General features: G+C 38.0%; 3 protein-coding genes and 4 long non-coding RNA genes across 9 annotated transcripts; 3 read left to right on the top strand and 4 right to left on the bottom strand.

Annotated features, from left to right (window-relative positions):
* Positions 1 to 10,360: 10,360 nt before the first annotated feature.
* LOC114153739 (uncharacterized) lies at positions 10,361 to 44,514 on the top strand. Of its 3 annotated transcripts, none has more exons than XR_003597392.1 (5): positions 10,361 to 10,495; positions 10,594 to 10,660; positions 15,146 to 15,745; positions 16,546 to 16,650; positions 44,084 to 44,514. XR_003597392.1 is itself a non-coding variant. In XM_028032479.1 (5 exons), exons 3-5 carry the CDS (start codon positions 15,212 to 15,214, stop codon positions 35,119 to 35,121), a joined length of 17,286 nt encoding a protein of 5,761 aa, XP_027888280.1. In that variant the 5' UTR covers positions 10,380 to 10,495; positions 10,594 to 10,660; positions 15,146 to 15,211; the 3' UTR covers positions 35,122 to 35,251. The 3 variants fall into 3 exon arrangements, 2 of the variants coding, with proteins under 2 accessions (XP_027888280.1, XP_027888279.1); XM_028032479.1 differs by lacking the exon at positions 44,084 to 44,514 and adding an exon at positions 34,021 to 35,251 and having other exon boundaries at positions 10,380 to 10,495; positions 16,546 to 32,196; XM_028032478.1 differs by lacking the exon at positions 44,084 to 44,514 and having other exon boundaries at positions 10,380 to 10,495; positions 16,546 to 35,251.
* LOC114153759 (uncharacterized) lies at positions 12,518 to 14,579 on the bottom strand. The gene is made up of 2 exons (XR_003597395.1): positions 14,277 to 14,579; positions 12,518 to 13,943 (listed from the first exon to the last, which is right to left on the bottom strand). It is a non-coding gene; the product is annotated as an uncharacterized LOC114153759 (long non-coding RNA).
* Positions 44,515 to 51,012: 6,498 nt separating the features above from the next.
* On the top strand, positions 51,013 to 51,500 carry LOC114153760 (uncharacterized). The gene is made up of 2 exons (XR_003597396.1): positions 51,013 to 51,042; positions 51,121 to 51,500. It is a non-coding gene; the product is annotated as an uncharacterized LOC114153760 (long non-coding RNA).
* A 377-nt stretch (positions 51,501 to 51,877) lies between these two features.
* LOC114153752 (vasodilator-stimulated phosphoprotein-like) lies at positions 51,878 to 65,750 on the bottom strand. Its single transcript, XM_028032508.1, has 13 exons — positions 65,577 to 65,750; positions 61,011 to 61,182; positions 59,722 to 59,902; positions 59,559 to 59,607; positions 59,205 to 59,469; positions 58,430 to 58,539; positions 54,171 to 54,219; positions 54,032 to 54,074; positions 53,823 to 53,865; positions 53,637 to 53,699; positions 52,417 to 52,483; positions 52,202 to 52,259; positions 51,878 to 52,027 (listed from the first exon to the last, which is right to left on the bottom strand). The coding sequence occupies exons 1-13, from the start codon at positions 65,579 to 65,581 to the stop codon at positions 52,002 to 52,004; spliced, it is 1,131 nt and encodes a 376-aa protein (XP_027888309.1). The 5' UTR covers positions 65,582 to 65,750; the 3' UTR covers positions 51,878 to 52,001.
* Positions 65,751 to 73,299: 7,549 nt separating this feature from the next.
* On the top strand, positions 73,300 to 76,352 carry LOC114152722 (uncharacterized). Its single transcript, XR_003597214.1, has 4 exons — positions 73,300 to 73,345; positions 74,732 to 74,837; positions 75,723 to 75,781; positions 76,190 to 76,352. It is a non-coding gene; the product is annotated as an uncharacterized LOC114152722 (long non-coding RNA).
* A 2,818-nt stretch (positions 76,353 to 79,170) lies between these two features.
* LOC114153436 (uncharacterized) lies at positions 79,171 to 79,662 on the bottom strand. The gene is made up of 3 exons (XR_003597327.1): positions 79,527 to 79,662; positions 79,335 to 79,450; positions 79,171 to 79,262 (listed from the first exon to the last, which is right to left on the bottom strand). It is a non-coding gene; the product is annotated as an uncharacterized LOC114153436 (long non-coding RNA).
* Positions 79,663 to 82,909: 3,247 nt separating this feature from the next.
* Positions 82,910 to 93,196, bottom strand: LOC114152633 (putative transcription factor ovo-like protein 3). The gene is made up of 4 exons (XM_028030567.1): positions 92,819 to 93,196; positions 92,496 to 92,716; positions 90,055 to 90,244; positions 82,910 to 83,728 (listed from the first exon to the last, which is right to left on the bottom strand). The coding sequence occupies exons 1-4, from the start codon at positions 92,916 to 92,918 to the stop codon at positions 83,406 to 83,408; spliced, it is 834 nt and encodes a 277-aa protein (XP_027886368.1). The 5' UTR covers positions 92,919 to 93,196; the 3' UTR covers positions 82,910 to 83,405.
* Between the last annotated feature and the right edge of the window lie 12,412 nt (positions 93,197 to 105,608).

Raw genomic sequence — 105,608 nt, forward strand, 5'->3', positions numbered from 1 at the left:
ATGCAAAATATGTTTAAAGGTTATTTTCAAAAGATATATTTTATCCAACAAATAAAACTCATAGGCACACATATTGTAATTAATTGAATATCAATGTATTATTGTTGTATGGAATTGTTTACGTTTTTCAGAAATTTCTTACAAATGTGAAATTTCTCTAACTTCTTGAGCTATTCTGGTGTATTAACCAGAAACATGTTTTATCTTTGTTGACGTTTTCAGCAGAAGTATACCTGATAGAGTTCTGGAGAATTGGGGATTTCCTGTGGGTCTCTGATAGTAGTCTGTCTTCAGTCAGCGTAGAGCTCATACCCCTCTACCACTAGTAAACACCCAATCAACATTCAGTATACAAATGAGCCGACAAGTAGCCTTGAAATGCGACGTCATGTGAGCAAGAGCCCGCTCCCCAGCTCACTGCTAGAGGGCAAAAAAACCCTGCTCACCATCTATGACTACCACTGGTTTTAGAGGTCAAATTGTCTAATCTTAATTACACGCTTCATATATAAAAGAAAAAGGAACGCTGTGTTTTGCTAACTATGACCATGAGAAAACAAGGTCTGTGATTATCACATTTCAATAATCAGTAAGGTTTTAATATAAAAAAATAGGGAAGGAAACAAAGTAGCTGATTAGTTAATCTAGCTTGACTGTGAGAACCTTAACATGTAGATGTTCTGTGCAGTTTTGGTTCAGTTATAAAAAGGCGACCCACACACCCAACTTTGACAGATCATCATTAGAGCAGGTGCCACAGCTGTGTTCAGGCTATCACCTAGTGATCACAAAATAACCATCATGCCTGAAAACATAAAACTGTAAAGGATTGAAGGTTTTGTTCTTTGTGTGGGAAATGTTTGCATGTTTTTGGTGTTGAATCCTGATACTTGAACGTAATCTCTGCTGTCAGGTAGTGGATTTATTGTCATTCTGTTATTATGGCAAAGGATCTGTGTGTAGCTTAAAGCAGACACATCAAAAGAAGAAATGGAGAGGTTTTCAGTTCTTAATCGGTTTTCCTACTTTACTTTCTATTTGCTGTGGCACATTGCAGCCTCTGTAGTCTCTGAACGTTCAATAAATGACTGTGTTGGACACAATTTACCCCAATCCCATTAGGCCTTCTCATGAAGAAAACACTAGTCAACATAAATATCATAAAGCATAATGCGTACATATGATGACGCTCCCTTCACATTTTTGCCTGCCCCCTCATGTACTGCCCTAGAACCTGCCCTGTCTAAGACTGTAATGTTCTTAGGAGATGTTATTGTCATGAAGTGCGGTGAGTGGAGGCAGACGCTGAGACCCAGGTAGGATGAATGATGATGAACTTAATAATGAAAAATTAATCCAGAGAATCCAAAGCACAAAGTCCAGAGAGCACAAAAGAGCGGATGCAAAAGCTCTCAAACTAGACCACAGGTAACTGGACGAACATGACGAGGACCCGACAAAGACGCAGAGACACAGGTGACACTAAATACACAAGAGGAGACAGGACAACACGGACACTCAAGAGACAAAGAAACTCACCCTTGGTAATTGTACCCAAGGAAGTAGGTACAGCACCAGTAAGACTCTTAGGTTTGAGAACCAATGAGAACAAGACGTGGTTCCACAAAAAGTTACATTTTATTGTTCCATGTTTTGTTTTTAAGAGACCTTAAAAATTTAAAGAATAAACTACAATGGGAAGAGAAAGGAAAGTGAGCAGCACTGAGGCCTACCAGCAGGGGGAGGGCAGTTGAAGTGTGAGGAACTGGTTCATTAACAACAACAAAAAAATAAATAAATCCAAATAAATCACCTCAAGCACTTGTGGACATACACTCAATCGTGAAGAAACCCCAACACCAGTCACCCTGGAATTCCTCCACCACCTTCACCTCTCAGCCTGGACACAAGAAATAAGGGTGGGGTCATACAAAGCAAAAAAAAAAAAAAAAAGAAATGCTACAATTTCAACATGGACAAATGGGTGATTCTAAAATTGGAGATACATTTGGCACTTCAAGAAATGACAAAAACAAAATTCTTAAAAAGTGTTTTAGGTACTTTTTGCATTAAACTTTAACAAATCAGTAATTGCCAAACAGCTACAGTACATAATTTTATAATTTTCTTTGCAGAAAAAAACGCAAGTGTTGCGGTATGATATGTCAACTCTGTTACAGACAATATAGACCACAGGTGTCAAACTCCAGTCCTGGAGGGCCGCTGTCCTGAAACCTTTAGATGTGCCTCTGCTGCACCATCTGAATAGAATAATTAGGTCATTAAGGCTCTGGAGAACTGATCTACACAAGAAGAAGGCAATTAAGACATTTCATTCCAGCGTTTTGTACCTGTGGCACATCTAATAACTGCAGGACTGCGGCCCTTGAGGACTGGAGTTTGAGGCCCCTGATATAGACAGTGAGTGGGAAAAAAACAATAAATTCTAACTTTGATTCCATTACACCAAGTGTCCTATTACCCCAATACTCCAAATTGAGATGTTTTACTTAAAAATACATTGTAAAAAATTAAAACATACTCAACTTTTCACAGATCTGTTCACATTGGGGCAACATTTTTTCATTAAAACTCATTGAAAACCATCATTCTTTTAGGAATAAAATGTGTCAAGAATACTAAATTACAGCAGAAGTCAACCAACAATGTGTATGTGTAGCCGCTCTCATCCGACTCATCTGTTGTACATGTACTCTGCGTTGTGTGTATAGGCAAAGGGAACCAGCAGACGAGGACACCAGGGTGTATTGCAGCAGTAGGGCAGATTTATTCTGTTTAAAACAAAAATGTATCAGCACTCCAGTTCTTGGGCTCTGGCTTTCCCACACACACCTCTCCCCAGCGCAGCTTGGCGCGAACTCAGGACTGTGGTAAAACCAACCAAAATTCTCTGACATTCACAAATAATAAAGTAAAATGTCAAGACAATTAAAATAAGACCCAAACAAAAATAATCTGCCCACTAGTTACAATATTTTATAATTCAAACTGAAAATATACAAAATACATTAATCTAACATTCAGATAACATTTTGAAGCAACTCACATACCTGTTTAAAACAAAAATGTATCAGCACTCCAGTTCTTGGGCTCTGGCTTTCCCACACACACCTTAACAAATCAAAAGAACAAAAATAACCACATTGGCACGTTAAACTCAATAAATGTCCTTAACGTGGGAATCAAGTACCCAGTACAGTGCTGCGCTACACATAAAACAGTTGGGGAACAACATATAACAACTTGCGAGTTTGGCAAAAATACTTTTAAGGACACTTTGAATACTTCAACAGACAAACAGAAGACAACTTTGTACGCTTACTTCTACCCAGCGCAGCTTGGCGCGAACTGAGGAGGGCAGCGCGAACACAGGAAACAAGAAAATAAAAGCTTCTCCGCCAAAATAAAATACAATTCAAAAACTAAGAAAAACAAATATACACAGGTAATGAGGATGGATTTGAGGTGAAATATAAACAGTTTTACACACTTGCTACATATGGAAAGTATGTCATAAACAGAGTTGACATTTTAACAGAGTTGACATTTTAACAGAGTTGACGTTAGTAACAGAATTGACAGGACCACAACAATTTATTACTGAAAAGTATTTAAATGATTATGATACAGTACATTACTTCTCAGTAAACGGGAAATACGTTTCCTAAGCTATTTTGGACCTTATGTCTATGTTACAGTGAGAATGACATCACATTAAGCTAACAACGTTCCAGTTAACTTTCAGAGAAGTCAAAATTTCAACAGGTCAAGGCCCAATTAGCTATTGCTCATACTACCTCTTGCGAGCAACATTTTATGCAGCTTTTTCTATCAGTACACACCACTTTTAATATGTTACATTTACAATTGCAGATGCTAAGTAAAATTTATTTTAGATGCTCCCTTACAAGCGTCCATTGTAAAAACATGTTTTTATTCAAGCTTATTGTCGATTTGAGGCGCTGCCATATTGGGTCTCAAAGTCGCTGAAAAATTCTCAAAGTCCATTCATCCATCCATCCATTTTCTTCCGCTTTATCTGGGGTCGGGTCGCGGGGGCTTCAGAAGGGATGCTGCTACCCTTCTGGCTGGGGAGACTTCCCTCTCTGGGGCTGGGGAGAGGGAAGTCTCCCCAGCCACTTGTTCCAGCTCTTCCAGGGGAATCCCAAGGCGTTCCCAGGCCAGCCGAGAGACATAGTCCCTCCAGTGTGTCCTGGGTCTTCCCCAGGGCCTCCTCCTGGTGGGATGTGGCCCGAACACCTCACCAGGGAGGCATCCAGGAGGCATCCTGACCAGATGCCCAAGCCACCTCAACTGGCTCCTCTCGATGTGAAGGAGCAGCGGCTCTACTCTGAGTCCCTCCCAGATGACTGAGCTTCTCACCCTATCTCTAAGGGAGAGCCCAGACACCCTGCGGAGAAAACCCATTTCGGCTGCTTGTATCCGTGACCTCGTTCTTTTGGTCATGACCCAAAGCTTATGACCATAGATGAGGGTGGGAACGTAGATCGACCGGTAAATCGAGAGCTTCACTTTTTGGCTCAGCTCTCTCTTCACCACGACGGACCGGTACAGCGCCCGCTTGACGGCAGACGCTGCGCCAATCCGCCTGTCGATCTCCCGCTCCCTTCTTCCCCCATTCGTGAACAAGATCCCGAGATACTTGAACTCCTCCACTTGGGGCAGGATATCCCCCCCAACCCGGAGAAGGCACTCTACCCTTTTCCGGCTCAAGACCATGGCCTCGGATTTGGAGGCACTGATGCTCATCCCGGCCGCTTCACACTCGGCTGCGAACAGCTCCAGCAAGAACTGCAGATCACGACCTGATGAAGCCAAAAGGACCACATCGTCTGCAAAAAGCAGAGATGAGATCCTAAGGCCACCAAAACACCTCAACACCTTGGCTGCGCCTAGAATTTCTGTCCATGAAAGTAATGAACAGAATCGGTGACAAAGGGACACCACACAGAAGAATCTCAAACAGAAAATAACCCAAAGCAAACAAATGTAGCAAACCAAAAGCACAAAACTGGGGAAACAAAGCAGCTGGGTCTGTGTCAGCTTTCTATCTGAGAATAAATTACAATTTAATAGGTAGTTTAGGAAGAAGCCATTTTCACCTAGCAGAGCTGGATGACTCCACTCCAACCAGAGAGGTTCTGGCCCAACAGCAGCAGGAGGATCAGTGTTTTCTATATATGAACAGTTGTCATGTTTGTTTTTTGTACTATTGAACTATATGGATGGAATAAACAGAACACACCCCTTTTATGTTGCTATGGTCAACTGGGGAGGTGAAATTATCATCACACCCCAGTGCAAACAGGAGACTCCAAGCAGTTTCTAAATCGACAAACAATTTGAATTAAACAACTGCCATCTCAGATCTTACTCTCACCGCTTGTCACTGTCTTGTGTTGTCGTCTAACTCGAACTAGGACGTCATCAGCTTTAACTTACCAAAACTACTAACTATTATCAAGGCCCTCTCTACTTTTAAGGAAATATTATGCGAGTAAAAATGGCGAATTTGAACAGCATCTGTTATCTTCTCTGGCTTCATGACTGTTCTTTTTATGGCGCTTTTCAAATAAATTGAAAATGTGCAATACCACCGCCATCTGGTCTGGAATGTGAACTAGAGCTAATTCCGTTCACTAAGAGATCTTACATGATACATCTGAAAATGGTTTGGGCAAGGACAACTCCTGTGTTTTAGTTAAAAAAAACTGAAAACAACAGATCATATTCAGAGAGATGTAAAACTGAAGATACCTGCTACACTTAGTGTTAAGGACAAATATTGTTTTTGTTGTAGAACCGCTGTCACTAAACTGTCAATGTTTGATATTTTGAGGCATAAACAAATTATTTACTTTGTTAAACAACATTTCATCAAGTTCCACAATAAGGATTTTTATTATTATTTTAATTCTTTTGCATTTTAACAAAAATAGTAAAATATTATTAAGGCACCTAAAAAGGCATACTTTATTAACCTAAAGCATAGACTCGGACGTAATTCAACACTTACTGAAATTTCAGTATATTTAATAGTTTCCTTTTTTTTGTTTACTTAATGCTTACTTTAAAGAATTTTTAAAAATTCTATTTTTAAAATATAGACAAAATGTCTTTAAACGCATATTGTTTCATTGGTACACTTGAGCAAATACATATTTTGTTCACCTAAAGCAGGGGTCACCAACCTTTCTGAGACTGGGAGCTGCTTCACGGGTACAGAGTAACATGAAGGGCTACTTGTTTGATAGACATGAATATTTTTGGCTTAGGCTTTATAGCAATAATACATGTATGTATATATGATTGCATGTTGCCTGATCATATTAATGTTAGGGACTATTGACAATAGTTATCAGTAATAATTTACCATGGCAGCTATGGTTAATTGCTATTATGTGATCAGAAGTTCTTAGTTCAGAGTTTTAAGTTTGATTCCCTTTTGGAACTTTTCTGTGTGATTCTAAATTGCCCACAAGTCATTGCGAGTCTGGATTGTTGCAGCTGCAGCTCTCCAACGCGCATCATGTGCGGGTCTCACAAAAGCCGCACAAACCTAAACCACTAAAACAGCGCAGCCTCTTTTTTTTCCGTTTTTTTTAAAAAAAAAACACAAACGATGCTAAATATTAAAGACATGGAAGCGAAGCCGACCCGTGAGATCCACAGAAAGAGGAGTATGTTGATTCCCAGGTTCAGGTGGTGTCAGACGTCCAAAGGAGGAGAAGGTGAAGCAACAATGTTTGTTTAATTTTTACTATTTTGGGGAACGTTTCCACTAGATTAAATTGTTTAAACCACAGTCTTAGCGCGACGCTCAGGAAGAGCGGCAGATGTCAGCTAATGGGAGACCCATCAGCTCTCCAGTTCGGGAAACATCAAAGAAGCTCATAAACAGGCGACCTGCCAGAACTGCACACGGTAAAGCTCAACAGGCATCCAAACCGCTCTTAGAACTACGGAAGGTTCAAACTCCTGTCATTCATTTTTAGCTGACAGAAAAGGTGCCAAGCGGCCAACTAAACAAAAGCAAACTGACCAATAAGATTTAAGCTTTTGCGTGCCCTTCCCCTCCCCCCACAGACTCAGACGTGCGCTACGTACAAGATGTTTTGACACATAAGATCTTTTTTCTCTCCACAATTTTATTAATTGTAAAGAGGGTTACACGAATGGGGGAAGAAGGGAGCGGGAGATCGACAGGCGGATTGGCGCAGCATCTGCTGTCAAGCGGGCGCTGTACCGGTCCATCGTGGTGAAGAGAGAGCTGAGCCAAAAAGCGAAGCTCTCGATTTACCGGTCGATCTACGTTCCCACCCTCATCTATGGTCATGAGCTTTGGGTCATGACCGAAAGAACGAGATCGCGGATACAAGCGGCCGAAATGGGTTTTCTCCGTAGGGTGTCTGGGCTCTCCCTTAGAGATAGGGTGAGAAGCTCAGTCATCCGGGAGGGACTCAGAGTAGAGCCGCTGCTCCTTCACATCGAGAGGAGCCAGTTGAGGTGGCTTGGGCATCTGGTCAGGATGCCTCCTGGACACCTCCCTGGTGAGGTGTTCCGGGCACGTCCCACCGGGAGGAGGCCCCGGGGAAGACCCAGGACACGCTGGAGGGACTATGTCTCTCGGCTGGCCTGGGAACGCCTCGGGATTCCCCCGGAGGAGCTGGAACAAGTGGCTGGGGAGAGGGAAGTCTGGGCCTCCCTTCTGAAGCTGCTACCCCCGCGACCCGACCTCGGATAAGCGGAAGAAGATGGATGGATGGATGGATAAAGAGGGTTCGATAATAAAAATTTCAGAAATTATTCTTTTCTTTTTTTATTTCAAGGAAAATCTTAAGGTAGGCAGAGTGGGTGCAGCTCCGATAATATCCTGCAGGCGTCCGTGCATAGTTCTGAACTTTAACCATAGAAAAGAGTTTTATGCATAAAGCAATTTATCTTAAACGTTTTTTGTAATTTACTTTAAAACAAAATCTAAATATAAACAAATGTTATTAATTCAATGTAAAAATATTAAATTAATTTCGTTGACAGTAAATGGCTATTTTTAGAACTTGCTCTGCGGGCGACTGACAAGGTCACCGTGTTGGTGACCCCTGACCTAAAGTATACTTTTATTTAATATATTTCTAAAAGTGTATTTTTATACAATTATGTTTAAATGTGTTTAAAGTTATAATGTCAAAATTGGTACAAGCATGCTTTTAGTATACCTTGTATATATTTATAGGTAGTACACTTAATACTTAGTATGCTTAAAATTTACTTTCACAGATGTAAGTACTGTATATTTGAAATATACTAAAGTATATATTTTTTATAGTGCAGCCTTCAGCCTTCTAGAAGAATCAGAATTGTTTTTATTGTCATTGTGCAAGAAAGAAAGCACAACAAAATGAAAATATAGCAATTCTCAAAGGTAAATCAAATAAAATAATAAATAAGTGCAGGAGTGTATTTCAGTATACAGTGGTGTGAAAAAGTGTTTGCCCCCTTCCTCATTTCCTGTTTTTCTGCATGTTTGTCACACTTAAGTGTTTCGGAACATCAAACCAATTTAAAAAATAGTCAAGAACAACACAAGTAAACACAAAATGCAATTTGTAAATGAAGGTGTTTAGTATTAAAGGAGAAAAAGAATCCAAACCATCATGGCCCTGTGTGAAAAAGTGATTGCCCCCCTCGTTAAAATAGATTATAACTGTGGTTTTTAACACCCAAGTTCAATTTCTCTAGCCACACCCAGGCCTGATTATTGCCACACCTGTTTTCAATCAAGACATGACTTAAATAAGAGCTGCCTGACACAGTAAAGTCCACCAAAAGATCCTTAAAAGCTACACATCATGCCGAGATTCAAAGAAATTCAGGAACAATTGAGAAAGACAGTAATTAAGATCTATCAGTCTGGAAAGGGTTATAAAGCCATTTCCATAGCTTTGGGAATCCAGCGAACCACAGTGAGAGCCATTATCCACAAATGGCGAAGACATGGAACAGTGGTGAACCTTCCCAGGAGTGGCCAGCCGCCCAAAATCACCCCAAGAGCGCAGCGACGACTCATCCAAGAGGTCACAAAAGACCCCAAAACAACGTCCAAAGAACTGTAGGCCTCACTTGCCTCAGTTAAGGTCAGCGTCCATGCCTCCACCATCAGAAAAAGACTGGGCAAAAATGGCCTGCATGGCAGAGTTCCAAGAAGAAAACCACTGCTGAGCAAAAAAACATTAGAGCTCGTCTCAATTTTTCCAAAACACATCTTGATGATCCCCAAGTCTTTTGGGAAAATATTCTGTGGACCGATGAGACAAAAGTGGAACTCTTTGGAAGGTGTGTGTCCCATTGCGTCTGGCGTAAAAGGAACACTGCATTTCAGAAAAAGAACATTATACCAACAGTAAAATATGGTGGTGGTAGTGTGATGGTCTGGGGCTGTTTTGCTGCGTCAGGACCTGAAAGACTTGCTGTGATAAATGGAACTATGAATTCTGCTGTCTACCAAAGGATCCTGAAGGAGAATGTCCGACCATCTGTTTGTGAACTCAAGCTGAAACAAACTTGGGTTCTGCAGCAGGACAATGATCCTAAACACACCAGCAAGTCCACCACTGAATGGCTGAAGAAAAACAAAATGAAGACTTTGGAGTGGCCTAGCCAAAGTCCTGACCTGAATCCTATTGAGATGTTGTGGTATGACCTTAAAAAGGCTGTTCATGCTCGAAAACCCTGCAATGTAATTCAATTAGAACAATTCTGCAAAGATGAGTGGGCCAAAATTCCTCCAGAACGCTGTAAAAGACTCATTGCAAGTTATCGCAAACGCTTGGTTGCAGTTGTTGCTGCTAAAGGTGGCCCAACCAGTTATTAGGTGTAGGGGGCAATCACTTTTTCACACAGGGCCATGATGGTTTGGATTTTTTTTCTCCTTTAATACTAAACACCTTCATTTACAAATTGCATTTTGTGTTTACTTGTGTTGTTCTTGACTATTTTTTAAATTGGTTTGATGTTCCGAAACACTTAAGTGTGACAAACATGCAGAAAAACAGGAAATGAGGAAGGGGGCAAACACTTTTTCACACCACTGTAGCACATTTGAGTATATATACATATATATGTGGGTGCATGTGTGTTTGTGTGTGTGTGTGTGTGTGTGTGTGTGTGTGGGTGGGTGGGTGGGTGGAAGGTGGGGGCAGGGGGATCGCGTGCGGGCGTGTGGGTGTATGTGTGTGTGTATGTTTATGCCAGTCATGTCCCTCGGTTATCAGCAGAATCCAGACTTGGTGAGCATGACGTTTCAGTTTAGAAACAGCCACCAGGTTCCAATCATTCAAGCACCTTCTCAGTACTAAGGACACACCTCCAAATGTACAAGTTTTAGAGCAGACGTATGAGCAGCCTAACACGCATACCAGTACTCTATTGACAGATGAAATGCAGCATCATTTTGGTAAGTTTATAAAATGGAAATGGAACAACAACTGAGGTACAAAAAATAATACTTTTGGATAATTTTCGGATTTATTTTTTTTTATAATTTCTACTCAGGTCTGTATTGTGATGGGATCACCTTTGAATTTGTAACTTTGGAGCATGGCTATCTTTGGAGAAAATGGTGAGTTTTCATAATCTGATAGATCTGGAGCAACATGGAAAGGGCACATACTGCCAAGTCAACATGTAACAATCTGGCAAACTGCTTTTAAACAAAAACTGCCATTTAAAAGCTGGTTAAGTGAGTACAATTATGAAGCTAGCTTTTTGCACTTTTTATACAGCAATTGTACATTTCTCCATATACATACATGTTTTTCTGTTGAAATACAAGACAGTTAAGTCCAAAATTATTCATATTGCTAATTTCATCCAAAGTAGAAATTTGTTTTTGATTGGAAATGAGACAGTAATCTCTCAAAATGTGATAAAACATTGTAAAAGTGGTGTCAATATTTGAACAAATAATATACGTTATTTTGTTCTTACGAAATAACAACTGCTGTAAAATTTAAATATGATTCACAATGAACTATCGCATAAGCAGACCTGATTGAAATATTATTCCCAATATTAGTTTTAATGTCAGACCATTCCTGACAGACCGAATTCTTTTATTGTGTATGTGTTGAGATCCATCTCCAACACACATAAAATAGTTTACACATCTCTAAATATGCGTGTCCAACTACCAGTCATATATAATGCCTAAAAACAATTAACAGTTAAATGTGAAGGACTTCCTGGGATCAGGCTATGGTCCTCTTCATGACATTAATCTTGCCCAGTCATAATAAATGTTGGACTCTAGGAGAGGGAACCAGGTATTTGGAGTATTTGAGCATAGTACATTATTTTGAGTTTTTTGCTTTATAAACTTGGGAGAGAAGGGATGGGCTGAAAATGTAGCCAATACAATAAGATGCATGTTATTGAGTGTGAGCCTGAATTCCACCCAGATTAAAACGGAAGAGCAAACAAGCAAACTCCTCACAGAAAATCCTCTCTTACTTTTACAGTAGTGATGTCCAAATGTTTTGCCATGGGAGCCCAAAATGTCAAGTTGAAAGTACTTAGGGATTCACAATATTTTGTATTCTTTTTTTTTTTTTTTTCAAAATTACAAAGACTTACTTTTTTCAATTCAGTAATAAATGGATGCGTCTAATAAGTGTGAATGTTTGTGGACCTTTTTACTATTGAGTTTAAAGTCAAAACATGGCTGATAAAAGATAAACAATTTGCTTTGCACTGTATATTTTCCATTTTAAGGAGATTTTAATTTGTCTGTTCCTACTTTAAAAGGCCATGGATCAGTAAAAATTGCACACTAGCAGTTTTGGACACTGCCACTTTAGTGATTTCAATACTAACTTATACACTTTTGAAAATTTTAATATGAAAATAAAATCATCCCACTTTTACAACTTGCCACCAATTGTGCCTCTGATGTGCTGAAATAAAAGATACAAAATTGGCATGACTTCCTTAGGTCGTCCTTGTGAAATATTTTTGGAACAATTTGGTCAAACATACCAAGTCAATGACCCAGAAGTCATTAGACTTTCCTCTACTGTGGAGCATGTTTTTGCAAATGGTTAATAATACAATCTAGTTATAGAAACACCCAGCAAGGTAACACTTTATTTGATGGGGTGTGAATAAGACTGTCATGACACTGTCATAAACATAACAGCTGTCATGAACATGAATATTTATGACTGTTGTCATAAAGTGTCATTTGGTAAATCATGACACTTTTAATACAAAGTTGATATTATTCAAAATGTCTTTATGACTTGTCATTAATCTAGACAAAAATGTCTTTGTTATGGCAATTTGACATTAACCAAGAATCACCATATGTCATAGTAGTCATAATAATGTCCTTAAGTGTTATTACACTGTCAAAATCTTTAACAAAACAGTAATTAATATTTCCCCTACCTGAAATAAAGAGAAACAAGTAGGACCAACATTAAAGATTGCATTAAGCTTTATTACAATGTCAAATGATTTAATAAGAGTCATTAATAATTCCTTTTACATCAAGTGGAACAAGTAGCACACGTTATGAAGATGTCATTAAGTGTCATTACAGAGTCATTACTATTAACACTTGCCTCAAATAAGGTGAAACTAGTAGCAACGATTATAAAGATGTCATTCAGTGTTATTACAGTGTCAAATGCTATGCTAACAGTCATTAATGTTAAGTCTTAACATTAATGAAGTGAAGTGGAGCACACTGAGCCACTTATAACTACCAACATAGCTATAGAACAAACCCTTTGTATATTGGAATAAAACAAAATATTACCTGTTCTTCAAACAGAGAGTTTAACTTCTGGTCAGCATATTGTAATTCTGAAATACTGATTAAAAAACTAAAACAGAATTACTTATTCTTTAACTTATGAAAAAGGGTTCTTTCAACAGTCCTAACATCTTTTTTTTTGCTTTGATTGCATCAGCCATCTCCTTTGTTATAGCCTTCCTGTAATGCTCTGAAAACAGGGAGATCTTCTTTCCTGGAAACAGTTCTTTGAAAGTGTCCGGAAATGCTCAGAAATTATAGCTGTTCTTGCAATGGTTGTGGTCAATGTTAATCATGGTGAAAGCCTCTTCATGAATTCAAACTTGGTCAATCTCTTCTGGACATTCTCATAGTGGGTGATGACTCAATCCACTGTGGTCACTTAAAAAAACAAAAAAAAAACAAATAAAAAAACAATGTTATCTTAATTCATTATTTATTTAAGTACCATTCCAAGAATCTCCCTTGCTGCACACTGTAAGAATAGTAGACTGGCAGACAAATGTCAAGTTGACATGACTGGTTGTTATAAAGTGTAATATAATGATTTTTTTAATACAAGAAGCATAATGACTAGAGCTGAACAAAATTATTCTGTTCAAGTTTGGCAGAAGTTCATACAGACTGCCACTGTTGTTCAAAATGCATCATTTAATGTATAGTTTTAGGCACATGAGTGTATCTTTTCACTTAATGAGCATTCAAAATTATTTCCAACCAGATACTCTGGCTTGTCGATGTTTTCAAGAGGTTTATTAATAAATAATTAGATTAAACACCAGTTTTACATTTGACAACAATAGTTGTCTAAACGTAACTTAATAACTCAGCTGGTGAATGTTGATTACCGTACTGCTCCTTATTCCCCACTTACCTTTCCCTTTCATCCTCCTTCACCTGGAGAAAATAGTAACACAAAAATGACTTAAATAATTTTATTGGGGAATATTTCATCTGCTTCTTTCTCTTTGGTCAAACAGAGACTTCTTCCTCTGGTGCCTGGTCCTCATTATCACCCTCCACAGCGTAGCATGTCTTCATTAGCCACATTTGTCCCCCCATCATGTGTCCTTAGGATAAAATTGGTCTTCATGTGGATAAAGTCGGCAAAGCAAAGAACACAAGGACCATGTTACATCAGTCAAGTTGCTAAATAATGCACATAAATGATAACTTTGACTAGCATATTAGCTTTTAATTTGCTAGATTAAAATTGGAGAGAAAAATCAATTTGCCTGCCTTTAAAATATGTTTAAGGTTAACGGATAATCTTACAGTTATGGAGTTTAATAACTTTAGCTGACATTAGCTTACAGAAAGGTAGGGTTGGATTGATTTGCTCATAGCTAACATTACAAAGAAAGAGAACATATTCAATGTTATTTTCTCAAAGAAAATGTAAAGTTAATTAGACACATACCTCATATATATTAGGTGACAAACTTCAGCATCTTTTTAAACAGGAAGTTTGGCTGTTATAACTTGTATTAGGTTGGCCCCACAAGACAAGTACAACTCACAACGACAAAGTCAAGATTTCTTCTTCATCAACACACTTGAACGCCTGTTCGTGCACTGCTGCCTCTCTCTGGTGGAGATGGTGTACTACACTACTTAAAACAGCCTTAAATAATGTTTCAAAAGCAAAGCAAAGCTTTTGAAACAGTGCTTTGTAGACATCTTGATGTAAAACTTTAGGATCAATTAAATTAAGAAATTTAAGACTAAACAAAATGGCAGAGCAATATATTATTACCACATAAAGCTACATATTTTTTTTAATTTAATCACTAATACTTTTATAACAAATTTATGTCAGATCATGATTTCTTGGTTAATGTCAAGTACTCATAACAAAGACATTTTGAATAATGTCAACTTTGTATTAAAAGTGTCACGATTTACCAAATAACACTTTATGACAACAGTCATAAATATTTATGAAGACTTTGTCTTCATAAATATAAATCACAAATATAAATGAAATCATAAATATAAATATTTATGACTGTTGTCATAAATATTCATGACAGGTGTTATGTCATGTTTATGACAGTGTCATGTTAGTCTTATGCACACCCCGTCAAATAAAGTGTTACCCAAAGGGTAAAGAAGAGCCTAATGTAATCAGAGTGTTCCCTGTAATAACATAATAACTGCAATTATTATGTTTATGTGCACCACAAGATACAGTCTGTAAATATGATGAGAAATTACACTGCAGCAATGTACTAGTTTCTCATCAGTGTTTTAGTTTTTCCTAATCTCTTTCTAATTTCTTTTTAACAGAATGTTTTTAACACCAAAACAATATGAAGAAAATGGAAAACTGACTGCAGATACATAACAAAAAAAATGAATATAGAATGCAAAAGAGACAAAATGGAAGGACAAAAGCAACTCGTGAGCCAAGTAGCTGAAGATGTTAAGCATCTTTGGGAAAATATGAGAAGAGAGAAAGGTAGAATCAAATATTTGAAGAAAAAAGCGAGGCCTGACATGCAGAGAGTAATTTTTGAACCAGATGAAATCAGAGAAATGTTGCATATGATTAGAGAAGACACAAAACTTTGCAAGAAACACTTTTTTGAAGAAAAGACCCAAATGAAATGGATGAGTTTTCAGGCTGAGAAAAGGAGAAAAAAGCTTGACCAGACGTTGGAGAGAATAATTCAAGAAAGTGATCAGTTAGACATTCTGAAGAAAAAAATGGACCAGCAAAGACAAGAGACTGAAAAAAAATGGAGAGAAATATTGACTTTACTTTTGATTTCAGAAAAAATAAAAAATAATTTAGAAAAGTCTACTGAGGAAATTAGAAGCACAAATGAGGAAATGCTCAAAACCCAACAGAAGATCAAAAAGAGCACTGAAATAAAAACATACATGGTAAGTCTTTTTTTAATTTTGCTTTATCAGCATTAAGTCAAACATTTTAAAGGTTATTTAAAAAAATACAGAAGTGTAAAGGCATTTTAAAAAAAAGTTTTTTTAGTATCTGTGCTTTTCAAGTTTAATTTTGGAGAACAGGGTTGCAACTTCTTCAGTCTTTAAATACAGTTACTGCCTTTATTGAAATATTCTGATAACATGAGATCTTTGCTTTTTCTCCAATGTACATTTATTTAAGAACATTTTTTTTACAGTACAACAGGGAAAATCTTTATATGACCAATTACACATATTCTAGTCTCGAGTTACTGGCTATTTTAGCTTTGTTGTGTGAACAGGCTCTAGGTTTGGAATTCAGATTGCAAACAGATAAGATGTACTAATGAAACAGAGCTTAGAGACAGAACACACAGCATACTACCTTCAACTAGGAGAACATTTGGAAATTAAATTTTGGAAATCAAGCCAGCAAATGCCTAGTTGTAAGAAAATGCTTTCCAGGGCCAAGAAAGTGCAAAAGAAATGTCTGCATAGTAATTTTGGTCATTGCAAACTTTTTTTAAAAACAACTTGAAGTGGATAAGCTCTGTATTTTGTCTTCAACTGAAAGTGAAAAGCAACTGAGGGTTGTAGATAATTATTAGTTCTAACTTAGAAGATAATATTTGGACAATTTTACACTTCTATCCTCTAAACTCCCACATTTTGAGGCCATTTCTGACAGACACTATGCCTCTTTTTACTTGAAAGTTTTTGAAGTTTAAAACATGCTAATACATCTGTGTTGCTATGTTTAGGACAGGTTGGCATGCATAAAGAACCAGATCAACGAATGGAAATTGACACAGCTTCCAGTTACTTCCGGACTTCTGAAAGAAAAACTTGAAGGCATCCATAGAGAAGTAAGATTAGAAATTTTGACTGACACAGCAAAAAAATCAGATGCAGAAAAAAATCCTTTGGAGAACATTAGAACATCAGAAGGTTATGTAATTGAAGAAAAGACAGAAATCCATGAGAAATTTTTAAAACATATTAGTCAGAGAGAATCATTTCCACAAGAAATACAGACATTGGAAAAGCAGCTATATAAACTAAATGAGCAAGAGGAAGTCTTAAAGGTGCAAATTAAAACAAATATTAGAAAATTGCAAGATAAAACTCAAAAGATGAAAAGTATTGTCACAGAATTAGATGAAATACAGTGTCAGAAGGAAGACGCTGAAGTTATAATCAGGGAAATGGGGACTGGAGAAAGTAAACTGGTGCAGGAAGTACAACAGAGGGGTTATCTGACGGAGAGAACAAATGTTTTTAGGAAACAAATAATGCAGACTGACCTGGAAGATCAGACAAAAACTACTAATGTTGAGCAAAAACCTGATAAAGTGGAAAAGTGGAAAGAAGATCCTCAGGCACTTGATAAAGAGACACAAGTATGCTCTGATGGAAAGTATCTTCGACTCACTGATTTACAAAGACTCTGGGCTGAGATATATCGAACACAGCAAGTCATAAAATTGATCAAACCAGAAATTGGGTGCCAAGATGGAACAGGTAATGAGACCAAAGACCTTGTTGATAATGAAATCAAGGGACTACTGCAAGATCTCAGACAGTTTCGGAAGCTTTTGGAAATGGAAGTGGGGCAGAAGAGACTGAATCTCAATGTAGATACATGCATTCAGAAACGTACAATGAAGAAAAAGAGAAGAGAACTGGATTTTAAATTGGAGAATATTTTACGAGAGAGGGATGAATTAGAAATGCTAAAAACACAAATACAAAGAAAATCTGAAGGGACTCAGCGGCAGTTGGAAAAGATTCTAAAATGTCAAAATGACATTGAAAAAATAGCTGGTAAGGCCAAGGAGAGAAGCAAACTAATAATGTGTAATATGAAAAAGAGTGATGCTAAAGTAAGAATGATTGAAGACCTAAACAAGAAGATTGAAGCTTCAAAACAACGCTGGAACGAAATGTACCTTTCAACCTCTCAGCATAAAGCTTTAACTGAAAAACTAAAGACTGAACTTGGACATGAACACGAAAGAGAATCTCTATTTGAAAGAGAAAACAGAAAGAGATCTGAGAAATTTGCAAGGGACCAATCATTCACAAGTAAAAAAGCAACACAAGCTGAAGAAACATTTGAAGAATTATTAGTACTCACACCACATCAAGAAAGACTGACTGAGGAAATAAAACTGATAATAAATCAATTTAATCATAGAAAATGTAATAGAGAGGAGCAAAACCTAGAACTAAGTGAAAGAGTGATACAAGAGATATTAAGAAAAGTAAGTGAGATGTTGGCACAAGAGACTGGAACTGAACATAATAAAAAGCCTTTGTTAAGTGAAACAAATGAAAGACAAAAACAGCAAATGACTGAAGGGCAGCACAGCATTAAGACTAGAGAAATAGGAGAAATGGAGGTGCTGAATACCGAGCTGGAAATCAAAAGAAAAGAAAATAATGCCATTTTAAAACAAATGGTGAGAGAAGGGGAAAAGAATGAAAGAATGATGAATGAAATAAAAGAAGCAAAGATATCATTTAAGAGGGAGGTACAAATAAGGAGGAGAGAACTAGACCAAACACTGGAGAAAATCAGAAAAGAGAAGGATGAATTAGAGATGTTGAAATTAAAACTGAGACAGCCAAAGGCAGCAATGTTCCATGACAACCAAAATGCACAAGAGCAGAGGACAGTTGTCTATGTTTCGAGTGAAAATGAACCAAAGGATTTGGAAAAGAATGGGTGGAAAATCACAAACACCCAATATGAAACGTTACCCATATCACCAGGACTTAAAAGTACAATCAATAATATTCGAGACCTAGGAGTAAAGATCTATGGCTATTTAGAAACACTTAAAAGTGAAATATGTCAATTTCTCAAACATCAAAATGTTGATTTAGACAAAAAGAGAGAAGTACTCACAGCATTAACAGCTGAGAACAACACAGTAAAAGAAAACATAATCAGAATCAAATCCTTGATAGGAACTGAGAAAATGACCAAACAAGCTACAAGGGATGTGGATGAAACATGGAAACTCAGGAAGGGTACGCATAAGCAGGAGTGTAGGATCAAATCGTTCACAACTACACAAAAAGCACAAAAGCGAAAAGCATTAATGACTGAAATGATGACTGACGAAACAAAACAACAGAAACAGAAAAAAAGAAAGGATGCTAAAGACCCATTTGGAGAAATTAATAAAAAGATAAAAACTGACAATCTGGAAAAACATGTGAAAACACACATGGAAACTCTTCAAGTACTGATGAAAGAGATAACTGTGAAGAACAGAAAAAAAGGAACAGAGTTATATAAAATTCAAGCAACTCATAAATCACTTTCAAACATGTGTATGGAATTAGAAGTCAATAGCGTGAAATTGGTGAAACTGATAGATATTATAAAAAATATAAAAGAAAGGGTATTACAACATGAAAACCATGTCCCTGCAACACGGAAAGAAAAGGCAGAAATACCAAAGACCAAAATAAAACAGAAATTAGAAGAAGCCAACAGCTCATTTGCAGAGACCAACAAAGAAAAAATCAAGCTCGATATCCAGACAGAGCGCGCAATACTGCAACAAGAAAAACAAGATATTCAAGAAGAAAGAGAGAGAATAAACATCACAGAGGCTGAACTAGACCAGAAGGCAGAAGAAGCCAGCAGTTGCTTGGCAGAGATCAACAAAGAGAAAATCAAACTAAAACATTTGTCAGTTTCAGTCCAAAGAAATCATGAAAGACTTCAAGACATCATGTACACGATTGCCATAAAACAACAAGGCAGAGAGAGGAAAGATCATCTGTTCCAAACACAAACACAGGACCTACAATCTAAAAGGCATCAACTACAGAAAGAAAGGGAAGAGATGCAGCTTTTGATGACAACTGTTAGTAAGATGAGAGAGTGGACTAAAGCTGCGATGATCACCACCCAAAAGGAAAAGCAGCAAGTGGATTATAGGAGGATGCACAAGCCAGAAGAAGAAATGCTTTCAATCCAGAATCTAGAACTTGAGAGAGAGAGGTCTGGGTTGACACCAAGAGAGGACAGTGGCTTGGATGAAAGTCAAATAACAGAACGTCAGCAAGGACAGATCCAATACATCAAAGAGAAACTAAGGGAAAACATCAAAGTGAAAATGGTCCAGCTACAACAAAGGATTGCAGGTGTAGAAAACCTCTCTGTTGGTTTGGGACAGAAGCTTCTTTGTCTTGTGGAACAGAAGGAAAATGTGGCTGGTTATAAAGAGGTATTTGAAAGAGAAAAGAGAATTCTGAATCGTCTCCTTTGTGATACACTAAAACAAAGAGAAGATATGGAAAACCGTTGGAAGCAAACAATGAATCGGGAAAAAGAAAAAGTTACTTCTCTTGAAGCAACCCTGAAAAAAGAAAAGCAGGACCTGGAACTAGAGAAAGAAAAGATGTCGAAAGATGAGCTGGTCTTGGAGCTGATTAGGAATGGCATCCAGAAACAAAGTGAAATATTACAACAAGACATTCAACAACATGAGCAAGAGTTGGAAAGCACAATGGTGGAACTGCACAAGAAGACAGAAGAAACCAAGAATCTCTTTGATGGAATCAAAAAAGAGAAATCTAAACTCAAAGATCTTAACCTTTGTCTGAAAACACAAGGCGATCAACTGAAGGTTCTCATGAACGCAATCAGTTCAAAACCACAAGAACAAGAAGGAAAAGGCCCAGGAATTCTCACACAAACACAAAATCTGGATCTCTGTAGGAAAAAAATACAGGAGAAAAGACAAGAGCTGGAGGTTTTGATGAAGAATGCTAACAGCATGAAGGAAAAGGTTAAAGATTCCATGAGCAGTGTCCATAAAGACATAGAACAAATGATCTCCATGAAGAAGAACATTGGAAAAGACAGAGAGAAACTGTCAAGTGAGAAGAAGCGCCTGGAAAGAGAATTGTCAGAGTGCAAAATGAGACAAGAGGAACTCTTGGATGTAATGAAGTCAACAGCAAACCTAAGACTAACACTACAAGGAGTAAAAGACAAAGTGTGTGACTTGACCAATGTTAAAATGAGAAGATTACACAAAGGTCATGAAGATGCACAGTTATTATGTATTTCACTGGAGAAGAATGTTTCAACTATTGGTGACCAGATGAAAACACTAACTCCTTACAAAGAGGTAGTTGAAAGAGAAAAGATCAATCTAACAGCCATCATGTCTTCCATGAGGAATCAAAAAGAAGTGATGGAACATCAATGGAAGCAAATGGTGGACATGGATAAAAAAGATCTAAACAAAAGGAAGGAAGAACTGAAACGGGAAACACAGAATCTGCAAAGAGTGGCTGACAAAGTAGACAAAGAAAAAGAGGCCTTGGAAGTGACGATGTCCAACATCCAGACAGAGCGCGCAATACTGCAACAAGAGAAACAAGATATTCAAGAAGAAAGAGAGAGAATAAACATCACAGAGGCTGAACTAGACCAGAAGGCAGAAGAAGCCAGCAGTTGCTTGGCAGAGATCAACAAAGAGAAAATCAAACTAAAACATTTGTCAGTTTCAGTCCAAAGAAATCATGAAAGACTTCAAGACATCATGTACACGATTGCCATAAAACAACAAGGCAGAGAGAGGAAAGATCATCTGTTCCAAACACAAACACAGGAACTACAATCTAAAAGGCATCAACTACAGAAAGAAAGGGAAGAGATGCAGCTTTTGATGACAACTGTTAGTAAGATGAGAGAGTGGACTAAAGCTGCGATGATCACCACCCAAAAGGAAAAGCAGCAAGTGGATTATAGGAGGATGCACAAGCCAGAAGAAGAAATGCTTTCAATCCAGAATCTAGAACTTGAGAGAGAGAGGTCTGGGTTGACACCAAGAGAGGACAGTGGCTTGGATGAAAGTCAAATAACAGAACGTCAGCAAGGACAGATCCAATACATCAAAGAGAAACTAAGGGAAAACATCAAAGTGAAAATGGTCCAGCTACAACAAAGGATTGCAGGTGTAGAAAACATCTCTGTTGGTTTGGGACAGAAGCTTCTTTGTCTTGTGGAACAGAAGGAAAATGTGGCTGGTTATAAAGAGGTATTTGAAAGAGAAAAGAGAATTCTGAATCGTCTCCTTTGTGATACACTAAAACAAAGAGAAGATATGGAAAACCGTTGGAAGCAAACAATGAATCGGGAAAAAGAAAAAGTTACTTCTCTTGAAGCAACCCTGAAAAAAGAAAAGCAGGACCTGGAACTAGAGAAAGAAAAGATGTCGAAAGATGAGCTGGTCTTGGAGCTGATTAGGAATGGCATCCAGAAACAAAGTGAAATATTACAACAAGACATTCAACAACATGAGCAAGAGTTGGAAAGCACAATGGTGGAACTGCACAAGAAGACAGAAGAAACCAAGAATCTCTTTGATGGAATCAAAAAAGAGAAATCTAAACTCAAAGATCTTAACCTTTGTCTGAAAACACAAGGCGATCAACTGAAGGTTCTCATGAACGCAATCAGTTCAAAACCACAAGAACAAGAAGGAAAAGGCCCAGGAATTCTCACACAAACACAAAATCTGGATCTCTGTAGGAAAAAAATACAGGAGAAAAGACAAGAGCTGGAGGTTTTGATGAAGAATGCTAACAGCATGAAGGAAAAGGTTAAAGATTCCATGAGCAGTGTCCATAAAGACATAGAACAAATGATCTCCATGAAGAAGAACATTGGAAAAGACAGAGAGAAACTGTCAAGTGAGAAGAAGCGCCTGGAAAGAGAATTGTCAGAGTGCAAAATGAGACAAGAGGAACTCTTGGATGTAATGAAGTCAACAGCAAACCTAAGACTAACACTACAAGGAGTAAAAGACAAAGTGTGTGACTTGACCAATGTTAAAATGAGAAGATTACACAAAGGTCATGAAGATGCACAGTTATTATGTATTTCACTGGAGAAGAATGTTTCAACTATTGGTGACCAGATGAAAACACTAACTCCTTACAAAGAGGTAGTTGAAAGAGAAAAGATCAATCTAACAGCCATCATGTCTTCCATGAGGAATCAAAAAGAAGTGATGGAACATCAATGGAAGCAAATGGTGGACATGGATAAAAAAGATCTAAACAAAAGGAAGGAAGAACTGAAACGGGAAACACAGAATCTGCAAAGAGTGGCTGACAAAGTAGACAAAGAAAAAGAGGCCTTGGAAGTGACGATGTCCAACATCCAGACAGAGCGCGCAATACTGCAACAAGAGAAACAAGATATTCAAGAAGAAAGAGAGAGAATAAACATCACAGAGGCTGAACTAGACCAGAAGGCAGAAGAAGCCAGCAGTTGCTTGGCAGAGATCAACAAAGAGAAAATCAAACTAAAACATTTGTCAGTTTCAGTCCAAAGAAATCATGAAAGACTTCAAGACATCATGTACACGATTGCCATAAAACAACAAGGCAGAGAGAGGAAAGATCATCTGTTCCAAACACAAACACAGGAACTACAATCTAAAAGGCATCAACTACAGAAAGAAAGGGAAGAGATGCAGCTTTTGATGACAACTGTTAGTAAGATGAGAGAGTGGACTAAAGCTGCGATGATCACCACCCAAAAGGAAAAGCAGCAAGTGGATTATAGGAGGATGCACAAGCCAGAAGAAGAAATGCTTTCAATCCAGAATCTAGAACTTGAGAGAGAGAGGTCTGGGTTGACACCAAGAGAGGACAGTGGCTTGGATGAAAGTCAAATAACAGAACGTCAGCAAGGACAGATCCAATACATCAAAGAGAAACTAAGGGAAAACATCAAAGTGAAAATGGTCCAGCTACAACAAAGGATTGCAGGTGTAGAAAACCTCTCTGTTGGTTTGGGACAGAAGCTTCTTTGTCTTGTGGAACAGAAGGAAAATGTGGCTGGTTATAAAGAGGTATTTGAAAGAGAAAAGAGAATTCTGAATCGTCTCCTTTGTGATACACTAAAACAAAGAGAAGATATGGAAAACCGTTGGAAGCAAACAATGAATCGGGAAAAAGAAAAAGTTACTTCTCTTGAAGCAACCCTGAAAAAAGAAAAGCAGGACCTGGAACTAGAGAAAGAAAAGATGTCGAAAGATGAGCTGGTCTTGGAGCTGATTAGGAATGGCATCCAGAAACAAAGTGAAATATTACAACAAGACATTCAACAACATGAGCAAGAGTTGGAAAGCACAATGGTGGAACTGCACAAGAAGACAGAAGAAACCAAGAATCTCTTTGATGGAATCAAAAAAGAGAAATCTAAACTCAAAGATCTTAACCTTTGTCTGAAAACACAAGGCGATCAACTGAAGGTTCTCATGAACGCAATCAGTTCAAAACCACAAGAACAAGAAGGAAAAGGCCCAGGAATTCTCACACAAACACAAAATCTGGATCTCTGTAGGAAAAACATACAGGAGAAAAGACAAGAGCTGGAGGTTTTGATGAAGAATGCTAACAGCATGAAGGAAAAGGTTAAAGATTCCATGAGCAGTGTCCATAAAGACATAGAACAAATGATCTCCATGAAGAAGAACATTGGAAAAGACAGAGAGAAACTGTCAAGTGAGAAGAAGCGCCTGGAAAGAGAATTGTCAGAGTGCAAAATGAGACAAGAGGAACTCTTGGATGTAATGAAGTCAACAGCAAACCTAAGACTAACACTACAAGGAGTAAAAGACAAAGTGTGTGACTTGACCAATGTTAAAATGAGAAGATTACACAAAGGTCATGAAGATGCACAGTTATTATGTATTTCACTGGAGAAGAATGTTTCAACTATTGGTGACCAGATGAAAACACTAACTCCTTACAAAGAGGTAGTTGAAAGAGAAAAGATCAATCTAACAGCCATCATGTCTTCCATGAGGAATCAAAAAGAAGTGATGGAACATCAATGGAAGCAAATGGTGGACATGGATAAAAAAGATCTAAACAAAAGGAAGGAAGAACTGAAACGGGAAACACAGAATCTGCAAAGAGTGGCTGACAAAGTAGACAAAGAAAAAGAGGCCTTGGAAGTGACGATGTCCAACATCCAGACAGAGCGCGCAATACTGCAACAAGAGAAACAAGATATTCAAGAAGAAAGAGAGAGAATAAACATCACAGAGGCTGAACTAGACCAGAAGGCAGAAGAAGCCAGCAGTTGCTTGGCAGAGATCAACAAAGAGAAAATCAAACTAAAACATTTGTCAGTTTCAGTCCAAAGAAATCATGAAAGACTTCAAGACATCATGTACACGATTGCCATAAAACAACAAGGCAGAGAGAGGAAAGATCATCTGTTCCAAACACAAACACAGGAACTACAATCTAAAAGGCATCAACTACAGAAAGAAAGGGAAGAGATGCAGCTTTTGATGACAACTGTTAGTAAGATGAGAGAGTGGACTAAAGCTGCGATGATCACCACCCAAAAGGAAAAGCAGCAAGTGGATTATAGGAGGATGCACAAGCCAGAAGAAGAAATGCTTTCAATCCAGAATCTAGAACTTGAGAGAGAGAGGTCTGGGTTGACACCAAGAGAGGACAGTGGCTTGGATGAAAGTCAAATAACAGAACGTCAGCAAGGACAGATCCAATACATCAAAGAGAAACTAAGGGAAAACATCAAAGTGAAAATGGTCCAGCTACAACAAAGGATTGCAGGTGTAGAAAACCTCTCTGTTGGTTTGGGACAGAAGCTTCTTTGTCTTGTGGAACAGAAGGAAAATGTGGCTGGTTATAAAGAGGTATTTGAAAGAGAAAAGAGAATTCTGAATCGTCTCCTTTGTGATACACTAAAACAAAGAGAAGATATGGAAAACCGTTGGAAGCAAACAATGAATCGGGAAAAAGAAAAAGTTACTTCTCTTGAAGCAACCCTGAAAAAAGAAAAGCAGGACCTGGAACTAGAGAAAGAAAAGATGTCGAAAGATGAGCTGGTCTTGGAGCTGATTAGGAATGGCATCCAGAAACAAAGTGAAATATTACAACAAGACATTCAACAACATGAGCAAGAGTTGGAAAGCACAATGGTGGAACTGCACAAGAAGACAGAAGAAACCAAGAATCTCTTTGATGGAATCAAAAAAGAGAAATCTAAACTCAAAGATCTTAACCTTTGTCTGAAAACACAAGGCGATCAACTGAAGGTTCTCATGAACGCAATCAGTTCAAAACCACAAGAACAAGAAGGAAAAGGCCCAGGAATTCTCACACAAACACAAAATCTGGATCTCTGTAGGAAAAAAATACAGGAGAAAAGACAAGAGCTGGAGGTTTTGATGAAGAATGCTAACAGCATGAAGGAAAAGGTTAAAGATTCCATGAGCAGTGTCCATAAAGACATAGAACAAATGATCTCCATGAAGAAGAACATTGGAAAAGACAGAGAGAAACTGTCAAGTGAGAAGAAGCGCCTGGAAAGAGAATTGTCAGAGTGCAAAATGAGACAAGAGGAACTCTTGGATGTAATGAAGTCAACAGCAAACCTAAGACTAACACTACAAGGAGTAAAAGACAAAGTGTGTGACTTGACCAATGTTAAAATGAGAAGATTACACAAAGGTCATGAAGATGCACAGTTATTATGTATTTCACTGGAGAAGAATGTTTCAACTATTGGTGACCAGATGAAAACACTAACTCCTTACAAAGAGGTAGTTGAAAGAGAAAAGATCAATCTAACAGCCATCATGTCTTCCATGAGGAATCAAAAAGAAGTGATGGAACATCAATGGAAGCAAATGGTGGACATGGATAAAAAAGATCTAAACAAAAGGAAGGAAGAACTGAAACGGGAAACACAGAATCTGCAAAGAGTGGCTGACAAAGTAGACAAAGAAAAAGAGGCCTTGGAAGTGACGATGTCCAACATCCAGACAGAGCGCGCAATACTGCAACAAGAGAAACAAGATATTCAAGAAGAAAGAGAGAGAATAAACATCACAGAGGCTGAACTAGACCAGAAGGCAGAAGAAGCCAGCAGTTGCTTGGCAGAGATCAACAAAGAGAAAATCAAACTAAAACATTTGTCAGTTTCAGTCCAAAGAAATCATGAAAGACTTCAAGACATCATGTACACGATTGCCATAAAACAACAAGGCAGAGAGAGGAAAGATCATCTGTTCCAAACACAAACACAGGAACTACAATCTAAAAGGCATCAACTACAGAAAGAAAGGGAAGAGATGCAGCTTTTGATGACAACTGTTAGTAAGATGAGAGAGTGGACTAAAGCTGCGATGATCACCACCCAAAAGGAAAAGCAGCAAGTGGATTATAGGAGGATGCACAAGCCAGAAGAAGAAATGCTTTCAATCCAGAATCTAGAACTTGAGAGAGAGAGGTCTGGGTTGACACCAAGAGAGGACAGTGGCTTGGATGAAAGTCAAATAACAGAACGTCAGCAAGGACAGATCCAATACATCAAAGAGAAACTAAGGGAAAACATCAAAGTGAAAATGGTCCAGCTACAACAAAGGATTGCAGGTGTAGAAAACCTCTCTGTTGGTTTGGGACAGAAGCTTCTTTGTCTTGTGGAACAGAAGGAAAATGTGGCTGGTTATAAAGAGGTATTTGAAAGAGAAAAGAGAATTCTGAATCGTCTCCTTTGTGATACACTAAAACAAAGAGAAGATATGGAAAACCGTTGGAAGCAAACAATGAATCGGGAAAAAGAAAAAGTTACTTCTCTTGAAGCAACCCTGAAAAAAGAAAAGCAGGACCTGGAACTAGAGAAAGAAAAGATGTCGAAAGATGAGCTGGTCTTGGAGCTGATTAGGAATGGCATCCAGAAACAAAGTGAAATATTACAACAAGACATTCAACAACATGAGCAAGAGTTGGAAAGCACAATGGTGGAACTGCACAAGAAGACAGAAGAAACCAAGAATCTCTTTGATGGAATCAAAAAAGAGAAATCTAAACTCAAAGATCTTAACCTTTGTCTGAAAACACAAGGCGATCAACTGAAGGTTCTCATGAACGCAATCAGTTCAAAACCACAAGAACAAGAAGGAAAAGGCCCAGGAATTCTCACACAAACACAAAATCTGGATCTCTGTAGGAAAAAAATACAGGAGAAAAGACAAGAGCTGGAGGTTTTGATGAAGAATGCTAACAGCATGAAGGAAAAGGTTAAAGATTCCATGAGCAGTGTCCATAAAGACATAGAACAAATGATCTCCATGAAGAAGAACATTGGAAAAGACAGAGAGAAACTGTCAAGTGAGAAGAAGCGCCTGGAAAGAGAATTGTCAGAGTGCAAAATGAGACAAGAGGAACTCTTGGATGTAATGAAGTCAACAGCAAACCTAAGACTAACACTACAAGGAGTAAAAGACAAAGTGTGTGACTTGACCAATGTTAAAATGAGAAGATTACACAAAGGTCATGAAGATGCACAGTTATTATGTATTTCACTGGAGAAGAATGTTTCAACTATTGGTGACCAGATGAAAACACTAACTCCTTACAAAGAGGTAGTTGAAAGAGAAAAGATCAATCTAACAGCCATCATGTCTTCCATGAGGAATCAAAAAGAAGTGATGGAACATCAATGGAAGCAAATGGTGGACATGGATAAAAAAGATCTAAACAAAAGGAAGGAAGAACTGAAACGGGAAACACAGAATCTGCAAAGAGTGGCTGACAAAGTAGACAAAGAAAAAGAGGCCTTGGAAGTGACGATGTCCAACATCCAGACAGAGCGCGCAATACTGCAACAAGAGAAACAAGATATTCAAGAAGAAAGAGAGAGAATAAACATCACAGAGGCTGAACTAGACCAGAAGGCAGAAGAAGCCAGCAGTTGCTTGGCAGAGATCAACAAAGAGAAAATCAAACTAAAACATTTGTCAGTTTCAGTCCAAAGAAATCATGAAAGACTTCAAGACATCATGTACACGATTGCCATAAAACAACAAGGCAGAGAGAGGAAAGATCATCTGTTCCAAACACAAACACAGGAACTACAATCTAAAAGGCATCAACTACAGAAAGAAAGGGAAGAGATGCAGCTTTTGATGACAACTGTTAGTAAGATGAGAGAGTGGACTAAAGCTGCGATGATCACCACCCAAAAGGAAAAGCAGCAAGTGGATTATAGGAGGATGCACAAGCCAGAAGAAGAAATGCTTTCAATCCAGAATCTAGAACTTGAGAGAGAGAGGTCTGGGTTGACACCAAGAGAGGACAGTGGCTTGGATGAAAGTCAAATAACAGAACGTCAGCAAGGACAGATCCAATACATCAAAGAGAAACTAAGGGAAAACATCAAAGTGAAAATGGTCCAGCTACAACAAAGGATTGCAGGTGTAGAAAACCTCTCTGTTGGTTTGGGACAGAAGCTTCTTTGTCTTGTGGAACAGAAGGAAAATGTGGCTGGTTATAAAGAGGTATTTGAAAGAGAAAAGAGAATTCTGAATCGTCTCCTTTGTGATACACTAAAACAAAGAGAAGATATGGAAAACCGTTGGAAGCAAACAATGAATCGGGAAAAAGAAAAAGTTACTTCTCTTGAAGCAACCCTGAAAAAAGAAAAGCAGGACCTGGAACTAGAGAAAGAAAAGATGTCGAAAGATGAGCTGGTCTTGGAGCTGATTAGGAATGGCATCCAGAAACAAAGTGAAATATTACAACAAGACATTCAACAACATGAGCAAGAGTTGGAAAGCACAATGGTGGAACTGCACAAGAAGACAGAAGAAACCAAGAATCTCTTTGATGGAATCAAAAAAGAGAAATCTAAACTCAAAGATCTTAACCTTTGTCTGAAAACACAAGGCGATCAACTGAAGGTTCTCATGAACGCAATCAGTTCAAAACCACAAGAACAAGAAGGAAAAGGCCCAGGAATTCTCACACAAACACAAAATCTGGATCTCTGTAGGAAAAAAATACAGGAGAAAAGACAAGAGCTGGAGGTTTTGATGAAGAATGCTAACAGCATGAAGGAAAAGGTTAAAGATTCCATGAGCAGTGTCCATAAAGACATAGAACAAATGATCTCCATGAAGAAGAACATTGGAAAAGACAGAGAGAAACTGTCAAGTGAGAAGAAGCGCCTGGAAAGAGAATTGTCAGAGTGCAAAATGAGACAAGAGGAACTCTTGGATGTAATGAAGTCAACAGCAAACCTAAGACTAACACTACAAGGAGTAAAAGACAAAGTGTGTGACTTGACCAATGTTAAAATGAGAAGATTACACAAAGGTCATGAAGATGCACAGTTATTATGTATTTCACTGGAGAAGAATGTTTCAACTATTGGTGACCAGATGAAAACACTAACTCCTTACAAAGAGGTAGTTGAAAGAGAAAAGATCAATCTAACAGCCATCATGTCTTCCATGAGGAATCAAAAAGAAGTGATGGAACATCAATGGAAGCAAATGGTGGACATGGATAAAAAAGATCTAAACAAAAGGAAGGAAGAACTGAAACGGGAAACACAGAATCTGCAAAGAGTGGCTGACAAAGTAGACAAAGAAAAAGAGGCCTTGGAAGTGACGATGTCCAACATCCAGACAGAGCGCGCAATACTGCAACAAGAGAAACAAGATATTCAAGAAGAAAGAGAGAGAATAAACATCACAGAGGCTGAACTAGACCAGAAGGCAGAAGAAGCCAGCAGTTGCTTGGCAGAGATCAACAAAGAGAAAATCAAACTAAAACATTTGTCAGTTTCAGTCCAAAGAAATCATGAAAGACTTCAAGACATCATGTACACGATTGCCATAAAACAACAAGGCAGAGAGAGGAAAGATCATCTGTTCCAAACACAAACACAGGAACTACAATCTAAAAGGCATCAACTACAGAAAGAAAGGGAAGAGATGCAGCTTTTGATGACAACTGTTAGTAAGATGAGAGAGTGGACTAAAGCTGCGATGATCACCACCCAAAAGGAAAAGCAGCAAGTGGATTATAGGAGGATGCACAAGCCAGAAGAAGAAATGCTTTCAATCCAGAATCTAGAACTTGAGAGAGAGAGGTCTGGGTTGACACCAAGAGAGGACAGTGGCTTGGATGAAAGTCAAATAACAGAACGTCAGCAAGGACAGATCCAATACATCAAAGAGAAACTAAGGGAAAACATCAAAGTGAAAATGGTCCAGCTACAACAAAGGATTGCAGGTGTAGAAAACCTCTCTGTTGGTTTGGGACAGAAGCTTCTTTGTCTTGTGGAACAGAAGGAAAATGTGGCTGGTTATAAAGAGGTATTTGAAAGAGAAAAGAGAATTCTGAATCGTCTCCTTTGTGATACACTAAAACAAAGAGAAGATATGGAAAACCGTTGGAAGCAAACAATGAATCGGGAAAAAGAAAAAGTTACTTCTCTTGAAGCAACCCTGAAAAAAGAAAAGCAGGACCTGGAACTAGAGAAAGAAAAGATGTCGAAAGATGAGCTGGTCTTGGAGCTGATTAGGAATGGCATCCAGAAACAAAGTGAAATATTACAACAAGACATTCAACAACATGAGCAAGAGTTGGAAAGCACAATGGTGGAACTGCACAAGAAGACAGAAGAAACCAAGAATCTCTTTGATGGAATCAAAAAAGAGAAATCTAAACTCAAAGATCTTAACCTTTGTCTGAAAACACAAGGCGATCAACTGAAGGTTCTCATGAACGCAATCAGTTCAAAACCACAAGAACAAGAAGGAAAAGGCCCAGGAATTCTCACACAAACACAAAATCTGGATCTCTGTAGGAAAAAAATACAGGAGAAAAGACAAGAGCTGGAGGTTTTGATGAAGAATGCTAACAGCATGAAGGAAAAGGTTAAAGATTCCATGAGCAGTGTCCATAAAGACATAGAACAAATGATCTCCATGAAGAAGAACATTGGAAAAGACAGAGAGAAACTGTCAAGTGAGAAGAAGCGCCTGGAAAGAGAATTGTCAGAGTGCAAAATGAGACAAGAGGAACTCTTGGATGTAATGAAGTCAACAGCAAACCTAAGACTAACACTACAAGGAGTAAAAGACAAAGTGTGTGACTTGACCAATGTTAAAATGAGAAGATTACACAAAGGTCATGAAGATGCACAGTTATTATGTATTTCACTGGAGAAGAATGTTTCAACTATTGGTGACCAGATGAAAACACTAACTCCTTACAAAGAGGTAGTTGAAAGAGAAAAGATCAATCTAACAGCCATCATGTCTTCCATGAGGAATCAAAAAGAAGTGATGGAACATCAATGGAAGCAAATGGTGGACATGGATAAAAAAGATCTAAACAAAAGGAAGGAAGAACTGAAACGGGAAACACAGAATCTGCAAAGAGTGGCTGACAAAGTAGACAAAGAAAAAGAGGCCTTGGAAGTGACGATGTCCAACATCCAGACAGAGCGCGCAATACTGCAACAAGAGAAACAAGATATTCAAGAAGAAAGAGAGAGAATAAACATCACAGAGGCTGAACTAGACCAGAAGGCAGAAGAAGCCAGCAGTTGCTTGGCAGAGATCAACAAAGAGAAAATCAAACTAAAACATTTGTCAGTTTCAGTCCAAAGAAATCATGAAAGACTTCAAGACATCATGTACACGATTGCCATAAAACAACAAGGCAGAGAGAGGAAAGATCATCTGTTCCAAACACAAACACAGGAACTACAATCTAAAAGGCATCAACTACAGAAAGAAAGGGAAGAGATGCAGCTTTTGATGACAACTGTTAGTAAGATGAGAGAGTGGACTAAAGCTGCGATGATCACCACCCAAAAGGAAAAGCAGCAAGTGGATTATAGGAGGATGCACAAGCCAGAAGAAGAAATGCTTTCAATCCAGAATCTAGAACTTGAGAGAGAGAGGTCTGGGTTGACACCAAGAGAGGACAGTGGCTTGGATGAAAGTCAAATAACAGAACGTCAGCAAGGACAGATCCAATACATCAAAGAGAAACTAAGGGAAAACATCAAAGTGAAAATGGTCCAGCTACAACAAAGGATTGCAGGTGTAGAAAACCTCTCTGTTGGTTTGGGACAGAAGCTTCTTTGTCTTGTGGAACAGAAGGAAAATGTGGCTGGTTATAAAGAGGTATTTGAAAGAGAAAAGAGAATTCTGAATCGTCTCCTTTGTGATACACTAAAACAAAGAGAAGATATGGAAAACCGTTGGAAGCAAACAATGAATCGGGAAAAAGAAAAAGTTACTTCTCTTGAAGCAACCCTGAAAAAAGAAAAGCAGGACCTGGAACTAGAGAAAGAAAAGATGTCGAAAGATGAGCTGGTCTTGGAGCTGATTAGGAATGGCATCCAGAAACAAAGTGAAATATTACAACAAGACATTCAACAACATGAGCAAGAGTTGGAAAGCACAATGGTGGAACTGCACAAGAAGACAGAAGAAACCAAGAATCTCTTTGATGGAATCAAAAAAGAGAAATCTAAACTCAAAGATCTTAACCTTTGTCTGAAAACACAAGGCGATCAACTGAAGGTTCTCATGAACGCAATCAGTTCAAAACCACAAGAACAAGAAGGAAAAGGCCCAGGAATTCTCACACAAACACAAAATCTGGATCTCTGTAGGAAAAAAATACAGGAGAAAAGACAAGAGCTGGAGGTTTTGATGAAGAATGCTAACAGCATGAAGGAAAAGGTTAAAGATTCCATGAGCAGTGTCCATAAAGACATAGAACAAATGATCTCCATGAAGAAGAACATTGGAAAAGACAGAGAGAAACTGTCAAGTGAGAAGAAGCGCCTGGAAAGAGAATTGTCAGAGTGCAAAATGAGACAAGAGGAACTCTTGGATGTAATGAAGTCAACAGCAAACCTAAGACTAACACTACAAGGAGTAAAAGACAAAGTGTGTGACTTGACCAATGTTAAAATGAGAAGATTACACAAAGGTCATGAAGATGCACAGTTATTATGTATTTCACTGGAGAAGAATGTTTCAACTATTGGTGACCAGATGAAAACACTAACTCCTTACAAAGAGGTAGTTGAAAGAGAAAAGATCAATCTAACAGCCATCATGTCTTCCATGAGGAATCAAAAAGAAGTGATGGAACATCAATGGAAGCAAATGGTGGACATGGATAAAAAAGATCTAAACAAAAGGAAGGAAGAACTGAAACGGGAAACACAGAATCTGCAAAGAGTGGCTGACAAAGTAGACAAAGAAAAAGAGGCCTTGGAAGTGACGATGTCCAACATCCAGACAGAGCGCGCAATACTGCAACAAGAGAAACAAGATATTCAAGAAGAAAGAGAGAGAATAAACATCACAGAGGCTGAACTAGACCAGAAGGCAGAAGAAGCACCGATGAAGATTCAGATTTTTTTTGCCTTCTTAGAAAGATTAGGACATCTTAATCTTATGACAGTTGAACTCTTCCAAAACAGTATAGACTGTTTGGAAGGAAAATGTCAAGATCTCACCCACTTTTTTTCTTCATTGAAAACCATTAGAGATGTTCATTTGATTAGAGACAGGATCCGTCGTCATTTAAACTGGATAAAACAACAAAGACAACACTTGAACCAAACTGTATGTGATAAATCAACACAAACTGTGAGTCTGAGTCATCAGAGATTGAAGACATATAAACAGAATGTGAGTCCATTTAAAATAGGTACACCTGAAATGAAGTTTCAGAATCTTAAACCTGTTGGAACTGAGTACTACCTTATTTCTAAGGAGGATGATGATTTGAAATCTCTGAGTAAATATATAACTTTTGACAGGGAATGGCCAGAACCAGCACTCGAAGATAGTAGTGATGAAGAGAACAGAAAGGAGATTGGGACTTCTCCCAGGGTTTCAACTAGGACAGAGGACTATACTAAACATCGGATAAGTAATTCCTTACAAAGGTTCTGGAAGGACACCAGAATGGAATTTAAGGAGATTAATCTGATGAAGCACAGAGATCAGGAGATTAGAAATAATTTGGATAAAAGGCTAAAAGAAATAATTCATTTTGGTAAAATAACACTAAAAGAAACACTTATGGACAATTCATTACCAGGAAACGGAACACACACATCAACTCAGGGTAACTTTGACAGTTCTACCAAATCTGCCAATATAAAATATGTTGAGCTTCAACAACTTAAGTTTCACATGCTGAGTCAGATTGAAAAACTTCAACTGAAAGAGAACACAAGTGAGACACTTGTTTCTTATGAAAAAGATAATCAAACTTTTCAGAAGGATATAACCCCAGCAAAAGTGCAAGAAATGCAAGAAATGCAAGAGCAGGACGAAGCAAGAGGGAGAGAAAATGAAGCAGTGACGTCAAGCAGACTCTTCTGTTTGCTACAACATTACTGCTGTCGCTGCAGCTGTCATTGTTGTACCTGTCGAAAGCATGTGTGCCCAAAGAAAAATGGAATCATGAATGCCTAAAGTATATAAATGTGTGCGTGTGTCTGTATGTGGGGGTGCGCGTGTGTGTGTAAGCCAAGTATTTCTGCTGGTAATTTTACTCTTAGTAAATGAAAATGTTAATAAAATTGTCATTAGCAAGACATCTTCAGAATGTTGTAAGAGCTTCTTCAGGGGTGCCCAAAGTGGGTCCTTGAGGGCCCGCATCCTGCATGTTTTAGTTTTCTCCCTGGTTTAACGCACCTGGATCAAATGATGGCTTGTTAGAAGGCCAAAGAAGAACACTGACATGCTGAAAAGTTTGTTACTACTGTTGAGGAAAAATGATTATTTTTAGTGCTTAATACAGTTAATTTTACGGCATGTGTAAAAGCTATATTCAACACTCTTATTTTGAACAAATTTCTTTATTTTGAACAGGTTTGTGTTGAGCATTCGGGATTGGGCCAGATGAGCAGGCATTCAGACAAACAGGGGCCAAATGCAGATCTCTCAATGGGCCCTCCCGCTGTGCGGCCAGAGCACATGAAGCCATAAAATTAGCATTTCCTGCAGGGCAATAAATTGAGCTTGGGGGAGAGAAGCCTGTTTTGTTCACAGAAGATCAAAAAAGTCTTCCAGAAACCAACATCTGGGATGGTGTGAAGTCTTGTCTCATGCTTCTCGGCGCCCGGGAGGGCCGTGGAGCCGCGGGGGGTCGGCACACAGCTGTTTGCTCTTTTGTTTTACCAAGAGAGCAAATGGTCTTTGATCTTTGCCGTAAATTAGGGGGAGTTCCTAAGTTTTTCTGATTGTCCAAGGTAGCTTCCAGTTGGTCAACTAGAGGAACACCTTAAGTGCATATATTAAAAAACAAAGACACACCTTTAGTATAAGACTTCGTGTCAGGAGTAAAAAATTCAGAGAGCTGCCACTATTTTTGCTTTTTTGCATCGCTCTCTCCAAAGACGCGTCTTTGTTTTGTTTTTTGTTTGTCTTTGTCTTGTCTGTCTTTGTCTGTATAAGGTAAAGAATGCATATCTCTGTTCCTCTGCAGCTTTGTTGTTGATTCATGCGTTGCTTTGTATGGGATTAAACTCTGTGATTCTGTGACGTCAACGCGCAGTGTTGTTTTTACTCTGGCTGCACGCCGCCCGCTGAGGACCCGGAAGATTAAGGAAGAGAGAGCCAAACGTTTTGTCCAAAGTTAATTTTAAATGTTTCTTCCTTAATACTACCACTAGGAAGAGAACTAAAACGTGCAGGATGCCGGCACTCGAGGACCGACTTTGAGCACCCCTGAGCTACATCATAGTGTAAATTTTGTTTTGAAAATCTTGAGTTTAAGTATTGTCTGGTGAAAACTGGTATAGAGGGGATCTTTCAGGTTAATGCAGAACACAGAGCATTAAGGCCTGAGGGACATAAGTGATCTTGCATTTTGATTTAATGATGATTAAATAATATATATACAGTATTCCTGCATTTTATTACTGATTGATTATAAGAAATGTATTCTTGTATTTTGATTTGTTAATGATTATAACAATGAGGATTTTTGTACTTTGATTTAATGATGACTATACAAAGAGTTGATATAAAAAAGTAGATCAAGAAATAAATAACACAATGAAAGAATGATGAATAGAATTAATCTCAGATGATTATTATAAAAAGTTATGTTTGAATTAAAACAGAAAGTTGATTATGTTTAATGATTTATGATAATCTACAGAATTGTAACTGAAGTAACGATACATTGTGAAGCGAAATTACATGTTTTTCTCAGACTGTGTTGCAACTAAAGTAGATGTCAAAACTGAGCTGAGCGGGGAGGCAGGGAAGTTCCAAAGAGGAAGTAAGATGTTTTCTTCAAAACTAAAATGGGGAAGTATTTTAGTCGGTGGACAGGCAGCAGAAAAAAGGAAGTAAGCAAGGCGTTGACTGCTGTGCGTAAGCCAGGCGTTGGCTGCTGTAAGAAGGGTTGGTGCTTTCTGCAGAACCATCTAATGCTCGAGAAGTCACGTAGGCCATCACCCCATACATAACCATGGGATGAAAGAATATCAAAATCCATAAAAAGAGGATCAAAGTGTTCTTAGTTTGCAGTGCTGAAGTCAAGCCAACAAGAGGATGCAGACAGAAGATTAGCAGAGGACCGCACCCTGGAACCACAGGGAAGTGAACACTCCGCGCTGCTAGAAGGGACAAGATCCATCAACCCTCAGCCCTGGTTCCTGATTCGACTGCCTACTTTGCCTCAACCCAAAGATCTCAAGGCTGCTGCAACAGACTTGGAGAAAAGACAAAGGTCACTGAGTGATGAAGATTTGAGTGTTCGGAAGACAACAACCAGTTCTGCTTTGCTTCTCTTCTGAAGAGGATTTTGCCATACAAAACCAAAGACTCTGACCAAGGACATTTGAAGTTTCCTGTTGCCGAGATCATTCATCATCTGGGTATGAGTTGAACTGCACCCCAAAGCCTCGCTCAGTAAATTAGGGACACAGTTTAGGGAAATAGGTTAGAATAGGTTGAAGGTGGTTTATAATGATTTTAATATTTATTCTTAATTTGTAATCATTGATAATTAATCTGTCTGTCACTTATCCTTGCTAAACGCTTGCTTAATAAAGATGCATTAAAATTCTAATAAGATTTGTGGACAGTGAAATTAATTGAGTCATCTATTATTTTTGGTTCTCCTAAGTAGTGTAAAATCTATGAATATGATTCTAGAAGTGTGGTGGCTTCAGAAATTCCTTTAGTGTTGGTAAAATAATGACCTTGGGGCTTATGTTGAGCCACTAAAAACTACCTAGCCTGTAACAAGTGCACACTGTTGATAGAGGGAGAGCTACCATTAACAAGAGTGGTTATTGAAGTTATGCAGTTGTGAGGGCTACTCAACTGATTGCTTCTTAACTGAAAAGGGTCATAGCTTCCTGGACTGTAGGTAGTTAAAGGCTAGATGAATCTCTCTCGATGCCAGCTTAGACTGATTATCTCTCCTAGACCTGCTTCAGGGTAAGACTCGAAGGTTTAGAGATTTTCCGGACCCGTTAGATGGAGAGTTGATCAGTAGTCAGTCCTTGGGAGTTGTGAGGTTTAGGGCGGGGGTGGCTATTGCGCAATAACAGTATGCATTGTGCTTTAAGGCTAGAAATGTAGTGCAATGTCATTGTTGAGTTTCCTATATATTCTTTTCATTAAAGAAATGATAGTGTACCAAATTCTTCTGTCAGTAAAGTCTGTTTGCTGTTTGTTTTGAATCTAATTTTTAACACTTAATACATTTAATGTATGATGGAGAATATTTACACAGAACAAGTTTAGCCTAGTTAATCTTCATGGCTTCATGCAGCAGTTTGTTTGTCATTTGGTTCCTATATATTAGAAATAAACTTTGAAGTTAATCATTCATAACTTGCAATAACCAAAAAAATTGCTTAATTACTTGATTTTCATATTTAAGGAAAGATTATATTGTCGTGCTTTTGGTTTCCGGTGTGATAGAGGCATGTGGGTAGGTGAAGATACACGACAAGAAAGAGGGGTCGCTTGCATGAACTTTACTTCTTCCAGCACAGATGAGTTACAACAATAACTAAGTTGTTCTCACATTAGAACTGTGTGGTTTCTGGCCTCTAGCTCTGGCACAGACAGCGCTTAGCTATGTCCGGGCAGTGAGCTGTGAAAACCATAACCATCAACAACATTAACAACGGATCTCGTGATGCTAGCCTTTTCTCTCGAGCAGGGTTGCATTCACTGACCTAACTTAGGCTCGGAAAACTAAAATAAGAAATACAACACCCAGCTTAAGGTCTAATAAAGTTTAAGCTTCTTTACAATATGCACATTTGAATTGAAATAGTGAGTTTTTAATGAATCCATGTTGATAAGGGGATTGTAAATACAGCATATGTCAGAAATATAAGATATTGTAAGGTACAATGCCAATTTCTCTGACACTGCCATGTGAGGGTGAGGATGTTACCCTTTCAAATAAAGCAGTTACAATATGTTGCTATTTTACAGAGCTTTGCCTGAGTGTGTTCAACAGTCAGGCAAATGGTTGAACAGTTGTGTCACACTTAAATAAACACATCTAAATTTCATTTAGTTTTTGTTGGTCTTTCACTATAAACTGGTATTGACAATAGACCCAGGTTTAAGAAAACATGGCTTATATTCAATATTTGTTGCATAGAGAAACAAATCAGACCAAACAAAAGTTATTAATTGGTTAAAGCCACCTTTATTACAACAAATATGTACATCACATTTTACTGGTGCATGATTAACAAACCTAAGCTGCAGACCCACACAACTTAAATGAAACCAAACAATTTTACAGTTTTCACTGTCATAGGCAACTATGTCAATTCTGCTCTCAGGATACTGTATTTTGCTTATGCTTTTTCTGGAGTTACCGCATCAGATTTTTGGGGATGTTCTGTCGTTATAGGCAGAAAGCGGAATCCCATTTCGTGCAGGCCTGTATCTTTGTGAAATTGCAGCTTAGGGAGACTCACACATCCAACAAATTGTTTTGCCTTCTCAAAGATAGCTGCCAGGTCTGGAGCAAAACGTACAACAGCAAAGTCCTTCTTGGTCCATAGAACAAAGTTACTGTATTCATTCTCAGTGACAAAAATCTGCATTTTACCCTGCTGCAGAAAAGATGTTGAGGCTTCAGATGCATCTCTCCTTCGTATAATTCCAAACAGAAGTCAAGAGTTTGAGCACTCAAGGTTAAGCCCTGGTATTTATATGAGCATTTATCTCAATACATTCTCTGCCACAACAGATGCATTACATAAGCCTGGTTGAGGCCTCAGGTTTGGCAGAAATATAAGATATTGTATAAAACATTAAATACTTAAGTATTTAATGTTTTTCTATGAGTTATATAGTCACAATATACACCATATTCCAAATTATTATGCAATTTGGATTTAGGTGTCATAAAGATTCATTTTTTGTTGTGCTATGAAATTTATAGATGGTATTGTGTGTCAGGGCTCTTTGAATCACTATAATTAATTTCAGAGAGCTGGTTGATTAGTTTGTCTGATGAGCTCAATTAAAGGAAATCTACTTAAGAAGGATGTTCCACATTATTAAGCAAGCCACAGGTTTCAAGCAATATGGGAAAGAGAAAGAATCTCTGCTGACGAAAATCATCAGATAGTGTAGTGCCTAGGCCTGTCACGATATCAAATTTTGCTGAACAATTAATTGTCTCAAAAATTATTGCGATAAACTATAATATTGTTTGAAGACCTTTTTACACCGATTTAATGGAAATGACGTAATAATGCATGCAATTTCCTGCCAAAGATAGATACACTTTATTTTCAAAAGAATATTTAACACTGGAGCTGATAAACAAAATAAACAAAACAACCAAAAACAAAAATAAAATGGATTCTCAGTCTCCATTAACAAAAGTCTTTACTTGAAAAAAAATCAACAACATAAAGCCAAAGTGAAAATAAATACTGCATTCAAACAAAAGATTATGAAGTCTGTATATTATGTTTCCCTTCAGTAATAATTAGATTTAAATAGAGAAGATGGGCACATCGACTACGTGATGCAATAGTTCACACTACATGATTTTTTGCTCCTATTTTTCCCCTTACAATAATCTTAGAACGTTGGTCTTTCTAAGATTGTGTGGTGTGTTACAGTAGATCGTCGTTGCTGCTCCGATCTAAATCAGTGGTTTTCCCCACTGGGATCTTAACGCAGCCTGTTGAATGTGACAGGTAGCCAATCAGAAAGCTCAGATTCTCCTCCCTGCTTTCTGAAGGGAAATTACAGAGGGGAATCCTAAACAGCTGACACTGTTCAACCCGAATTCCAGCGGACATTGGAGATGATATGTGGAAACAACATTAATGTTTATTCAACATGCAAAGAAAATAAAAATGACAAGAGGAGGAGTTGGAGCGAAATTGCTACCGCAGTTGATAAACCCGGTAACTTTTCAGTTGTTCTTCGTTAAGGTGACGTAAATAGGTTATAATGATTTTCATTCAGTCAGGACTTTACGCTGACACTAGCCACATGCATTGCAGGTAGATTGTAGTAAAGCATTGATTAATGCCTGGTTTTAAAATTAGTTAACTGAACTTGTAGTCATTATTTTGTGCCCATTGTTGGACACCACACGGCAGGACCGAACCCAATCGAACCGTTATACCTAAGATTTCTGTAGGGTAATGTGTGGTCTGTCAGGTTTTGAAAATGGGCCGACAATCGGCCGACAGCTCTAAGATCGTGTCGTCTGCGCTGGGCTTTACACTAAGGAAATGAGGAAGGGAGGGTCAGTGGAGAGCACCGGAGTTGAGCCTTTTTTAATTCAGTGTCATCAACAGAAAGAGAAAAAGGCCGGAAGAGACGATAATTAAAATGAGGTTGATAGTTTTAATTTATCATACGATTAATTGATTTATCGTTTATTGCGACAGTGCCGTATGACAAGGTATGAAAACATTAGATATTTAACGAAAACTGAAGCGTTATCGTACTGTGAAGAGATTTGTGGCTGATTCAGAACAAAGATGAGTTTGTACAGACAAAGGCATAATGAGGAAGGTTTCTGTTAGACAAATTCATGGGATTAAGAGAGCAGCTGTTAAAATGCCCTTACAAAGCAGCAAACAGTTATTTGAAGCTGCTGGTGCCTCTGGAGCCTCAAGGTGGAGGATCCTCCAGAGGCTTGCGGTGCATGAACCTACTATTGGGCCCCTAACCAGAGCTCACAAGCAGAAACGGCCGCAGTGGGCCCAGCCGTACATGAAGATTCATTTTCAAACAGACTTGTTCACTGATGACTGCTGTGCAACCCTGGATGGTCCAGATGGATGCAGTAGTGGATTGGTGATGAATGGCCACCACATCCCAATACGGCTGTGACGTCAGCAAGGAGGTGGTGGAGTCATGCTTTGGGCCGAAATCATGGTGAGAGAGAGAGAGCTGGTTGGCCCCTTCAGAGTCCATGAAGGTCTGAAAATGACCTCAGCAAAGTATATGGACTTTCTGACTGATCACTTTCTTTCATGTTTAAAAAAAAGAGCCAGACCTTCAGTAGCAAAATCATCTTCATGCATGACAATGCACCATCTCATGCTGCAAGGAATGCCACTGTGTCATTGGCTGCTATGGGCATAAAAGGGGAGAAACTCATGGTGTGGTCACCATCCTCCTCTGACCTCTGACCTCAACCCTATTGAGAACCTTTGGAGTTTCCTCAAGCAGAAGATCTGAGGGTTTAATGCAGTTCATATCAAACCAGCAGCTCTGAGAAGGTTTTCTGACATCCTGCAAAGAAATTCAAGCAGAAACTCCACAAACTCACAAGTTCAATGGATCAAGAATTGTGCTGTGATATCAAAGAAGGTCTCCTATGTTAACATGGAACTCGGTCTGTAAGATGTTTTTGATTGAAATAGCTTTTGATTTTAGTACATGTGACCATTTAATGCTGCACATTCAAAAAATGACCGTTTGCAGTTCTTTATAATCCATAAAATGTTTAGAAAATCTGCTGTGCATAATAATTTGGAACAGTGCATTTTGATTTTTATTTTTGAATAAAATACTGTTCTCATGGGGAGCTTTGTTCAGTAAAATTTGATTTATACTGTAATAGTTCATGACTTGAAAATTATATTGACCATCGTTTGCATTGATCATTTAGGAAAATCTGAGAAAATATCACTTGCATAATAATTTGGAACACGGTGTATGATAAGAGCTATTGCATTCTGTGATGTATACCTCCATAATAGTCATAAAAGTGGTGAGATATTACTTTGTATCCTTTGTTCAGTTTTTCCTTCTGCCTTTGTTGTCCACACATACCCGAGCTCTTGAATGGGAGGATAACTGCATCTCAGTCCTTTTCCTCCCTTCTGGATAAAATGCTTGAATAGCTTCTTGATCTCTGACTTTGGGGTTTGAGCCACAGCTGGTGAGGAAGGTAAGTTTTAACCATGTGTGGAAAAGGCACAAGCATAATGTAATAAGGTAAATATGGTACTATGGTGACATTTTATTTAAGTAAAAGTAACAGTGTGAAGAGTAACCAATATAATATGTAATTTAGGTAAATGTTGCTTTGTTCCGTTTTAAACAGTCAATGCAGCACAGTTTGCAGAGACAGTAAGACTGAAATATCAGCCTTATTGTGAGGATTTGCGTTTTCTGTGTGTTTAGTTCCTGTGTCATCTTGTCCACCCCTTGATTGATCCCAGCTGTGTCCTGTTTCCCCTCGTTACCTTCCCTGTGTATTTATACCCACTTGTGTCTGTTTCCCTGTCCTTGTCCGATTTCTTGCAGTCATATTGCATTGTATTTGCTTCGTTACCAGTTGCTACCAGAGATTGAGCTCCTAGCCTTTTTTTTCACCTCTACTGCCTGGATTTTGTACCCTTTGTCAGTAAACCGTCATTATTGCACCTCCTCCTGGGTTTAACTGTGTTTACCTCACCACCAAAATCACAAATCATGACACTTATACTGCTTGTCTGAAATTACAGAAAAAATGTCCTCAAAGTAGATACCAGAATCATAATAAGTTATAGCACATCAGTAAAAAAAAGGCTAAATTCAAATTAATGTTAGTCCTGACAATTCCAAGCCTCTGAAATTGTCCAGTAACAAAATATGTACCCCCATGACTCCTTAACAGAGTCATGGGGGCTGGTGCTTGAATTGTCTTAGACAAATTATTGTTTGCTCTGGATTGTTTTTAATGCAATGTCGGTGTTGGATCATGGGAGACATACAGTACATGTCTATGTTTAATAAATGTGCTTTAAAGTTGTCCAACAAAGTTCTTCCACCAAGTCACTGCACTCATTTGTTCTGAAATGTTCCTGTCTAATTCAATGTTTCCCAACCCTGGTGGTCTAGGCACACTGCTCTGCATGTTTTAGGTTTTTCTTTGCTTCAACCAAGCTGATTTCAGTTGATGTCTGATTAACAGGTTTGGACCACAAGTATTAAAGCAAAGAAACATCTAAAACATCCAGGGCAGTGTGTCTTGAGGACCGGAATTGGGAAAGGTTGGCCTAATGTATGTATTTCAAATCATTTGATGAAATGTAAGTCACCATAATAATATAATACAATAATCCTGGATCATAATGTATCATTGCAATATGATAATAAATGATATTGTGTATTTAGAGCATTGGTATTTATTAGTATTTATATTCTGAAATAAACATTAAGAAACATGTCATTCCATGACACAAAGCTTCAGCTCAAAATTGAGAGTGCATTTCCTCATAAACAGTGTATTAAAAACACAGGAAAATGTATGTAGGTTTAATTGGAGTCAAATAAATCTATTCTGCTATTGGTACGTTAATTTGCAACCTCTTGGCACATTCTCTGTTGGGCTTTGCAGGGGAGTGGTTTTCTTCTCCTTCACAGGGTGGCAGGCTGATGGGATCCAGCTGTTACTCATCACCACCAATCTGCAAGGTCCTTAAAGAGGAGCGGCTTCCCAGAAGCAGATGTCAGAGCGGCTGTGCTATCGCTGGAACAAGCAGCAACTCTGACGGAGCGTGGTTCGGTCACGAGAAGCTAAGAAGTGGAAGAGCGGTTTAGAGGCATAATCTGGACTGTGAGTGAACTAAGATGGCTAGTAGTAGTGGAGGGTGCTCAGAGGATGAAGGAATGGAAACAAGTTGGTCGGTGGTAGAAAATAAGAAAGGTGGAGGAGGAAAAGTTAAGGGCAAGAAAGGGATAAATACAGGAAAAAGATCTCTCGAAGATGAGGAGGAAAACGTCGAGACACGAAAGAAAGTAATGATGGAGGAGTTCAAGGTAATTTTGAAGTTCAGAGCTGGACAGGATTTGACAGGAGTGAGTCCAATCACTCTATCTATTGGTTTAAAGAAAGTAATTGGAGATGTGGAATTAGCTAAAGTGTTAAGAGATGGAAGCCTGTTGATTATCTGTAAAAATGCTGAACAAAAGAACAAAGCGTTAAAAATACAGTCGATTTGTAAAAGAGAAATAACGGAGAGGAAAATAATGGGAGAAGAGAGAGGAATAAAAGGGGTAATATCAGGGATTCCATTAGGAGAAAACTTGGATGAGTTAAAGAAAATCATAAAAGGAGGAGAAGTGACAAATATCAGACGACTGCAGGCTTTTAGAAATGGAGAAAGAGTGGATAGCACTTCTGTGCTATTGGAGTTTAAAGGAAAAGAAAAACCAGATAAAATAATGATTGCTTACTTGAGTTTCAGTGTTAGGAATTATATTCCTCCACCGATGAGATGCTACAAGTGTCAGAGATATGGACATACAGCAAAAATATGTAATGGGAAGCAAAGATGTGGTAGGTGTGGAGGAGAACATTCTTATGGGGAATGTGGAGAGAAGCCGATAAGATGTTGCAACTGTGGAGGAGATCATACTGCAGCATATGCAGGGGGTATGGTGAGGAAAGAAGCAGCAGAAATTCAAAAACTAAAAACAGAGAAGAGAATGTCATATGCAGAAGCAGTAAAGGAGGTGAAAAGTGCAGGGGTAAGTCAAAGAGCTAAATTAGAAAAGAAGACGATAGGTAAAGATCAAAATACTGTCACACTAGAAAAACTGATCCCGTTCTTAGCCTACATTATAAATTGTTCAGAACAAGCGAGGACTAAAACTGAAAAAATTAAAATCATAGTGAAAGCAGCAGTAAGATTCTTTAATGTTACAGACCTATCATGGGAAAGAATTCAGGATGAACTCAGACAAGGAGAGGGATCAGGTGAAAATGAAGCAAATCAAATAGTCATATAATTTTAATATTACAATGGAATGCTAGAAGTCTAATTGCTAATGGTCAAGAGTTTAAAGGTTTTATTAATAGATTAAAGGAGAAACCAGATGTAATCTGCATTCAAGAAACTTGGTTAAAACAAACATTACAGTTTAGTATTAGTGGGTATTCAACTATAAGAAGAGACAGAGGAAATGGAAATGGAGGAGGATGTGCTATATGTATAAAAGAAAAGATGAAATTTATTAAGATACAATTGGACACGGAATTAGAGATTAATGGAATTAAAGTGTGGACAAAAAATGGAAGTATAGAAATTATAAATTATTATAATCCTTGTAAGAAAATAGATAAAGCAAAGTTAGAAAGTATAATTAAACACAGGGGAGAGAAGCTAATATGGTGTGGGGATTTTAATGCACACAGCACTTTAGAGGGGGGGAAAGATGATTATAATGGGGGAATTTTAGAAGGAATAATTGAGGAAAAAGAATTGGTAGTATTAAATAATGGGGAAGGAACTCGGTTGGATATGATTAGTGGTAAGGAATCTGCCATTGATCTCACTCTAGTATCACAAGGTATGGCAGATATTTGTAAATGGAAAATAAATAAAAATAGTACAATAGGTAGTGATCATTATCCAATATTTATTGAAGTTAAGTTAGATATGGAAAAAGAACAGGTAAATACTCAGGGAAGATGGAGGTTTAAAGACGCTGATTGGAGGAAATATAAAGATATGAGTGAGAATAGATTGATAAATATAGATATAAATAAATCAATAAACGAATTAAATTTAGAAGTTAGTAAGAGTATTATTGAATTAGCAAAAGAAGCAATCCCAAAAGGTAAAGGGATTAAAGAGAAAAGAATAGTCCCCTGGTGGAATATAGAATGTACAATGGCAATTAAAGCAAGGAATAAGGCTTTTAAAACACTTAAAAAAGATGTCAGTTTCCAAAACCTAATTAGTTATAAGAGGAAACAAGCAGAAGTCAGGAGGAAGATTAGAAATGCGAAAAAGTTTTATTGGAGTAAATATTGTGAATCATTAGGAAAAACTACGGCATTAGATAGAGTATGGAATACAATTAAGAAAATGTCAGGAAAGTCAAAGGAATATAATTTCTCAATACTGAAAAATAATGGAAATATGATTATAGAAGATAAAGATAAGGTAGAATTATTAGTAAAAGTTTTAGCTAAAGTGCATAGTAATGAAAATCTTAGTAAAGAAGAGAAAGAAGGAAGAGAATTAACGATGAGAAAATATAATGAAAGGATAAATGAGGAAATAGTTGATAATGATACTATAAATATGAAGTTTTCAATGACAGAGTTAAAAAAAGCATTAAAGAATACAAAAAATTCAACACCAGGGGAGGACCAAATAACTTATGTTATGCTTAAAAACTTGAATGAAAGGAGCAAATTAGTTTTACTAAAATTATATAATAAAATATGGGAAGAAGGAACTTTGCCAGAGAAATGGAAGGAATCAATTATTATTCCTATATGTAAACCAGGTAAGGATCTTCAGTTAACTGAAAGTTACAGGCCAATAGCGATAACATCTTGTGTCGGGAAAGTAATGGAGAAAATGGTGAATAATAGATTAATTTACTTCTTAGAATCGAGAGAAAAAATAAAATATCAATATGGCTTCAGGAAAGGAAGAAGTACAACAGATCCTATGGTACAGCTTGAACATGAAATCAGAAAAGCACAGGTGAATAAAGAGGTTTTAATGGCAGTGTTCTTGGATATTGAGAAGGCATATGACATGTTATGGAAGGAAGGTTTACTGATTAAAATTAGACAAATAGGGCTAAGAGGTAAAATTTATAATTGGATTAAAGATTTTTTAACTGATAGAAATATAAGAGTTAAAATAGGAAATGAAGTAAGTTCAAAATATTTAACTGAAAATGGCACTCCTCAAGGTAGTATTATAAGTCCAATGTTATTTATAATTATGATTAATGATATTTTTAGTAAAATCGAAGGTAAGTTTGGAATGACTTTATTTGCGGATGATGGTCTTATTTGGAAACGGGGAAGAAATATAAAATTTATAAATGATAAAATGCAAGAAGCGTTAGGTAAAGTAGAAGATTGGGCGCTAGAATGGGGATTTCGAATTTCAAGTTCAAAATCTAAATTTGTTAACTTTACTAATAGGAAGGTAGGCACTAATATAAAATTAAAAATGTATGATAAAGAAGTAGAAAGGGTAGATAAATTCAAATATTTAGGTTTATGGTTTGATAAAAAGCTTACATGGAAAATACATATTAGTAAAATAATAGAGAGAAGTAAAAAAATATTAAATATCATGAGGTGTTTAAGAGGTAAAGAATGGGGAGCAGGTAGGAAAACTTTGAAAATATTATATATTGGACTTATTAGATCGGTAATAGATTATGGATGTGTGGTATATAATTCTGCCTCAAGTAACTTATTAAAAGAAATAGATAAAATACAGTATCAAGCGTTAAGAATTTGCTGTGGGGCAATGAAGACAACACCAGTGTCAGCACTACAGGTAGAAATGGGGGAAATGCCATTGGAGTTAAGAAGGAAACAATTAGGAGTAGGGTTTTGGGCAAACGTAAAAGGGCATAAAAAAAGTCATCCTATAAATAATATATTACAACCATGCCAAGAAAGTGTTAAGAATGTAAATGTAAATAGTTTTGGATGGATAATAAATAAAGAAATAAAGGAAATAGGATTAAATCAATGTTTAATTAGCCCGGTGGTGGATTTTTCATGTAATCCGCCTTGGATACAAAAAGAGATGAAAGTTGATTTAACATTGTTGGAAGAAGGAAGACAAACAGTAGAAGGACAGGTGGAAAGATACATAAGAAGGGTATATGGAGAATACTTACAAATATACACAGATGCATCAAAAATGGTAAATGATAGAGTAGGGATAGCATTTATAATTCCAGATTTAAACATCATGGAAAATAAAAGATTAACGGATAGTTTGAATGTATACACAGGAGAGTTACTGGCTATTTCAATGGCGTTAAAATGGAGTGAAGAATTAAGTGAAAAGAAAGTGTTAATTTGTTCTGATTCGAGTAGTGCATTAATAAGTATTATGGAACAAGAGTCGGAAGCAAGACAAGACATTCTGATAGATATAAATAAATCAATACATAAAATGGGAATAAATGGATCTACTGTTAAATTTATTTGGATTCCGGCTCATACCGGAATAGTTGGAAATGAATTAGCCGATACATTTGCAAAGAATGCGAGTAAGAGAAGTGAAATTGAATTGGAAGTTAAGTATAGTAAAAATGAGATAAGGAGTATAAGTAAAATATATTACAAGAAGAAGTGGCAGGAACAATGGGAGGGTGAAAAGAAGGCAAGGTTTTATTATAGTATTCAAAAAAAAGTGGGGGAGTGTAGAAAGGAAAATAGGAATAAACAAGAGGAAGATATTATATCTAGGTTAAGATTTGGACATGTAGGGTTAAATAGTACTTTGAAAATAATAAATAAACATAGTACGGGGTTATGTAATTTTTGTGGAAAGTTGGAAACAGTTTTTTTATGGAATGTAATAAATATAATCTAGAAAGAGAGGAATCAGTAGAAGAGTTAAATAGGAATAAAGTTAAATTAAATATTAGAGGTCTGCTACAAAAATCATCTGGAGATGTGGTTTTTAATTCCGTGTTTAGGTTTCTTAGAAAAACAGGTCTAATAGGGAGATTATAGGGCAGGGGTGTCCAAACTTTTTGCAAAGAGGGCCAGATTTGATAAAGTGAAGATGCCCGGGGGCCAATAGTTTGTTCGGACATTTTTTAACTACAAAAGTTTCATGCAAATACACACTGTTATAAAACAATTTTTATTGTCACAATTATCTTTATTTTTCAAATGACAAAATAACCAAATATAAGCCACTCAGGCAGATGAGAACAACTCTAAAAACCCAAATTCTGCCTTTCATTCATATCTGGAGAGTCAGATAACATTGAACAAACTGTATGAAATACCTTAAATTTACATGAGTTTAAAAATATCTTTGCCTCAAGAACATTTTAAACAGGAGTTATAAGTAATGCAAAGTTGTCTATTATTATTAAATCTTAAAACAAGTGAATTTTGCTCTTGTCATTTACAATATCTTTCAGAAAGTATAGTTTGTCACATCTACAGGTTCATAACATCAACAGTAATAACCAAATCTTACTCAAGAGTTTAATAAAATTAAGTGCCATAAATGTTCTTTTGGCTCTTCACTGCTGATAGTGACAGACGTTACCGTTCAAAATACTCAGTTTCATGTCCTCAACTCTCAGTGCCACACTGTTACTGCCAGGCAAACATTCGCAAATTCTTGCTTCTTCTCAGGGCAAAATGTTCTCCACCATTTTCATAACACAGTCTTTGATAAATGTATCTTCAGTAAAAGGTTTGCCATGTTTAGCTATTAACATTAACTTCGTAGCTTGCTTTGGTGGTATTTTCTTTTGACTCACAGGCCCGCGTGAAGAATCGCTGTTGTGATGCCAGTGCAGCTTGGAGCTGCTTTAGTTTTTCAGCACGGTCACTTCCTGTTAGCTTGTTGTATGTGTTAGCATGTTTACTCTGGTAGTGTCTCTTTACGTTGAAATCCTTAAACAAGGCAACCGTCTCATTACAAATTAGACAAGCACAATTGCCTTGATTTTCAGTGAAGAAGTATTATAATTCCCATCTCTCTTGAAAGCGGCGGCCCTCACTGTAAACTTGTCTTCTTTGCAGTGGCCATGGCAGAAATGAGTGGAGAGCGGTTCGCTGCACAGAGGCAGAGACTGATAGTATTAAAGTGGTGCTGCCACCATTTGGTGAAAGGAGGAATTACAGTTTCAAGTTTTATGATTAATTTATTCTGTTTGACAGTGCAGGCGGGCCATAAATAATACATTATAAGACCGAAGCTGCGGGCCGTATGAAATCTGACCGCGGGCCGTGATTGGCCCTCGGGCCGGACTTTGGACATGCCTGTTATAGGGATTAGACATCTGGTTCATACTTCAGTCCAGAAGGTGGCGGTAATGCACCTGAAAGTTGTTTGCCAACCGCCATAAAACAAAAAGAAGAAGAAGAAGAAGAAACAGATGCCAGATGGTTCCGCTTCTACAGTGGTACTCTCTAGCTGTCAGTGCTGTATTCCCAGTGTCCTCCTTGTTCTGACTCCTTTTCATCTGTTCCTTCCTCTACAGTGAACCCGCGCTGAACACTCTCTGAACCAGGACTCACCTGAAGTATCTGATCCTAGCTGCTCCGTTGGGCCTTGCACCTGGGTGCGTCACGCACTCAGCTGCTGCCTGTCTGCCCTCAGTCACCTGCTGGAACTTCCCCATCTGGAAAACCATCACATCACACCAACTGTTGGACCCCCATGTACTCTCCTCTGCATACCTCTACCCGCAGACCGTAAGTCACCATCAGGTTACTCTGTCATTCCCTTCATTACTTCCCTCTTTAACCTCTCGCCCTTTGCAGTTCCTCCGCTGGCCCGGTTCCTCCCTGCTGTCGCAGATCGACGCCCCTCCACACGCTCTCCAGCACATTCTATTGCTAAATAAATCTGTTAAAACTGTTTGGGTGTCCGTAGTTGTTGCTTGCCTTAGAGTCCTAGAAACCTCGCATTGTGACATTCTCCTAATTGTTATGGTGCTTAATGTTGTCATTTGGATGTGTGATGTCTAAGTATTTACCTGGTGTATCTGAATGATTATATCAAGATGGTAACTAATGCTTTCCTGCTAGCATAAAACTTAAGATGACATTTAAAAAAATCCACTTAAAACATTAGATTGTGTAATAAGAAGTTTGTGACAACTGCAAAAAAAGCAGTTGCTGCTCATCTCATAAAGCCACAGAAAAAAGTAAATATAGATTTGCATCAGTTTATAATAGTTTATATTAGCATCAATATCAGAATTAAAATCTAAATGGCATCGAAAAAGAGATCAATGATCTTTAGACATTTAATTCAGTAATTTAATGCAGTAAGTATTTTGCCAGCGATTTGCATGAGGAAAAATCCCATCTCTTCATCATATTGTTAGGCCTTTCTGCTGTCTGTAACGTCCATCATTTATCTTTGGAGTTCCTCGATCAAAGCTTGAAGAGACAAAAATCAACGTCAGTCATAACATTTCTAGTATTTTGTAGTAAATGCACAGCACACAATTACAACCTAATGTTGGACATGACTTTAAATAGCAACTGGATTTTTTATGTTTCTTGAAGACAATTTGAAAACAACTTCTCAACCAAAATAGTTTAAAACCTTACCTTTGATAATCTCGTCCTTCATCTTGTTAAGCTCTTTTTTCACTTCTTCTATAATCTCCTTAAGACATAAAATGGCATAGTAAGATCGGTGCAGTTTTTGCAAAAGCATTATTCTGTGTTTTGAAACAAATTAACTTGATTTCTAAGTTATTGCAAAAAAGAAAAGCAAACATTGTTCTCTTGCTGTGATTGCTGCAACAAACTGAGGATCTAACCTGTTTGACACGCTCCATATCATCGTCTCCTTCTTCACCATCTGACTTTTTCTTCACCACTTTCAGCCTGTTGAGGCAAAAGAACACATTTACTTTCAGATTAAGCTTATTTTAAAGCAAATGCCCAAAAATAGACGTAGCAGAGCTCGTTTTAGACAGTTCCAAAAATTACTCATTTTGTCTCGTAGAGGAAAGACAAACAGAAAAAGCTCATGTGAACCCAGAAAGTAGATGTTTATAGGGTACACAAAAACATCACCCACACATTCCAACTATTTCTGTCTCTGGCTTCTTGCCATTTATGTACTATCTGCAGCCAATAAAAGTCATGAAGGTTGCATGCTCACTGTAGGCTTGTCTAGTTCAGTTAATGCTGTCTGCTCTTGTTTCCAATAAAAAGTACTTCTGTACCAGGGATTCCCTTTTGTCTGTGTCTCAAACCCAAGCTGGCCAAATTAGATGATCCTTCATGTTATGCTTGGTTCTGTTAGTTTGTTTCCTGTTAATGACGAGTGGTTCTCTTCCACATGTGATTCCCAGGATGAGGGATTCAGCAAAGTCAATTACCGAATGCAATGACCAAGTATTCCTTTGAATACTCTTGTAACCTTTAACCAATTGGCATTTTATTATTTACTCACTTTGACCATGTTATATTTCAATCCTGACTAAATCGAAATGTGCATATAATTGAATCTTGTTTCAACTATGATTGGATTGAATTTGATTTATTGAATCTATCAAATAGGATTCCATATAATTGTATATGAACTGGAATTCTCACACAGTCTGTCAATGTGCTTAAATCCATTTTAGAGGAACAGGTGGGGGAAAAAATACTTTAAAGAAATCTATTTTTATTTCAACTGATTTCTCTGTTTTCTGTCACTATGTCGGATCGAACATGTTTGACAAGGACTCTTCTTTAAATCTACCTAAGTGGTGTGCATATGGTCAAGTATGTCATTTTTTCCAGAACAAAAGAAAATAATCTACACGTATTAAAACATTTTCACTAACATTTAAACTTGCTTCTGAAAGCTAACATTTTAAGCTGTAAAAATAGAAAAGATTTGTGTCACCCAAATGGTTTATGAAATGTAGCTGCTAAATATATACTGTATATAGCTCAAAAATGTCATTTTGCTATAGTGTTGCTTAAGACTGTAGGCACCACATACAGTAAGTACACATACAAAATGAGAAACGACCAGCTGTACCTGGACCCAGGACTCTGGGCAGATGTGCTGCAGCTGATGTCTTTCTGGGTGGCAGTTTTTGGCCTGTTACAAAACAGTATTTGTTTAACAAAGGCTTGCTGAACATTTACAGAGGAATGAAAGTGTTTTAATGCACATTATATAACGCCAGCTTTCAGTACCCTATGTACTGAAGCCTTCTCTTACCTTGGTGTTGAAGCAGATTTATATTTCGGCTCGTTGATTTCTGCTGAAATTTATTTTTACAATGTGATGTTATTGTTATTTAGATATATGAAATTTTATTCATAAACACATAAATGTATGTTTCTATAAAGTTGGAAGAGGGAAGGCCTATTATGTGGGAAGAAGTGAGCCTTTTGTTGTGTTATACAACAATGGAGGAATTTACTCACCTCCTGATCCAGAGGACTTTGCATTTGCAGGAGCACATTCTTCCTATGGTGGCACACAAATAAACCACATGTAGTGTCAAGCAAGATAGTCACCTGTGCACTCAACAAATAATAAAATCATGACAAGAGGAACATTTACATCACAAGGTTCTTTCACTTTTTCCACAGGCTTATCAGCAGCTTTCTTCCTGATAAGAGAGGCAGAAATAAATGTAAAAAATACATACGATAGACTGAGCCATTCATCTGCATATTTTAAAATATCTTCCTAGCTACCTAAATATCTATCTGTAATCTTTTACTTTAGTTATTTTCATGTTACTGGGTTATTATTATTATTATTATTATTATTATTATTATTTAAGTTCAACTTAATTAGCTTATCCTTGTGTATAAAGTAAGGTAATTGTTTTGATAAAGCATAAAAAGCAATGATGTTGGTCAAAATTAAGTTCAAGTCGACTCTATTAGTGTTCTCTTAAAGAAGGACAATGATCCTGACATCTATCTCTAATACTGGCCCAGAAACTTGATCAGGGTTCTCCTAACAATTATCTCAGAGGAGCAAACTGGCTTCATAAAGGGGCGTCAACTTTATTACAATGTTTGCACTTTGTTAAATATTGTTTATTCGAGGGAGACTACAGTTGCACCTGAGGTTGTCATATCAACAGACGGTGAAAAGACGTTTGATCGGGTTGAATGGAGTTACCTGTTTGCTGTTTTAACTAAATTTGGATTTGGTAAAAAAAATTATCATGGATATGCCTTCTAAATACACTGTGCTTTGCCAGTATTATTACCAGTAACAACCGATCCAGATATTTCTTTTGAAGTACAGGTTGTAGGCAGGGCTGCCCTGTGTCGCCACTCTTGTTTGCACTTGCAATAGAATAGAATAGAATAGAATAGAATAGAATAGAATAGAAGTACTTTATTCATCCCAGCAGGGAAATTACTTCGCAGTTACAGCATAGAGACAAGACACAATAACAACGTCCGGGTGTTGAGTCTGGAGTTTGGCTGCGGTAGAGCTGATGACGTCACAGGCCACCGCTGCATCAGCTGATGGGGGAATGTAAACAGCGATCAAAATGGCGGACGTAAACTCCCTCGGTAAATAATACGGCCGCATTCCCACAGCCAGAAGTTCAATGTCCGGGTTACAAATCTGTTCCTTCACGTTAACATGGCCGGGATTACACCACCTCTCACTCACATAAAGTGCAATCCCGCCGCCCTTCTTCTTCCGACTCTTGGAAAAGTCCCTGTCCCCCGCACCAAGGAAAATCCAGGGACCTCCACGCTGTAGTCCAGAATAAGCGAGTGCAGCCAGGTTTCCGTGAAGCAGAAGATACTGCACTCCCTGTACTCCTTCTGGGTCCTCACCAGCGCCGTGAGTTCGTCCGCCTTATTCCCCAAAGACCTCACGTTCCCCACAATAATCGCCGGTACCGCTGGCCTGCGCCATCTCCTCTCCTCCGTTTAACTCCAGACCTGCAGCCCCGGTGTCTCCTCCGTAACTCCTCTGGGACCACAGGCCTGTCTCCGGGCAGCAGCAGAGGCTTACACAGCGCAATCAGCTGTTCACGTGCGTAAACAATGCCGCTACTCTGTTCGGCGAGGTTCTCCGTAACAAAGAGTATAAAAAGTAGCAGAAGAACGCGGAGAACATCGACAGAACCACATCCAGCCATTGTGGAAAGCTTAACTGATGATCTATGGGTTCTTTAAGCAAGGGTCCTTAATCGGTTACAGCAAATATACACAGATTAACACACACAACGGGAGCTGCGTCTGCAAGCAGCCAGCTGCCATCTTGACGAAAATGATGTTAGAACCTTTGAGTATTTTTTTGAAAACCTCTCTCACTTTCTTTGACTGGGAGAATAAGTACCATTGAGATGAACATCTTGCCAAATTTCTGTTTCTGTTTAAATGTCTACCTGTATTTTTACCAAGAAGTTTTGAAATCATTAGATTCAGCTATTTGTCATATTTTGAGGAGTGGCAAAACACCCAGACTAAGACAAAACATACGGTGGACTCTATGGTGGCCTCTGCCTACCCAATTTTCAATTTTATTACTGGGCAGCTAACATGACTAAAATTGTTTTCTGGTCTATTGCAGTTGATACCCTGGTGTCAACTAGAAGCACATTCATGTCCCTCAACCTCACTTTTGGCTTTACTAACAAGTTCAACCTCTGTAAATCCCCCTGGCCTAACTAACAACCTCATAGTGGTTGAGTAATGTTTAATACTAATACTCTCAGAATATGGTTCCAGTTTAGGAAACAGTTTAAATTTACAGGTCTCATGGTCTTAACCCCACTTTAAAAAAAAACAAAAAACGGTATTTACACCCACTCTTACTGAATCCCACTTTCCTTATGGACTAAAATGTTTCAAGGATTTTTCAAGAGAAGGTTTGTTTTGCTCTTTCCTAGATCTGGCTTTTGAACTCAATCTTTGTTGGAAGGATTTTATAGTTAATTATCATTTATTTGCTTTACCTTTATTTTATAATATCATCCATTTATTATTATTATTATTAAGGTATTAAAATGTAAATACCTTTGCATTTACATTTTAATAATGTGCTTTGAGTGTCTTGAAGTGCTTTGAGTGTTTTGGAGTGTTTGCAGAAACTCTGGAAGCGGCCTGCTGAGGAGTGAAAATGGAGGATGCCATGAACGGCGTTGATTGTCCAGAGGAACTGCAAACCTATAGTCTTATCTTATGAAATATGCTTTTGAAGATTGTATGAATGAGTTGTATTCATGTGAGTGTGCAGCTGTTTCTGCTTCCCCTTCTTTCAGGGCTGCACACTGAATGTAACTAGGGAGTTCCCAATTCTAATAAAAGCAGGGTAAGACTCAGTTGAAGCTTCAGAGCATAGGCCGAAATCTGTAACTGGGTTTCAGCTGTGTTCTCCTTGCAGGTAAAAAACTAAGTTTTGACTCTTGTCTCTTCTTTGTGTCCGTGTTTAGGTAATTTAGACCTAACAATCTTCCACTCTCATTTGTTTAGATATTTCCTGTGCAAAATTTTTATTTCCCAACTCCCTTATCTTCCACCTGAGCAGCTGTGGGATGAACTTGTACAACTTAACCCCCTTCAAAGATGTTTAATTTCAAAGATTTATAACTCGATTCAGTCATATGATGTCTTCTTAACTACAAACACTAAGAAACCTTGGGAGTGTAAACTGGGGCTGGTTTTGATGAACATCAGTGGGAATCAGCACTGAAAGCCATTCACAAAACTTCTATATGTGCCCATCTGAGCTTGATACAGTTCAAAATGGTATTCAGATGTCATTACTCAAAAACTAGGCTGGCACAGCTCTTCCCAAATATAGTAGATGTTTGTGACAGATGTGGAAGCTCACCCTGAAATCTTTCACATATGTTTTTCACCTTCTCTGCCCTCATAAATTTCTGGCAAATTTACTTTCACACCATGTCTGTTGTCCTCTCAAGAACTATTGACACTTTAGCTCAGAGTTGGAAGTAATAGTTTTTACCTCTGTGATCGCTAGGCACCACCTTCTCTGTAACTGGAAATCAACTATTGCTCCATCCAGTACAAAGTGGATAAATGAGGTCATGTCCTTTTTGAAAGTGGAGAAAATTAGATACACAAACATTAAATGGTAACCATTTATTGAGTTTGTTGCTTCAATGTAAACACCCTCTAGCCTCACTTTATTTTGGTATGTGTACATACTGTATATGTATGCATATGGTTGTGAATGTGTATGTGTGTAAGTGTATGTATGCATATGTACATGTGTATGTGTTTTTTCACTATTGATTTTCTTTCACTGTGTTTTACTTTTGGAGGTGTTCTGCATGTGTTCTTTGTTTCTGCAAACATGCATCTTAACAGTCAGTGGTGTAAACAATTTGTTTAAGGTCAACACTTTTGCACCCTGGAATATATAAACACCTTTGTTCTATATACAAAAATATCAATGAAAATATGAATCAAAATTAAGTTCAAGTCTCTTGTGAAGTTAGAGTGGTTATTTTATTTTGCTGACAGAAATTACAGTTTGGTACATTTCTCAGATCAATGCATTTCTCCAAAAAATAGTAAAAAAACAAAAAACTTAGTTGATAGCCTGCAAAAGTCTGTTACGTCTTCTACAGAAATTGAGAACTAATTAAACATTTTTGTGTTTTAAAAACTCAAGCACTGAAATGAGAATTGTTAGTTTTTGTTTTTGACTATTAAGCATTAGTAGGTAAGTTTGTTGGGAGGAATGAGAAACTACTTCTATGATGCATTAAATGTTCTGGAGGTTGAACTTATAGTCATACTTCATTCTGTTCATTTGCTTTGGTGGATCAGAAATGCTGAGAAAAACAAACTGTTAGGGTTTTAACTCACCTCCTTGCCAAAATTGCACTCATTTCTCCCATTAGGCCACCTCCTCCGCCCCCACCAGATGATGATGAGGATGATGCTTTGGGAGCTGGGGCTGATGCCGCGCCCTCATCCTTCAGAAATCAAAGCACTCTAATTAGTTTTTTGTTTTTTTTGTCTTCCGATGCCAAAATAGCTTCATGTTTATGGTGAGAAAAAATGGTAAGGGATCACAACCACTAAATCTTATTCACAAAGTTTAATGGATGTCATTTAACAATTACTCCTTGATTAAATTTGCAAATACGTAAGATACTTATGGAGGAAATTATCTCAGTAGAATCCGACATTTTTTATACATTGAATTTATAACGCTGAATTCTTATCCTGCTCAATTAGCTGCGTGAATTTTAGGCTCCTTTGATCACATGACCAACAGTTAGCTAGTTAAGATAAGCCTCTGTGGCCCCTCTGGTGGTGCCTACAAGCTCAACGATGTGATATTGTGTGGTCAAAGGAGCGTAACCTGCACTGTGTTTGTGAGTCAACACAGCACAGCTCCAATGTGGCTTCCAAACAGCTGCAATCTGTTTGCAGCTGCTTGGGTGTGTTTGGTTTGCATGCGTCAGGGTTTGTTCAATCTGTCATGGATCTGTTGTGGAAATAAAGTGGATAATACGTAGAAAAATGTACCAAAAATAAAGGAGATTGCACTTTTTTATGGATTCCTCCATCCGAGTCAGAAAACTCTGACTTTTTTTTTACACAGACTTTATACATCCTGCATGGATGCCTTTACCTTTACTGTTTTCCGTAATTTAGCTCCTGCAAGGGCAGATGCAAGATCACTACCGCCCCCTTGTCCTCCAACTTTTCCACTTCCTCCTTCAGGGGGTGGAGGTGGTGCAGGTGGGACTGCACCACCACAGGGAGGGGGTGGAGGTGCTGGTGGGGTTGGAGCTGGAGGAGGCGGTGGTGGAGCTGGAGGAGCAGCTGGAGAAGAGGCGGGGGTATCTGGCCGCTTCTGCTCTCTCTCTAGCTGCTCCTGCTTTTGTCGCTCAAGTCTGAACAAAAACAAAAGCTTAAATTTTGCTCTATAATCACAAAGTTTAATGAAAAAAATCAAACACATGACTGTTCTGGACAGTTGTACCTTTTCTGTTCTTCAAGTTGCTGTGGAGATGGTCCATTGTTAGCAGAACCTGTGAGACAGTTATTACATCAACTCAACATATACATACATATGTAGACCCACTCATCCGTCTCATTTGACTCAAAGTCAGATATATATATGTGCCTTGCTCAGCTTTGGGTACCTGCACTTCCAGATCCACTGAGAACCTCTAATGCGTGAGTCATGGAGTTAGCAAACAGAGCTGCATCCTCTTTATTGCCAAAGTTTAATCCCCACACCTGTTTAGGATCTCGCCACTGATGAAAGGTTGCTGTTGCTTGATTATATTTCATCCCTTTGACAATGGGGCAGTTGAGCACTACCTGACATAAAAGAACCACAGATGAAGTATTACATTTCTTACATCATTATTATTGCTGTTGTTGTTATTATTATCATTATTATTATTATCATTATTTCCATTTTAGTTAGTTTGTTTTATTATTTCTGTCATTCATGCTAGAGCCAGAGCCCAAATGTTAAGAGCTGTAAATTCGTCATGTTGAGTTGGTTTATATGCTCATATAATTCTGCAGTATGAAAGCTCATGACAAATGTTGAGAATTTTTATCTTTTTGTGTTGCAAAATGATTGAATAACACGGACCGAAGACTCAAGGCAGTATCTTATTGACACAAGCTGGCAATGAAATGTTGGCCTGAATTCAACACATTAGCTTAACAGGTACATAGGTTATAGCAAGGATGCAAGAATAGAACTTGACAAATTAGGGGTTGATATGGTTTTGTTTGTCTCTTCCAGAATCTTACAGCAAATCTATACAATCCAACATGATTTCCATAAACTCGACAAACGGTTTGAATTTTCAAGCTCAGGTTTTTTTCTTCCTGGTAGTTAATACAGTATTACTTCATTTTGTTTTAGTTTAAATGAATTATGAATATTTCAAGTTATTGTTTACATTTTCTTAATTTTTTTCACATCAAGTATGACTAAACAGTACAGATTGACCGTGATTACATGCACAGATTCATATTAATTAGACTTCATCCTCCTTTTTCAAAGGTACTATCATTGTCAAAATCTGACAAGAGCTTCCGTACTGCGATGTTAAAAAAAATAAGTTAAACATTATGTTGATTAATTTGTAGGAGGATAAACAAATTAAGGAAATCCTTAAGTCCAACAAACAACAAAAAAGTAAAAGAAGAGAGAATTGGTAAGATTTATGTCAGAAAATAAATGACAAAAACATAACAGTGTCATAGAGAAATTTCAGTTGTACTGAGATGGTCATGATATTAATGGAGCATGGAGGAAAGTGCATTATGTCTTATGACTAAAGTTGCATTTAAATATTAAAATAACATTCTGTGTTCTCTAAAGTGAATATCTTTTAGTTCAGCGTTTTTCAAAACAACTGAGAAATTGCATATTATATTGGAGGACGTGTGTTTTCTTGTCCCATACCTGCTGGTCAGCCTGCAGTTTGCGGCCCACCACTCTGAAGGTGTTTGTTGTAGCGTTGTGATAGATCTGGACACGGCTGACATGGGTCGCATCTGACCCTGCCGGTACCCAGCGCTTACTGCTGTCATCGTAAAGCAAGACTGTCGCTCTTACAGCACACAAGCTGGACTCACTACAGAAGAGAGAAGCAGATGGGAAAAACAAGGAGTAAAAAGAATATATATATACAGTATATATATCTATATACACTGCTCAAAAAAATAAAGGGAACACTTAAACAGGTGTTTAACACTTAAAGTGTTCCCTTTATTTTTTTGAGCAGTATATATATATATATATATATATATATATCTAAATGGAGATATAGATATTAATATATCTATATCTAGATATAGATGTATATATCCATCCATTTTCTAACACCCTTGTCCCTTAGAGGGGTCAGGGGGGGTGCTGGTGCCTATCTCCAGCTAACGTTCTGGGTGAGATGCGGGGTCATCCTGGACATGTCGCCAGTCTGTACGAAGCTGAAGTTGGTTTCCAATTCCAGCTTCCGATTCGGGAAATGGCTAAAGGGCAATTCCACCTAATTTTTCACTACCTTCTGTATCTTTAATCGACTCTAGTTTAAAAACTACAACACCTAGACCGGGGTGCCCAAAGTCAATCCTCGAGGGCCGGCATCCTGCACGTTTTAGTTCTCTCCCTGATGGTACCAACAATCTTTTCAGCATGTCAATGTTCTTCTTAGGCCTTCTAATGAGCCATCATTTGATCCAGGTGAGTTAAACCAGGGAAAGACACTCCCTGCAGGATGTCGGCCCTCTAGGACCGACATTGGGCACCCCTGACCTAGACTCTTCAAACCTGGACTGGATTATTCTGCTCTAAGAGTGGAATATTTAAAACCATGTTTGGGATTTGTGAAACTTTTATCTGATTTGTGAAACTTCAATAAAGATTGATTACACCACTTTTTTTTGGATCTCTATCTTAGTATAACTGCTGCAATTCCAAAACTACAACATCTTGACTTTTCAAACCTACACTAAATTATTCTCAACTAATAGCAGTATATTTAACCATCCTTTTATGTTCTGAGTCAAATTGACCCGTTTTAAAGTTTAAAAACTTTTTCAAAATAGTTGAAAGTATTTTTTTTTTGCATGAAACTTTTTGTATTTGTCTTAATAGGTGCACTCTACATATAAATTGAAAATGTATTCATTTTACACATTTGTACCAACCCCTAGCGCTACTTTTTACATAGATACTGTTCGGGTCAATTTGACCCGGCAGTCAGGTTAAAGTGCAAAAAAAGATTTTAAAAAGTCCAATTCTATATGTTTTATTGCAGCTATGAACCATATTTCACCTCACACACACAAACACACACCACCACACCCCTACACCCACAAGCCGACACACACAAGCCCACTTTCTCACTATTCTCTTTACTTCACTAGGAAACTGCGAGAAAGCAGGTGTTCACACAACTTATGACGGGAATCTTTTCTGTTCCCGTGGACAAGCTCCACCTACACTGAGTGACACTCAGCAGAAGTGGAGGAAAACATAAATACTCTCTGCATGACTCATTTATCTTGATTTTAACCAGCGGGTCAATTTGACCCAGAACAGTATGTGTGTCTCAAGTTCAATTATAAGGATCACCCATTGAAAAAAAAAAAAGTATAATATAAAAAAAATTACCAAAGATCAATTTTAGGGAAATTATAGTTTTTTTGTGTCTAGGTTTTTTTCAGTGGACATAAAAAATGTAAATTCAATTTTTTATGCCCAAATGAGTAAATGAGTAGGTTGTCGTCATTGATCCTTAATTTCTGAGAAATACAAAAACATCATTGCACAAATATTGATTGAAATGATTAGTATTGGAGTTAATAATCAGATACAAAAATGTTTGGGGGGAATTTCTTGGTTTCTGACACTATAGCATGATTAAACACTCCCCGGGTCAAATTGACCCACAAACATTTTTGCTGTACCCTAGAAACGAACATAACAGGAGGGTTAAAACCAGGTTTGGGATTTGTGCAATCTTTTTCTGATTTGTGAAACCTATATAAAGGTTGATATATAAAACTACTCACAGATTGAAAAAGAAGCACTTGGTTTATTGTTTGGTGTTATGAAGTTTCATGACTATATTTATTGAAGGAAATTCATTTTGGTGACGGACCACAAACCATTGCTAAAATTCTTGGGACCAAAAACAGGTGTGCCTACGCTAGCTGCTGCTAGATTGCAATGGTAGGCTCTAATCCTAGCTGCATACAAGTACGAGATTCAGTACAAAAGATCTGAGCAACACAGCAACGCAGATGCTTTATCAAGGTTACCGATGAAACCAATGTGGTGTCAAACCCTATTTACCTTGATGAGTTACCTATCACTGCAAGGGAGATAGCAAAAGAAACAGACAAAGATCCAGTGTAAAAGGTGGTGAAGCACTTGGTGTTAACTGGCTGGCCTAAACATGTACAGGATGAGGTGCTGAAGCCATAGTTTCAGAGACTTTTGAGCTGACTGTTGAAGATGATTGTCTGCTGTGGGGGTTACGAGTGGTGGTTCCTAAGAAATTAAGGGATCAGTTGATTTCTGAACTGCATGAACATCACTGGGGAATAGTAAAGATGAAATCCCTCGCCAGAAGTTTATTCTGGTGGTCAGCAGTAGATGAGTGTATTGAACAGGAAGTCAGTGAATGTACCATTTGTCAAAAGCAGCGTAGTATGCCTTGTACTGCACCAGTGCACAAATGGAAATGGGCTGCCAGCCCCTGGGAGAGAATCCATCTGGACTTTGCAGAGGACCACAAGCAGATGTGTCTGGTAGTTATGGATGCCTATGCTAGATGGCCAGAGATGATTCCTATGCATACTACTACTTCAGTTAAAACCATTGAAACACTGACAAATTTATATGCTGCTTACGGGTTACCGAAAGGAGTTGTAACAGATAACGGTCCTCAGTTTGTTTCACAAGAGTTTGAGTTATTTCTAAAAAGAAATGGAGTGCAGCACATCAAGTCACCTGCCAACAATGGATTAGCAAAGCTCTTAGTCCAAAATCTTAAAACGTCGCTAGCAAAGAATCGAGCCATAGATGGTATGACACTTGAGCACTGTGTTGCAAATTTTCTTTTAGGGTACCGAAACACACACCATACAACTACAGGGAAAACTCCTGCTGAGTTATTCCTAAAAAGACAGGTTCGAACAAGACTGTCACTGATCAGACCCCAGTTCTCTCAGAGAATGCAAAACAAAACAGAACCAACTCTTCCACGTGTGAGAGTTTTCACAGTAGGTCAACCTGTATTGGTTAAGAATTACAGGGGAGGGGAGAAGTGGTGAATGAAGTTGTACAAGGAATCTTGGGTCCTGTAACTTACAGTGTGGAAGTGAATGGAAAGTGTGTTAAAAAAAACATGTAAATCAGATTCTGGGTGTAAATGGAAATTCAGCTCATTTTACACAAACAGACTCTTGTGCTGGAAACTTTTGGAATGACGATGATCTGAATATGAATCAATGTGAATCAACAGATGGAAGAAAAAACTGTTGGGAATCAACCAATAGACTTGCCATCATCTACCGTCGAAAGGAACATTTGTCCAGTGAGGAACCGGCGACCACCTGATAGACTGAACTTGAAATTGCAACTCTAAATGACGATTTTGAAAAAAGAAAAGAAAGTGTTTCTAGATTTCAGTTTATATTCATAAAAAATACTGAAAACTGTTTAATTGATTAAGTATTAATTTTACAGGGGAGGAGCTTTGGTGTTCCAGACACAGAAATAATTGAACCTCTAGATTTAAGATTGTTAGATACTTTTGGTCTGATTATGCTCCTATGTGTTGGACGCTGTTTGGTTGTAAATCTGAAGAAAAAGGACATATAACATTGGTGGCGCTCTTGCTGTGCACAAGATATGTGAGCTGGCCCTGTAAAGAAGAAGTTCCCCGTTCGAAAATAAACGTTGCCATGTGCTACAGTTATCTGCTTCAATATTATTTTATTTGACCTAGTGTATCACAACATGTTTATATATGTATATAGACACATACATACATGCATCATTTTGTCTCAACTTAAGTCTGTGTGAAATCTTAACTTCCTGTCAAAGCACAGGTTTTTATCTTCGACCACTTCCTGTGATCAGTCCATTTCCTTTTATGGAAGACTGGATGTTTTTCTGTTCAAGGTTTGCTGCTATGAGATGTAAGAAAAATAAGCCAGTTTCGTTTTATTGCACTGCTACATTTCATTCTCTCTAATTGCGAAAGTAAAATACCTGACATGAGGTTGAGATGCAATAGAAGGCAGGAAATGTAGACAGCACACAAGAAATGTTTAGTTTCCTTTTCTTTAAAGTTATAAAAAAAATAAAACGAGTTGTCTTTTATGATATTTACATGGCTAAAAGGAGTCATATAATAAAGTTGTTTTTTTACTGTTCAGAAGCTAATTAGTCTATACTTCAATTTTGTAGAGTTTTGTAGAACTTTAATATCACATTTATTAGAACATAACTTACCTCATTTTAAAGCTGCAATGAAAATCCAGTGATTGACTTGCTTTACAAAATATTGCTTCTTTTCAAAAATCTCTCAATCCCTTTTTTCAGCTGAAAAACTGTTTGTCATTTGTGTCTGAGAAGCGCTGTTGCATTCTCCCCTGACACTGAAACCAACTAACTGCACTTCTGCCTTTGTATTCTCATTTCTTCGGCTATTTTTTTCGGCTCTCTTCCTGTTCTTGTTTGAACTTCTTCTAAACCCTCATTTCCCCTTTAACTTTTTTACCTGGCAATGGGTGCATGCTGTTCTGCTCTTTATTTTCAGAACATGGTTTTGTTTTGTTTTATCAGTTTATATTGAGTATGATTTGTGTTTAGTTGAAAGTATAGGTAATTTGAGTGCAAAATAAATCTGCTCTTACATCTTTGTCTGTTTCTGTGGTTAACATAACTGACATCCTCACGTTAACCAGTGAAGGCTCACATAAAGCGGTTTGGTGTATTAGAGGAGTTTCTCTTTTGTTTGCTCAAGCAAAACACTTCCTAGTATTCTGTTTGACTATCACAGTTTTATTGCAGTGTGTGTGTGTGTGTGTGGGGGGGGGGGGTTAAACATTTAAACTTTTATTTCAGGCCCAAAAATATCAACTAATTTTACATCAGCCAGTTACATTTACTTGAGTAACTTCTTTGAAAAACTTTACTTTTAGGAGTATTTTTTTAACATATATTTATTGATTTTAACAAGAGAACAAGAAACATACATATAGTCATATGTATATGTATGTTGTCTTGTCTGGGTTTATAAAATATAAACCCAGACAAGACAAAAACCAAAAGGACATACACACAGGGGAGGAGAAAAAAGTGAATAAATTCATAAAAATAAAATAAATAAGTTTGCAGAAGACCTTCAATAGACCAACTAGCATAAACATCAGTTTGCCTTATGATATGATCTGTCGTGTTCTGTGTTTTCTGGGTGTTAATTTCGAGTTTCTGTGTCCTTGAGTCTCTTGTTGTCCTGTCCTCCCCTTGATTGTTCCCAGGTGTGTCTCGTTCTGTGATTACCCGCTGTGTATTTAAATCCACCTGTGTTCCTTGTTCCTCGTCAGGTCCTGTCAATTCGTTGTCAATGTGTCCATGTGCGTGCTGCCAGTTGTTTTGGACTGTGATTTTCTTCATTAAATTTCATTATTCATCATACCTGGGCCCGCTGCGTCTGCCTCACCAACACCGCACCGTAATTCATGACATGATCTTAAAACAAGCCCTTTATCCATCCATCAAGTTGGATATTATTTTTGCCCCAACCAAGTGTAAAAGACAGACCAGATTTCCCTAAATTTATCATGCTTGTTCTTAGTAAAATAGCTGATTTTCTCAAATGCAAAGTAAAAAGTCATTTGTGTGGTCCATTGTGAAATTCTACATAATGTCTCTTTCTTCCATGAGGATGCAATACAGCGTTTAACTTCCTAAAAGGAGACATTAAGTAAGGATCTCAAGTTGTTTGGGATAAAGACTTCAGGATAAATATTCAAGATGCACATTTTAGGATTTAAAGGAACCTGTTTACCAATCATCTGACTAATCACAATCAATACATCCTTCCAAAAAGCTAACACTCAAGGACACGCCCACATACAATGAAATAAAGAATCTTTTTGGGAAGTACATTTAATGCAAATGTCAGGAATATTAGAGTTAAAGTGATGCAATTTAACTGGAGTGATGTAGTAATTTGGAATTTGTGTTGGCAGATAGTGTTTGAATCAAAGTGCAGGCTTCTGACCATTCCTCACTCGACACACTTTCTCCCAGATCCATTTCCCATGTTTGTAGAATGTTGGCTGAAGATTCTTTACATTTGTCAACCAACAAGGAATAAAGAAGAGACACCTGTCCTCTATCATATAGGTAACTTACAATAATGTCTTCTAATGAAGACAAAGAGGGCAGATCAAGATTATTTTGTTGCTTGGATAAAATGAAACTCTGAACTTGAAGATATTTATAGAAATATTTTGTAGGAATATGATGTTTGTTTATAAGTTCTTCAAATTACATAAATACTCTCCCTGTAAAAAGATCAGACATCTTAGCTATTCCCTTAGCAGACCAGAGTTTAAAACCTGGGTCTGCTCTACCTGGACCAAAGTCCCTGTTTCCAAACATGGGTGAGAACTGGGATAGCTGTTTTCTCTTTTCTCCCAAATAATCAAGTACTTTTTGCCAGACAAGCATTGTATTTTTCAGAAAAGGGTTTTTTGTTTGTTTAATAAGCTTTTTACTGTCTGATGAATCCAAGTACAAGTTTATAGGAATAGAAATCAGCCGGGACTCAATTGTAACCCACACTGGGGGCTGTCTGGTAATAAAATAAAACATAGCTGCCCTGATCCGGGCTGCCCAGACATACCAGAATACATTTAGCAATTGTAAACCTCGTCTGTCATAAGGTAGATACAAGAAGAAGAAAATTTATTCTAGGACTCTTACCGTTCCAAATGAAGTTGGAAAAAGTTTTATTTATCTCCTTAAAGAAGGATGGAGATGGGGGAAGTGGAACTGATTGGAAAACGTATAAATGTTTTTGCAATGTTGTCATTTTCATAATATTGACGCGACCAATTAAGAAAATGGATAGCGTGGACCATCTTTCTATTAATTGCATAACTGATTCTGTAAGTTATGCAATTAACTTACAGAATCAGTAAGTACAATAAATGAATAATGTCATTTATTGTAGGAGTGATTTTGACATCTAGATATGGAGTTGAAACTTTGGGATTGAGATGTTCTTTTTCTGATAAGTACATTATTTCAGATTTAGCATTATTTATCTCATATCCTGAATAAACTCCAAAAGACTGAATTAAATCAGTTATTGTGGGTATCTTGTTCCCCAAATTAGAGCAAAACAGGATTATGTCGTCTGCATACAAGGCTACACAATATTCCAAGCTCCCTATTCTTATACCGGTTATATTATCGTGTTTGCGAATTGCCAGAGCTAAAGGTTCGATGGCCAATGTGAACAACAGAGGAGAAAGGGGGCAGCCCTGCCTTGTCCCACGTTTCAGTTTGCAGGGAGGTGAAGTTAGATCATTGATTAAGATTTCAGCTTGTGGGATTGAGTATATTAGCTTTACCCTGCTAAAAAATTTCCCTCCTATACCAAAGCTTTCAATAACAGCAAACATATATTGCCATTCTATCCTGTCAAATGCCTTTTGTGTGTCCAGTGACAGGATAGCATTGTCTGGAACTCCAGATTTTTCAAAAATTACATTAAACACCCTTCTGATCTTGTGAAAACCCTGTCTTCCCTGTACAATCCATTTTGATCAGGGCGGACTATCATGGGTAAAAGTGGCTCCAACTTCCTAGCTAACACTTTACACAAAATTTTAACATCATTAATAATAGAAATTGGCCTATGTGAGCCACATTGAGTTGCAGGTTTACCTGGCTTCAACAGTAGGGAAATTATAGTATTAGGTGAGGGAGGGAGAGACCATTTTTTAAAGGGTTCTTGATACATGTCAAGTATTAGGGGTATCAGTTTGGATTGAAATATTTAATATATTTCAATAGGAATTTCATCAGGCCCTGGGCTTTTACCACCTTTCATATTGGATATAGCCTCAGATAATAATTGTGCATTGAGCTCAAAATCAAGTGATTTTAGGGATTCGTTATCTAGGGGAGTAAATTCTAATTAATCCAAGAAATCAGTTTGTGCCTGGGGAGCAAGGTCTCAGTAGTCTGAGCTATACAAATTGTAGTAAAAAAAAAAAAATTAAATGTGCTTATTTCTTTTAGGTCAGATGTAAACACTCCTTCAGCTGTTTGAATTGAGTTTATTGCTTTATCTGTTTGTTCCTGTTTGATACGCCAAGCCAACAACTTACTAGCCTTCTCACCTTGTTCAAAATATGATTGTTTCAGTCTCATTAAACTTTTAATTGCTTTATTTGTAGATGGCATGTTGTATTTGGCTCTTAACCTAAGAAGTTCTGTGTTTAGTTGGGTTGAAGAATTATGAAATAGTTGTGTTTCTGTGCTTTTAATAGATTTATCTAGTTGTTCCAATTCTTGTTTGTTAGTTTTATGCTTGAAGCTGGTAAAACTGATCATTTGACCTCTTAAAAATGCCTTAAAGGCCTCCCATCTCACCGTAGCCGAGGTTTGGTGAGTGTTCAATTCAAAATACATATCTATTTTTGTTCCAATAAATTGTATGAATTCTGGGTCCCTAAGGCAAATAGGTTGCAGATGCTACTTTGATGAAAAGGAAAGATTTGGAACCCTAAGGCAGAATGACACCGGAGCGTGATCAGATATTACTATAGGGTCATACCAACTATTAGTAATGTGTGGAACTAGATCAGCTGAGACTAAATAGTAATCAATTCTTAAAAATGTTTAGCAAGTACTAGAAGAGCATGAGAAAGACTGATTAGGATGCATATTTCTCCATATGTCAACCAAGTTGAGTTCTTTCATGAAGTTAAGTAGTTCTTTCCTTGTTTGAGCATGAGAAACGTCTTTGCCTGTTGATCTATCTAACGTTGGAATGAGCGTACAGTTAAAATCACCTCCTATGATGTACCCTCCAGGAAGCGACGCTACAGACAGAAACAGGTGTCTAAAAAAGCAGGGTTATCATTGTTTGCCCCGTAAATATTGACCAAATTTAGTTTCACAGACAGAATCACACATTGTACAATTAGATATCTGCCATATTGATCCTCAGTTACATTGATGAGCTGGAATGGCACCGAGCTGTGGATTAGTGTGATTACGCCCCTCGAGTGTGAGCTAAAGGAAGTAGAAAAAACCCAACCATGCCATCTTCCCCTCACTCTAACATCATGTGACCCACAGGGGGGTCTTTTTAAACAAGATGCACCAGAACAGTCCACAATATTTTATTAAACAATTTAATTAAAACATTTCTCTTCTTAAAAACATGGCTTCAGGCCTCTACTCTGTCCCTGGAACGGAAAAGGGATCATGTGAAAAAAAAGACAATTTGAATTATTCCAAAAAAAATAAATGAACAAACAAAACATGCAATGTAGAGAAAACAAATTAGTAAATCAAAACAAAAGAAAGCAAACTAATTAGTAAGTTCAATAATAAGCACACAAACTGTAAAAGGAAAAAAACACAAGCACTTCAAACGGTGGAACAAATTGTCGTTGTCCAATTTCAATGCCTTTCGAATGGGGCCAGAGGAGTCGGTCCAGCTCGCTCAGCAGGTGTTATGCCCAGAAATGCATGCCTGCCGAGAATTGCATCCCCTGTCGCGGGAGCGCGCATCGCTCTAAACTCTCGCATTTTAATGAGGAAACGGACTGAAATATGACCGAAGACGAAACTTTTAAAGATATTCGTAACAATATCACGTTTCTTAAACATGTCAGCCTTAAAACGGTGGGTTTTATATCGCAGATTAATTGAAATAAATACGGTTTTTACACATTTATTGAGACAAATGAGTCGAACGTTTTTCAGTCCGTATCTGAAGAAAATGCTCTCCGCATTTGGTTTGAAATTTCCCGATTTTTCTTTTAACATCATATTAGCTTAAAGTATTACAAAACAGAGGCCCATTATGTAGAACATTTTATATCATGCTTAACTGTCTAGCATATTAATGTAGAGGGGATGCATTTTAATGACTGAGCCTGCCAATATTTGTATCCCCTGTCTATTGTTGATATGAAACGTATAGCAGTTGCACAGAGAATAAGTGTCATTACGTAGAAAAGGTGAAGTCCCTCTTAACTCTTCATTTCTTCAAGTTAGCAGAGGGATGCATTTTCTGGCATAGCAAATGTTACCTTGCCAATACATGTAGGCCTTATATATTTTCCACAAATATAATTCTACTGATACAAAATGTATACCAGCAGTTCATAAAACAAGTGTGATTGTATAGAAAAAGTAATTTCACTCTTGACTCTTTATTTCTCCATGTAAGCAGGGGATGCATGTACAGCAAAGCCTATTATTAGCCTGCCAAAATATGCATGGCCTCTCCATGTTCTTCAAATATTATCCTATCGATATAAAACCCATACCAGTAATTCATAGAACATCTCTGATTATGTAGAAAAGGTGAAATCCCTCTTTAATTCTTTATTTCTCCATGTTACCAGGGGATGCATTTTTTTGGCAATATGGATGTCGAGCCTGCCAAAATATGCATGCCCTACCTATTTTCCTCAAATTTTATCCTATTGCTATGAAATTCATACCAGCAGTTCATACAACTACTCTGATTATGTAGAAAAAGTTATTTCACTCTAAACTCTTTATTTATCCAAGTTAGCAGGGGATGCATTTTTTGGCAATATGGATGTTGAGCCTGCCAAAATATGCATGCCCTATCTATTTTCCTCAAATATTATCTTATTGATTTAAAACTTATATCAGCAGTTCATAGAACAAGTGTGATTTTGTAGAAAAAGTTATTTCACTCTAAACTCTTTATTTATCCAAGTTAGCAGGGGATGCATTTTGTGGCAATATGGATGTTGAGCCTGCCAAAATATGCATGCCCTATCTATTTTCCTCAAATATTATCCTACTGATATGAAACTTATACCAGCAATTCATAGAACAAGTGTGATTTTGTAGAAAAAGTTATTCCACTCTTAACTCTTTATTTCTCCATTTAACCAGGGGATGCATTTTACGGCAAGGCCTATCATTAGCCTGCCAAAATATGCATGCCCCCTCTATTTTCCTCAAATATTATCCTATTGCTATGAAATTCATACCAGCAGTTCATACAACTACTCTGATTATGTAGAAAAAGTTATTTCACTCTAAACTCTTTATTTATCCAAGTTAGCAGGGGATGCATTTTACGGCAAGGCCTATCATTAGCCTGCCAAAATATGCATGCCCCCTCTATTTTCCTCAAATGTCATCCTATTGATATGACATTCATACCAGTAGCTAAGAGGATAAGTGTAATTATGTAGAAAAGGTAAAATCCCTCTTGACTCTTTATTTTTTCAAGCTAGAAGGGGGATGCATTTTTTGGCAATATCGAATTTGAGCCTGCCGATATTTGCATGCCATACCTATTTTCCCCAAATATCATCCTATTGATATAAAACTCATACCAGCAGTTAAGGGAACAAATGTGATTATGTAGAAAATGTTATTCCACTCATAACTCTTTATTTCTCCATTTTAGCAGGGGATGCATTTTATGGCAATATGGATTTTGTTCCTGCCGATATCTGCATGCCCTCTCTATTTTCCTCAAATATTATCCTATTGATATAAAACTCATCCCAGCAGTTAAGGGAACAAATGTGATTATGTAGAAAATGTTATTTCTTTATTATCGCTATTGCAAGGATACTGAAGGAAATAAATCTGACAATGCATCTTTGCTAAATGTAAAGCATACACAAACCATTTTTATTTTGGTTTAACATAAAAATTAAATCACTTTTTTTCATTAATTTCAACAAAAGAATATTCATAACAATAGGTTTCCTTAACTCACTTGGAGAGTCCCAAAAAGATGTGAAGAGGTGCTTGGAAGTAACAAGGTGAGAAAAACAAGAACAATTATTGTTTATTATAATAAAAAATGTCATAATTGGATAACTAGAATGTTAATTTAACATTTTATCCTCTCAACAAGGACATTTATGAGAAGCAAAGGGATGAAAGTGTCAATGTGGAAATGTGAAACAGTATAACATGCCATCCAGCAAGATGTGGTTTCATGTGGTGTGTTTGCGCTTAAAGTAAGTGCTGTTTAAATATATATATATATATATATATATATATATCAGTATATATATACTGCTCAAAAATAAAGGGAACACTTAAACAACACAATATAACTCCAAGTAAATCAAACTTCTGTGAAATCAAACTGTCCACTTAGGAAGCAACACTGATTGACAATCAATTTCACCTGCTGTTGTGCAAATGGAACTTTGTACAGAACAAAGTATTCAATGAGAATATTTCTTTCATTCAGATCTAGGATGTGTTATTTGAGTGTTCCCTTTATTTCTTTGAGCAGTGTATATATATACATGGATGCACATGGTCCTCCAGAATGGTTCGGTAGTCCTTGGCAGTGGACTACCATCTAGCACAAGTATGGGGCCAAGGGAATGCCATGATATGGCAGCCCAAACCATCACTGATCCACCCCCATGCTTCACTCTGGGCATGCAACAGTCTGGGTGGTACGCTTCTTTGGGGCTTCTCCACACTGTAACTCTCCCGGATGTGGGGAAAACAGTAAAGGTGGACTCATCAGAGAACAATACATGTTTCATATTGTCCACAGCCCAAGATTTGCGCTTCTTGCACCATTGAAACCGACGTTTGGCATTGGCACGAGTGACCAAAGGTTTGGCTATAGCAGCCCGGCCGTGTATATTGACCCTGTGGTGCTCCCGACGTACAGTTTTGGTGGAAACAGGAGAGTTGAGGTGCACATTTAATTCTGCCGTGATTTGGGCAGCCGTGGTTTTATGTTTTTATATACAGTATATATATATATATATATATACAGTACAGACCAAAAGTTTGGACACAACTGTGTGTCCAAACTTTTGGTTTGTACTGTATATACTTGACTATGATTACTTATATTTCTTAAGTAATGTAGAACATTGTCTGTTTACAAATCAATTTATATAACCTTTATGTGTACTGTTCTGTCTCTTTCCACATACATGTATATCTATCTATGTCTGAAGATAGATAGAATTATATATCAATATATTGGTATACATGCTAGTTTATGTTTTTGATGTTGTGAAAAAAAGATTAATATGAAAGTGGTGGTCTAATAATCACATTGCCATTAATCTAATGCTATTTTGTAGGAGTAGAACTTTTAAGATGATGAACAGCTTTGGCTTAACAACTTAAACTGTGCATTTCTGCCTGAAATATAATGTAGTTTATGAATTCTATTGCTTTATTACATGGTTGATTTATTTTAATGACAATGGAAAGAGTCTGAAATAAGTACAGCAAAAATGTCTAATTATTCATAAATGTCATGACCTCTATATGACAATCTAATACTTTGACAAATATTTTGTATTTGTAATGAGTCCACTGTTAATCTTCTTTCTTTTTTCAAAAAAATATATTTGCCTTTACAGTTTGCAGAGTGCATACTGGAAAACAAGGACCTGAACTTTCCATCAACAGCAGAAGCTGTTAATACCATGCGACTCAACATTTCTTCCACACTTCTCTCAGAATCAGGTATCTTTTGACATATTTTTTATTCAGTTCCTATGTGGGTGGGATACTATGTTGTGTGTAAAATCATGCACGCACAAAAAAAATTGTGTTAGGTCAGCTATTTTATCTAATTAGAAATATTAAAATATTGAACTTTGCAGATGTTTGAAGTACAATCATGTCAGTGTTTATGTCAAATTCAATTAGTGAAGAACATTTCAATACACCTGGCCTTGATCTCTAATAAATAAATTACACATAACACAGCCCAATAACTGTTGAGGCAAAAAACATAATCAACAAACTTAAAATTGTTCTAGGATACAATTACACTTTTCTTGAGTAGCTTTAATGTAACTTAATAAGCAAAAAGGATTTGCAGTTTGTGAAAGTACTAAACTGGAATGAGATGTATTATGTGAACCATTATATGCATTACTGTGTTTTCATAAAATTAACATTTACAAAATGACAAATTTCACAAGATGTACATACATGTATATGTAGACATATTAAAATTTTCTGAATGCCATTTTTATACGTTCAGTGGCTCAAGTTGGAGAAAATTATAAAAAAGTAAACACTAAATGATACTTTCTTTTACCATAAATCCCAGAAATACATTAAATACATGTGTGTTTCAATTCATGAATAGACAGACACCATGTGAGCCTGCCTAATATGCCAATATGATGTGCAGTTTCTATTACTTGTATTTGTTTATGAGACCAGACATTATCAAAAAAGGGATGATTAGACGACTGAGATCTACACAGAGGATTATTGTAGTTCCACTTTCAAAAGAACACTAACAAATGGAATTATTTAAAAGAAAAAAACGCAAAAAAATTACCATTAAGATTATTTTATAACATTGATTTAAAGATGCGGTTTGTTTTTCTGTAGACTCAGTGGAGAATCTCTGCAGACACTGTGGCAGTGAGGACACAGAAGATCATATGTGGGTAAGACAACAATGTAATGCAGTGAAAAATAAATTCAAGCAAACCGTATACCATCCTTAAAATAGTTGCAAAGTATTTAGATATACAAAAATAAATCATAATAAAATAAATAAACACCCAAGGCAGGTAAGTGGGAAGTTGTTTAAGTTTTTTTTTTTTAAGTACAGTTGTAAAACATTAAACACAGATGCTTATGGTCCTAGAATTTTTTTACCTCCATACATGTCAGGAACATGCTGTCATCTCCTCAAATAAAGGGCTACCAATCATATATTGATGATTAAGAAGAAGCTTTATGTTGACAAAACCCAATATTACCTTCAGTAAACATGGAACTAAAAAAAAACATTCTTTATGTTGAATATTCTTTATGTTGTTATTTGACTATTTTGCTATTTTTATTTACAGATCGCATGTGACAGATGCAACTGGTGGTACCACCAAGGCTGCGTTAAGGTCCCACAAACCGACACAGGCTACTGCTGTGCAATGTGCTTATAGATTTTATGTTTGTACCAATCTAATTCTTTAATGACTGCAGTTTAGTGGATTTTCAGTTTAAACATGTGACATAATTTTTGTTGACTTAATTGGTTTTCCAAAAATTTTTGTTATGAATATTCTTTTGTTGAAATTAATGAAAAAAAGTGATTTAATTTTTATGTTAAACCAAAATAAAAATGGTTTGTGCATGCTTTACATTTAGCAAAGATGCATTGTCAGATTTATTTCCTTCAGTATCCTTGCAATAGCGATAATAAAGAAATAACATTTTCTACATAATCACATTTGTTCCCTTAACTGCTGGTATGAGTTTTATATCAATAGGATGATATTTGGGGAAAATAGGTATGGCATGCAAATATCGGCAGGCTCAAATTCGATATTGCCAAAAAATGCATCCCCCTTCTAGCTTGAAAAAATAAAGAGTCAAGAGGGATTTTACCTTTTCTACATAATTACACTTATCCTCTTAGCTACTGGTATGAATGTCATATCAATAGGATGACATTTGAGGAAAATAGAGGGGGCATGCATATTTTGGCAGGCTAATGATAGGCCTTGCCGTAAAATGCATCCCCTGCTAACTTGGATAAATAAAGAGTTTAGAGTGAAATAACTTTTTCTACAAAATCACACTTGTTCTATGAACTGCTGATATAAGTTTTAAATCAATAAGATAAAATTTGAGGAAAATAGGTAGGGCATGCATATTTTGGCAGGCTCGACATCCATATTGCCAAAAAATGCATCCCCTGCTAACTTGGATAAATAAAGAGTTTAGAGTGAAATAGCTTTTTCTACATAAATAGAGTAGTTGTATGAACTTTTGGTATGAATTTCATAGCAATAGGATAAAATTTGAGGAAAATAGAGGGGGCATGCATATTTTAGCAGGCTCGACATCCATATTGCCAAAAAATGCATCCCCTGCTAAAATGGAAAAATACAGAGTTATGAGTGGAATAACTTTTTCTACATAATCACACTTGTTCTATGAACTGCTGGTATAAGTTTCATATCAGTAGGACAATATTTGAGAAAAATAGAGGGGGCATGCATATTTTGGCAGGCTAATAATAGGCTTTGCCAAAAAATGCATCCCCTGCTAAAATGGAGAAATACAGAGTTATGAGTGGAATAACTTTTTCTACAAAATCACACTTGTTCTATGAACTGCTGATATAAGTTTTATATCAATAGGATAAAATTTGAGGAAAATAGATAGGGCATGCATATTTTGGCAGGCTCGACATCCATATTGCCAAAAAATGCATCCCCTGCTAAAATGGAGAAATACAGAGTTATGAGTGGAATAACTTTTTCTACATAATCACACTTGTTCTATGAATTGCTGGTATAAGTTTCATATCAGTAGGACTATATTTGAGAAAAATAGATAGGGCATGCATATTTTGGCAGGCTCGACATCCATATTGCCAAAAAATGCATCCCCTGCTAAAATGGAGAAATACAGAGTTATGAGTGGAATAACTTTTTCTACATAATCACACTTGTTCTATGAATTGCTGGTATAAGTTTCATATCAGTAGGACAATATTTGAGAAAAATAGAGGGGGCATGCATATTTTGGCAGGCTAATAATAGGCTTTGCCAAAAAATGCATCCCCTGCTAAAATGGAGAAATAAAGAGTTATGAGTGGAATAACTTTTTCTACAAAATCACACTTGTTCTATGAACTGCTGGTATAAGTTTCATATCAGTAGGACAATATTTGAGAAAAATAGAGGGGGCATGCATATTTTGGCAGGCTAATAATAGGCTTTGCCAAAAAATGCATCCCCTGCTAACTTGGATAAATAAAGAGTTTAGAGTGAAATAACTTTTTCTACATAATCAGAGTAGTTGTATGAACTGCTGGTATGAATTTCATAGCAATAGGATAATATTTGAGGAAAATAGAGGGGGCATGCATATTTTGGCAGGCTAATGATAGGCCTTGCCGTAAAATGCATCCCCTGGTTAAATGGAGAAATAAAGAGTTAAGAGTGGAATAACTTTTCTACATAATCACACTTGTTCTATGAACTGCTGGTATAAGTTTCATATCAATAGGATAATATTTGAGGAAAATAGAGGGGGCATGCATATTGTGGCAGGCTAATAATAGGCTCTGCCAAAAAATGCATCCCCTGCTAAAATGGAGAAATACAGAGTTATGAGTGGAATAACTTTTTCTACATAATCACACTTGTTCTATGAACTGCTGGTATAAGTTTCATATCAATATTATAATGTTTGAGGAAAATAGAGGGGGCATGCATATTTTGGCAGGCTAATAATAGGCTTTGCCGTAAAATGCATCCCCTGCTAAAATGGAGAAATAAAGAGTTAAGAGGGATTTTACCTTTTCTACGTAATGACACTTGTTCTCTGAGCTACTTCTGTAAGTTTCATATCAACAGGACAATAGACAGGGGATACAAATATTGGCAGGCTCAGAAATTAAAATCATCCCCCCTACATTAATAGACTAGACAGTAAAGGGTGATATAAAATATTCTACACAACGGGCTTCTGTTTTGTAATGCTTTAAGCCATTGTGTTAAAAGAAAAATCGGGGAATTTCAAACCATCTGCGGAGACCATTTTCATCAGACGCTGACTGAAAAACGTTCAACTCAGATGTTTCAATAAAGCTATAAAAACCGTATTTATTTCAATTAATCTGCGAAATAAAACCCACCGTTTTATGGCTTACATGGTTAAGAAACGTGATAATGTTACGAATATCTTCAAAAATGTCCTCTTCGGTCATATTTCAGTCCGTTTTCTCATCAATATGCGAGAGTTTAGAGCGATGCGCGCTCCCGCGACAGGGGATGCAATTCTCGGCAGGCATGCATTTCTGGGCATAACACCTGTCCAATCAGCAACAGGTTTCGTTGAGAGCGGCCCAAACAAACACCGGCGAGACAAGACAGCAGAGCGTCCAAGCGCTGCAACTCCAAAACAATCCTAAACCAAAAAAACTCATTAGAAAACCGTGGATTCAGGTAAAGTAAATTAGAATCTAAACAGGTAGCTTACCCAGGAGTGGTAGCACAGCCGACCCAGGGAGAGAGAGGATCAGCAGGCGAGGGCTAGATGGAAGCCGTACGCCGCAACAACCTCCAGCTGCAGCCGCTAACACCAGCAGAGCAACGCTGCAGAAACGCACTGCAGGTATAGCACCAAAACCTAACCACAGTCCCAGCCACAGATGGTACAAATGGCACTTACGATTCAGATGGGCGGATCAAGCACACCAGCCACTTGGGCAGCCGACATGTAGTAGGGGAAACTAGTGATGTGTCGGTCGCTAACGATCCGGCTCTAAGAGCCGGCTCTTTGAAGTGAACGATTGGAACCGGCTCCACAATGGGAGCCGTTTTAGGATCCTATTTGGGAGCCGGGTTTTTTTCTACAGTATATCGCTGTCTCTCCGCCTCCCTGTCGTTGTGCTTGTGCTCTGCAAGTGCCAGAGCCGATCGTTTTTCCCCACATCGTTTTTTTTTGTCCTGCGGTGCCTCGCTGTCTCTCCTCTACGGAGCCCTCTAGGGGACATGGGGAATTTTTTTTCTTTTGCGTTCCCTCGCAAAACATTTGCGTTACCTCGCAATACTTTTGCGTTACCTCGCAAAACTTTTGCGTTACCTCGCAAAACTTTTGCGTTACCTCGCAAAACATTTGCGTTACCTCGCAATACTTTTGCGTTACCTCGCAAAACTTTTGCGTTCCCTCGCAAAACTTTTGCGTTACCTCGCAATACTGTACTGGTCAGTTATGCAGCATAATTGAATACTGTAACCCTTTCTTACGGTGGGCGACGTACTTTTTGCTTTAATATAAGGTTATGTGAGGTTTTTCCATGAATGTTAGTATCTTTTTGTGAAATATCTGAAGTTTTATATCTTTCTTTAGGATAGAAAGGCACCACAAACCTACGATATAAACAGAATCCTTCCGTAAGTAGGAAAGAAATAAAAATACATTATAATTTGGACTATTTCTGAGTTATTATCGCGGATAATAAGTCATCTGACAGTTTTGATTGTGTCTCTGTTGTGTTCTAGTCTGAATGGTTTAAAGAGCTGCTTTCAGTGCAGTTCCATCTTAGCCTTAACAGACATAAACATGCAGTAAAAAATAAATCGATTTTCAATCAATGTTTTGCACCAAACAGTTAATAATAATAAACAAGTTTTCACTGAGGCTCTGTAAGAGCCATATGAATGAAATAAGTAATTACTGATATGACAGGAGCAGCGGCTTTGACACTTAGGTGTGTCGACGAGGGAGTGACGTCACCAGGTATGAATGGGAAGGATACTGGCTTTGTGTGTATGAGGAAGCGGTGAGCGGGGCGGTCAGTCCTTGCAAAGTTTGGAACCTGATCATCAAAATGGAATAAATCGATAATTGTGACAGAACAAAGAAGAGGTTTGGAGTTGATTGATAAACGGACAGATGAGATTCCCAGAGTTAACCCAGTGCGGCCCTTTACCATCATTAGTTTGTCGTGTTTTTAATAATAAAAACTTGTTAATAGTAAAAACTGTTTGGTGCAAAACACTGATTGAAAATCGATTTATTTTTTACTGCATGTTTATGTCTGTTAAGGCTAAGATGGAACTGAAAGCAGCTCTTTAAACCATTCAGACTAGAACACAACAGAGACACAATCAAAACTGTCAGATGATTTATTACCCGCGATAATAACTCAGAAATAGTCCAAATTATAATGTATTTTTATTTCTTTCCTACTTACGGAAGGATTCTGTTTATATCGTAGGTTTGTGGTGCCTTTCTATCCTAAAGAAAGAAATAAAACTTCGGATATTTCACAAAAAGATATTAAAATTCATGGAAATACCTCACATAACCTTATATTAAAGCAGAAAGTACGGCGCCCACCGTAGGAAAGGCTTGCAGTATTCAATTATGCTGCATAACTGACCAGTACAGTATTGCGAGGTAACGCAAATGTTTTGCGAGGGAACGCAAAAGAAAAAAAATTCCCCATGTCCCCTAGAGGGCTCCGTACTCCTCCCCCTTCTCCCTCTCCTTGCGCGTTTTGATCTTCTGCTAGAGCGGAGAGTTTTTTTTCCCTCGGTCGGTCCACTGCCCTCATGTCAAGCGTGTGCTCCACACATCTGACCAATCACACATAGTTTCAATTAATAATGTGGCGGGAAAACGCTGAAAAAAAAGTTTATCTCCACTTTTTTTGTGGAAACAGCAGGCAATTGGCCAAGCTGTATAGCGTTCTTCGGCAGGTGTTTATGTACAGACACTCAGTCAGCGGTCAAGAAGCACAGAAAGAAGGGGAGTCAGTGTGAGAACTGAATAGGTGAAAATAAATGAGTGACAGAAAACGGAGCAAGATTTGGACTCATTTTAATGTTACATCAAGCTCCAGGGCAGAGTGCAGACTGTGCAAAGTCAGCATTTCCTATCTGCAGGCTCGACAAACAACCTGCACAGGCACATGCGGACATCACACGCATCGGTATTGCTATAGCATTGTTATACGGCATTTTTACTCATCATAAGTGCTTAACAATGTCAATAATGAAACAAAATATTATAAAATTAGATTTAAGCTATTAATTAATTAATAATGTCAAAAATATATATGGGGAGCCGTTTGGGAGCCGAAAGAGCCGGCTCTCCACAGTAAGAAGAGCCATTAGAGCCGCATCTCGAAAAGGAGCCGAAAATCCCATCACTATATTTTACCTTTGTTTCCCTTTGCTGTGGCTCATTACAGCCGCTGTAGTTTCTAAACGTTGGACTAATTTCCTCGTTTGTTTGTGAGTATACATCATTCACAACAAACATCAAATAGAACAAATATATTTCATAAAATTTTAACAAACAAATGGCTTCTACCGCAGTAATTATGTGAAATTAAATTAATTATATCCCAACTTCAGAAGATTTGCCTTTACCTTTACAAAGCTCTTTGGTTCCTCCTGTCAGTCTGTAGCTTCTCATTTGAGGTCATCAAACCAAATTTCAGATCTACCATAACTGACTGACACCTGCTGGCCTCAGGTTTGCAACCAGCTTGTGACTCAGAAACCAGTAACCTTCTCCCAGATGATGACATGAACTTGTTAGTTCCTCTGTCCATTGTAGTAGCTGATATGTTGTGAAAATCCAGTAGAAATTATGCACTAATCGAGTCATGTTTACATAGAAAAAACGCGCAGCGAGGTTTTGTTTGTGAGACTTGCGGTGACATGGGTCGGTTGTGGGCGGATCTTGGTAAGGTCCATGACCCAGAGCCGGGAGCTGAACTCAGGAAGCTGCTTTGAGAACTGATAGCCTTTCAATATGGCCAGCTCTATCACTGGGATCCCAAATGAGGGTTCTCAGTGATAGAACCCTACTAATATCAAATTACTAATATCACTTCAGGTGATATTTAACATAAATTTCTGAGATCTTTAAGTTATACTTAAAGTTATACATTTCATCAATAATATGAACTGTGTAAAACTTACGTTTTAACAATTAGTATTGAAAACAATAAATTTTAGCACTATAAGTAAAATAACTTGTCCATAAATTTAATAACAGTAAATTATTTGCAGAACATCAGAACAGCAATAAAGGACAATTAGTACAATGTTGTTACAAAATGTATTTACCATATTTGTTACCAATGTAAGTACATAAAACACATGTGTTACTACACACCACTAATCTATACCTTACCTTTGTATATCAATAGTTATCTAGTACTTAATTGACTTTGCTCGTGATTTTTTACTTTAGTGTTTAGATTATCAGCAGGGGAAGATAAGGTTCGGTTTATCCTCAAATACCTTAAAACTATTTGTTCAAGAAAGAAAAGATTTATAACTGAGTAAAATAATTGGTATTTGTAGGACATCTTTTTTTAAAAATTCTTTACAGAAAATATCGACTCAAAGCATAGCATGATTGTTAACACCAAAGATTGTTCAATATTAGAGGAAATAGATTTTCTAAATGCTGCACAATGAAACATTCAATCCAATCCAGTATTTCTTAATGAATGGCAGTGAAATACCTTGTAATAAATGCAGCTTAAATATTGGTTTTCGCATGAGTCAAGAAATACAATGAACTCTACATATAATATGTTTGGGCTGAGTACAAGAGATAAGGGTTGAGTTTAGAATTTGCTGATGAAAGTGAGCTGTTCTCATGGGCATGTCGGCGATAGTAGCGACGGAGCGCAGGACTGGTTGGATGATGTTGCCTCACATGAAGGAAGTACTCATCAGGCCGACTTGAGGTATAGCCACAGTCCTCACATACAAAGATCTTAGAGCGTCTTTGCCGGTAGGCATAGTGCTGGTGAACACCGTGAATCTTTCTCATATGGGACTCCAGAGAGCAACGTTGTGTGAAAGCTTTCTCACACAGCTCACATTTGTAGGGACGGATACCTGCAGAAGGGAGGAGAATAAAGAATAAAAAGTAGTAGTACTATCACCTGTGGTTGTTCTTTAATCTTTTCTCAACCAGTTACATTTTGGCAGTAAGTTAGTGTAGCCCAGGTTAACATAGCCCTCAATAAATATAAGACCTTTCATAAAAATAGTTTAAAAATGCATAAATAGTAAATAAATAAATAGGTCTTAAAATAGTTAAAAATATTTTTAAAATAATAATTACAGACATAAATGCTGTATTTTATGTTATTATATTTTATTTTATTTAAAACCGTATAAAACAGAGATTTATTTTCCGTTCTGCAGCTAAAAGTGTGAGAAAAATCTCTTATTCTGAAGGATCACATTGATGTGTAGCCCATGTGACTAGCTCCAGCCAACCGGGTTGCTACGTTCTCTGGCGCTTGAAGAAGAAGCAGAGAGAGCGAAGAAGCTAGAAGAGTTGTGCTGTGAAAGAGAGAGAGATAAGAGAAAATCGACGATTAAAAAGTCTACCTGCTGTCTGGAAACCTTTTTCCATTTTTGGAGGAGGAGCTTTCCGCATTTTTTAAACTGACTGCGTTTACACACTTGGTGAATTAAAAAGTGTATTTTATTTTCTGTGAAGGATGTTATTTGTAAGATAATTTTTATTTCATTGAAACAGAAAGCTAAAGTAGCGCATTTATGTTGTTTTATGTTAACCGTGGAAGTAACGGATGAGCTGGTGTGGGTGAAGCACACACACACACACACACACGCGCACACACACACACACACACACACACACACACGATGTTCAGCCGCCAAATCGGCGAGCATATTACTTTATTCTTATGCTTTGTTGGTTACTAAACCAGGCCTTTAAGGTTCTGCTGGAAAATTGAACCGGGAAATTCCGAGTCAATTGCTGACTTGGATTCTCTGAGTGAGAAACAAGATGGCGAGGCGTAACCCAAGGCGCCTTTAACCGCTGTCTAGCAGGAGCTACGCCCTCTGCTGGACATTGTGTATCATCCAAACTGGTATGACCTGCCCATGTTTGCAGCTGAAGAGTGGAGTCAGAGAAACAGGATTAACACTTCAGGATCATCAGAGAGAAAAGACATTGATTTGAAGCACAAGTTATTCGGCCTTTTGCTGGATTGTTTTCTGTTGTATTTTATTGTTTTTCTTTTCTCGAACCACATTCATTATCCATTGTTAGTGTGTGGAATGTAAAATTGTTTGTTGGGTTATAATAGAAACAAGAATTGGTTAAAACAGGAAATTAAAAAACCTTAACTTCTTAAAAAGAACACTAAATAACTAAATTAGATTTTAAAAGATTAAAAACAAACAAACTTCAAATTAAAAAGATTAATAGTATCAACTTGAACTTAAATAAAACTATAACCTAGGTTTAAATAAATAGTATCCTATAATACCTAACATTAGGTTTAATTTCAAACAGGGATTAAATCAAATATTCTGAAAGAAACAGGGAAACTATTTTTGAATGAATTTTGTTTTAAATGTATGTCAACTGTTTGTAATATTGTTGTTTCCTTTCTTTTTTAACCAATAATAAGCCGGCAGTTTAAACTTATTTTCTAGTCTGTGGTCATTAATACACCTATACATTTCTCTACTCCCGTAGCCGAACCTAGCACTGGTCTTATTGTCTGTTCTATTAACTGTAAATACATCGTGAGTATTACATTAGGTCATAAAATATTTCTCCTGAATCTGAGGTTTATCAGTGAACACTGTGGACTATAGAAGATAGTACAATGATTCCTAGAAACATAACCATCAATGAACAGATTCCGTATCATAGAGGACTACAGCATATAATCCAGAAAAAAAGGCTGTAATAATTTGAAAAAGTACTTTCTTGACCTTGATATTCAAATGTAGTTTGTGCATAACCTTTTCACAAAATTAACTTGTGAATTTCGCCCCCAAAAGGTCAGATAGACATATTAATATAGAATATAGAATTCCAATAATGTGATTTTATCTTGTCAACCACAGGGGAAAAAAAGTTACATCTTAGTTAACTTAGAACAGTGTCCAGATTTAACGAGTTCCAGGCTTGCAATTTTTCCTCCATCCCCTGTCCAGCACACCTGAATTCGCTCAAAACCTCTCCCTCAGCTGGCTGGTTGTGGTCTTTATATGCCTTCTTCATTTCCTAGATGGCAGCTGTATAAAGATTTTGTGTCTAGTGTGGAATCAGCACCAATACGACTGGCCTTCCTTTGCAGTCTGCTAACATTTACCGAATGTAGCAGACTCCGCAGCGTCAGCTCCATATTGCAAGCTGCAATATCACAAAGTCATACTGAGGCAGAGCCCTTACAAAAAAATCCCATGAAAATCACATGTGATCACATGTGATTTTCATGTGATCACATAATCCACAAAAAAATCACATGTGATTCCCATTTCCCACATGTGGGTCATATTTTCCACATGTGGTCAAGTATTTTGTTCATGTGTTCAATGTTCCTTGCATCTTGTGATCACATAATTTTTTTCACATGTCAATATCATTTAATTGCCTGTCATACCCACATTTCTCAATATTTTGAAGTACTTGAATGTATTATAGTTATACATTTAAGATATATTTGATGAATGTACAACATATATATTCACATTTAATATTTTTGAAATGTTATATGTCATCAATGGAATAAATCTGATAAGTAAACACTCACACCCATCTGTAATGCAATTCAATTTTTATTTTGTAAATAAATCAAGTGAAAATGTGTTTGTTGTGAGTTTTGCTGTTAACCAATGTAATATGGTCAGTACCGCTTCCAATGGTATTTAGCTTATACTTATCTGCATACAATTAATCTTATGTGCATACAATTAATCTTATGTGCATACAATTAATCTTATGTGCATACAATTAATCATTTTACTGACGTCTCAAATTCCTCATTACATATATGTAAATCTCGCGCAAGTTTACGTAGAAAAGAAATCGTACCTGAGGCTGCAAGCTTTTTTGTGGTAGCAGAACTAAAAAGAAAATATTTATGTTTTAATTAGGTGGGTTAAAGAAAATAAGGTCAGTGTGGGCAGTGACACATTTGTGAAAAACAAAAAAATGCTTTTCGACCCGAAGAGGATCGGCTGGGTGGATCATGGGGTCATTGGGAAGAAACCACCGAAGGATGGTTGGAAAGCCTTTCCGGCTCAGATTCTCAAAGTAAATGGTAATATTTTTAGTATTGTGTCCTTTTTCTCACTAAACACAAATGAATGAAATATATCACTTTTCTTGATTCTTATTCAATACTTGTACTGTTCTTTTGCTTTTATGTAGGCTATACATATAACAGAAAGTCTCCAGGTCATTCGGGACGCTGAGAAACGCTGGATAGAAAACAAAAAAATCCGTCCACAAAATTCAAAGGTATGTATATATATATATATATATATATATATATATATATATATATATATGTGTGTGTGTGTGTGTTTTATGTTCGAAGATCATTGTTAACAGGTTAGTTCCCTCAGCTCTTAGTAGAGACGACTTAACGCTAGCTTAGCTGAAACAGGTGCTCGCGCTGCTGTTGAGCGACCGTTAACTCAGCAACAGCGCGAGCTCGGTTTTTTTTCTCTAAAGGGAGGGGGGGGGCACCCCACCCCACCCATCCTTACACTTCGATCGAAGTTGAAATCTGCCTGACTTCACAAATGAAATAAACCAAGCACAGCGCACTTCTGAGCTGCTTGTGTGTTTGTGTGTGTGTGTCAGCGGTTCACTTGTGGGATTGGTTCACTCAGTTCACTAAGAAAAACATTTTGGTTCTGTGGAAATTATTATTAATATTTTTAAATTACTTTTAAAGGTAAACCTTACGTTTTTTCTGTTTTCTAATCAGGCTAATCAGCCTCAAGCCTCCAATAATTCAGAAGACGACGACGACGCAGAGACAACCTGTGATCCTTCGGATCATGTAAGATGCAGGCAACACACATACATACTTTTTTGTATATGCCATATATATTATACATAGTGCACGCATACACATATACAAATAAGGAGCTTTATATATATAAATTGTTCCCCTTGTTTGATGGTTGAGTCATACTAATAGTTTTTGTTCACAACATCAGACAGACGACAAATCTCAGATTACAGAGTTGGAGGATCACATCAAAAAGTTAGAGGAAATAATTGGAAAGAAGGATAAGGAAATAAAGAGACTTTGAAAGGCAAATTTACTACTACAAGACGGTAAGTTCACAAATCTCTTACAAAATGGTTGCCAAATAACTTCTTATGTCTGATGTCTTATATTGTGATTCAGGACTGTCAGACACAATATATAAAAGTGTCAAGGAAGCAGTCAAGGCTGTCCAGCAGTCATCCAGTTCTTCCAACCAATTAAAGAAGGAGAGGTATGTCTATGAGCTGGTGTTAGAAGTCATGTGAATAGTTTCAGATAAAAGACATGATATATTTTGGAGTTTATATAAAATTATTTTTTTATTTTTGCAGAGTGTCTTTGAAAAATCATACAGCAAACTCTGTGGGACTTGACTACACTCAGCGGTACAGCGGGAGGGAGTTCACTCTTGAAGAAATGTCAACATGTTCAGTGACTGGAAAGAAAGGAATTCTTGGAAATGGAAAGAGAAGCCTTGACCAGGATAAAGTAAACCTTGTCATTGGTGAGTATACCTAAAAAGTAACTTAATTACTAATCACCACAACCCTCTATCCCTCATTCTAGAAAGCCTCATATATCAACACAAGCATTTGAGTTATGTCTTCAGCCAAAAAGTTACGACTGCCTTTTTAAATTATGTAGTTTTCCTGGGGTGTGAAACACAATAAATTTCACCATTATGTGAATCTCAGGTAAATTACATGATAAAAGCACATATATGTGGGTGATTTTGTGGTTACAGATGTGAATCACACGTGTAGAAAATATGTGAATTACTAGTGATGAACATGTAATACACATGTCATCACAAGGGAATCATATAGGATTTCAACACACAACATTCTCAAATCACGCATATTTTGTATGTGCTTTTTCAAAAATCCTTCATATGTGAAAATTTGTGTGAACCACATGTGCATTTTTCAGTTTGCAGTAAATTCATGTGAAATCCACAAATACATATTGATCAACTGATAAATACTTTTTTGCATTAATTTATACAGACCAAATTAAGAAGGTGTTCAAGGATGTTGATGTCTCTGACATCAAAGTTTGCATGGCACAAAAATTGAAGGACACCAGGAGACGCGCTGAGAGGTGACATTACATTAAGTTAAATGTAATGTAATTAGATTATTTGATACCTTCTGCTCAAGTAATCTTTGAATTTGTCTTTACACAGGCAGCCAGGGCAAAACGATGTACTGTAAACCAATAGTCAAGTCGTCCTGTGGCTGGCTGATCACGGTGCTGCAATTTGTGTGTTGAAATTGTTTGCTTTTCATTATTATTCTTTGATCTTCCACAGAATGTTGCTCATTTAGATACGCAACATTCTGATTGTGAATAGCTTTAAAGAGGAATAAATAAATAAATAATTTTTTTTGGTCAAATATATTTGTCTCACATGTCTTTATTCATAGCAAGGTTTTGTAACCGTTTTGTAAACAAAATGAAATAAGACTTCATGTGAAAGATGCATTGAAATAATGAGAATCACATGTATAAACATTTGTGATTTTTTTTAAATCACATGTGCTCACATGTGAATCACATGTGGAAATGTGTGAATCACATGTGATTCACATCATTCACATGTAAAAATTTGAATGAACCACATGTGTGGTTTTCATGTGATTTTCATGGGATTTTCTTTGTGAGGGTGTTCTCAATTACAACTCTGTAAAAGTTTCTAAGCAGCTGGGGGTAGAGTTCAGCACTTTCCTGAAGAAGAAGAGTCTTTGTTGGTCCTTCTTCTCCAGAAAAGACATGTTGTGTGACCAAGACAGGTCAGAGGTGATGTGGATGCCCAAGAATTTTATGTTACACACAAACTCCTCCCTTTGATGAGGAGAGGTGAGCAAAGGCTGAAGTTAAAAAACTAAAACTGCATTGAGCAAGGATTAAATTATCAGCATTTGTTCAAGCTTCATCCCTTTCACTTCATCACAAAAAGGAAAATTGACCAATACAACAAATGTTACAAATTCTGGATGTTTTAATATAACATTTTTCTTTAATTGGTCTTCTGTTCCATCGTTATTTGAAGCTGTAAACTCCAGACAATGAACCATATGTTCTATTACTTTCCTACATATTTTCTCATTCTGTGTGAAGAGAATATAAATTATTTTTATATAAGCAATTGACATCTCTAACCTGTGTGAGTTCGCATGTGCCTCTTGAGGTCAAAGGTGTCATTGAATCCTTTGCCACAGAATCGACAGGGGTGTCTCTTTACAAGACTGTGGCATTTGAGATGGCGTGTCAACATGCGCTGCAGGGGAAAGATTTTGTGGCACAGTGAGCACCCAAAATCACCCGAAACAGGCGTACTGCGAGGGCGGGCCTGCAAGAGAAACACTAATTTAAGAAAGTTGATTACAGAATTTTACAGGATTCGTTTCCTGTTATTATGAAGAATTGGAACTATATTCCATTGAGCTTTACTGTACAGTGATTGCAAGGGTCTCTGTTCTCTGAGCGTTTCACTGGTGGAGCAGATTTATTCATTAAAGATGGATTAATAGAAGATAGGTTTATAGTTGATGTATTTAGAAAGAACACCTGTCCAAGGCTGTTTGAGACCTTGAGCAAAATTTAACTTAGGGGCCCTTCTTGCTTCTAAAAACATCAACATCTCTAACAGCTTCTTTGTTAGATTTAGTGAAATCTATGAGCGGGGCAGTAGTTTAATTGGCCAACCTAAAAAGCAATAAGTTATAATTGCAGTTTACTAATTTGTATTTGTGAACAAACAGACCTCAAACTCAAAGATTAAACTCATAGCATCAGATTGTAGCTGTCATAACAAAATAATCTAACTATGAATATTGTTCTTTGAACTTTTACAAAGTAAACTTGCAAGCTCCTTAAAATCTTGCATTTAAATGTTAAACGATTTAAAATCTTTTAGTTTATGTTCATATCAAATTTAGCAGCATTGATAATCTCAATAAACAAATGTTACATTTATATATCTGTGATCTGTGTTAAAATATTAGCATTTATGGGCCCCTGAAGCCCTGGGGGCCTCATGGAGTCGCTGACCTAATTTGGATTAAACAGAAGTGCAAATAATTGATATTCATTTTAATTGTATTTTTTTATTTGTTGTTTTTAAGACTCTATAGTTGTGGGTTTAAATAGCATTTCACTGGCGATGTTTTCCCATAACATATAATTACCAAGTAATATTTTTACATTTCCTGTCAACATAACATCTTTTAAATACAAAACCCCGGTGGACCGCCTCCATGCCCCGACCACTGGGCTTAGCAAGTTTTCTGGGGGAAACCCTGCAATGTTTTAGTAACCTGACAAATTTGAATTTAGTCAGATTACAGGTTGTATCTATGCTAATTTTGTGATAGGCCAATACATTGTTAAGTAGGAAAAAAAGCCATATCACATCCATATTTGTGAGAGAGCAACTGTGACCACCAGTAATGTTTCAAGTCTTTCCAAAGATTCTCACTTGGATGTACTGTATGTCTGGACTTTGTATAATGTTGTTCATTATACAACATGAACAGAGAATTCTTTGATCTCCCCTGTAGTGCTGGCTGCATGGCAAAAGGTGGCAGTTCTACTGAGTTATAAAATTCTGCCACAGTCTTAGGTCTTTTGCAGTCTCTCCCAACCTTCTCTTAGCATTACCTTGTATTTGTCTCTGTTTAGCATGATGTTAAACAGCTGTGGAGTTTATTTAACACTTTATTTATCTGCATGGTACATTCTCTGGGAGAGTCATTAAGCTTCTAAGTAAATATGAGCTCGGTATGTAAATGCCAGTGGTTTCCAGATTTACTGACAACTTAATTACTAGTCAAGTCACTGTATCATCAACTTTTTGTGACCATGTCAATTTTGTGCTGTAAATTAAAAGCACTTAGTAGATGCAGCATGTTGGTTTTCAGTGTTTTCTTCTTCCTAGTTGCACTGAATTAAATCTAAAAAGTGTTGTAGTGCTGCTGGCTGCTGCATAGTGTTAAAAGTTATACACTGTCATAATGAATTGGATCTCTTTCTTACACACTTTCAAGTTTTGTAAGAATAAAAAACGGAACTCCTAACGCTCAAAGCCAAAACCTTACTCTGCTGGTTTTGCATGTAAATGAGAATTCTCCAGCTTGCTGGCATGAGCCTGTTTTCCTCTGACCATCTTATATGTAAATAACAGCACAGGCTTTTTAATTTACATGAACCGAGGTTTGATCAGTTAATGTGCTAAAATAAAGTTAGTTTTTTTTGTATAAAGCATCACATTGAACTGGTGATTTAGTTGATGTAACTGAGCTTGTAAATGAATCTGAATCTGACACATTTCAGTTGAATCTTGATAACAACTTGATAAATGTTGTAGTTTGTCCTTACCTACAAGAGTGCTAAATTGGGGATTGGTTCCTTTGTCACATTTAAATTTGACTTGGATGTCAAAAAACTTTTTTGATATATTCAAATTTCTTTCTCTCTTAATGTGCATTCATGTTTTTCCAATAACAAAAAGTTTTTATTCAATTTGTTGCTAATTAGGACAACATTCTTAACAAAGTGAAGGTAAAAAGAAAAGTTGGTTTAAACAATAAAACTGACAATACCTTTGCTCTGCTGATGGAAGCTAATGTGGCTGGAAAACCGAAAGGCCCCATTTTTGACCAGCTTCTGATTTCTGATCCTTGGTCCCCTGATTCTGTGGAAGATACTGGGACTCTAATTTCCACTGTTGTCCCACTTCCTGCAATCTGTTCTAAGGGATTCCCTGTGCGGGGCTGTTGGATGTCATGATTGAATATTATCTTCTCCATAGTATTTTCTGTCACTGAAAAATAAGATTTAAGAAAACATTTGTTTAGAATTTAACAGCTGAGCCAGGTTAAATCCATACTGCAATAAAATCAGAACAAAAATATATGCATCTTACGTATAGTATTGTCCTCTTTCCATTGATGCTGTTCTGGTTCTTTCCATTGCCATGCACCGCAGGCACTGCGCTTTTTCTTCACAAGAAAAGATCTTGGCATTTCTTTCTTTTGTTTGTTCTTAAAATGTACACTCTGATGTTGAAAATTGAAATAGCTGATGAGATCTGTTACTCACTAACATATATATCCCCCTTCACAACTACAGTTTTATTCCTAGACAATCTGCAAGTGAAACATCCCAGTAAAATCACAGGAAAAATTTGCATTCTCTCCGGACAGAATGGTGGAGAGAGAATGGCAGTGGTGGGTGTGGGAGGCTGTTGCAGGAGACTTTCTGTGTAGAAAGTCATACACCTGTGATGACTGTGCATATCCGCCATTTTAACCGGTCCCCCAATGGATTTGCATGTCAGGTACTGAGTATCCGGGGAGCTTCTCATTCAAGTAGCTTTTGACATGCAAATTGAAGTTCTGGACTAAGCCCTGGTCTCAGAGGAAGGGCATGGTCTAAGTAACAGGAGCAAATACAGTGAAGCCACAATCTTAACTGACAGGTAAATCAGATTTTTCTCATGGTAATTGTCTAGTGGATATTCCTCCACAATATGTATTATAAGTGGCTAACAGGGAGAGGAGGTGGACCTTTTTTACAATTATCATTTGATCACTTGAGGAGACTCAAGAAAGGGCCTGACAGTAAGTTAGATTACTGTCAGATGCTGTGCACCTGTTCAACTAAAACAGGTGCACAGATTGATTGTGAACAATCAATTTCTATTAACAAGAATACATATCCAGGAATGAATGACTTCATGGAAATACTCTTCATATTCATATGAGAATTCTAAATGGACTGAGTTTACCACTCAAAGAGCTTTAGGCTAGAGCCACATTCACATAGTCAACTCACAAGCACACACATTCGTACAGTGAGACTCAGGTCGATGGCCAACTTGGGGCTTCAGTGTCTTGCCAGGAGAACATCGACATGTGGAAGGAGAAAGTTTTTTTTTTAGATTGTAAGACTTTTCCTTTTCCTAGTTCCTAGCTGTAATTACTTAAGCTGTTTGCTGACTCTAGGTTGTTCCTCTATAAATCCAAAGATAATTAAGGCTGCTCATAATCAAATATCAAAAAAGCAGAGTCCAAATAACCCATAATGTTACTAAGAGTTAGGGAGTATAAAGGTCCGTCTCAGTCCATCCATCCATCGGCAGCACGAGTCTCCCGAATTGTTAACAGGGGAGTAGTGGCACATATGTGTGACAGCAATAACTTAGGCTGTGTTAAAGAGACACGACACAGTTACAGCTGTTACAACTGGTGATTCAGTGACCAAATTGATATGTCCTGTTCAGAAACTGAAAATCCTGAGTATCACAGATCTGGGTAAGTTTACTCAGGGCTTGTTAGCACTGCTTTCTGAAATGGGACTTTACAATGGTGACATTGTAAAGTCCCATTTACAATGGGACTTTGTAATGATGACATTACAATGTCACAATGGTGACATTGTAAAGTCACCAACTTTGTTTCTGCAAAGCATCTTTGAGTAAGAAAAGCGCTAGTTAAATAAAATGTACATTTGTTATGTTTTTTCTTGATTGTAGTCAGCTGCAACTCCACATTTTCAAAACGGTTAACAGACCGGCCTATACAGTGACATTCAAAGTGACACATTTTGTTTCCAAAAGACTGTAAACCCGAAACATTTCAAATATGAAACTAAAGTAAATATTGCCTTCAAAGAAAACAATTTGTAACCAAGTGTATGAGCTCTTCCAATCATTACATAGTATTTTGTTGTCCAATAAATAATGGACAACAAAATACTGTTAGAGGCTGGAGTTTTTGTAGAGAGTTGTTTTGTCCACCAGGGGGAGCCACAAGGAGTTTTCTGGAGGAGGATGGTCACCGCACACCTGTGCGTTATCAGCCTCATCAACACCAGCATAAGAGGAGCGGGTGGCCAGTTCGCCGGCGCCGGAGTGTCTTACCTGTTTTGGTACCCTGAGCCCCTCTGAGAATTTATCCGTGTACTCTGCTAATCTGAGTTTTTTCCCTTCTGACCTCCCTGACCAGGATTCCTCCCGTGGAAACGTCCCTCGGTCGACTACGGTCCGACTACCTGCCTGCCCTCCGACGTGCCTCCCTTCGGCTATTCCCCGCCATCGGAACCCCTCTCCTGTGCGAGAACCCGGACTCCAGCCTCTCTACAACTTTCCTCCCTGGCGAATCCCCTTCATCTCTCCCAGTAAGCCCGCTCCATTCCACCTTCCCCATTATTCCTACAGTCTACTTACCTGTCATCTCTCCAGTCCTCAGATCACTCACGCCCCGGATCCAGTGGGGGCCCGAACTTATTCACATTTCACTTCTGTTGATCTGTTCATTAATAAATTTTATTTATCTGATTCCTCCATCTCCTGATTGTGTTCTGCATGTGGGTCAAGCGATTAGCGTCCAACATGACAAATACAGCTTAGCTTGACATTGCCCCTTTTGTATTGCTTTCATGCCAGTGTCATTTGTTATCTTTCTACATAGGATGTGTCAGATTTTCTTCATTGCAAAAAAATAGATCCAAAATCAGAAATGCTTTGATGCAAATTCTAATTATTCCATGGTATTTCAAACTGTGTCTGAAAGCTGAAATACTGTAAATATTACATAAAGTACAGTAAATGTTAACCAAAATAAAGTCTATTAGAGAATAAGAAGTTAGAAAAATAAAAATAACATATATTACTGTATAAGAAATACCCATTGTTACCCAGTCTTATATTTTTTGTGAATTAAATGTTGGAAGAATAGAAATATTTCATGATAAATATAAATATGATAGCATGTGTACTACTCAAAATGTTTTAATAATAAATTTGGGATTGTCCAGTTACAGGAGTTGCTTTTTATTGTTAGCATTTCCTACAATGTCTCCAAGAGAACGTTGACTCGACTCTGCATCCTTGGTCTTTCAGAGCTCTAACTGTATGCAAAACAACTATGTGTGTCCTCCAGCATGAAAATGTAGTGATAAACTGTGTTACTTTGTGCTTCAGCAACTTCTTGTAGCTCACTTTCAGCCTGAAATTTTATCTTCTCTGTGGGAGGAAATAGATACAGTTCAATACCACTACATTACTAAGAAAAGAAACATGGAACTAAAACAACATATTTATATAATGAGGAAGAGAAAGTGCTTATGACAAACTGACTGAAAGGGTAATTGGCTTTACTTTTTCTTTTTAAATGGCCTGTCTGAACATGAATATGACCACACAAAAGGCCATCAAAAGCCATGTTTGTAGATAACCACACCCTTGCATGTTGGTTTCTTTCACTAGACTCCAGATTACAATTGTAAAAGAAAAAAACAAACAAAAAAACATAATTACAGTTGTACAATAAGTTGCTTTCTGCCAAACATTTGAGACATTTTATATAAATTGTAAGATACAGATTCATATCTATTGAACTTTTCTATTTTTGTCACAATACAACCATACACTTGTATACATTTCATTGGAATTTAATGTGAAAGACCAACACAAAGTGGTATACAACTGTGAAGTAGAAAGAAAATTATATATGATTCAGAACATTTTTTGACAAATAAAAAACTGAACAGTGTGCTGTACAAAAGTATGCACCCCCTTTTCTCTGAATGCAACTAATTGCCTTCAGAAGTTGCCTGATGACTGTTCACTTGTGTGTAGTTTAATCACAGTACAAACACAGCTGCTCTGTGATGGCTTTAGACCAGGGGTCTCAAACTCCAGTCCTCGGGGGCCGCAGTCCTGCAGTTTTTAGATGTGCCACAGGTACAAAACGCTGGAATGAAATGGCTTAATTACCTCCTGCTTGTGTAGATCAGTTCTCCCAGCCTTGCTAATGACCTAATTATTCTATTCAGGTGTGGTGCAGCAGAGGCAGATCTAAAAGTTGCAGGACTGCGGCCCTCGAGGACTGGAGTTTGAGACCCCTGCTTTAGAGGTTGGCTAATTGAAAATTGAGGCACAAACAGCATCATGAAGTCAAAGGAACACATCAGACAGGTCTAGAATTAAGTTATGGATTTTAAAGCAGGCTTAAGCTATAAAAAGATTTCCCAAACTTTGAACATTTCACAAGCACTGTTCAATTCATCATTAGGAAATGGAAGAGTATGACACTATTGTAAACATCAAGCCAAATCAATCTACCTAAACATACAGGTTGAAAAAGGAGAGCACTGATCAGAGCTGTAGCCTAGGGGCCCATGGACAAATTGCAGAGATCCACAGCTCAGGTGGGGGATTCTGTCCATAGGACAACTATTAGTCATGTACTTCACAAATGTGGTCTTTATGGAAGAGTGGCCATTGTTAAAAGAAAACCAAAAGTCCTGTTTGCAGTTTGTCAAAAGCCACATCAAATGTGGAACAATATGCTTTGGTCAGATATTTGATCGAATATAGGGGTGACAGAATCATGCTCTGGGGGTGCTTCTCTTCAGCATGGACAGGGAAGATGGTCAGAGTTGATGAGAAGATAGATGGAGCCAAATACAGGACAATCTTAGAAGACAACCTGTTGGAGACTAGGGTGGAGGTTCACCTTCCAGCAGGACAACAACCCTAAACACAAAGCCAGGGCTACAATGGAATGGTTTAAAATAATATATATTCATGTGTTAGAATGGCCCAGTCCAAGTCCAGACCTAAAAATATCACAAGGTACCTAGGTCTATGGTTTGATGTAAAACTTAGTGATGGGCAGTGACGGCTCCAAAAATTTTTTTCTGCATGTGCTAAGGGGGAGCTAAGCATTTTAGTGAAGATGCTAAGACAGATCTTTTTTCTCTATAGTTATGAACACACGCGCATTAGTATTGTTATTTTATTCAGACCGATTTGTGTTTACTTGACGCTTAGACGTCAGCACTAAATCTTGAGCCATTACCCAGATTACTTCCAGATAATATATTACCGTACATTATTTTGGTTAAGACAGCATTTATGACAAAGGGGATACCCAAGTATTGACCCTTTGTCACTTAATAATTCTAAGTGCCATCAGAAGTGAGAATCTGAATGCGACCAGCAGGGGGAGATCTTTTTTAAAAGTTATTTACAAGATGCACCGGAACACAGACTGAATAGTACACAATATTTTATTAAACAATTTCCTTAAAACATTTCTCTTTTAAAAACATGGCTTCAGGCCTACTACTTGGTCCCTGGAAAGAAAAGGGATCATGTCAAGTAAGGACAGTTTCAATTATTCCAAAAAATAAGTAAAACATGCAATGCAAAAGAAAGCAAATTAGTAAATCAAAACAAAAGAAAGCAAATTAGTAAATCAAAACAAAAGAAAGCAAACACATTAGTAATTTCAATACACAAATATAAACTGTAAAAGAAAAACACTTCAAGCAATGGAACAAATTGTCGTTGTCCAATTTCGGATCAGCAGGCGAGGACTAGATGGAAGCCCACGCCACAACAACCTCCAGCTGCAGCCACTAAGGCCAGCGGAGCAAACAGCAACCAAAACCCAACCAAATCCCAGCCACAGATGGTACAAATGGCACTTCCTAGTGATGGGCCATCTGAAGCCAGGCTTCGAGTAAGAAGGGGGCGTGTCAATGAAGCCCCGCTTCGATGCTTATGTCGCCTTGCTGAAAACCACGTGACTGGCAACAAATGATGCCTCGCATCACTTGGGACACGTGACTCCTTCATGTTGCGTGTCGGTTTTCAAAATAAAAGCATGATAAGCCGTGAGTTGTTGTAGGTCATTTGGTCGCGCATCAGAGGAGAATATTTGTCTTCAGAGGCCAAATTACAAGGAACATTGACCAACATATTGGATGTGTATCGATGATGGCATTTATCAAAATGTAATGTTTGTTACAGGTTTTCTCAATTGTCGATTATGGTGTCTTTTAATGACTATATTTTTGCCATTTTATGATGTAAAGCTCTTTGAACTATATTGTTGCTGAAATTAGCCATACAAATAAACTCGATTGATTGTTTGAAATGGAGCCAGCAATAGGAAAATCTTTGACATCTAGGAATACTTTGAGATGATCGTTCACAATAAAATTCTTCTTAAATAAAAATAATTAACCCCTCAGCCTCCCAATTTCTCACCTTCTGGGAATTTCCACTATTATTTGTAGTCTGATCAGCAAAGATATATCAGTCTTGCACAGCAGAAACAGATTTAATGCTGTTGCAAGACTAAAATTCTGCATGTAGCCAAATATAAGGGATCAGAGCCAATTAAAAATCCAAGAAAAAGCACTGCACTAAGACACTAAAACATCAAATATCTTTATTGTCAATCAGTATATGACATAAAAGAAAACCCAACACAACCACTGACTTTCAACATATACCAGGATTAGATTGGCTACAAATCATTTTAATAATTAAAACATATGACAATTAAATATGATGTCATTGACTCTCCTGTTACTAAACATGAGTTTGATGAAAACTTTGTGACAATATTGCATTGACTAATTTTTGGAAGTGTTATCCAACTGAGTGACAAGGCTGTTACAGTTTCACCAGCAAATGTCACTAGTGAGTGATGAATGAAGCATCGAGTAATGAACTTTTTTCCAAAGCAAAGGGTTGGAAAGCTTCATTGCTTCATGAGGCTTCATTTGCCCATCACTAGCACTTACGATCTCAGATGAGCCGATCAAGCACTCAGGTCACTCAGGCAGCCGACATGTAGCAGGGGAAACAAAGACACACGCACACCTTGAAGCGGCCTGCTCAACTATAAAGCCATCTGCCCCGCCCACCAATCAACGGTGCTTCTGGCTGCACCTGGTGCGCAGGGTGGAACTCCATCCCACCACATTAAGTATTGAACTGAGCGAATGAAGTTGTTTTTGTCAGTTTTTTCATGGCTTCTACTTGTTGGAGTCGAGCTAATTTATCTGTGAAGGTAACACACCTGGTTGGGGCTCATCGACTGCAATATTTACAGAAGCCTGAAACAGCTAGCTTAGAAACCGACCACTTCCTGCCTTTTAACATGTTGATCAAATTATCGACTTTGCCTGAATTCACACCACATGATTTATGTCACTGTGCCATAAACAACGTTTCCCCTTAAACTGGAGCAGCCTTAAAAACGTACAGAAGGCGAGATGCTTATAATTTTTTTCCATACATGCTACACTACATCACGGCGTGGCATTGTTTCCATGGTTACTGATGGTTAGACTTGTACCTTCTCCATAATGTGATACTTGATGTTCTAACCATACTTACTTATAAAGTATCTGAACGTTAATCTTACCTTATATAAAGTGTTCGCTGCAAATCCCTAGTTACACCGAGAGCTGCCAGTCATTATGATTGACGACTGCTATCCATCGCTGCATCTATTCCTCTTAAAATAAAATGACGAGCTTGATTTTGACCCTCTTCTGTTTGCTAGCTAGCTACCAATGACAGCAGATAAACATTTTTCCTATAATGATGTTTTTCCACCATTAGCACATTTAGCAGTGAGTGAATGAGTTGATTGACAGCACTAAGATCCTCCTCCTGGTTCTGATTGGTTGTTTTTGGTCAGAACGTTGCATTACTTTAGCTAGCAATAGTAGTTCAGGGAGGAGGTGGAGGAGATTGATTTTTTTCACAGATTATCTGTCTCCTAACAAACTTATGACTTGGTGACAGCTTTAACAAATATGGAGAAAACATATTTTTTATTAAAGTTCTATACTGCAGCTTGAATAAAATGCAACTACTTAACATTTTTTGAGAAGTCTGGATTGTTTTATGTATATTTTGCATATTGCTTATGTGACTGGTGGATTTCTGCGTTGTGTGTGTTATGTGGTGATCGGACAAACCACAATACAAGTAAAATATGTTCTGATTCAAGTTCATCATTATAGTCATAAAAAAAATAATAATTCTATTAGTAGACCAGACCTTTTATTAGAGATTCAGTTATTAATTTATAGAATTCAGGCAATGGGTTTATTAGTTATTTTTACATGGATACCATCACCTGTAGGAATAAAAGGAAATTAGTTGGCAGATAAAAATGCAAAACAAGCTACAAAAAATAGTGATATATTGATACATAGTAGATATACAGTATATAGTGATACATTTAAATGGATTAAAGACTTTTTCACAAATGGGAAAATACAAGTTAGAATTGGTGAAGCGATCTCAGGAAAATATATAGTAGAAAATTGAACTTCACAAGGGAGTATTATAAGTCTGTTACTGTTCTCAATTATGATAGGTGATGTATTTAAAATACAGTATTGTAAAAGAAATGGGATGTTCACTTTTTGCAGATGATGGAGCTGTTTGGAAAAGAGGGAAAAATGTAGATTTCATTGTAAAGAAATTACAAAAGGTTATTATTGAAATAGAGAAATAGGCATTGCAATGGGGATTTAAGTTTTCAGATGAAAAAACAAAAGTAATAATATTTAATCAGAAAAAAATAAACAAGGAAATAAAATTAAAATTATATAATCAAGAATTAGGGCAAGTAAAGTGTCTAAAATTTTTAGGGCTATGGTTTGATGAAAAATTAAAATGGAATATACATATGCAAAAAGTTGTTGATAAATGTAATAAAATCTTAAATATTTTGAGATACTTGGCTGGCAGTGACTGGGGAGCAGGTAGGAAATCACTAAAACAGATTTACACAGGAATGATAAAATCTAACAGACGTTGGTTGTATAGTTTATGGTTCAGCAGCTAAAACACATCTGGTTAACTTAGATATTATCCAACATCAGGTATTAAGATTATGGAGCATTTAAAACCACATCAACAGCAGCAATAGAAGTAGAAATAGGAGAAATGCTGTTAGATTTAAGAAGAACAAAACTAGAAATAAATTATTGGTTAAATTTACAGGGCAATAACTTTGATTATTAAGTTCAAAATACAATCAATCAGATAGTAGGATGGACATTTTATTAGAAATATTTCACACATTATTCAAAATACAAAATATGGGTTTGATAGTTATATTTGTGTGGGTTCCAGCACATATTGGGGTAGAAGGAAACGAGAGGGCAGATAAAATGGCACAGAGGGCAATTCAGAATAATATTAGTTTTACAGTTAAAACAAGTAAATCTGAGAGAAAGAGTATTGTTGAAGAAAAACTGATGGAAAAATGGTTAAAAAAAAAAGGTGAGATGAAGAAAAACAGGAAGATGCCATCCATCCATCCATCCATCCATCCATCTTCTTCCGCTTATCCGAGGTCGGGTCGCGGGGGTAGCAGCTTCAGAAGGGAGGCCCAGACTTCCCTCTCCCCAGCCACTTCTTCTAGCTCTTCCGGGGGAATCCCGAGGCGTTCCCAGGCCAGCCGAGAGACATAGTCCCTCCAGCATGTCCTGGGTCTTCCCCGGGGCCTCCTCCCGGTGGGACGTGCCCGGAACACCTCACCAGGGAGGCGTCCAGGAGGCATCCTGACCAGATGCCCGAGCCACCTCAACTGGCTCCTCTCGATGTGAAGGAGCAGCGGCTCTACTCTGAGTCCCTCCCGGATGACTGAGCTTCTCACCCTATCTCTAAGGGAGAGCCCAGCCACCCTACGGAGAAAACCCATTTCGGCCGCTTGTATCCGCGATCTCGTTCTTTCGGTCATGACCCAAAGCTCATGACCATAGATGAGGGTGGGAACGTAGATCGACCGGTAAATCGAGAGCCTCGCTTTTTGGCTCAGCTCTCTCTTCACCACGACGGACCGGTACAGCGCCCGCTTGACAGCAGACGCTGCGCCAATCCGCCTGTCGATCTCCCACTCTCTTCTTCCCTCATTCGTGAACAAGATCCCGAGATACTTGAACTCCTCCACCTGGGGCAGGACACCCCCCTTGACCCGGAGAAGGCACTCTACCCTTTTCCGGCTCAAGACCATGGCCTCGGATTTGGAGGCACTGATCCCCATCCCGGCCGCTTCACACTCGGCTGCGAACCGCTCCAGCGAGAGCTGCAGATCATGACCTGATGAGGCCAGTAGGACCACATCGTCTGCAAAAAGCAGAGACGAGATCCTAAGGCCACCAAATCGGATCCCCTCAACACCTTGGCTACGCCTAGAAATTCTGTCCATGAAAGTAATGAACAGAATCGGTGACAAAGGGCAGCCCTGGCGGAGTCCAACTCTCACCGGAAACGAGCCCGACTTACTGCCGGCAATGCAGACCAGACTCTGACACCGGTCATGCAGGGACCTGACAGCCCGTATCAAAGGGCCCGGTACCCCATACTCCCGGAGAATCCCCCACAGGGCTCCCCGAGGGACACGGTCGAACGCCTTCTCCAAGTCCATGTAGACTGGTTGGGCGAACTCCCATGCACCCTCCAGGACCCTGCCGAGGGTGTAGAGCTGGTCCAGTGTTCCACGACCAGGACGAAAACCACACTGCTCTTCCTGGATCCGAGGTTCGACTATCCGACGGACCCTCCTCTCCAGGACCCCTGAATAGACCTTGCCAGGGAGGCTTAAGCGTGTGACCCCTCTATAATTGGAGCACACCCTTCGGTCCCCCTTTTTGAACAGGGGGACCACCACCCCGGTCTGCCAGTCCAGGGGAACTGCCCCCGATGTCAATGCGATATTGCAGAGTCGCGTCAGCCAACACAACCCTACAACATCCAGAGCCTTAAGGAACTCCGGGCGGATCTCATCCACCCCCGGGGCCTTGCCACCGAGGAGCTTTTTAACCACCTCGGCGACCTCGCCCCCAGAGATTGGAGAGCCCAACCCAGAGTCCCCAGGCTCAGCTTCTTCAATAGAAGGCATGTTGGTGGGATTGAGGAGGTCTTCGAAGTACTCTGCCCACCGGCCCACAACGTCCCGAGTAGAGGTCAGCAGCACACTATCCCCACTATAAACAGTGTTGGTGCCGTACTGCTTCCCCCCCCCGAGACGCCGGATGGTGGACCAGAATCGCTTCGAAGCCGTACGGAAGTCTTTCTCCATGGCCTCTCCAAATTCCTCCCACGCCCGAGTTTTTGCCTCAGCAACCACCCGAGCCGCATGCCGCTTCGCCTGCCGGTACCCATCAGCTGCTTCCGGAGTCCCACAGGCCAAAAAGGCCCGGTAGGACTCTTTCTTCAGCCTGACGGCATCCCTCACCAAAAGTGTCCACCAACGGGTACGAGGGTTGACAGGCATCGACAACCTTGCGGCCACAGCTCCGACCGGCCGCCTCGACAATGGAGGCACGGAACACAGTCCACTCAGACTCCATGTCCCTCACCTCCCCCAGGATGTGTTCAAAGTTTTGCCGGAGATGGGAGTTAAAGCTCCGTCTCACAGGGGATTCCGCCAGACGTTCCCAGCAGACCCTCACATCACGTTTGGGCCTGCCAGGTCTGACCGGCTTCCTCCCCCACCACCGGAGCCAACTCACCACCAGGTAGTGGTCAGTGGACAGCTCCACACCTCTCTTCACCTGAGTGTCCAAGACATATGGCCGCAGATCCGATGAAACGACGACAAAGTCGATCATCGAACTGCGACCTAGGGTGTCCTGGTGCCAAGTGCACATATGAACTCCCTTATGCCTGAACATGGTGTTCGATATGGACAATCCATGACGAGCACAGAAGTCCAACAACAGAACACCATTCGAGTTCAGATCGGGGGGGCCGTTCCTCCCAACCACGCCCCTCCAGGTCTCACTGTCATTGCCCACGTGAGCGTTGAAGTCCCCCAGTAGAACAAGGGAGTCCCCAGGAGGAGCACTCTCCAGTACCCCCTCTAAGGACTCCAAAAAGGTGGGTAATCTGAACTGTCGTTCGGCCCGTAAGCACAAACTACAGTCAGGACCCGTCCCCCCACCCGTAGGCGGAGGGAGGCTACCCTCTCGTTCACCGGAGTAAACCCCAACGTACAGGGTCCGAGATGGGGAGCAACAAGTATGCCCACTCCTGCCCGACGCCTCTCACCTTGGGCAACTCCAGAGTGGAAGTATGTCCAGCCCCTCTCAAGGAGGCTGGTTCCAGAACCAGAGCCGTGCGTCGAGAGTGAGACCGACTATTTCTAGCCGGAACCTCTCGACCTCACACACTAGCTCCGGCTCCTTCGCCACCAGAGAGGTGACATTCCACGTCCCAAGAGCCAGCTTCTGCAACCGAGGATCGGATCGCCAGGGTCCCCTCCCTCTGCCGCCACCCATCCCACACTGCACCCGACCTCTTTGGCCCCTCTCACAGGTGGTGGGCCCATGGGAGGGGGGACCCATGTTTCCTCTTCGGGCTGAGCCCGGCCGGGCTCCATGGGTTAAAGCCCGGCCACCAGACGCTCGCCATCGTGCCCCCCCTCCAGGCCTGGCTCCAGAGTGGGGCCCCGGTGACCCGCGTCCGGGCGAGGGAACACCAAGTCCAATGGTCTTCTTCCGAAGACCCCAATGACGGATCTTCCCCAAAACAGGAAGATGGTTTTATAAAATTCAGAAGATTGAAGGAGAAAGAAGAAATGGAAGATGAAATAGAAAGGAGGAAAGAGTGATAACAAGGTTAAGATTTGGGCATACAGAACTTATTTATACACTTTTTAAAATTCAAAAGCATACTACTGGCAAATGTGATTACTGTGAAAAATAGAACATGTTATATTAGAATGTCATAAATATGAAAGAGAGAGAAGATATATGAGGAGAGAGTTTGAATATATTAAGGAAAAGGTTAATTTATTAGATATTATGAGGAAGAATTCGGGGAGTAAACATACAAATAGTTATTCTATTTTTAAGAAAACTTCATAAAATTTCATAGAATT

Source organism: Xiphophorus couchianus, chromosome 11 (assembly GCF_001444195.1).
Source record: "Xiphophorus couchianus chromosome 11, X_couchianus-1.0, whole genome shotgun sequence".
Classification (NCBI taxonomy): Eukaryota; Metazoa; Chordata; class Actinopteri; order Cyprinodontiformes; family Poeciliidae; genus Xiphophorus; species Xiphophorus couchianus.

Excerpts from the sequence above, each read along its gene's own strand:
- LOC114153739 (XM_028032478.1), top strand. The coding sequence starts at position 15,212 with ATGAATATAGAATGCAAAAGAGACAAAATGGAAGGACAAAAGCAACTC. Across the intron at positions 15,746-16,545 it reads CTGAAATAAAAACATACATG|GACAGGTTGGCATGCATAAA; the intron begins GTAAGTCTTTTT and ends TGCTATGTTTAG.
- LOC114153752 (XM_028032508.1), bottom strand. Across the intron at positions 59,608-59,721 it reads CAGTGGATCTGGAAGTGCAG|GTTCTGCTAACAATGGACCA; the intron begins GTACCCAAAGCT and ends ACTGTCTCACAG. Across the intron at positions 53,700-53,822 it reads AAATCTGCTTCAACACCAAG|GCCAAAAACTGCCACCCAGA; the intron begins GTAAGAGAAGGC and ends GTTTTGTAACAG.
- LOC114152633 (XM_028030567.1), bottom strand. The coding sequence starts at position 92,918 with ATGCCAAGATCTTTTCTTGTGAAGAAAAAGCGCAGTGCCTGCGGTGCA. Across the intron at positions 90,245-92,495 it reads CTTCCATCAGCAGAGCAAAG|GCCCGCCCTCGCAGTACGCC; the intron begins GTATTGTCAGTT and ends TTTCTCTTGCAG. Across the intron at positions 83,729-90,054 it reads GCACATGCGAACTCACACAG|GTATCCGTCCCTACAAATGT; the intron begins GTTAGAGATGTC and ends TCCCTTCTGCAG.